This window comes from Calypte anna, chromosome 2, assembly GCF_003957555.1.
Source record: "Calypte anna isolate BGI_N300 chromosome 2, bCalAnn1_v1.p, whole genome shotgun sequence".
In the NCBI taxonomy this organism is placed as follows: Eukaryota; Metazoa; Chordata; class Aves; order Apodiformes; family Trochilidae; genus Calypte; species Calypte anna.
This window is the reverse complement of record NC_044245.1, coordinates 9,486,172-9,630,350: the sequence shown is the minus strand read 5'-3', so window position 1 is coordinate 9,630,350 and position 144,179 is coordinate 9,486,172. Positions and strand designations below refer to the sequence as shown.

The 144,179-nt window shown below is 40.0% G+C and overlaps 4 protein-coding genes across 5 annotated transcripts in view; 2 read left to right on the top strand and 2 right to left on the bottom strand.

The window, feature by feature from the left end:
- The first annotated feature begins 17,215 nt into the window (after positions 1 to 17,215).
- MNX1 (motor neuron and pancreas homeobox 1) lies at positions 17,216 to 20,414 on the top strand. Its single transcript, XM_030445874.1, has 3 exons — positions 17,216 to 17,819; positions 19,829 to 19,989; positions 20,085 to 20,414. The coding sequence occupies exons 1-3, from the start codon at positions 17,216 to 17,218 to the stop codon at positions 20,412 to 20,414; spliced, it is 1,095 nt and encodes a 364-aa protein (XP_030301734.1).
- Positions 20,415 to 31,918: 11,504 nt separating this feature from the next.
- Positions 31,919 to 54,570, bottom strand: NOM1 (nucleolar protein with MIF4G domain 1). Its single transcript, XM_030446533.1, has 12 exons — positions 54,563 to 54,570; positions 45,914 to 46,994; positions 45,117 to 45,241; positions 44,008 to 44,203; positions 41,845 to 42,168; positions 41,210 to 41,320; positions 39,785 to 39,952; positions 39,042 to 39,163; positions 35,074 to 35,206; positions 34,571 to 34,702; positions 33,750 to 33,859; positions 31,919 to 32,781 (listed from the first exon to the last, which is right to left on the bottom strand). Exons 1-12 carry the CDS (start codon positions 54,568 to 54,570, stop codon positions 32,604 to 32,606), a joined length of 2,688 nt encoding a protein of 895 aa, XP_030302393.1. The 3' UTR covers positions 31,919 to 32,603.
- An 11,370-nt stretch (positions 54,571 to 65,940) lies between these two features.
- On the top strand, positions 65,941 to 133,788 carry LMBR1 (limb development membrane protein 1). 2 transcript variants are annotated; one of them, XM_030445110.1, is made up of 17 exons: positions 65,941 to 66,235; positions 80,509 to 80,581; positions 83,030 to 83,069; positions 85,499 to 85,638; positions 89,756 to 89,859; positions 110,637 to 110,763; positions 111,136 to 111,204; positions 113,459 to 113,523; positions 114,642 to 114,714; positions 119,675 to 119,755; positions 120,741 to 120,817; positions 121,055 to 121,132; positions 121,946 to 122,019; positions 122,272 to 122,362; positions 123,833 to 123,899; positions 127,736 to 127,897; positions 130,467 to 133,788. In XM_030445110.1, the coding sequence occupies exons 1-17, from the start codon at positions 66,173 to 66,175 to the stop codon at positions 130,547 to 130,549; spliced, it is 1,467 nt and encodes a 488-aa protein (XP_030300970.1). In that variant the 5' UTR covers positions 65,941 to 66,172; the 3' UTR covers positions 130,550 to 133,788. The 2 variants fall into 2 exon arrangements, with proteins under 2 accessions (XP_030300970.1, XP_030300971.1); XM_030445111.1 differs by lacking the exons at positions 65,941 to 66,235; positions 85,499 to 85,638 and having other exon boundaries at positions 80,508 to 80,581.
- A 7,724-nt stretch (positions 133,789 to 141,512) lies between these two features.
- Positions 141,513 to 144,179, bottom strand: part of RNF32 (ring finger protein 32) — a 7,323-nt gene continuing 4,656 nt past the window's right edge. The window contains 4 exon segments of the mRNA XM_030446531.1: positions 141,513 to 141,563; positions 142,453 to 142,561; positions 142,840 to 142,961; positions 143,375 to 143,427. Of these exon segments, the coding sequence (XP_030302391.1) occupies positions 141,513 to 141,563; positions 142,453 to 142,561; positions 142,840 to 142,961; positions 143,375 to 143,427 (335 nt within the window).

Sequence of the window (144,179 nt, the reverse complement as noted above, 5' to 3'; positions counted from 1 at the left end):
TTTATTTTATTTATTTATTTATTGAAATGCGTTCTGTTTACTGCAAGAGAAGTGACAGCAGTTTGTAATTTTGCATTCATCAGCTGAATTTTATGCTGCAAAACAATCATAAAGCATAAATGCACCAAATCATAAAATAACACCCCGGCGTATCAGATATGTAATGAATTTCTGCATATGCTGTTGTTTTCATTATGCTGATTTACAGCCACTTTAATGTACACAGTCTTCTTAAACAACTTAGAGCTGATTGTTCTGGAACTAGACTGGGATTCAAGATAACAGACTGGCTCTTTGCCATCTTTTAGGAAAGTTACCTAAATCCCTCAGGAGGCAAACAATCTTGGATTTGAGAGTTTAAGTTATGTTCTAGCCACTAAAACCAATTGCTCAAATGTGGTGGAAGCAAAATCAGCACCACTGCAGCTGGAGACAAGCAAGCACAGACCATGGTTTCTGTAGGCACTTCGGTATCTTGCAAATCACAGGTCAGTCCTGAAACCTGATCTCAGGAGTTCCTGGTGCATTCAAGGTAACTTTGCTTGAGGGCTTGCCTTTAATGCCATGATGTAATTGTGCCAAAAAAGTGCATTATTTGTACTCAGGTGCAATAGCCTGGCAGAGTTCCTTTTTGCCAGAGGCCTTCTGGTTGGTACCTGCAGGCAGAAGAGGCTGCAGAGGGAAAGCCTCACTGCAGGGCAGAGCTTTCCAGCAAGGTTGGGATTTCCACCAGGGGCTGCAGGAAGGAGATCCTGATATCCATGTACCTGCTCTGCTTCCAGGAGATATTTGCAGAGAGAAAAAGCAGGTTTATATGTCCCAGAGGCAAAGTCAATAGAAATCCCCAAACCCTGTTGAAGAAAAGTGCTTCCCCGAGCCTTCACTTTCTGTGAAGAGATTGAGCCCAAGGATGGTTTTAATATTGGTGTTCCAGAGGAGTTCTCTGTTCACCACACAGTAATGCTGGGCCATGCTGGCACGTCCCCAGTGTCACTGCTGGGGGGGAGTGGGCAGAGCCACAGCTCCCCCTGCTCACCCAGGGCTGAATCTGTGCAGCTGGGCACAGATCTTCCTCACCTCCCCAGCCTGCCCCTGCTCTGTGCCCAGGGATGGCAAGGAGAACTACCAATTCCCAAGTTACAAGGATGTTTCTTAAAATGTTATTTTGGGATTCCTCACCTTGATCAGCACAGGGCTAAGCCAGCAGCTGTTCATTGTTTTTGTCATGGCTTAGAGGCCTGGGAAACCAGGTATGAAAATTAAAACCTCATGAAAACTTGTGAACCTCACAACAGCCACAGACCATGCCAGGAAGGAGCTCTGCCTTTTCCTCCTCAAGCATCTGTCTGCATCACTGCCACAGGCACCTGCTGTCACTGTGTTCCTCTCCATCTCCCCTCGTTTTGTCAAGACATCTAGGAGCAGCAGCCTCACAAAACAGGGTGACAGAATCTCTCTGATTCATTCCCAAATCTGCCTTTTCCAGCTCAACACCCACTGCTCCCTTCTACCACCCAGCCCTCAGCATCCTCACAGGAGCAACTCCCTGAAGCTGCACAGCAGTAAATGCCAGCAGTGACTGTAGATGAGATAAAGCAAGTGCTGCTCTAGAGTTTGCTGCCAGAAATATGGCTGGAATTACTACAACTCTTATCTCTTTTAATCTCATCTCTTTTACAGGCTCTCTCACCAGCTTCCCAGTGAGCTGTAAGTATTGTAATAGCATCAATTAAGTGTCCATTAGTACTGCAGATATCACTTTTCATGCAGCATTATGGAGGTACGAATATATAAAATATCAATATTTTCTTTCCCTGCAGTATGTTAATCATCCTGTAAGTTGCCACACTAAGGGTCTTTGTGGAGGCTGTGATATTTATGCTGATTTAACATTTACAAGCCGCCAGTCTGCCTGGGCCCTGTGCTCCACAGAAACACATGTGAAAGGCTAATGGGCTGAACTGAAAAATGTGTCTGACTTAAGTAATTTTATAAACACTTTAAACACATTAGGACACTTACACTGCTCTGTAGACACAAGGCCTGGTCCTATTTGCTGTCAAACTGGTGGCAAAATTCCCACTGACTTCCCTGAGGCCCAGCTGGCCGTGCCTTATCCAAATAAATGTGCAGTAAATGTGCAATCAGCGTAGGAAACGCAGAGCTGCTTCCCACCCACGGTGAAAAACTCCCCGAGAACAAGATGCACAAGTACATGCTGGGAGCCAGGACCATGTCTGAGCCGGGCTGAGGGCATGCAGTGCTGAGCAGAAGAGCAGCAGTTGAAGCAGGATTTATTTCTCCCCTGTTTTCAGGTGGGTGCCCGTGGTACCTGTGCCATGTGCCAGCTTCCTCGGAGATAATTAAGTCAGGTGAGATGGGTCCTGCCATCCAGTCACACCCATAGTGATGCCCTTCTAGGCTTAAGGCTGGACTAAATCTGACAGAGCTACTCAGCTGTGCTGGGTATGAAGTGTTGAACAGACAGGGAATCAGGGCACAGGCAAGAACATGTCCATGAACTTCACATTGGAAGGAGGTAAGAGGATGGAACACATCAACTCAGCCCCCTCAAACATGTTAGTCATCTTAAACAAGGCTTTAAGTAGAAAAGATGTGGAATGACTTCATTATCAGCTTTTCCTTCACACTCAGCATCATCTTGTCTACACCCACCCCAGTTCTCCAACCACCCCTTCTGCTGCATGTCCCCAGAGCATCACCCTACTCATTCTTCACAGAAACACAGAATCACCCGAGTCGGAAAGGACCTCTGAGATCACCAAGCACAACCCTTAATCCACTGTGGTTACCAGACCATGGCATTGGGTGCCACATTCAGTCTCTTTTTAAAAACCTCCAGGGATGGAGAATCCACCACCTTCCTGGGCAGCCCATTTCAGTGCCTCATCACCCTCTCTGTAAAGATTTTTTTCCTACTATATAACCTAAACCTCTCCTGGCAGAGCTTAAGTCCATGCCCTCCTGTCTCACCGGTAGCTACTTGGGAGAAGAGCCCAACTCCCCCCTGGCTTCAACCTCTTTTCAGGGAGTCGTAGAGAGTGATGAGGTCTCCCCTGAGCCTCCTCTTCTCCAGACTGAACACCCTCAGCTCCCTCAGCCCTTCCTCACAGGACTTGTGCTGGATCCTTTCACAGCCTCCTTGCTCTTCATGTCCCTCATTCGCCCATAGAAAATTCAGTAGACCAGAGGCAGCTGTCCCCATGCTGACCATATTGTTCTTCTGTCTCCTCAGATGCTGCCACATCCTCTTCACAGACCTCTGTTATTCTCAGTCTTTGTCAGGTTTCTGGGCCAGCAGAGACTGGATCAGCACCAAACACTTGAGGGCTTGCTCCACCAGAGGAGGTCCCAGGCCTGATGGGGCACTGTACCTGCTCCAGCTGCTGACAAGAGTTTGTTGCAGAGAAGCCCATTGGTTTCTTTTAATGAGAGAGTAATTTCTGTTAACACTGGTTGGTCTAAATGTCAGTACCACAGTATCATCCTCATTTTGCAGCACTTATTTCACATAGTCCTGACATGATAACAATGCCTACTTAATCTTGCATGGAAATTTCCTTTCAGTATCCATTGGTCTCCACTGATTTATGTGAACACTGCTTTCTTGTGTCACTGTGAACTGCTATCCATAGATTTTCTGTGTCATTGATTTGCCATCATCTCCACAATCCAATACAATTTTCCTCCACTTGCATTTGATATTCTCTTGTTGACACCAAAGACCTGCATCACTAATATTGTATTAACATCATTCTGACATGGGAACAAATCCTCACACTAATAGCATTTACTGAGGATAATTCACCATTATGCAGTGACCAGTAATTTGCTTCCAGAGGATTCACTGTTGGGACTTCACATCCAGACATCGTCTCGGAAGTGTTTCTGTTGCTCATACCCTGCAAAGCAACTTCCTCTCTAAATAAGTAATAGTAACTGCAATACCAATTATTTGATAGGTTGGATTTTCAAAGACCTTTACAAGGAAATAAAGAATTCTCACACTAACATGAGCACAAAATAAACTTCCCATTCCATATAAGAATAAGCTGGAGAGGGTTTTTTAAGTGTATTTTATGAAAAAAAGAGTAGAGAATCCTTGGAGTAAGCAACAGCCCAAGGGCAGTGTCAGTTATGGGGGGACCAATGTCCATCTGCTCCCCTACCTGACCCAGACAGCCTCCAGATGGCTGCCCTGACCTGTTGGCTGTTCCTCATTCAAAGATCTCACTTTTTTAGTTACAGACAGAAATTCTGGCTTAGACTCTAGCAATCTCTCTCAGCAAAATTTAATCAGTACTGATATGTTCCCATGGAAAGCTTCAGTTTCAATAAATCAGCATTTTCCAAGGAAAAAACATCTGGTTGGAAAACTCCCAGCTCACTCACATCTCTGCTATCAGCTACAGAAAGTCAATATTCTTCTCCATCATCTGAACCGCCTCTACACTCCAATTTTTAAGAAAGAGAAACTAAGGTCCCAATAAAGGATATTTTTTTTCAAAAGTGCCCAAATGATTGAAGACCCCTGCAATTTCATAGGATGCCTGTTCCAAAGTCACTTGTAAGCTTTTGAAAATCCCACCCCAAATCTATCATTTTGAAGTCTGTTTGATTTTTAAAGTCTGAGGTTAAAAAAAAAAAACCAAAAAAACAAAAAACAGAACAAAAATTAAATTAGAACTTATTTAAGACCACACAGCAAGATCATACTGTCCACGCTGTGAGGAGAAGAGAAAGTTCTGAACACATTTCTGGCCACGTTGTGGGTAGGCCAGGAAATCCAGGATCTTTGCAAGCCGTGCTGGTGGAAATGGCTCTTTTTTGCCCTTAAGAGCCCTATATGTCACCTGGCCACAGTTCTACTCATTTATCAAAATAATAGGAACTACCCAAAGCCACATCAGGACCCCTGCCAAAAGGCACCGTTGGGACCATTACCCACAGGTGCATTTTAGCAAATTTCATTGAGAAGCAGAAGCTATGGATGAAATCACTCCCCTGTAGACTGTCCATCTGCAGAAGACTCAAAGTGGCCCTGTACTAAATTCTAGCAAGCATGATGTACTCCTAGGCAACTGAGAATTTTTGGAGAAAACAAAAGGGTTTCCTGAGTTGCCCCCACTCTCTCTTTGACTGAACCAATCTATTCAGCAGAAAGCTTTACAAAAGCTCAGTATTAAATTGTCATTTTGTCAATAAAATGTCATTTCATCAATAGTACATCCAGGTAGCCAAATGTTTCTGCATAATTAATTCAACTGATGAATTAAGAAATGCTATACACAATATTAATCAAAAAGTACTGTCAATATAAGGACTATGTATAAACTGAGCTAAGAAAACTACAAATGTGTTTGAAAGCTAAGCTCTTTTTCCCAAGATGATCCTTCAGTGGAGGAAGATGTGGTTTCTGCTATTGAAAATGCCATTAAGAAATAGCATCATGGCCTGTGGAAACAGATAATTTAATTTCCTAAATCATTTCCTTATCAGCAGGGCTTTACTGGGACCTGAACTTGAATTATAACGTTTGATTTGCAGCCATCACTAAGATCAGAGCCTGAATTGAAACAGGATTTGTGGTTCTTGGGAAATTCTACAGTGCTGACATTTGGGTTTGTTCTGAATAAAAATAAATTGCAAAATGTTGTAAAAGTCCCAGAGAAACAATGGCTTTGAAAATATGCTGTCAAGTCAGTTAAAAACATTTCTTGCAGCTTGGATGTAAATACTTCGCCTTGTAAAATTTTTATGGAATTGACACTGCAATGAAAATGGGAATATTTAACAACAAGAATTGTCAGGAATTCCTCTCTGAGCAATTGCTGGTGGCAGCAACAGCTGATCACACAGTGCTGCCCACCACTGACCTCTCCCTCTGAGGCTGATGTCCTCTTCATGTGCTGCTCTCCAGACATTGCCTCTCATTTCCCTGTTACCCTCCCCAACCCTGCATGGCAGACCTGGACCCCTTACCCCTCCCCACTCTTCCCATCCCTTCTCACCTCCCATCACCCTCTCTTTCCACATCCCTGGTTCTGCCATCCTCCCCCTGACATCCATCAGGCATCAGGCATTGGAATGGGCTGCCCAGGGAAGTAGTGGATTCTGGAGATATTTAAATATCTGGAGATATTTAAAAAGAGACTGGATGTGGCACTCAGTGCCATGGGCTGGTAACTGCAGCAGTAGTGGATCAATGATGGAGTTGATGATCTCTGAGGTCCCTTCCAACCCAGTCGATTCTATGATTCTATGATCACATCCATCTCTTTATTTCCAGGTGTGGGGCCCATGGTGTTGGGTGAGCATCACTCCCCCCTTGCTCTTTCCTCCCCTTGTTTCCCTTGCTCTGGTCAGGTTCGATACCTCAGTCCTCCAGTACTGGCTGCTGCAGCCCATGGGAGGTAGGAAAAGCAACAGCAGGGAGGGAAATACTGCTCAGATCCTGCCCATGATTGTCTCCAGAGAAAAGGCAGTCCCTGGGAAATGCAACTGAGGAAGCTGCCTCGCTAATGGAGGAGCAGCTTTGGAAATTTTTATGATTTGGCCAAAGGCTGGGTTGGTGGGATCGATGACAGGAGGTGTGCCCTGTGCCCAGGGCAGCCTGATCCACACCAGCTGCAGCCATAAATCATGGCTCAATGGGTATGCAAACACCCACGCTGGGAAGATTTCAGCTGGGCAAAACAATGATTATTTCTTAAAGTTGGTCTTGGAAGTGGCTGAGCTATTTTTGCTGACTTAAAAAAGAACAAAAAAACCAAACCAAAACCAACTAAAACAAAACAAACAAACAAACAAAACAGGCAGATATTTAAATTCAAGAATTTCAGCCCACATTGATCAAGTGTGATGAAATCAGAAGCAGTTAAAACCAGGTCTGAAAAAAAAGGGTATTTTAGGCATATTTATTTACAGACAAAATCAGCAGCTCTGCCAATAATAGCAATAATTCAGAGTAAATACAGTAATTCATTCCTCAGAGAGATACTGTAGTGTAAGGCTGTAGAGAAACAAGATAAATCAGGTGCCTTGAATTGCCAGTGAGTGGGTGTGAGTCCACCTGTGCCTGATTAGCACAGGCCCCTATTGGGCATGAGCAAGGCCGGGGGGCCAATAAAGGTGGGACACACCCACAGAACTTGGCCAGACCCAAGCTCACTCTAGAGCTAGCTTGGAGAGTGGCTGGTTGTGTTCTTAGCAGCAGGCTAACCTCGCTCTCCTCCCGCTACATCTGGTGGAGAATGCGGGCATAGACCCTCGGTCTAAGCCAAACACTTTCGTCAGAGCGAAGACCCGGCGTGAACAACAGCCCTATTCGGGTAAGAAAACTTCTTATTCTTTCTAATTATCACAAAAATGGGTTTGGCTACAAGCACCCCCTCCGAACAGGGATCAGCACACTCTGCAAGTGCTACCCGTATGCTTTTGAGGGAGGTCCGAGACCTACTAAACGAACTTCATGAGAAGGAGGCTCAGAAGAATATGAAAGGGGTGGAAGCCACCTGGAAAATGGTGATAAGCTCCCTAGAGGAGATAAAAAGGGAGGTAAGGATCACCATTACGGCCATAGACGAAGCACCGAAAAACAGCAGCCTCGTTAAGACACCACCCCCGGTGATAGAAGACGCCGTGGTTCGCGTTCACAGTTCCTTCAATCAACAAAAGTGAACCTGCGAAAAGGTACGAATGGGTTGTCCTGCCACAGGGGATGAAAAATTCCCCGACGATATGCCAGATGTACGTGGCCTGGGCATTATCACCAATCCGCAATGAGATGCCAGATACATTAATATATCACTATATGGACGACATACTGTTTTGCCAAAAAGCCCCATTCCCCGAAGACTTCAGTCAAACAGTGACCAACCGACTAAAGACCAAAGGATTAATAGTGGCTCCAGAAAAAGTGCAAACGAAATCACCTTGGAGCTACTTGGGGTGGAAAGTCACCCACGCGATGGTAAGACCTCAAAAACTGGAAGTAATAAGTTCAATCAAAACTTTGAACGATGCTCAAAAATTAGTGGGTGAACTCCAATGGGTCCGACCCATAATAGGTCTTACCAATACAGATATCCACCCCTTCTTGTCACTGTTACGGGGCACGCATCCAGGTACGTTAGTACACTGGACAGACAACCACACTAAGGCTTTAAAGCAGGTCGTCCATAAACTGGCAACCAGCTACGCGGATCGGCGGGATGCCGCACAACCCATTGGGATCTGGGTATGCAACCATCCATCATACCCATTCGCGCTACTACTCCAGGACTTCTGCTGGAATAAGGAAAATGGGGAATATTCTCACGCCACCGAAAAACGTCAACATAAGCAGAGGTCCCCAACTTCGGACTCTATAGCCATCTTGGAGTGGCTATTCACACCACACACTCCACAGAAGGGTGTTTGGCAGCAGACCGAAATAATAGCACTTCTGATACGGAAAGGACGGCAGCGTTGTTTAGAAGTAGACGGTCAGGAGCCAGGATGGATTAGCATCCCCATAAAAACAGCTGATTTCGACTGGCTATTACAACGCTCCGAGCCTCTACAACTGGCACTATTCGGTTATTCTGGGGAAGTCCGCCACGGAGGCCCAAGACATAAACGTCTGCAAGCGATCAGCCAGTTCCAGTGGATCGAACGTCCATCGGTTTCAGAACGCCCAGTGTCTGGCATTACGGTATTCACCGATGCCGGAAAAAGATCAAAAACGGCCGCCTGCGTATGGCAAGACAAAGGTCGGTGGAAACATCATCTGATTCCAGGCACAGGTGGACTCACACCCACTCACTGGCAATTCAAGGCACCTGATTTATCTTGTTTCTCTACATAAGGCTCAAGGAGACAATGCAGCAGCATCTACAGGAGCTGTATTGAATTTTATTTTGACAATGTATCTGAATATTTTCAGAAAGTTTTCAATCATTTTATTTGCATGAATCATTCTACCATGCAAATGTCTTCACTGTAATCAGCAGAGCTGCATGAGCAAACAAATTAGTTCTGCTCTTAAAATCAAACATTTTATTCTGAAGTTAATAATGCAAATAATACAAACAAAAATAAAATTATTATAAATTATTTTCTAACATTCTAAAAACAAGGCCACATTCTAGAAATTTTCATCAGTTATATTAACTCCATTACCTTCCTGTAATTATTTCCTATCTCTAGCATGGGAAATTTGATGCTACAAGGCGTTATCTGTCCCCAGAAAATTAAAGCTGCTACAACAAGTTGCCATGTTCTGCACAAATAAGCCAGTAAAGCAAAGAAACCACTTAGATTTATCTATTTTATTTGTGTTTGATATTTTCAGTGTGTCTGCATTTTAAATGTATTTTAATGTAAAGGTTAATGGAGTTTTAATAAAGGGCAGATGGCTACTCTAATTGCAGAACACCCAGCATACTCTTTTAAAAACCTCTTTAGCTGGTTAGACAGATATTAATAATTCTGAATGCCATTAGAAAAAGCAGAGGTTTGAATCAAACGATTCTTCAAAGTTAAATTTATTGTTAAACCAAAACTGCAATGATTGCAAACATTTTACAAAGAAAAATTGTATTATCAATATATTTCCCATCAAGTGATCCTGTGAACTCTCTATTATCTATTATCTATAGCTAAATTATATATACTAAAGCACCAAATTGTGAACTTCCTGTTATATGTTGTTTTTTATCCAGATGTCAACTCTCAGCCTTTTTTTTTTTAATTCTCTTAACATTTTGCTAGTCATGCAATCTCCTCCCAGCTTCACTAATTTCATCTTTTTTTTGCCAGAGCGTGATTCCTGGGTCACATAACATTCTGCATGCACATCGCAATCCCTGGTATGTGTCTTAAAAAAGAAGATGAAAAGGAAATAAAAAGCATGAGCTATTTTGTACTAGGCCCTGTGCCAAGCAGAGCCTCCTGCCTCCAGAAAATACATTGAAAACAAACTGTATCTATGAATATCTTCAGAGCAGCCAGATCACTGGGAGTGGAAGGTGGCCAAATGCTACAAGAGAATGAAGAAGCCCCAGTTACAAATCCTGTGGGGTTTTTTCACCAAAATAATTTGATTCTTTGAGCATTTAGTGTTGGGCACTTCAAAGCCATTATTAAATCCTCAGGAGCTCTGGTGTGAATCTGAAGTCACAACAGAATAACCACGTAACCCCTGAAATAATTTTAACTGGACAGCAATTTTCTGCTTTGGAAATAATTTCTATAACCTCTTCTTGCCCCCACTGCAGACCCCTCCACACAAGCCCATGTACACCATAACCATCACCATCACCCTTTGAAATTAGCAGTTACATTAACAAGGTTTTGAAATATTGGCTAGAATGGAGTTTGGGGCTCTACAATGGAAGAGAATAAGTTTTATATCATTTTATGAATATACATTAATCAATGCTAAATCACAATGAGAGTCTTATGGAATCACATATTAAAATCTCCTAAATCTCATGAGGAACTTGCTGTGATTGATGTTACTACAATGACATTTGGTACAACTAATGGTGGGAGCAGCTCGCATTTAGGTTTTACCACATGAGGTGTTTTTTCTCAGCCTACCATGTATGGGAGGGACCTTTTGAGGCCAGGCCAGGAAACAATAGTTTTTGTTACATTATTAATCTGCCCTTATGATTCATGTTTTATTCTTCCTGACTTTTATGCTCTTCCTTTGACATGCACACTGGAGGCCCAAATAGTCCCAGAGATGAATAACATGAAGGTGAAAGGAGTTTTCCTGTGTTTCCTGAACAGGTGGCAGACATCTCACTCTCCATCCACATGGATCTCTTATTTCTCCAAAGATTTCCTATAAAATCAATTGCAAGACTCTTTGTCTGGCTGCAGAAGTGGTCTGGTTGCAGGAGGTGGGGCTGGAGGCTGAGACTGGGATCACCTGAATTTCAAAAACTCAAGGTAGCCTCCAAGACATACAGATGTGAGGCCCTCCTGGAGCATTCCCATTTGGAAGAACGAGTGACACAAGGTGATTTGGGGAAGAAACTTTGCCTGCTACAGGCATTATTTTGAGCTCAGCTCTTCTCTGCTCAAGCCCACAGCACTCAGGGAAAGTTTCAACATCACCCTGGAGAAGGTGGGAGGTAACTTCTTTGTCCCAGGTGTTTAAACACCTAGGTGTTTGACCCAGTGTCCCAGGTGTTTAAGCACCCAGGAAGCCCACCAGGATGAAGGATGACACAGGTGCCTGTGTATAACCATGGTGTCTGAGGCATGTAGAGCTTGCAGCAGCCCTCAAGCCTTCACACATGGCAGGACAGGATGAAATGAGCTAGATCAGGCAGGAGGCACGAGCTGAAGGATGAAGAACCAGAAGACCCCGGGGTGTTTATGTCCACCTAAACCCAGAGGGAGCCCTAGGGGGAGAAGAGGAAGCAAGCAGAATAGGATGTCTGCCACAGTCCCACACTGTCACAGCCCAGCCTGTCCTCCTTCGTGTTTCTGCCAACCTCCTCCTTGGAGTCAGCCTGCTCCTGGAGGGCTGCTCCTTCAGCTTCGTCCATGTTCATGTGCCCACCCCATGGCTTTGTGGAGTTCTCCCCACGCCTGACAGCCTAGGGACAGAGCCAGCTCAGCTCACAGAGCTTGAAAGTGGGAATGTGGAGCCTGAAAGCAGGACGTTGGCTGCTCTAAGCGGGGGGGAACTACATGGGGGGCAGGATGACCCTGGAAAAGAATTAAGGAAGACGATGCATGCTGTTCACCCTGTCCTTAGGGGTCTTCCCCCACAGGGGAGAGTGAAGCAGAGAAGATGAAAAAGCAGTGGGGCCCCCTCTGCTTCCAATACAGGAGGAACTGTGTTTCAGATCCCCTGTACAAATCCCTGCCATCCCCAGCATATCCTTGGGATAGTGCCTGGGGAGGGAGCATGTATTTAATAGCTATTTAATACCCCATGATTCCCTCTCCAATCCTCAGCACAGGCTCCTTCCCGGGACAGGAAGCAGCGGGTGGGAAAAGGCAGGGAGAGGGGGATCCCTGCGCAGCCCCTCGTCCTTTCCTCTTCGATGCTGCCCGCCTGCTGCGCCAGCGCTCGGAGGGGCTGCAGGGGCAAAGGGACCCCTGAAAGCGTTTCGCAGCTCACGGAGCACCCCAGAGCTGTGCTGGAGAAACAACCCGCAGCTTTTCCCCAAAACCACGCGGTTTGTCCTTAAGCGTCCGTTCCTTCGCAGCTCAGACGGAAGGAGTAGAACAAGAATGCGCGCAGCTACCGCAGCCGGGTTTCCGCGGAGGGGCAGCGAGGTGGCCGGTCCCAAGCAAGGAAGATACTCGTGGTGTTTGCAAATTGTGCATTTAGCCAGATGTTTAAGACGTATGAGAGAAGAGTAGTTAAAACCCACATTATATAGTTCTGCCTAGTCTGAAATTGCATGCGCTGACCCATATATTTTAAACTGTAAACGGACTCCAGTCATTTAAAATATTGCAACGTCGATAGGACTAATTAATTGGAAATAAGAAACGAAAGAATACAATTAAACGAGGAGAGAATCATTTTCTAATTTAATAGCGGGACATTTATAAAGATCACAAGCTAAAAGGCATCGAATGATCCTATCGACGGAGTGTTAAATCAGCGCAGCCGGAGGGGGGGCACTGCCCCAGCCCCGGCCCTCCTCCTCCGGGACGCCGTTTCAACCTCAGTCTCCGCGGAAGGTCTCGCTCCGGCCCGCACCTGCGGAACTCCGGGCGGGGCGGCGGCAGCTCCCCCTCTGAGCAGTGGCCTCAAATATTGTGATATTGTATTAGCCCCCATTTCCTAACTGTAATTTATTGCGATAAAACAGACACCCGAGGTCCTCTTAAATTGTCTTTTCATAATGAATAAATTTAAACTGGCTAATTAATATATAAACTAACGCAATTTGTCAGGTTGATTTGTATTTTAGTTAATTGTGAAAGTAATTACCACACGAGCAAATTAACAGCTTTCTGGAAATGACCAAGGCAGGGTTTTTATTTCCTTCCTGGGTGAAGAAAATTCATTTTTCCCAGCTCTTGATGTGATGAATAAAAGTCATAAATCTGGGTGATTGGTGCAGGCAGAGTCTAAATGGCTTCATATTTCATTTTAGGTTTAATAGAAATATTCATGCTCTGTTTTAATGAAATTAAATTGAAGGGGGGTGGACTGAGAAGCTGTCGGTCGCGGCTTAAAGGGGCAGAGCACATTTGGTGGGCTTTTTGTTGTTTTCTTGTGGATGAGCAAAAACTGTCCAGCTTTCGTTATTTCAAACCGCACCTGATGCGGAGATCGCAGCAGTAGCAAAAAGAATTTTTAAAGCCTTGCTTGACTATAATCTGGAGAGAAAGTCCGGCGAGAGCCAGGTGAAACTTTAGAAGATGATTTGTAGGAAAAACAAAACAAAACAAGTAAAAAATAATAATTAAAATAAAATAAATTTAAAAAGAGAGAGAGAGATAAGAGCAAATTATGCATCCCGGCCTCCTGACACAGGGACGGTTTTTTCGCCGAATGCAGGGCTTTGGGGTGAAAGAAAAGGCTTTTGGCAGTCCTTTTACAGACCAGTCCTTCTCTATAGAGCTGACAACGTGGAAAACATTAAGTGCCCTTTTCCTGGGAGAGGGTGTGCAGAGGCCGCTCCCCCCCGCTCACTCCAGCACCCATCCAGGACAGGATGGGGACCCCGCAGCATTTGTGACCTGACCGCAGCCCTCCCGGGATCCCTTTCTCCGTTCCCGAGCAATAGAATAAAGTTTAACAACGCCTAGACACTTTGCGAGTACCCGACGTTGGTTATTACAATCAGAGTACCTGGATGGGCTTGTTTTCTACCCCAAAGAGCCGGCAAATACTCCTCACCCTCGCCCCCCTTCCCGGGACCAGTCCCCCCCCCCCAGGCCCGGGAGAGGCCCCGCTCGGGACCCGCCCGCAGCCGGAGCGGCTCCGTAATGGATCTGATCTGTGACTTGTTGATTTCCCCTGAGCAAATAAGGCTTTGATGCAGTCCCGAAGAGAGTGGTTAGCTGATGAATTGACAAAAACTAATCAGCTTTATTGGGAAACAGGTTAAGGGCAGCAGAGTGTCAATAATTCTCCGCCTGACCCCCTCATCCATTAAGAGAGGCAGGCTGATTAGACCGAGAAGACCCTGTGCTTTTTGCACTGAAATTGCTTTCATAAACTCACCATTATTAGCAGTCAATGCAAGCGGCTAATTTAGAGGAGACATCCCGAGAATGTCACATTTATCAGAGAGGTTTATGTATCATTATCTCATTTACAGAATGTCGCAGTGTAATATGTGTTTTTGGCAATAACGCTGGCCCTGCGCCTGGGGTTTGTAACGGCTTTGGAGAGACCGCCCGGCGTGGGGATACCGGGCTGGGGGGTTTAATTCAGAGGACTAAGACCCCCACCCTCCGGGTGCTCTGCCTTTCCCACCAGCAGTGCCGCGGCTGCTCGGGGTGGGCTTACCCCAAAGCATCCCCTGCGTGCACCGCCCCGGCTTTTCAAAAGGCGAGATAGGCATCTGTTTGCCCACGGCCGGGGGAGAAGGGGCTCTGCTGAAAGGTGACCACCCGGAGGTGTCGGGGGAGCGCGCTCCTTGCGCTATCTCCGCCGAGATAACCACGTATTGTTGGCTCCCGGGCAATATACTGGATCAACACAGGTGCGGGAGCCGCGGGGAGTTCAGCGGGCCTGGATGCCTTGCGGCACCTGGATGGGGAGGGACACGAAAAATACACGGAATGGAGCTGAGTGGACAGGAGAAAATAATTATGAAGAAAAAGGGTGACATGGGGAATAAAAGATAGGGTGGGGAAAAGAAAGAAAGAAAGAAAAAAAAAGGAAAAAAAAAAGGAAGAAGGAAAAAAGGGAAAGAAAAAATTGTATTCTATTTAAAAATAATTAAAATCTCACCAAAAGTCTGAAAATCGAAATCATTCTTTAACCATTAAATATTCCTCCACGGTGGGAGGGCAGCGATCAGGAGTGTCAAGGCGAGAGGCCCCGGCGGATGAGGGGCTGGGCCGGCCCCGTTGGGGTACCCCGAAGGACTGCGGGGGGCTGATGGAGAGGTCAGCAGCTCTCTGCCGAACTGAAGCTTGCGGGTTGCGGGGGGGGGGTTGTCCAAAAGCCCATCAGCCGAATGGTGCCTGAGTGCGCCACCGAGCCGGGAAGAGAGGGATGCCCGGACCGGGCGACCCCCCGTGAACCTGCTCCGGGAATCGGAGATAAGGGAATTGGGGGTGGAGGGTGCATGCGGCTACGGCCCTCACCGCCTGCTAAACGACAGCACCTTCCTCCCCATCACAGCCTGGAAAAAGTTTTGGCCGCCCTCGTGACCTGTAAGCCGGGCATCCCTCTGAGCCGCGGACACGCGCACCCACTCGTGTTCTGAGTGCAGCCATAGGTTCTGCGCTCACACGGGGGGAAATTAGTTAGCAGCTCTGCTCCCTTCCCCCCAGACAGCACCGGGAAGGGGTCGCAGAGCGGTACCGCGACGTGGTCTTCGTATGCGCAGAACAACCAGTGCCCGAGACGCGCCCGCGCACCCCCTGACATGGGCACCTGCATGTGTGTGCCTCGGCTGTACAGGGGAGTCTGTGTGCCTGCCCTGCTTGTCCGTCTGTCTGTCCGCACTGGTTGTGTCTGCGTGTCTGCCCTGCTTTTCTGTGTCTGTATTGCCTGTGCCTTAGTGTCGGCTTGCTTGTGCCTGTGTGTCCGCCCTGTTTGAGTCTGTGTCTGCGTCTGCTGTGTTTGTGTCTGTCTGTCTGCTGCGTGTAAGAGAGCGAGTCCAACCAGAGAGGTCAAGGGAAAAAAAAAAAAAAAAAAAAAAAAGAAGAGCAGGAGGGAAGTATCGGGATACAGAGCAAAGGGTGTGTGTCTATATACATGTGCATATGCGTGTTACCACACGCCGCAGAAGTGCTCTGGGCCTTCTGCCCACGGAACAGTAGCGAGAAGGGGACCGGGAGCGAAGTTGTCGAATATTTTTTTCGGTTGCGTTGTACTCTTAGTTCTCTCTCTCTCCCTTTCTTTATCCCACTCCTTCCCTCCGTTTCATTGCTTTTAGTTTCCCCATGTCAGGGACACAGAGGGGTGGGGGGTGGGGGGACACAGAGCATTCTTGCTGTGGTGACACGAGCAGTCCTGGAGTCTCACCCTGCTTTCCCCCAAGTGCGAAGCTCTGGGGGGCTCTGCGGCAGGGTCGTGACACGGGTATTTCCCGCAGCCGAGTGCCTTCACCCCGGGGCTGGCAAAGGCTTATTGAAGGGAGAGAGTGTTTGGCACCGCTTCGTGCCGCAGCCTGACCTTCCGCTCATACCCCCGGTGCCGAGTCCCCGCCGCCACCCCCCGGGGAACGGGACCCTGGCGAAGGAGCGACCCCTCGCCCCGCTCTTTCCCTTTTCTGTTCAGGCCTGTTTGCCTTAGATAAGTCGGTCTAATAACACTATTGACAAACCCGGGGCTTGGTGGCAGGCTTGACTCCCTGACCCACAGGTGTCTATTCTTTCCGACTCGTTAAAAAGCGGTCGGCGGCGCGTTTACGGCAAATATTTGCCGTGTGCGGGAATGGTGGAAAACTGTCATTAAGAACACGGCGGCGAGGCCAGGCGATCCTAGACAGAGACCCTGGAACAGGTTGCCCAGAGAAGTTGTGGCTGCCTCCTCTTTGGCAGTGTTCTGGGCCAGGCTGGACAAGACTTGGAGCAACCTGGCCTAACGGAAGGTGTCCCTGCCAACGCAGGGAAGGTGGCACTGGGTCATCTTTAGGTCCCTTCCAGCACAATCCATTATTTGGTGACAAACACAGTGACAAACACGCGGCCGGGAGGGCCCTCCTCTCCCTCCCCGCTCAGAGGATCCAGTTGCCCACCCGCACACCCGGCTGCCCCCCCGGGTTAACCCCCTCCCGCTACCCCCGCCGGAGTCCCCGGTGTGCGGGGGAAGGGGGCGGGACCCCCTCGCTCCTCCGTGACAGGTGGGCGGCGGGGCCAATGGCGGCCGAGCCTGCAGCGCCGCCGGCCCAATGGGAGCCGCCTGCGGCCCTTGAAGGGGAGCGCGGCGCAACGCGCGGCCTCACTGCCGCCCGCCGCCGCCCGGAGACGCGGCCGGGCCGGGGCAGCCTCAGCGCCGCGGGTCCCCTCGCTGCTCCTCCCGCCAGAGCCCGACGGCGCTCCCATGGAAAAATCCAAAAATTTCCGCATCGACGCGCTGCTGGCTGTCGACCCCCCCAAGGCGACGGCGGCGGCGGCGGGGCAGAGCGCGCCGCTGGCCCTGGTCACCTCTTTGGGCGGCAGCGGCAGTAGCAGCAGCGGGAGCGGCAGCCCCCCGTCCTCCTCCTCTTCATCCTCCTCTTCCTCCTCCTCCGACCATCCTGCCGGCGGCCCCGCCGACTGCCTGCGCACCGACAGCCCCTCACCGCCACGTCTCCTGACCGCGCACTGCGCCCTGGTCCCCAAACCCGGCTTCTTGCCCGGTGCCGGCGCACACCCCCACCATCACGCCTCGGCGGCCGGCATGGCCCTGGGACTGCACCCCGCGGCGCCCGGCGGGCCGGGCATGCCGGCGCAGACGGCTCTCTACGGGCATCCCGTGTACGGCTACTCTGCGTTAGGGGGACAGCACCCGGCCCTCTCCTACTCGTACTCGCAAGTGCAGGGAGCCCACCCATCCCACCCCGCCGCCGACCCCATCAAGCTCAGCGCCGGCACCTTCCAGCTGGACCAGTGGCTGCGAGCCTCCACCGCCGGCATGATCCTGCCCAAAATGCCCGACTTTAACTGTGAGTATTTGCCTCCTTCAGCTGTATCCCTCCCGTCCCTACCTCGGTGCCTATCGGGAGCTGCCCGCTTCCTAGAGGGAAGAATCCCCATGCCTGCCCCCTCCCTCTTCCCCAACTGACCCGCAGATTTAAACATGCGGTGACTTGTGTGTTTTGGTTTTGTGGGGTTTTTTGTTTGTTTTTTTTTTTTAAATTATTATTATTGGGTTTTATTGGAAGGAAGAAACGGCGACCCTCAATGGGACGCGGGGGTAGTGTGGGTCGCCTCACCGTTCCTGGATTCTGAGCAGCCCCGAATAAACTCTGGTTTTCATGGCAGGTTAAATAGAAAAGTGATAAATCGCTTCTTGCCATTGCAAACGCCCTTTCTCGCTGTCCCTGGGGTGCAGAAGCCACCGGGTAGGCAAGATATGGGACAAGAAAGGGGCAGGAGTCCACATAGTCTGCCCTCAAAACCCGATCTTGATACACCCCAAAAAACGGGCCAGCAGGTCCCATCACCCAGTCACCGTTCTTAATTTTATTTATCAGGATTATCTAAAAATCATGGCAGGCTCATCTTAACGAACGGACGTAGAGAGGAGCTGGGGTTAGCAAAAAATCTGGGATTCTGTGTTCCCTGTGGATAATGAATTGTCATGAAATAAGTACAGCGGGAAGGGTTTAGGTCTGGGACGGGGAAAGGCTGAAAATGCAGCGTTAAACCAGACAGTCCCGAAGCTGCAGCAGCAGGCGTGTTGCTGAGCACTAGGCCTTACGGCGATGGGGACTTTGCGTGCATCTGTTTTAAGCAAAGATCATTTTCGGAGGTGTGAGCTCTCTGTGGGAATGGCCGATTTAACAATACCGGAGGTGTAGTTTTACGTAAATCATGCCAGGAAAAGAATTTAGATTTTTTTTTTGTCCCTTCTCTTACTCTGCACACACATTCACAGACAAAAAAGTCCATTGTTTTCTCTCGAATTGGGGTTGTTTAGACTGGAACATTCAGGAAGAAAAAAAAATAATTAGGAGAGCTGTCAGAGCCCTGCCTCTCAAACAAGGTGCAGGAGACGAATAAATAACCGGAGAGAAACGAGAATGGAGCCTCGGAAAATCGCACTGCAGTGAGAAAATCTCCCTGGCGCTGCTGTCCGGGAGCAGACACAGTCTTTTTCTTTCTGCCCGCGTTAGCGAGCTGCCTCCAAAGGCGGCCGGGGAGCGAGAGCTGCCCCTTGGTAGTTTCCCGATTTTTTTTTTTTTTTTAAGCCAACTCGAAGTGCCAAAATGCTTCGAATAATTGGGAGCTTGGGAGGTACTGTGGCCTCATCGAATCCCCGGGGGTGTCCGAACCCCGCGAACAGGGTTTTTTTGTGTGTGGTTTTATTTGTTTTTTTTAGTACAATAATTTATTTTAATTATTTCCGAAGACGGAAATTACGGCGGTAATTTTTTTCGTTTGTTCGTTCGTTCAAAGACAGTTTTCCAGCCCGCGCTGCTGGTCTATACTCTGAGGGGTGGCCAGTGCCGGGCGCTCCCAGCCCGCGGTGCGGTGCGGCCCTCCGAGGGGTGTCCGCCGGTAATCCCGTTAATTAAAGCCGGAGTGGATGGGCGGGCAAGAACTGCGGCAGATTTAAGTAAAGCATTAAATGGAGCAAATTGCTGCTCCCCGGAGAATCCAGTACTCCTTTGCCGCGATCCCTGGCTCCGTTTTATTGTCTCGCACTTACTAGGCTCTTGGGAAATCAAGAGCCATTTTTCTTTATTTCAAGTACTTTTTGTGTGTGTGCGTCCCTGTGGGGGATCCCCTGACACTGTGCTAAATCAAGCTCAATCCCCAGAGCCAGAGAGCCTGAATGATATCCCTCGGTCTGTGCTCCGGTGGATAAATATTCATCCTTGCTCAAATCCGTCCCTCTCATCATCCTCCCTGCCTCTCCCCTTCCCACCCTTGTCCCAGGGCATGCCCGGCCATGGTGGGGCAGCTCAGAGCTCACCTCGTCCTTTTTCCCCCACCTCTCCTTTCCCAGCCCAGGCACAGTCCAACCTGCTGGGGAAGTGCCGCCGGCCCCGCACGGCCTTCACCAGCCAGCAGCTGTTGGAGCTGGAGCACCAGTTCAAGCTCAACAAGTATCTCTCCCGGCCCAAGCGCTTCGAGGTGGCCACATCGCTGATGCTCACCGAGACGCAGGTGAGTCCCACGGGTGAGGGGTGGATGAGGAATGTTGCCGTCGGTGGGGAGGGGGGGAGGACGGTGGATGAGGCGGTGTCTGTGCCCCTCCCCAGGTGAAGATCTGGTTCCAGAACCGGCGCATGAAGTGGAAACGCAGCAAGAAGGCGAAGGAGCAGGCAGCTCAGGAGGCCGAGAAGCAGAAGGGGGGAGGCGGGGAGGACAAGGGGGATGAGGACCTATTGCTGCCCGCCCCGGAGAAGAGCGGCGGGAGGAGAATGCGGGAGCTGCCCGACAGCGAGCCTGAAGAAGAGGAGGAGGACGAGGAAGAAGAGGAGGTGGCAGCGGGGCGATGCTGCCCCTATCACTCCTCCGACTGCTCCGAGGCGGATGAGGAAGACACACAGACCCGGGGCCGGCACGGAGCCCCGGCGCAGCCCCAGTGAACCCCCCCGCAGGCCCCGCTCCCTCCATCCGCGGGTTCTATCTGTCCTGCTGGGGGGGGGGGAGTTCTGCCACTCCCAGTGGGCACGGGCCCGCTCCCCCTTGTTCCAATTTCTCCCTGCTTGGAGGGTGATGGAGAAGAGAAACCTCCGCATGCCGCTTCCCGGACGGGGAAGGATTTACGGTGAATACAGTGTTATTATTGACTGAAAATCAGACAAAACTTGAACCCCCCTCCTCCATTCCCCGCCCCCTGGAAGCTCATTCCTTTCACTGAGTATTGGAGCTGTTTTGTTCTTACTCTATATCGGGAAATTGTTTATGTCATGACCGTTAAAACTGCTGCAAATCTCGATACTGTCTTTATTTTTGTATATCGTATTTATAAAAGAAAAAAAATACCTCTACTTATGCATGCTAAATTATTCCCCGGGCCCTTCCACGTGCGCGATGGGGTGGAAAATAAACGGCATTTTGTACTTGAGAGGTATGAGCGCTCTGTACTGGGGAGATGCTTGGCTGTCCCGGCCCGGGGTGTCCTGGTGCTCTGGGCCTAGAGGTGCCGGCAAGGGACAGGGAACGTGTTTTTAAAGCGAATATATTCGGTGTCGCAGCCCTGGAACAATATCCGGGGGTGGCGTGGGTTTTTTCTGAGGGGAAGGAGCGTTTCGGTACAGGGGAGGAATCGTGCTGTAGTTCCCCCCCGCCGCGCCACGGTTTTGTTTCGGTACTTCCCAGCCCTCCTCCCCCGCCCCATCAGCAGCCACTCGGGCAGCGGGGAGCTGAAGGGGCCCAGGACTGGGAGGGGAGAGCCCAGACACCAACAATGCCTCTCTCGCCTCCTCTCGGGGCGGCAAACCCGGAGCCAGGGCTAAGGAAATGAAGGAACAGCACTGATTTCTAGGGACAGCTCGGCTCTCAAACGAGCGAGAAGCTGCGGTGGGTGCAAGGAGCTGAGGGGCCCCGACACCTTTCCCGGTACCGAGGATGGGACCACCACCCCACCCCCGTCGGCCACCCCGGCAGCTAAGCGTGAGCCTTTCGATAACTGCGGGATTTATCTCGCCGATAAATTTGCAGATCAATTCATCCCTGTCACTGCAGCTCTTCCGCAAATCAATTATAGCGAATTTAAATATAATCACTGGCTCATCCCCACCAGTTCGGGGCCACGTCTGGCAATTCATCCCCGCTGATGAATTACAGCGGGGGCTCGGGTCCCTCTCCTGCGTAGGTCCGCGCAGAGCGGCGTAGGGACCCGCCGGAGCCTGCGGGTCCCTGATGCCGACAGCTGTCCCCGGCCCCTGCACCCCCGGCACTGACTGTTCACCACAGACCTCCAGAGGATGAAAATCTCCGAAATACGGATTGTTCCCACTCCTGCATTCCTCCTTCCTTTTTTTTTTTTTTTTTTTTTTTTTGGTTTTTTTTTTTGGGTTTTTTTTTGTTTTGTTTTTTGTTTTTCTTCTTCTCCTCCCTCTTTAAAGTTACGTTGTTTTTCTGTGTGTTTTTTAAAGCGATTTTATTTCCCATGTTAATATTTCACATGAGAGCAGCACGGCCGCTCTAAACGGCTTCTTTAATAATCCAGATCGTACAACACCGTCTGGAGGATATGTGAAATTATGTATGGCATATTACCCGGAGGAAGAGTTGTCCATCTCAAGGAGCTTCAGGAGGTGCCGGCCGGAGGTGTCATTTTGAGACAACGCATTTAGTTATTAGTTTACAGGCCCGGCACACCCAGCGCCGTAAATCACACACGTTCACGAGGTAAATCATAAATCTGGATAAATCCCATATGTAAGAAAAAAACACAATACACCACAAACAACTTTATCAGGATAAACTTGATTTGGGCTTGATCGATTTCTCACCCCTGCAAAGAAACAATCACGTCTGGGGCTCCGAATCAGATTTGTAAACGATTTCCTTTCAGCTACAGGGTATAGAGAATTTAAGATGCCAGAAGAAAATAAAAGCATGACTTGCTCTGCGATTTTCCACGCCTCCGGCTGCGGCTGCACCTTCGCGGGTGAACGCCCGCACAGTGCCGCGACGTCGCGTCCGAGCTGCTCTCTCCCGGGATTTATTTCACTCTTACACCTTAAAATACCTAAAACACAGCAGCCTGAAGGACACTCCGCGTCCTAAATAAATAATGAAAGTAAATAATAATAAAAAGTCAACATCTGCGTGAGATCACACCCCCTCGGAAAAAAAAAAAAAAAGCCTTTCTCGGCCATTAATTTCCGATTAAATACCCGCTAATTAAACTGATAGCCGTGCGCCATAGGGCCAGAAATTTACTGTACGCCCAAGAGGTGTGTGTCCAAACGTGTCTCAGCCCTATGAAAAACAGCCTTGCAGGGTACAGGCAGCTATTCATGGGCTCTGTATCAAAGTCCTACCGGTGTATTGTGTCTGTCTCAATAAAATTAATCTCTTTAAAGCCCAGCGTCTCACAAGAATACCTTCAGTGTTCCAGACTACAAGGGCAAATATGTTTTTCAGATTCTGTTTTTTATGGACGGATTAAAGTTTATTTTCCATAATAGGGCACCTAATAAAACTCATAAAGCTCTGTCAGTCTTACAGCTGGTGGCCTCATTTAACACTTTCACTTCGTAAATCATTTTACAACTTGCCAGGTGTTTCCAAAACTGAAAGGAGAGGAGGGGGGAAGAGAGCAAGAAGGGGAGGTGGGGGAAGAAATTGAAGTCACTTAAAATATAGGTACGGTACTTCGGCGGTGGGAGCGTTTGCACTGTCTTTTGGAAGGGCTTCAAAGAAGGTGTCGATCCCAACGAGGGGAGAAAACCTTTTAATCAGGATTTCCCACGCTCTTTTGAAGTGCGGAGGTTCGTCCCCACGTGCAGCGCAATCAAAGGCTCAGGGGGAGCAGCGGAGCGCGGCAACGTGCGCTCCCCGCTCCGCCCTGCCCGGTCCAGCCCGGGGAGGCTCCGCGCCCGCCCCCGCAGCGGCCCGGCCCGGAATGGGGAGTGCCCCGGGCTTTGCTCATCCGAGCAGCATCAAAGGAGCTCCGTTATCTCCTGCAGACTTAGGTCAGCCAGAGGCTGGAGTGAGGATAGAGGGGACGCGCTCTCCAGCTGAGCATTGCCCTGCCCCCCCCCCCCCCCCCCCCTCCTCGCAGCCAGCCCTGGGGTCCCTCCCACACTCACCCTCATCCCCCTGAACCCCTTACCCAGCCCCAGGCTCCTCATGCTCCCAGCCTCTGTTACCCTTCACCCTACCTTCCTCGCACCCATCCCCAGGGTGCCCCCACACCTCTCCCTGGGGCATCCCATTGGTGCTGTTGGGGTGAGTTTCCCTTGAGACCTAGCGCAGACAGGGCCAGCAAAGCTTTATCTAACCCCCTATTTGTAATTTCATTATTCCATTGGTTCCCTCTGCCAGACACAGTAGGTAACAAGCCTCTTAAAACTTTCATTGCTACACTTGAGAAGTGGTAAGTATGAACATGGATGTTTGGTGGACATTTTACTTTAAAAAGCAACGTGGTTTAGGCATGGATGTCATTAACTGGCAATTTCATAAGCATTAAGTGCTAAAACAAAAGAACCAAAATAGGATCCATATGTTCTGGGTAAACCTGCTAAAAGTCTTTCAAATGGGAAACCATAAATATATAATCCCCCTCAAACTCTCCCTGAAAACACTGGGTGTGAAATACTTTGCTAAGTCTATTGATAGGTAGAATAGATCAAAGTCTATTGATTATTTCTGATGTCTAAACTGTTACACTCATCCAGAGCTAGGAATTGATAATATCTTTTTCTATAATTCTTAGTAAGACCCCATCTCACACTCCTTCCTCTTCCTCCCCTTATGCCTGCAGGGCCGCAAGTGAGAGGATTGCATGCTCACCAGTCCATGTGGGATTACCAGCATCTTCTTTGGTCCCACAAATCCATCCAGGCTCTGATTTCCCTGCTGAAGGCTACACTACAAGTAGCTTCCCCAGGTGCCACCTTGGGCATTAGAGATCACTCAGGGTGATGAATCTCAGCATTGATCTTTCCCAATTTTTTCCTTGCATGCTGTGGGTGCTGGTATAACCAAATAGTGCTTTGGATGTGGAAGTGGAAGTTTTTTTTTTTAATACTTCAATCATTCCTCTGAATTATTCAAATTCAAAAATTCCTCTGATGTGCAGGCTGCTCTTTCACTCTTACAAACAGCAACACAATACAAATAGTGGAGGGGATGAAGCTCTCAGAAGACCTTTGTCTCCCTTGGGCATTGTGGACAGTGGCCAAATTACAGTCCTTCTGTCCCCAAATTCTGGTGTAAGCCTTGTCAGAGTTAAATGCCAACTTTATGTTACTCTGGGAGTTACTCAGTGCCTGTGATGTGGTGGTGTAATTCCTTATTTTGCAGTAATGCTTATGCAATCAGGATCACATCTACAGGAGGCTGGGGCTGTCCATGATTAATTGATTAGGCAGTTTTGTCATATCTGGGACTTTTGCTTTATTTTTCCTGCCTGAGGAGCAAGGCATTGTGTAATGTCTCCTCCAAATAATTCTCTGCAAGGGCAGAGACTCATGGAAGTATTTATTGTCTTGGTTTCCCTATCAAGGGATGAAGATCTTGAGTTTAACTCAAGTCTGCCTGAGTGGAAATGGAAGTACCTGCATGGAAATGGGATCATCCACAACGTGTAGGAGGTCAGAGTGGTCATCTAGTGGTCTTTCTCTGATCACAGCTTACTATCAACATTTGGCATTCAGCTTCCTTTTGGAAAAGAAACAGATTTTGCTGGGTTAAATCTAACTGGGACTGGTTTCTAAACCCAGCAAAGCCACTGTATTGTGTAACTGGAAGGCTTAGCTCCATTTTACTGCTTGCAGGGCATTTGCAAGCAGATCACAGTTTCCTCTAATTAATCCATTATTTGAAATTATGATTCAAAGGACTTCTGTTAATGTTCTTAGCTGATGGCAGCTTTTAGCAAGTTGGACTCATGTCTGAAGAGGCAGCATGGATGGACAAAGCAGAAGCTTCTAATTCAGCTGCCTCCCTTCTTCCTGCACAGAGGAGGTGGCGATGAAGAATTCCTCATCACCCAGCCCTGCTGGGCTGTGGGTACCGTTTCTCTAAATGCAATTGAGAGGCAACCAGCACAGATATTAACCTGTGCATGGGACAGGGAAGCATTCCCAATTTAGAACAACATCTCAAAGAAAAGGGGCAGATTGTCCACCACTTGCTATCCCCAGATGCCCTTTCTGGAAAGTACGTGAACATCAAGCAGAAGGCGCTGAGCCACCGCCGGTGCTGATTTCTGCAGTGTAATGGTGGCTGGCGATGCACAGGGGTCTGCAGAAATGGTCTAATGATTCTTTCTGGGCTTCAACATGATGAATCTATAAAGCGTGTATTGCTGTAGCAGCTAGGTGCAATTTTAGAAATGTTAATGAGTAATTACATAAAGGTTGTCCACAGTCATTGATGTTAATCACTGTTCTTTTGCCAGGGATAATTAAGATGACACTTTCAGCAGCGTCAGCCAATGGTTCCTGCTGTGGCTGCTGCATCCTTCTTCCTTCCTAGCTCTGCTGCAGCTCTCACTCTCCTTCAGGGGTCTTCTTGATTACCTTCACCCCTCCCATGCTCTTAGCTCCCCAACTTTTCTGATTGACTGTGGTTTGAGCATTTTACATGATCTTTGTGAGGGTGAACTGAGGGTGCTGGGAGATGTAGATCTGGGTGACGAAGGCAGTGATATGCTGCTTTCAGGCTTCTACCCAGACCTTCACCACTCAGCTCCATTTTGCAGGTAATTTGCTTAGACATTGTGAGCAGCTTCCTTCATCTTCCACCTAATGAAACTGCAGGTTTTCCCACCTTTTTTGCCTTTTTGTGAGCCTTGGAAAACTCAGATGAAAAGGTCATGGCCAATAGTAATGACTGTGGAGGAGCTGGAACAGCAGCTGTCGAAGTATAGAGTTTGTTGTAATAAAACACAAATTTTACCCACATTTCCACTCTTCAGCTCTTGATCAGATGCTTTTCAGTGTAAGGCAGGTTTCAGGTGATGGAGAGTCCGTAATAGAAGTTTTAGCAGAGGAAAGAGACCCCAGCTGTGCCACCAAAATGGGTGGGTGGGGTGTGAGTTCATCTCATGCCTCTGCAGCACATGTCCTAGATAAGAGAGTAGAACTGCCTGTGTCCTGGTTCCCCAGTTGTAGGACAGCAAGGAGATGAGTGTGTGACCTTCTAGGACCTGCTGGGACCACAGAGTCACAGTGAGATGGGAAGGACAGCCCAGGTGTTTGAAGTTGGATTACCCACATCAAGCAGGAGCTCCTGGCAGCTTGCAGCATCATGCACCACAAAAAAGGTCTGTTGTTCTGTGATCTTGAAGGTGTTCAGAGAGGACATTTCTCTGGTTACTGCAGGCCCTCATGGATGCTCTTTGCTCTGGGGATGGGAGGAAGAAAACTCTTGTATCAGCCAAGGACAGAAAGATACCTGAAACTGTCACTCCTTTATTCTTCTATATCTTCATCTTTAGGATTGATAAACACATCTAGAGGTTACATTTGAGGGTGGATTTTAGCAGCAGAGGAATCTGGGATAATGTAGAAAAAGCTTAATGGCCTCATCTGCAAAACCTGTTAATCTTCTGCCTCCACGTCAGCCTCTGGGTAGCCCTGGCTCATCCCTGGAGGAGGCCATTTCAGGGGAAGTGCTACTCAGCATCCCTGAGTGTGTCAAAAACCTGGCCAAGAATAAAGATTTGCTTCTCCACCCCTCAGCAGTCTGAAGGCTCCTTTAAACTCCCAGACCTGGTGTATTCAGAAGAATAGGACAGCCCAAGAAATATCGATGGGTCTAATGTCTCTCTGGATCTGATCCTCACATTGCCCTCAGACCACAGATAAGAAAAACAAACCAATTCAAAACCCACAGCAGCTTCTGAGCCACCCCATTGCCTGATGCTCAAGCTCTGAAACCCTGGTGAAGAGCTGCCCAGAGCCTCTCTTGAGAGCTTTTACTATCATAGGAAAGGCTGGTGATTTGTAATTGCTGTCCCTGCCTTTCTGCACTGCTTCCTAATCTCTGCTGCACAGTATCTGAGGGCTCCTTGGCTCCATCAAGAGACCAACAGGTTTAGTTTCATATTCATATGAACCATTTAGTTAGGGAATGTGGAAAATAAACAATATTTAGATCAATATTTAAAAGGGTGTATTGAACTACAAAGCAAGGAAAAAACCAATCCATCCAGAATCTTCAGCTTTGGCTGAGGAGAGATGATTTTGGGAATAAGATGCAAGCCTAGAAAATGCAATCAAGATGTCTTATTTTTCCCCAAGGTGACACTGAGCATGCCTTGACTTACTGTCTCCATACTAGAAAAACGCATTGCTCCATCCTTTGACTGTAACCAAAGGCTGCTTCCACAGAGGGCTTCACTGCCTCCTAACAATGTTATTTCATGCCAGGGCTGTGTGTGCCAGCACACCCAGGGGGGATCTGAAGATATTCTTACCACCTGAACAGTAAAAGATCCATAATGGTGTTTAATGAAGAATGTGTCATGCTTGGAAATCTTTCACGTTTGAAAATGAAACAAGCATTTCACTGTTACTGACAAAAGACTTTAAAAAGACTTCTAAAAAAGGCTTTTCAAAAAAGGCCTCTACTTGTCATCTTATTGTATACCTCTCATTCTAGTTACATTACTTAGTAATTTTTTAATGTATTGGAAGTCCTCCATTTGCACAAAGTGAACTAGTTTTAGTGTGTGAACTGTTTTGTCCTAGGACACAAATTTTAAGAAATTTGGTGCCAGCTGGCTCTTCTAAACTTATTCTTGATAAATGCTAATTTCATTTCCTTAAAGCATTATTAGGGAAACCACATGATATCCGACTCTGAATTGTGGTTGCATTTCAATTAGTGGAAGGCTACTGCAATTAATTTTAAAGCAAGGCTGCAGGTCACCCAGAATTTGAGGAGAGCACAACTGTTTGGTAAGGGCAGCTGTGATGTCCCTGCCTGCAGCCTCACAGTAAACTCAGCTTTACTGGAGGGTAAAGAAAAGCTTCTCCAGGAGATGAAATCATGAAAAGAGGCATATGGTAAAAGAATCTTATCTCTACCTACAATTTCCTGACTTCAGTCCAACCCAGAAAGTCTTGAGTAAAACCTAACTTTGGAGAGGCAACCCTACTGCTCATCAAATTGTCTCCTGAAAACAAAAGTGCTTCATCTACTGCAGGAAAAAACCCCTCACATAATGATTCTTGTACACTGGGGACATATCTGGGCACTAAGCTGCTATTACACTCAATGCCACAAAAATCTGAGCCTTAGAATTGCCCCTTGCATATTTATTAAGCTAAAAGCACTGTCGAGCACATTTGGCACCATGCTGCTCCTGGGCTGTAACTTTCCACATGCAAAGTTCACCCCTAGAACAATGTGAATGAAATGATCCCAGATGTGCTGTAAGTACAGGATTGGGTTGCACACCTTCCCTGGCAGGGCAGCCCTGCTTGTGTCTCTGCTTTCAGAGCAGGACTGACAGCAACCCCTCATCCCTGGTGTGTGGGACAATGGAAGCATTTCAAGTTAAAAAAGCCCTGCAGATACTTGGCCCATTCAGGTGCAGAGTTAAAACCCTGCCAAAAGGACCTGCCTAATGATTTATCAGTGTAACACTCTGGCCAAAGCTAAAAACCAGACTTTACTGCCCTGTTAATTTTGATACAGAAAACAGAGAAAGTTTAAAACATCCCTGTCCGGCTTGAGAAAAAACAAAAATCAAAACCATGATAATAGCTACGAGTGGCTTGTGCTGTTTGAAGGGGGAATTGAAATCTGCTATGTAGCTAAAAAAATCAAACATCCCACTTTTAGTTAAATGTACCTAAAGCAGATTTTCCACTAGCTTGTCAGGTGTTAAGGATTACTTAGCTGTTTTCCAGCATAGTGCATTTTCACCAATTCATAGCCCTTTTCTGCTCATGAAGTAGCAACCTCCCCAACTCTCCTTCACAGAAGGATTTTTGGCATTTTAAGTAGCAACTCTTACTGGAACAACCAAGGAACTTTCCTCACAGAGGTTTGACTTCAGCTAATAGACTAATTATAGGAAGAAATCAACGTGTATTTTCTATGTGTTACCAAACATTTCTTACACAGCAGACAACACAAAATATGTCCAAGCCTGGTGTGTCTTCTTCAGCAGCCTCTTCTGGCAGCCAGTGTTTGGTGTGCAATTTGAAGGAAGCCACTTTGCCAGGATTTGGATTTGGTGCTTTTACAGAGAGACTTTATAGTACCAGCAACCAGGAGACACTTTGGCAGGGTGGGCTCTGCTGGTGACAAGTTTTTTCTCCAGGGTTAAAAACTTTTTATATATATATAGAAACATACACACATCTAGAAAACATACACATATCTAGAAAGATACACATATAAGTAAATGTATACTTAAAAATAAATATAAAACTATAATAAATAATAAATAAAAAGCCACGCCAGCTTTCCTTTTCACACATGCTTTGTGCCTTTGGAATGTGACTGGGACACAGAACCCACAGCTTGCAGATGCACAGCATGCTGACAGACCTTCCACCTCTGTCAGGCTTTGGCAGCTTGGCCAGTAGGACTGTGGAAAAAATTGTCAAACATGGCAAGATTCAGGATTAAAGAATTAATATTTATCCCAGAATCATCAAATCACTGAATCACACTGAGAGGATGGGACTTATACAGAATCACTCACAGCCAATGTCCCTGTACCATGACAACAGCACTGGGGACTGGCAGTGCATTTGACTGATTTTCTTGAAAATTTCTTCAAAAGAATTTATATTTATACATAAATGTGACAAATGTAAAAGCTCCAGGCAGGCAATATCTGTTTTCTTCAGAAGCAGAACAATGGCTCTAACAATTGCAAGTTTGATCAAAAGATACCAGCTGGTTGGGATAAGTAATAACTAATACAAGTTTTAATTTTTTTTTTTTGTTTAAACAAAACTATTATAATTTTAGACTGTAAGGTTGAAACCATCTCCTGTAATTGCATGGCAACACCTGCATCACACTGCCTCAGGCAGCTGCAGCAAGTGACAAGGCTCAGCCCCATAAAACATGAGGCAATCTTTCCATGGGCAGCAAAGGGTGCTCAGTTCTTATCACCAAGCAAAACATTCAAACAAGGAGCCCTCTGCTTGTCACATTTAATTTTAAGAAAGGTGTTTCAAGATGTATCTTGAAGAGCAAAGTTGTCTCAACCTCCCACCTACAGCAATGTTTTTATTTCTGTATTAAACTGCAAACTCATTGAAATGCTGGGTCTTCCTGAACTGCTGCAAAAAAGGTAATTAATTAGGTGGCTGCTGCAGTCAAGGGAGAGCAATCTTTACTCACAGAAGTCCCAAGCACTCCCCAGCAGCCAGTTTCTAGGGGCTCACAAGAGATTTCCTCCTAAGTTCAGTCTCTAAAATACAAGGTTTGGCCTGGTTGGTTGTATGGATGCTGTTAACATAGAATCATAATATGGCCAAGGGTTGAAAAGGACCTTAAAGATCACCTAGTTCCAACCCCCTGCAAATGGGGAAGGTGTAATCTCTGAAGCTGTGTCACACAGTGTCAATTCTGCTGCTGCTCACATTTTTGTTAACTGCTAGGAATTTTAGAAATATTTTTATTACATTGTTTCTCCCTCTTCCACCTGTTGCATGTAAGGTACAACTGAGGGGTAATGGTCAGTTTTGTATTCTTAAAAACTGACAGTGGTATAAAACAGGTTAAAGAAAGCATCTCCCTCTCTTCTTTTGACACTAATTTCTTCTGTGGTAGTTGTTACCATGGTAGCATCACTTGGGACTTTGAAATGGGGTCTCTCTGCTCCCAGGACACTTGGGCATCTCCAGAAGTGGAAAGGTGAGAAAACCAGCACCCTGGCTGCTGGGTGAAGCACTCCTCCCACCTGAGAACATTACACATCCAACTGAGCAATAGGAGTACCCTACATTCAACTTTTTGATTTAAAAAAAAAATTAAAAATTCTTGTCCTCCTCTCTTGCTGTAAAACGGAAAATCTTCTGCAGGATGACTACTGGGAGCAAAGTTTCCCAACAGGGACAAGTTCAAAGCAGCAGAATAGATCAGCTGGTATCAAATGCAATCAGTGAGCGGACTATTGAAGTCCTTATGACAAGCCTGGTTACAGACACAGGGCTGGCAGCTCTGTCACAGGTAGATTGTTCAGATGCAGTGCACACTGCAGATGAGAAAGTGCTTCCCTCCCTGCTCCCAATTTAAGGCATTCCCTTCCTGGAAAGCCATCTAGAGTGAAACTAACATAAACAGCAACACCTTTAGAAAAATTGCATTTTAATGTGTAGTTGTAAGGTGACAAAAGAAAGAAACCATTAACACCCAGTGTTACAGAAAGAAATATATGATTTTTTTTTTTAAACATCTGAATGGAAAATGCAAGGAAACTCTTAAGGAAGGTATTTTCTTATTAAAAAATTCATACTATCCTTTATGTCTAAAAAAAAAATCTGATTAACACAAGTGATCAAGCAACTCTAATTTTAAAGCTGCTAAAAGAGCAATAAAGCTATGCTCGATGATTTCTAAACCCAATGTATTTGGGCAAAGTCAGATCTTCAGGCCGTTTTACTACAGCTTTAAATACAACTGAAGATCTTTTCCTGACCCACAGTCAGGTAAACAATTCACAGAATTAGTAAGAAACTGCAACACTTTAAGAAAAAAGTTGATTTCTTTTAAAGCTGACTCCCCAGTACTTATGACACCTAGTGGCCTGTTTCTTCAGGCAAGTATAACATCTAGTTACTAAAAGCCCTTGGTTTGGGCTGTTTCTTGAACATACAGTGGTCAGTATTCTGCAATTATTTTAAATTAAAGGTTAGAATAGGCAATGCAGAACGCTCTGCTGAGTGGGAGTATCACAAAATAAAAACAACATGTTCTGCAGATACCAACCACCAACACCAATCACCCCTACTAAAAAGGGATGAGACAAAAATACTCTGCTTTTCTTCAGAAAGGCCCAGCATCACCTTCAATTAACCTCTAACTAGTGTGTAGAGCAAAGTAACTGTTTACTTCAAAAAATGGATCCTTATATGCTCTCCCCATTGTCAATTATTTGGGTCTGAAAGACAGAATTATAGCTTCAATTTGGATTCTTTTGCTTGTAAAGCCTTGGTTGCCAGTTCAACTTTTTCTTTTAATAAGCTAGCTTCCTCAGCACTTTTTTGGGATTGTATGTTCTTCAGTAAGAAGTGGTTAAGGAAAAGTTTCAAGCCTTCCCGTAGCAATCCCAGTTTGGGGTTGTCAGATACCCTGTAAAGATACAGATTAAAAATAGTATTTAGTCTCCTACTGTTTCAGAAGTTTGATTTTTTTCATTATCTTCTTCAGATAGAGACTGAAAAAAAATTCTAATCTATAAGGAGCTGTTCTGAAGAGGCTTTCAAATCACTAGCAAACATTGGCTTGGCAAACAGCCCAAACACTCAACATCCAATTGATCTTCAGTAATAAAACTGGAGTCTTAAAGTTGCTTTATGTACACAATTACATTAAGTAACCAACAAGGCAAACACCACGTTTGAGCTTCCTTGTGTTGCAGTGTTAAGAGCTGACACATCATCACCTGATTTTTTTTCTAACTTGGTGACATTGCAAATTTAATACTTCAAAATCACAGAATAATTTGAATCAGAAAGGATGTCAGCAGGTCATCTTATCTGACCTACTATTTAAAGCCAGACTAACATCCAAATGGGCTGCTCAGAGTTCTATCCACTTAAGTCCTGAGCATTGCCAAGGATGGAGATTTCCCAATCTCTTCAGGCAACTCTGTCCCATACACAGATTCTCCAGACAATATTGCAATGTTGATTCAGAAAACTAAATAATCCCCAAACCTTTACCACATTGGTATTTATTTTTCTTTCTTACTCTAAAGATATCTTCTAGCAAAGACTGCTGGGAGAGTGAATCCCACTGCACACAGGCAGTAAAGCAATAAGGAAATCAGGTAATTACAGAGCTCTGCTCATGAAAATTCTGTGACCAAAATGATACTTTTAATATCCAAAAGCCTTATTTTGTATAAAACTTCTCACAGCTGTATCTAACACACAAATGATGCTTACCCCACCTCATCCAGGGGAGTTTAATTTTCAAGAGATGGATGGCTGATCTTTGGAAAAGGCACAGTGTAGTAATTCCAAACAAAATAAGCAAACTTATCTTTTTAATTACTACTCAGCAAGGGTTCCCTGGAGATCTCTGTCATCACTTACCTCACAAAAATGTCATTAATTTCTTCAGCATCTATTTTGGTTAACAGTGTGCTTAATACTTGTCGCAAGAAACGGACTTTGGGTTTATCTAGTTCACTGAATTCAATTACCTGGTAGAGAGAGAGAGAGGGAGAATTAGGTTAATTCAAGTGTTTCAAATAGCTGAAATGTCTTCTGAATTAACAGCTTTTAGCATGCCAAGTGGCTTCCCATATACACCCAGTCTTAGGTCTGGCACAGAGAATTACCCGAGAACACTGCCTTCACAAACCGATAAAGGAAGCAGAGAGAATTCCAAAGAATAACTCATGTACTAGTACCATAATACTGGATCTAATTTCCCAATTAGAAAAACACTTCAGAAATACTTAGGACAATCTATATAATTGCCTGTTTAACACATTTCAATTAATTATTCTTCTAATAAATTCTGTGGACTCCTCATTCTGAAATCTGGGTGCTCAGTACATTTCTTTCTGGTCTATTAAAAAAAAATAAAATCAACATCAGCAAAGCATAGCAAAATCCCCTGACAAAGCCTGTTAATGAAGGGGCCTCAGCTCCAACTCTGGATACTCTAAAGAAAATAATCTCACAACTGCTCTTGATACAGAACTGTAGACTGGGTGACCACAGGTTCCCTCTTCCCCAAATGATAGCATTACTGTAATCAATTAATTTGGTAATTTCAGAAGAAGTTTTGTCATAGCTTATGACCACCAACAGCTACAGTACCAGCTAGGTAAAAGAGAAACTGTTTTCCACAGAACTAGCAAATGCAAGGAAGAAACATAAGTATTTTGAAAAGAAAACACACCAACCTTGAGAACTGAAAGTGGCAATGATTTTGTCCTTATTAAGTGAGCCAACACTGAAACCAAGTTGGAGATGGCAGTGGCTGATAGGTTTTCTAAGTCCTTGATTTTGTCCCAAATACTAAACTGAAATGTCATCTAGGTGTCAAAGGAAAAGAAAAAAACGCCCTACATATCAAGTGACTATTTAAACAAGTATCGACATAACAAAGCTTCTGACCTCATATTCCTTATGGTTAATTATGTTAATTAACAGATGCTTGATCAGACTGTTCAGTTCTTTTAAAATTCATAAAACAGATAACAGCAAACCTGCAGCAGCAGTTATTTTATTTCCTAATCACATCTGACCATGAGTATGCCTTACTGAGTGCATAGCTACACTTGCAGAATTTTTCCCCAGAGATCAAGATTGTAACAGGCATGCATCCATTTCCAGGTATTCAATAACTGCCTCCCTAACCACAATAATCACACTAAAACAAAGTAGAAACAGATCTTAAACTCACCTGAAATCGTCTTTCACACTCACAAAACTTGCCAGCCAAAAATGCATAGAAGGGGTTATAAGTCTTCTCTTGTAAGCAGCAGTGAAGGATAACATGAACAATTTCTCTCTCCTGCTGATCTTTGAGTCCAAGCCTAAAATTTAACAAGACAATGAGAATGATTTAGTAAGGATAAAAATAACTGCCACCAATTACAAGCTACAGTCAAAAACTAAGAGTAATACTTACAAAAATAAATCTCAAGCACCACATTTAATTATACTTGTTAGAAAGTTCTTATGAAGCCTTTAAAACACTGAATGGAGTCAAATCCTTAAGACTATGGGCTTACTCAGTGTCCTGGAATGGCCATATGGAAATGGTGCAGTATTACTGGCATTAAAGGAGTGGCTGCCAAAGCACTATCTCAACAGACAGAAGGGGAATGACACAAGTGTAATTACCCTCTGGAGAGGGAAAGGTAGCCACTCTATGTAGCTTTCCATGAAAAAAACAACAGAGGAGAGGGCTCTGTCATGGAGTTTTGTGCCTTTGAAAATAGTCCTAGTACTGCAGCAAGTGCTAGTGTGTGATGTACCAATGCAGGGGTTAAACAGTGAAACAAGAACTGTAGGACCCTGTTGGGGTTATCTCACACCTGCAGCTATTGTGGTGGATGAAAAAAAAGCCTTTGAATTAGTATAAGCCTGGTTAGAGAGACATGTCCAGCACCCTTCACTCCTGTGGGACTTTCCTGTGGGAGATGGAAATATTTTAAGATGTAATTCCTATTTATTTGGTGATGTGACTAATTTAATATGTAGGCCAACTCCCTGCTAGATAACACTTGAAATTCCTTATTGTTTGATAGTAGCCTAAAAGAATAGAGTCAGGGATTCAAGACACCTTAAAAAAAAACCCAACAAAACAACCATGAAGAAAAGAGTCAGTATCAGTGAGTTCTGATGCTGACTGCCTCAGCAGTGAGGTCAAGGACTTCACAGCCTCCTGCCTGAGCAGCTGACCAGTCTGACAGAGGACTGAGACACTTTGGCAGGGAATGGGAACTAACTTGCAATGCACCTGTTCTGTGAATAATATGATTTAGCTTCCAGGGCTGCCAAATGCTTGGCAGCATTAAAACCAATTAAAATGAAAAAACACTTCATATTATAACCTGAAAAACGTCAAGCAAAATTCTTTTCATTGCTTCAAGCTGAAGTGTCAGATGGCATTAGTATAGCCCAAATCTATTTTCTAACTAGGTCTGACTCCACTGGAACTTGCTCTACCATCTGTAGAGCAGATTTTCATTGCTTGATTCCAATATCCCTCATTTGTATACACCTCCAGACATCTGCCGTTGCATTTGAACACAGACACACACCAGATTAACATAAAATATTGTCTTTCTGCCAAAAACTCCCAGAATTAATCATTCTAAAACAGGAAAATTTGGGATGATTTCTAGGATTATTAGTAACAAGTGGTAATAACTTGTAAGTCTGCTGCTCCAAAAGAAACCAGCACTGTAAGTGCTGTGTCTGTGATACAATTTACTTGCTCGCCCATCTGCCAAGTTCTACCTGATTTTATTACAGAGCAAAAAAAGTTGTTTTTGTTTTTGTTTTTTTTTAAATATACACAGGTTTTTCAGCCATCTGACATGCAATTAATAGATGTCTTGTGAAGTTACATTGCAATTACTAATCTGGCACACTCTTTTTCCTTTTTCATCAACACTTCTATCATGACTTGCTTATTTAGGATATATTCAGGTTGCCAGACAGTTGTAAATCAGCACTCTGATGTTTAATTTTGTTCTTACCCTCACTTTTTCACAGACCTAGTAGCATTTTATCTTTTCAGACCTAGCATTCCCAAACATCTAAAATAAAAGAGGATTGTCTTTCACTGCTGAGCTTCACCACAAATTCACACACATCTCACATGCCTGATAATCTTCAATAAAGAATATGCAACCATTTCACCTATTAAATTCTTCCCCAGTTACAGTATTCCCATAGATGTGTATGCATTGACCACTTTAAGAATTCACTGTATATGGGATAACTGCCTCTGAAGCAGTTATCACTAGCAGATTCCTGCCTTAGGTTAGGTATCATCATCTGAAGCCCAAGACTATTATTCCCTCAAGAACAAAAACAGAAGCACTGAAAACCACCTTTTAGAAGTCAGGTTTTTTAGTAGATACAACATGCTCTCTATCATGAATTACACAACATACTACAGCAGGATGTCCATGACTTTTACAAGTTTCAATTTTTTGTGAGATGCAAAGTTTCTCAAAGGCTTTAGCTCTGAAATACAGCTTTAAAAAATAGCCTCACACTTAGGTAGCATTCAGTCACCCTCCTGTGGCAATCTGTGGGTTGTGAAGGAGTGTGGCCTTTAAGGTGATGAAATGGATCACGTCTCACCCTCTCTGTTTTATCTCCTGTTAGGTTCCCAACTCTCCCTTTACATTTCTGCAATCACAAGCTGAGCCACTTCAGGAAGCTGTTAGAGCTTCAAATTAATTACTTACTTTTGCTGTATGGAGGAGAAAGACAAGCAAAACCATAGCAGCTGAGATTTAAAATGGTTTAAATTACCATTTAAATCACACCTCAACCTGCCAGAGACCCAGAAGCAGACAGATCAAGTGCAGTCAAAATACTTCTTTATATATTTCTCATGATCTTGCTCATGAGACTGACATCAAACGTGTGAACATAAATTCCCACACACAGTGGAACACATGTTCACATGGAAGTTAATTCCTTCAATGACAATTCTGCACTCTGACAGATATGGGCAGATTGGAGAATTCAAGCTTTCTTGTATAAAAATCAGTATCAACACACACCAGGCAACCTGTAGTATTTTTTTTCTGCCAAGCTTTTATGTATACAGATTTGTATATAGTTTAAACAGCATGGACGAGAGTCAAGGAGCAATTTGCAAATTGAACTACCAGATCTTGGCAACAAGTGCAGCAGCAGCAGCTAATTTCTTTTAATTGAACAGGCCATATTAAGATATTGGAAAAACTCCATCCCAGTCTTAAATCCAAACTACGTTTTGCAGAAGTGGCATTTAATCAAGTATTAGTTAACTTTATTACAAATTCTGTTTTGGTTTGGTTTGCAAATTAAATAATTTCTTGCCATCCTGGTAAGACAATTCCCTTGAATTACAAGGGTGCAACAGGGAACTTCAGACCTGATCTCTTCCCTCCCAGTTACTGCAGACTTAAAATTAATATTCTTACAGAAAAAAAGAATAGATTAGTTTGAGCTTTTCCCTGACCACATCTTCTAAAGAGCTGTTTACCAAGTGGTATGGAAACTGGTCTTAACAGGAAATGCAACCTGGGAGCAAATCCAAAGCTAATAAATTCTGCAAGAAGGAGGTGAAGGTGCTAGAATACTACCAGGTCATGCAAGTACAGACAGAGACCTACAAGATGTCTTAACAAGCTGGCAAGAAGTACAGAAAGCCAGTGAGAAAACCAAGAGGTGTTCTGAGGGGGCTTCTGGTCTGCCTCTGTAAGGAAGCAAGCCTGCTACAGCCTACAACTCACTAGAGACCAGGGCTGCACATCTTCAAAGCAAAAGAAGATGTTATTTATTACAGTTATATTATTACATATAATATACGTATATATATACATATGTATATAATATATAATATATAATATAATATGCATATAATAATATATTATTATATATATATTACAGTTATAGGCATGTGTGACAATACCACTGCTGTCCTCTGACTGCCAGTCAGTTCTGCTTGCTCTCTACTTTACACTAGGGTTTTGGTCCTGCTCCTACCCTTTTACCCTATGTGGATCCCTAGCTATGCCCTTCTTTAATTTTATTGTCAATTAAATGCTCTTAAGTTCAGACCAGCAATGTTATATTCCAAATCCAGCTAATGCTAAATTTAGTTCTGGGCTGTCTTCTGTGCTGGTCTATACTTACTTGAGAAGTTTTTCAAAGGCATCCATGAAGTCTTCACTCATCATCAAGACACAAAAAATACTTCTCCTGATATCAGTGTTCATTCTCTGCTTACGAGCAAGCTCCATTATCCTTGAACTCACCTGAAAAAAAATAATTAAATGCTATTTTATTTATGCTTGCTTTAAGAAAGCTATTTATGTGTAGCCTCTAATAAAAACATTAATGAATATCTCCAGTAAACTATAATGCATCAATCCAAAGGTCCTGAGGTTTTGTCCATAGCCATCATCAGGAGCTTTTTCAAAAAGGGAAACATATTTTAAAGTACTTTAATTGTGACAATTATTTTCAAGACATGCTTCTCTAGTGCAAGTCCCCATGACCATCTCACCACACTACTTTTAGGATCAACTTAGATTTACTCCACCCACAGACAGACAAAATTAACCATCAGAATTCATACCTGCAAATCCACTTTAGGTCAAGTCTCTTCTTCCACTTTATGTAACAATTTACTTTTCCAATGCCACCGGATAAGGAAAAATAAGCTATATAATCACAGCTGTAATAACAGCTCTTACGAAGCTCATTAGTATAACATTTTGAAAATATAAGAGCAGAATTTACAGTTCAAAAAGCTTAAGTCTTACAGGAGTCCTAAGTTTTTTTGATGGGCTCTGACGTGAGCTTATTCATTCGTCTGAAGAATATTCAAAAGATCACAAGCACTGAGACTTATAACTAGCACTGTTTGGATTTACCTTTCCTATATGCAGTTTTTGCTGAGTTTTGCTGTTGGCATCACTGATCATAGGTGCTCCACTCCAGGATGACCCTACAATCCACCAGCGACCAACCCGATCAGCACTGAGGAGAGATTCCAGGGAGACACGGAGCTGGGTGTCCTTCCCAGAACCACTGCTGTGCACCTTGAATAACAAAATACATCAAAGACCAGAAGCTTTTATCTGAAGCCTCTTTTTTAAATAAAGAAAACAAATACTTCAATTACTTAAAATTACTTAAAACCAAGTAACTATAATTCTTACAAAGGTCTTTGCATTTACCCCCGCAATCAGTTTCTATCAGCAACCTGAAAAGAACTTACAACATTCCCATATGTTCTGATTTCTCAAACACAAAAAGTTGATTAAATCTACATTAAAAAGCTCTTTCTTAATTTATTTTAAAAAAAAAGATAATAAATTAAAAAGTAGCTATCTTTCAATCATAAAACTTGACTAGAATTCAGATGTGATGCTGATATTAAAAATTGCAGCATCTTATGGTCTGGTGATAATTTTTGGTTTGGACACTTGTGATCAAACAAAATTACATAACAAACTGCCTTAAGTTTTGTACAATTCAAGCAACAACAAAAAAATTAAACTCTTCAATTGAAAGAATTCCCAACAAAACAGGCTAGAAATGTACTAAGACAACTAGAAAAATTTAAGAGAGGAAATTCTACAGAACGAGATTATCTAGCTCAGTTTTCCCTGGTCTGTTAACTCTGATGTTAGAGGCCTGAAACAGGCCTGTTTCCCTGGCCTGTTACCATCCTGCAGTTACAAACTTCTGAAAATTAAGATGCTATGGGAGTTGTGGACAAAGAGTGCAATTTTCAGGTTGGAAATACAGGGACTTTGAAACCAGATTCAGGTCCTGTGGAAATTAATTAGTTCTCAGTCTAAAGAGGCAATTGGTTTCATGCATTTTATACTGGGTTGTAACAGATAATCTGCCCTCTCCCCACCAAAACAAAACAAAAAAAGGAGAAAAAACATCCAGGTTTTCACAGGTAGAAGACTTCCAAAATAATTCTGCTGAAGTGAGGAGTAGGTGCCTGTAACTGTAATCTATGGAAAAAAGAACCTGCCATAACAACTCATTTCTTCTGCAAAATGATTAAACATCCCACGTTCTCTTTTTGAAGTACAGAACTTGGAGGCAAAGCCTTTGGCTAAGTATTTTGTCAAACTGTTCTGCAGAAGGCTGGTTGACTGCTGGCTTGACTTGGACACAGGAGAGAATACGTAATGATCTAAAAAGCCATTTTTGTCCGCAAGAGTTTCAGAACGTCAAATGAATTTAAAAATACTGTATCCTATTAAGCTAATATACAACACAAACAATTACTTCTGGTTTAAGATTAGCTGTATTATACATGTCAGGTAAATTCTCACCAGTGTTCTTTGCAACTTGCGGAGTTTTTCGACAGGTTCAGGATCATAACCAGGAATCTTGCGCATGTCGTTATTCCTCAGAGCCAGCATGGTCTCCAGCATAAAACGAACCTATTGGCAAAATAAATATTTCTGTGGATCATGGGCTCTCACGTTTCCTTAATAAAGTAGAGAGTGTGCTTTGAAATTACTGTCCCATGAGAATACACAGCTCAGCTGGCAACATATATAAAAACTTTAGATTACACAACTACAAACACGGAGAAGGATGGTGACATTAATGAGCATTATATTCATGTTCAAGATTCAATTAAAAGATTAATCTGATAAAGCCCATGGCTCAGTGACCATTTTTTGAAGTGCACAAAGCACCATGAAACAGAAGTACTGTCCATAGCATTAGACAGAAGAGTTCTGGTCTCACCCACTACAAGCATTTTGGTGTCTGTCCTAAGAACAGTACATTCAGACAGACAAGAAGAATGCAAATAATTTAATGCAACAATAGAATACCAATGGTAACTTAAAATCTAAATAAAAGCAATGAACTTATTGGTAAATGAGTACATGTATCAAAGTACTTACTAAAGTCTATTCAGAACAACCAAGAATTTTAAACACACACACACACATACCCTCGTCTGATCATGGAATTTCTTCTCTGCTGTGTTTGCTTTCCTCTGAGCTTCAGTGATCAGTTCCTTCAAAGCCAATGCATCATCTTTTCTTAAGGAAAATCCCACGTTTTTGAGAAGAAACAAAATCAATTCAATCTCTTTTTCAGTGAAAGTGCTAACAAGTTTTTTCAGAATATCAAAGATCAGCAGGGAATGGACCACGTGAAAATTATACAGATGAGCAATCAAGGCAAGCAGATTTTCACATTCTTTCCCTTCGGCATCACTTTTACTGACTTCATCAAACTTTTTCACCACGGCTTCCAGAAAGTGAGCACCAACCTGGCAGTAATTCCATTGCAAAGAAAAAAAAATAAAAATCCACCAGTTAATCATGAAAAGATTCTACAGATGTGTAAAATATTAATTTTTAGGACACTGCCACTATTAATTTTAAAGAAATATTATTTCTTCTCTCAACAAATATGGATGTTCTGTATTTACACATACAAACATCTAAGTGGTGTGATATTTTGTTGAAGTGTGTGTTGCTTAAACCTCATATATGCCTTTTAAAGTCTGTGCAAGAAAAGCAGATGTTAAGAACTTATGATAAACATACACAAGAATTTCTTTACGTAATTTTCATGGGTACATAACAGCAACACAGAGTTCTGCATTGCAGAACAACATACTTAATGGGAGGGTAAAAAAATAGTATTGTAAAACAACCCCCAACATACCAGCATGAGCTTAGGCTGATTTTGAAGTGGGGATAAGTCTTGGCCATTTATCACTGGTACAGCTGGGAACAGAAATTTCTGAATGCCCCTATTTGTGAAGACAGAACTGATGCTAAAGACTGGAATTAAAAGCCTACTAAAATATATGGGTAGGTTGTGAACATAGGTAGGTTGTGAAATATAGGTAGGTTGTGAACATACTGTTGCTAAACAAGACCCTCCCCCCCCCAAATTACAGTGCTAATATTTGCTGATTGTTCTGATGAAACCCAGAAGCCCTAGCAGTAGAACTGACTTGCATTACAAGTCTTGACCAGAAGAGGTTTTAACTTACCAATGATCATAGTGCACAAAAACACACCCAGTTAGTGGAATCCCAACTTCTGCACTGCTCAGACTCATCTTAAACGTAGCTGTGCTACTGCACTTTGGTGTAACACACATTTTACATGTATTTTACAGAAAAAAATAGTAGGGCTTTATAGTATACTTAAATATTACAGTCACATTCAACTTTTTAAAAGGTTGTTTCTTTCTTAAACAGCATTGTAATATGTTATATTTGAAGTTAGAACTGCCTTTGAAGCAGCAAAGAGGAACAAAAAAAAGTTTAATAGCAAGACTGTGTGGAGAAAGCTGCTGTAACTGCCTCCATCTGATATTTAATGTGGTTTGAGACAGCATCCAGGTCACAACATGACAAACTGAAAAACTTGCATCAATACATCTTTTGGATTGAGTTGTAGAAAGAAAATGTAACTTGATGGAATCATGGTGCTGAAACACCTCAGTCTCCTTAGAGCCATTTCACTGAAATTAGCTAAAATCTTTCCTTTTACCTAAGTAGTGTCAGCTTCTTCTTAACAGTAAGCAAGAGGTATTCTATATCAGTCATTTATGAGGCTTAAAAATACAAAAGAAAAACCTCCCCAAAATTTCCATGCTTTTTGAAGTTTTTGATATTATGGAGTTACTGACAAACTTAGTTAATTCCACTGATGATTTGCATGTTTGGCTTAAAACATGATTTCTGATGTAAAAGGATTTTTCTAAGTATAGCTTTCCTTATCTGGATACACATCATTCAAGAACAATCATCTCATGTACCCAAAAGAACAGAAATGGATTAGTCTAAAGAGAAATCTGAAGCTTAAAAAAAATAATCACTTTTATAGATGTTTGATGAGAAAACAATATCTTTGTAACTGAAGAGGTAGTAGTAACTCATACAAGAAAAAGAATAAATCAGGTATAGCAATAGATTTGGTCTCTTTCACCTGTAGACACTAGTAAATAAGCTATGAATACTGAAGAAATTCAACTAGAGATGCTTTTTAGTGATACACCATCAAAAATTAAAAGACAATTCCAAGAATCAAGTAATTGACTCTACAATACGTATTACTAAACAGAATTATTCCCAACCCACAACAATTACCTCAATTCCTACATTATGATGAAGAATGCTGACCAAAAGGATGTGCTCCATCATCAGTTTTGCAGGCATGGCAACTGCAGTAACACAAGCACTCATCAGAACATCTGTCAGAGTTTCATTCATGTCCTTCCTGCTGTTGGACATGTAGAGTTCCTCCATCTGTCCACTAATGGAGGCCAAATTCGGCTCACTCAGCCTATTGAGAAACAAAATACAACATTAAATTTTTCTTCTCTTTACCCAGATCCACAATTTTTAAGCTACCCAACAAAAAACCTGTTGTTTTTAGAGAAACTAGCTTGGCTCAAGGGAAAAGACTGAAAATATGACTGGAAAGGACCTTTTGTATTTTGCTCTGTTCACTAAACTATGAAAAACATAACATATATTTAATTCTGTTTTGGAGATTTTTGTTGTTTTTTTTTTTTTTTTTAAACATGTAAATGTTTTTAAATGCTATCAGCATTATTTACAAAGCACTGTCAATAGGCTTACTGTCAGATCAGTCTTTGGAGACAGTCAATATGAAAATACCTCATCCTTTTCCAAAATAAGATACATCAAACTCTAAATGACTGAAGAAACTGCATATTGCAGTCTACATTTTACAGATAACATAGATAAAAGAAAATGCCAACAGATTTCTTATTTTAAAAATACTCTAACATTTAAATACATTAAAGTGTTATTTACTTTTCATGTTCTCCAGTACTTTAAGCAATTCAGTGTTGGAGAAATTTAATTTTATTTAATTAAAAAAAAATAAAGTCATGCTTTTTTGGGAGGGGAAATTATAATTCACATCATGAGGTTTTTTTATAAATATTCTGCAGCTGACACTTGGTGAATTACACCTAGCACTTGAAGGCAACTACTCTGTGGAATTCAGCCCAACCTTAAATTTATTTTCTAGATTTTTCAACTTCTACAATGACCAATTCTGAAGCATTTATATCAACAAAAGATAATTATTATTAAGGATAGTAGACATGATTGCCAACTTAAAATCAGTTTGTGAAGAGTCAAGTCACATCCTTGCCACTTTTCTGTGAATGATGAGCACTGTCACATCAAAGCAGAAAGATTAATGAGTATCCTTATTACATTACCTATTAATGAGACCATTCACCATTTTCTTCAGTCTTCTCAATTCTTCTCTTTTCTTGTCATCTAGTGTATCCTGCACTTTCCTTACTTGAGGGGGAATATACTTTGTAGCACTCTGATCATGATCCTTAACAGGCAAACAGCAAGAAAAAGTTATTAAATGAGAATGGTATCTTAAACATTTGAACAAAAACATACACATGTCTAGTTAAGATTAATATAACAAGCTTTTAGCTAGGTATGTATTTTTCCATCTAATAACTCATATCAAAGAAACAACTTCATACAGGAAAGAAGGATGCAACAAGTTACCATTTGCAAACAACCTGATGACAGCATTTTTCTTCAAAACCCAAAATCTTAGGTTTGGGTTTTATCAGCTGCCAATGTACTAACACTTTAAGTTACTGGGCTAAATGATTCCTTTGACCTCCCCTATTCAATTCTTATGACAAGACCTAAACTAGGCAGAACTTCTTGGGATCACCCGGAAGGATCATTTGGGTTGGAACCGGACCTTAAAACTCACCCAGTTCCAACCCCCCTGCATGGGCAGGGACACCCCTCACTAGCCCAGGATGCTCCAAGCCCCATCCAGCCCGGCCTGGACCACTGCCACTCCCAGCCACAACTCCTCTGGGCAACCCGGACCAGTGTCTCACCACCCTCACACTAAAGAAGTTTTGCAAACGCTTCAGTTTGCAACACCTAAAAACTTCAGCTCTCTCTGCTCTTAGCAGAAGTGCTCATTCACCTTCTTACAGCCGGGGTGGTTCTGCTATTTCCCTATATTCCCTACCTCCTCCTTCTCCTCCTCCTCGGCTGGGGACTCGCTGGCCTCAGCCTCTCCGCTGTGCTCGGGGGATGAGCTCTCGCTCTCCCACTGTCCTTCCACATCATCCCCTCCGCAGAAATCTGAAGCGTCCTCCTCATCCTCCTCCGGCTCCAGCCGCCTCTCCCCCGGCCCCGGCTGTTCCTCCCGCGGCCCCGGCTCCTCCTCCTCCTCCTCGCTGCTCTCACACAGCTGACTGAGGCCGGCCCGGGATCCCAGGGCTCCCAGCACGTATCCCAGCCCGTCCCGCAGGAAGCTCTCAGGCAGCTTCTCCGCCGCGGTCCCCTCACGCTTCTTGCGGCGTTTGCCGATCCCCAGCTGCCGCTCCAGGCGCCGGATCTCCTTCTCCTCCTCCTCGTTGGCCTCCAGCAGTGCCCGCTTTCTCCCCGAGTTGGCTGGGGGGGCGGCCCGGGGTGTCGGTGCCGGACCTGGTGCCCGCGAAGCCTCTTCCTGCCCCCGCGGCCCCGGCCGCTGCTTCCCGACGGTGGAAGCGGTCGAGGTTCTCAGGCGGGCGGCGTCCGGCTTGGTCGGCCCCGGCTTGGTCGGCCCCGGCTTGGTCTGCCCTGGCTTGGTCGGTCCTGGCTTTGAGGCTCCCGGCTTGGCCGGCCCCGGTTTGGCGGCGGCGAAGGGGGCCTCCACCGTCTCCCCGCGTTGGAGGCGTCGGCGTCGGCTCCGCTTGAGCCTGCGCTTCTCCTTCCTCGCTTCCCGACGGTTTTTGTGGTTCTGCCTTTCTGAGTCTTTCAGCAGGGACACGGGCGGCTGGCCACCGGCCGCCTGCACGAACTCCCGCACCGATTGCCGCAGCCTGTCCAGCTTCCCGCCGCGGCGAGCGCGGGCAGCCGCCGGACGCTTCATCCTTCCCCCCGCCACGCCGCGCTTGGGCGCCGCCATCTTGCGGAAGAACCAAGCGCCGCTTCCGCCGCGCCGCTGCCGTTTGGGGCTGCAGCGCCCCCTGCCGGGCCTTGGCCTCCGAGCGGCCCCGATGGCGGTCTCGGCTCTGGAGAGGCGGTGCCGGGCGGGCAGGGAGCGCTCCCAGCACTCGATAGATCTGCAGCGAGAGATCTCTTCTCTTTCTTCTCTTCCTTTGCTTTCTTCTCTTCCTTTGCTTTCTTTTTTTCCTTTTCTCTTTTTTTCCTTTTCTTTCTTTCTTTCTTTCTTTCTTTCTTTCTTTCTTTCTTTCTTTCTTTCTTTCTTTCTTTCTTTCTTTCTTTCTTTCTTTCTTTCTTTCTTTCTTTCTTTCTTTCTTTCTTTCTTTCTTTCTTTCTTTCTTTCTTTCTTTCTTTCTTTCTTTCTTTCTTTCTTTCTTTCCTTCCTTCTTTCCTTCTTCCTTCCTTCCTTCCTTCCTTCCTTCCTTCCTTCCTTCCTTCCTTCCTTCCTTCCTTCCTTCCTTCCTTCCTTCCTTCCTTCCTTCCTTCCTTCCTTCCTTCCTTCCTTCCTTCCTTCCTTCCTTCCTTCCTTCCTTCCTTCCTTCCTTCCTTCCTTCCTTCCTTCCTTCCTTCCTTCCTTCCTTCCTTCCTTCCTTCCTTCCTTCCTTCCTTCCTTCCTTCCTTCCTTCCTTCCTTCCTTCCTTCCTTCCTTCCTTCCTTCCTTCCTTCCTTCCTTCCTTCCTTCCTTCCTTCCTTCCTTCCTTCCTTCCTTCCTTCCTTCCCTTCCTTCCTCCTTCCTTCCTTCCTTCCTCCCTCCCTCCTCCCTTCCCTCCCTTCCCTCCCTTCTCTCCCTTCCCTCCCTTCCCTTTCTTTCTTCCTGCCTGCCTGCCTTCCTTCCTTTCCTTTCTTTTTTATATCTTTTCTTTCTTCTCTTCCTTTGCTTTCTTCCCTTTCTTCTCCTTCTTCTCTGTATTTAAGAAAATGTAAGAGTTTGTGGTAAGAGAAATGATACAAAAAGGCGAGCATGGGGGGAAAATAAAAAAAAAAAAAATCTAAAAGAGCAAGAAGTAGCAGCAAAGTGGTCCTAGCGTCCCATCCCCACGGAAAGGATTGCAGAGAGCTCTAATTCCCATGGGCTTGTGGGAAAATGTAAGGCTTATCCTTCTTTTTTAAGAGACTGGAACAATTCATCCCTCATAGCCCTGGCAGCAGTCACAAGGCCCTGACACCCACTGGTTGTGGGGCTCTTGCTGGCATCTCAAGAGGCCACAGGAGCTGAGGGACATCAGTGCCTCTCCTCTGCCTGCCCAGTCACCCATTTTTTGCCCCTTCCAACCCTGCCAGGCTCAGATGATGCTTCTTGAGCAAGCCAGAGAAAACGTCCATGGCTACAGCCCCTGTCCAGCTCTGACTTCTCTCGGGGCATTACCATCCACAGCAAAATCATAAAATCATAGAAAGTTAGGGGTTGGAAGGGATCTCAAAAGATCATCAAGTCCAACCCCCCTGCCAAAGCAGGGTCACCTATGGCAGCTCACACAGGAACACATCCAGGTGGGGAAGGAGACTCCACAACCTCCCTGTGCAGCCTGTGCCAGGGCTCTGTCACCCTCACAGGGAAAAAATTCTTCCCAATATTTATATGGAACTGCCCATGCTCCAGTTTATAACCATTGCCCCTTGTCCTATTATTAGTCACCCCTGAGAAAAAGCTTTACTCCATCCTCCTGGCACTTGCTCTTTACATATTTATAAACATTGATGAGGTTACCCCCATTCTCCTCCAACCTGAAGAGACCCAGCTCCCTCAGCCTTTCCTCATAAGGGACATGGGGGACAAGGTGATGCAGCTGCTGTCATTGCCACAGGGATGGGATCCTCCTGGCCCATCCTGCACATCAAGTGGCAACTCATCTGGGGTTTATGGGATAAGAGGGAATTAAATGTGCCATGGCAGCTTGCTGCTGTCAGCAGGAAAACCAAATGGCTGGTCTTATTTTCAGTCTCTTTGCTGTACTCTAGGTGTACACAGCCTGCAGGGTGTGTGTATCTGTAGCAGGAGGAGCCATTCTTGCTCCTGATGCTCGACGAGCTGCTGGTCTCTTCCAGGACTCCAGCCACCACACAGCGCTTCCAGGGTAGAAGTGTAGTGGGAAGAGCCTTTCTTGCTCCAGAGGCTCGACGAGCTGCTGGCCTCTCCATGCCTCGCACCAGAGTGAGCTGAGTTTTTTTCTGTGGGTGTGTGTTCCACCTTTATTGGCCCCCTGGTCTTGCTCATGCCCAATAGGGGCCTGTCCTAATCAGGCACAGGTGGACTCACACCCACTCACTGGCAATTCGAGGCACCTGGTTGACAATGTCTCTCTACATTTCCCCCTTTTTTTTTTTTTTTTAACACTGATTACAGGATACAAACATTTTACAAACATTTTAACACAATTTAACACGATTTTTACTAACATTTACACTTCTTCGGGCCCTGCGGGACACTCAGCTAAGAGCATCGAGGGGGCACTGAGGGGCAGTACAGAACACACTTATACAGGATTTAGACATAGACATACAGGATTTTTACACACAAAAATTTTTTTTTACACAAAAATACACTTACAACTTACGGGATTTAACCCTAGCTTAGGCAACCGTTCAGTGTCAGCCCAGGCACTTTTTCACAAAGTCTCTGTTCTTTCTCCCTCCTGTATCTGCTCTTCTCTTGGCTTCCCTCTGCTCAGGGGCTTCCAAAGAGAGAATCCTTATCTTGGCTTCCCTTTGCTCAGGGGTTTCCAAAGAGATTTCTGGTTCCTCATGGGTTTCTGGTTCCTCCGTGGGATTCCATACTTTATACTTTACTTTAATTAATTTTTTTTTTTTTTTCTTCTGGTTCCTCCGTGGGATTCCATACCATGGGATTCCATCCTCCTGGCTTCCTTCTGCTCAGGGGCTTCCAAAGAGAGAATCCTTATCTTGGCTTCCCTCTGTTCAGGGGTTTCCAAACCAAAGAGCTTTCTGGTCATACCTTTCAGGGAGAGTGTTAGCCCAGGCATTTTTTCAAATCGGGGATAATGTTCCTGTTGCCAGCTTCTCACACTGCCGCTTCTTTATGTTGCCCGCATTCTCCACCAAATGTAGCGGGAGGAGCCATTCTTGCCCCTAGGGCTGCTCCTGAGGCCTCGGGGTTTAGCCCATTCCTGGACGATGTCCTAGGGCTGTTCCTGAGGCCTCGGGATCTACCCCTTCTTGCCTGCTCCTGGGGCTCCTCGAGCTGTGGGCTTCTCCATCCTCACTGAAGAGTGAGAGCTGAGCTTGCCTCTGTGGGTGTGTGTCCCACCTTTATTGGCCCCCTGGCCTTGCTCATGCCCAATAGGGGCCTGTCCTAATCAGGCACAGGTGGACTCACACCCACTCACTGGCAATTCAAGGCACCTGGTTGACAATGTCTCTCTACATGTATCTGGCCCTGTGTCTATGTCCTCTCCTTCCACCAACTTTGAATTCTAGTGCCAGTTTCAGTCATGTCTGGCAGATGTCTGGAGTTCAACCAAACCACTGAATCTCCCCAAGTTTCATTAAAAGAGGTGGCTCAGTAGAGGAAATATTTTTTCTGAATGAAGAGCTGCAAGATGAGCTTATACTTTAGCAGACAACAAAAAACACAAATGAAACCCAGTACACATGACCCAGTTTCAGAAAAAGGGTTAGTCTTGAGTCTCCTGTGGGGAACAAATCCATAGGAAGTCAGGTTTCATGAAGTCAGGTTTCATTATTTTATTCTTTGGCACTCCTGACCTCTCTTGAATGTTGAAGTACTACACAGGACTTGTATATTACCTGCAAATGGAACATGGCTTTTTTATGCAGAAGATTATTTTTGTCCTTCCATGCATGTTTCCATATTCTCTCATTACATCATATGTCCTAGGTGACCCATGCGTCAGAATCCCAGCTTTCTCGAGGCTGATTCATCATGAATCTTTCAAAAGCAACAAAAATATGTTACATTGATTTGTCAAAGCATTCCTTTTCCTACATTTTAAACTATATATTATGCTAAAATTTATTGCTGGTCTGATCTTTATTTCTGCACAGACAGCTCACATGCATTTTGCATCCTATTTATAGATTTATTGAGAACAGTAATCTAGCAGCATGCCAGAATGCTAGATAAGTACAGCTGAATATAATCAAAGAAAATATTAGATGCTTTTAAAACTCCAAGATTTGCATCTTCCTCCTGTCTTATAATGTGATTTGTCATTCTGGGCAATGGAGCTTTCCAATAACAGGAAATTTCATGTATCCTCAAAGAGAGAAAATGTCAATATTTGCCTTCGTCAGTATTTCATGTCACAAAGCAAAATGTGGAAAGCATGTATTTTGCTGACCTACGTAGTCCCAAATTTGGATGAAAATGGGCATGGTACTTCTGCAAAAAATACATAAACAGAACCATTATCACCTGTTCATGAAGTAACAATACTTCCTAAGAATGAAAACAATATTTCAAACAAATTATAATAATAAACATAATTGTGAAACAAATATGTCTGCTTAATAGGTTATTTCAGCATTCAAATCCAGTAATGCCACAAGTAAATATGGCATTACAACAAATATTTCAGACAGTATCCTAGATTGTTGTGGTTTATTATTTTACGTTTACCAATTTGGCTTCAAGTACCTGGTTGATACAGTCTTAACATCTAAAATGTGAGTAATTAGAAAGACCTATCGGCTCTTCTTCCAGCTCTCCTGTGCTGTCTAAACACCTGAAGAAGGGAGAAATCCAGGTTCCATTTTACAGATTTAGACCTCAGCGTTATAGGGGCGTCACTTACCAAACAGGAATTCTGAATTGAGGGAACATTTTGTAATTGTTCCTTGTTTTGACAGTGATCCCACAGCAGAGAACAAGACAAAAGGGCAGGTTTCACATTTAGATTTCAATTGAACATAATGGCATGATTCAGTGGAAATGAAAGTTCAGATAGAATTGTTGCTTCAGTAAATTTTTGCTTCCTGCTGAGATAATCTTTGTTAACAGATTTCCTTTCCTATTACATTATATTCATGAATTATGTGTTTTTCCCCTCAGCAGAATGAGTGGAATATAGTTCCTTTAGCTGTCTATCTGCTATTGTCTCCTGGTCACCTCCCACATGCCATGAAAATGTGATTTAGTGACTGCATAATACACGTAGGTAGATTCTGGCTCTTTTGTGATTTGCAGCTATTGAGAATATTGTGCTGTTTATCACCATGGGAAATATCAAAGCAGCCCCAGAAAGACTTTTAGGCTAAGCTTATGGTCATTCTTTGTTCTTATCAATGGAGAAAACAGACTGAGTCACTCAAGAATATTGCTTTAGAGCCAAAATATTTTTGACTAGGCAGACTGGAAGCTTTGTGCCAAAAGGTATTTATTCTAAGCACTGAGAGCCTCAGAAGGCTGCAAGTTACTTGAAGATTCTGCTGTGAGTCTGAGTCTCTAGCGTGGCATCCATCTAGTTGAGGTATTATCTCCACTCCACTTCTCAAGGTTTTCCAAAGTCTCAAGGCAGTGCAAAGCCATTAGGTCTTCAAATATTCTTCAGTTTCATCTAATTCAGAAAATACTGGTATATGAGGAAAGTGATTTCCTTAGTGTTTGAATCTTTTTTCCTTTCCTTTCCTTTCCTTTCCTTTCCTTTCCTTTCCTTTCCTTTCCTTTCCTTTCCTTTCCTTTCCTTTCCTTTTCCTTTCCTTCCTTTCCTTCCTTTCCTTTCCTTTCCTTCCTTTCCTTCCTTTCCTTCCTTTCCTTTCCTTTCCTTTCCTTTCCTTTCCTTTCCTTTCCTTCCTTTCCTTTCTTTCCTTTCCTTTCCTTTCCTTTCCTTTCCTTTCCTTTCCTTTCCTTCTTCCCCAGAGGGTATGTGCTGAACAATTTCTTAAAGCTTGATCCTTACACATCTTAAGTCAGCCATGATGACAAATGAAAACTGAATTACACAAATACTCTAGAAAAATCCCTGTCCTGGCACTTCCAGAATTTCCACAATCTTTGTACCTAGTCATTATCTGGCCATCAATCTTCTCCATGCTGGTTTTGTACAAAATGAGTAATCTTCCCTCATTCTGAGCTGTCAAGCTGTGCAAATCAAACCTCCTGGACCTCCAGGTTTGCCTGCTGAGGAAGTTACCACCCACAGCACCTTCCCTTAAGGGGACAAATTACTGCTGCCTCTTTTCTGGGTATGCCACTGCAGATTTGAAAGCTGTTTGCTGAGATTTTCATGCAATTACTTGCAGTCCCTGAGATCAATGTCCCTTCAGCCCGTGCTGCTGGGGATACTCATGTAAACACATCTACAGTTATTTTAAGCTAACTCAGGCTGGTTTGAAGGACAAAAACTAGGCAATAACCATATGAGCTGCTCTGCAAGGAAATGTCTGTGGCTCCCCTTCTCCCCCCAAAAAGAAGCAGCTGAAGGTGGTAACCTCAGCTGGCAAAACTAGAGAAGGGGGTAGATGTATTCATTGACTTTAATCATTAATGTCTTTTAGTTCATTGGAAGGAAGGTGTGGGTACTAAGGGTTATTATTTAGATAAATGATCCAAAAGACAAGCATAAAAAAGACAGATATGCTGGATGAAAGCAGAAACCCATTTCCCCAATCCATTAGCATTTTTAGTTTTACACTATCAGGAGATTATCTAACACGTGGCACAGGGATGACTGAAAAAATGTAAGCAGATGTAAGCAAATGTAAGGCTTGTTATTGAAAGGAAGAGGTAGGTTGCAACTAAAATGAGCTTTTAAAGTAGTGCTTTGTGCACATCACAGTTTAAGAAAAACCCACAATTGCAAGTCAGGATAGCATTATTGATCAAAGTCCTGTATTATGGCACTTTGCATTTCCTATAAGGAATTTATATAATCAAAATTTCTGTGCCAAGAAATGTAGGAAAGTTCATGCTGAATGCTGATCTTACCTAAGGAACACTTGTATTATTTTGTCATTTATAAGGCAGTTTTCATCAAAATACCATAAATACTTAACAAGGAACATTTACTTTTCCCTCTCTGTTCTCCTTTGTTGTTAATTGCTTAGCTTTCACATTTAGAATAATAATTTTATTCCCTGAATATCAGTATTTATTTTTATTAACAATTTCTTTATTCTGATAGGGAAACTTAAAAAAAAAAATACTTGCAAGTAGGATTGACACACCAGATTAAATGTCTATGAGTGCTTCAATTCCACAAACAATTCCCCTAAAATTTACAGTTGGAAATTTTACTTTGTTAAAATCACCTTTTATTTGTTCATTTATCTATAAAAAGTGCAAACACTGGCAAGAATACGTATTGTTCCTCTGACACCGGATTAATTGTACCAGTAGTAGTGTGCAGTGTTACTGTTCATCCCATTGCTAGCATTTTTTTTTAAAACAGTGCAAGTTAATTGTTTTCAGGGACAATTAATTTCCAGCAGCTTTTTCTAGCTCAGTGGGGTGCTTCTAGCAGTTAAAACTCTTACTGCATTTTCTCTAAGGCTTTCTTGGACATGCAAAATATGATACTTCTCTGAGCCAAATACAATTTGGAGGTCTTTCCAGGATGCCAGCAAACTTTGGGTCTGGTAACTTGTACTATAACAATGATAACACATTTACATGTGTTGGTCACCATTCCATGTCCCAATCTCAGTTCTTCTAATATGTAACTTTTTAATTTTTTTTTTTTTTTTTTTTGGTAAAAGAAACCTTACTTACCTGATCATAACTCGAATGCAGCAGTAAACTGTGCACTCGATATCTATAGTTAAAAACAGTTCTCACAAAGGACTTTGGAATAGCAACAGTGTTTTAACCCTGACAGACAAGACAGTTCTCCCTCAGTTTAGGCAGACACTACAGCAGAGTCAGTGACTCTGCTCTCTGCTTAGATACAAATGGAAAGAAATAGTTGCTTTTAGAGAAAAAAATTCATCTAATCCACCCGAGGCTTCTACTTCAGGATGAGACAGAGAGCACCTCAGACTTTATTACCCCAGCGATTAAACCTGCACTGGTTTAAAAAGGAGCCTTGCACAGCTGGCTGAGATGCAGGCACCTCCATTGTAGATACCAAGTTAGGTGCCTTGTATGCAAAAGACAAGGCAGTAAAACAAACCCACATAGATGTGAGCTTGAACAGCTTCATTTGAGTCTGGTACCAATGTGACACTAAACCCACCCTAATCTCCTCCTACCCCTGCTACCACCCCTTTCAGGCTATCACCATCTTTCAAACCTGCAGTTTGGCAGCTACTCCAGGACAACCTTGACCTGCTGTGCACTTGTCCGGGTAATGTGTTTCCTCACCCTCCCTTCACCAAATCCTAAATTTGATCTGCATGAAACTGATAAGCTTTTCAATTGGGCTGGATTAATTTCCTGACACGGAAAGAGGTAGCTAGCAGTGGGGAAGAGATCTCTTCTTTCTAGTGGCAGCAACACAGACTATGATCACCCTAAATCAGTTCTGAAACTGCACCATTAGCAGATAACAATAATTACTGTGTCCAGGTCACTTGGTTGTAGGGCATCTCTTTCCCATGCTGCTTTAAAGGAGAATTCATGACTCTAAAAACTACAGCTGGTCCTTCTGGTGTCTGGTCAGTAAGCATTTGCACCTGTGCCCAACATGAAATAGGTTTGGAAGCACAGATGAAAACAGGAACAATCCCAAAAGTCTTTTTTTTGTGTCATTACCTTGGCTTTCATGAAAGAGGATTGTCTTTTTTTTTGTTTTCTTGATTAATTTTGCAAAAGCCAGCATACTAACAAGCTACTATTAAGAGCAAAGCTCTGCAGAACTGGATCCAGATGTGTATGCTCAGGGAGCTGGCTGGTTCTGTACAGCCTGTATTTTCTTTTTCTGTGTGGAAATTTCCTCCTTGCTCACCAGTGGTGTGCATAAGGTATCTGATTTTAGGACAATCCACATTTGTCTGGGTGCACTTTCAGAGTTGCAGTGTTAACCTTTCTGTACATAATCATGGGAAAACACACACTTCAAATGAGTGCGTGTGAGTATCATTTAGAATATTACAATTACAGAAATCAACTACAGAGAGTTTTATTCTTCATCTGCTAATTGCAGTTTAAGTTCTTAACTGCAGGTGCCATATTTTCATCAAGTGTCTAAATGAATCCTCATGATATGTGGCCCTCATATATGACTGAGGGGGGGCTCCTGCAGCACTGTAATAAAAAAGAAACAGCACCAATAATAACTGTGCCCTTGCTTCTGAGCCATGCCATGGTGTTTGTTCAAATTCCCAGCAAATTTATCCCGTGCCCTGTATGTGAATGGTTTCAGTTTTAAGACCTATTTCCTATATTGCTGCCTGGTTTTGAGGTCTACAGGTGAAAGAGTAAGCTTGAAAGGAAGTGTGCTGGCAATTTGTCCTTATATGTAAATATACAGTGTGATATCTATATCTAGTCATGATTTTTTTCAGTAGAGAGGATAGTTAAATGCACAGTAATACATGGCAGTAACTATGATATTACCTCTTCACAGCTAAGCTGCCTATATACAGGACTCATTTCCTTCTTTGGCATTCCCAGAAGCAGAACCACACTGGTTATGTGATCCTAATGCTGTTTTGTAAACTGATCGTGGCTTCTTCCCATTTCAGTTTCATTACTGAGAGAAACCTGATCTAACGTGTTTGAACACAAGACCAAGGACCAGATGCAAACGAGTTCCAATCCTGACATAGTCACATCCTCTTCGGAGCCTTGGGCAAGTCTCTAAGACTTTGCACTTTGAAGCTTTGAATTTTGTTCTGTAAAATAATTATAAAGATGGTGTTAACCTGAGCCACATTAGTTGAGGGGAGAAATGTTGATACCTTCTTTTTAAAGGAAGAGGAAGGGTTCTAGGCAAGAAGTGTTATGAGAGATACATCTGAGCAGCAAAATTCAGATACTAAGCCTAGCCTGTCTGTCCCTAAAGATGAAAGAGCACTGGGGTTTACAGTTCAGTATGACCTTGATGAATTTTTTTTATTCATAGAAGCAAGCAGTTGTCCTGGTTTGGCTGGAGTTTTAGGATTTCTTTTTCTTCTGTACCTTTCATATGCCCGGTCCAATTGCTTTTTCCCATCAGCAGAAAAGGTCATTCTCATTAGGAGACAAATAACGCAAATTGGATGCATCCAATTTGCATATTTGAATATGCAAACGACACACTTCTCATTTTTCTTCCCAAGTACTGGCCTCTGAGTCAAATGAAATTTATTCTACCCTAAATTGAGACTGAACTTCCATACAATAAAGATGATTTGGTGTCACGGGGCGTCTGACGTATTTTATGTAATTGTGATTCTAGAAGTTTGATGGCAGCCAGAAAGCCTGTGGCTGGATTTCACAAGAATGAAAAATTAGAAGTCAGCTGAGGTTCCAGTTTTTGTGTAGAAACAGAGGTGATTGAGCAGAATTATTAGGCCTGTTTCAGACCATCATCAAAAATTGTTTTAAAGGCTACTGTTTAAGATTGATGTTACCAGCAGCCCCTTGATGTGGACTGGGAATGTAGCCATGGAACAATCCCAGCCTCCAGCAATGAAGAAGCAGAGATTCAAGGTTACTTGGAAACTGAGATACTTTATAGCACATTTTGATGCTTGCTTACCTTCTGGACTGACCATACTCAGGATTGTCCTTTTATTCAGTAATTACTAGGAATGCTTAATAGATGAGAAAAATCTTGCCATGGTAACTGGTGATGGATTACACACTTGTGTTCTGCAGTAGAATTTCAAAACAATGCTATATTTTATGCATTAGTAATGAAGTTGAATAAGGGTGTGGTCCAGTATTGCTCTCCAGTTCCTTCAGAAATAATGACACACTAAGGATTGCAATACATCAAAAATTTAATTACATTAAAAGTGCTTACTAATGTTTTGTTATTGCTCTGTTTAACCTTGGCATCTGCACACCATCCATTAATTTATTTCAGTAAAAACTACAGGTCACATTGTGAAGTTCTTGTATAATATTTCTATGTAGTCAAAACTCCCACTTTTTTTTTTTTTTTTTTTCCCAGAATATAACTTCACTTAAGATATTGATTTGGGATATGTGGCTTTGTGCATGCAGTGATTCATCTAAGAGAGGAAGATAACAAAGATAATGCTTTAGTTTATGTATATTCCAGATTTTTGTATAATAATGTTTTTTCAGTTTCCAGTACTAAACTTATTAATTATAGTATTTAATTTAAGCAGCCATTTAAATATTTCCTCCATATTAAAACAAGGAGTTTATTTGGGGCACAGACTTCAATACTTCAATACTCTTCTTAAGCACATAACATATAAACTGCATAATAATGAACTGACGAGACACTCCAGCAGTAGACTATTTTTTTTTCATATACATTCCCACACTAACTCATATGCAAATACTTTAAGCTGCTGCTTCTTTGTAAAGTCAAACCCCCTATTTTTAAAAAAGTCAATAGACAGAGTTTTTGTAAAAAAAAAAAAAAAAAAAGGGATAATACCAGTACCTTCATTCAAATTAACTCATCATACAAAGTCATATATTTTGGCTCTTGTAAAGAAACTCTATACAGGTCACTATGCAATTCTGTCTTCCATATCAGCTTATTTTAATACAGTGTCAAGGTAACTGTATTTCAGAGAACTTAAAGTAGAAATAAAAACAAGCACACACATGTATAAATAGATATATAAATGCACAGACATATTATGAATAAGTATGCATAGAAATTAATTTAACCATTTGAAAACATACACTTTAAAGTCTACTGTATGAGTGAATCTTTAAACAAACTCTTCCAAAAACGCAATAAACTTGTCCCAGTGACCTTGTGCACGAGAATTTATTTCATAACATAGGGCAGGAAACACTGTCTGAAAATTATTGTCCATAGTAATTTCTTGACTCAATCCTTTATGAGGGTCATGTATATGCAGAGCAGATGGACAACATAGTTCCTTACATTTTCTATTACTCTCAGTACTAAAACTGGCATTGGTAAGGCAGAAGAGCATATTTGTGATTGCTTTGAGTGTGCAGTGTAGTTTGTGAGCATCTCTCTCTGTAAGGTGTGGTTGGAGCTCCCTCTGCTCAGCTGTACCATTCCTTCTGCTGTAGAAACACATAATGAACTGGCTCAGGGAACTAATCCCAATTACATTTTTTATTTTTGCTAAGTTATTTTCCACAGGTCTGTCCCACCATGTATTGCTGTGTCAATACTGCTGAAGTGGTAGTAGGAACAAATTGAGCAACAACAAAGCTGGGCAGGATCAGTGCTACAGCCTGACTGCTCAGGTCCTTTCATGAGGTGCTAAAATGAAATCCTCACTTGGGTTTTTCAGCAGCTCTGTGGAGGTTACCAGCCTGCAGTAACAAAAAAAAAAAAAAAAAAAAATCAATTAGATGTGGGAAACTCAGTAGTACAGCCACTGCTGCAGGATTACTTCACAAGTGCCAAATTATGTGATAAATTTTATATCATGAATATCTGAAACAGTTTTTGATTCAGTTAGTCTGTTCTTTAGGCCACAGAGGGGGAATTTGAGGCTTGTAGCATAGACATATATGTAACATTCAGCATGGGATATCTCTGCTGTTGTCATCACTGGCAGGGTGGGTATAATTTGAATTTAAACATCAAAGGAACTCAAAGTAGGAAGATGAAAATATTTTAAGGAGTTGAATGAATCACAACCGATTTCTTCTTCCATCTTCCCAACTTCAAGACAGTATGAAATCTCCCCAGTCATCTACTTGAATATTTAGATACACCTAAATATTTAAAGTCACAAGGGATGGCTTTTGCTTTCATATGAAGGCCACAGGACCAGGGATTTGGCCATCCCAGGGATTTGATGAGGTAACTGCATGAAGTTCTTCTGATCAGGAGACTTGACAGGACTTGACAGCTGTAGTGGCCTTTTTTAGCTTTCCAGCCTTTGATGCTAACAATAAGCTTTAACAGGAAAGAGAAACCTTAGCACGGCAAAAGCCAGATGTTTTTAAAGTGCATTTTATATATGAGTGGTGCATGAAGGAATATCTGCTGAAATTTATTTGCAATGTCCTTGAACAACATTGATATCTCCAGATTAGGTGCTGCCTGTGGAGCAAACCTATTCATTTTGCTAATGAGACAGAAGAGGAAGATAAAGATTTTAAAAATGCCTGGCATCATATTTTATTAGTCACCCAATATAATTATTGACAGGGATCAAGAATGTTAAGTTCCAGAAAAGAACTGCTTATTAGCTTAGCACTCCTGAGATGCATTAAACACATTTGAATTTAATTAGAAAGGAGTATCCATGATTTAAGAATAAATCTTGCCCCTATTAATTTTTGAAATTAAGATGATTTATTTCCTTTAAAATTTCTAGCATTTTGGATAAAAGTCCTTCATAAAAGGTGCATGGCTCACTTTCAAAGACTAAATTTATACAGTGTGATTTCATAAACCAGACTGAAAAATGGTTGTAGTTTAATACTTGATAGATTATTTTATTTTTTTTAGAAACCAAAGGAGAATATTCAAAAAGAGCAGAGAAACAATGAAAGGTAAGCAACCCACAAAACTCGTTGAGAAAGCCCAGATGTAGTGATGGGTGCAGCATGTGCACCCTATAGCCTGTGCAGCATGGTGTGAGTGTAATGCTGAAGTGCTGTGTATGCAACAAATCAAAGTGGAGCAGGGACTGGAGTTTCTTTACATGGCATGACAAAAGCACTTCAGGAATGTCCTTACAGAGCACATCAGCTTACACAGACTGAAGAGAAAGCACAGGGGCAAATAAAACATCTGTTCTGTGAAAGCAAAAATTTACTTGTGACACTTTGGGTTTGGAGATGTGTGCTGCTGCTATTATTCAACCAATGGTAAAACAACATAAAAGCTTCTAATGATTATTTGCTAACATAAAAAATATTGGCTTGACTCTCAAATAACTCTTTTGGATCCTATTATGATGTTGCCATGGAACCAATGTGTGATCTTGGCAAGCTCATACTCCATATGGGCAAACATGACACTTTCAACCAGTAAAATAAGAGTTATATGTATTTAATATGTAAGGAAATATCCAAAGGTGAGAGAAAAAAAAAAGACAATTTGATTTTTATTAAAAAACAGGCTTGAAAATGACTGTTTTTAAAGGATGTATTTATTCTAACCAACAAATCACTGCTGATATTACTGGCAGATGACAAAGAAAATATTGGCAAATACAGGAAATTGCAAAGATGAGCTAATCATACAGAGCTGTCTTGAAATGTTTGGGAGACAGGAAACAGAAGAGGCTTGAATTCAGTCATATGTCCATGGATGCACCAGGAACAAGGAATCAAAGTCCTGTATACAAAACTGGGGCTGTATCTGGAAAATGATGATCCAGAACATAAGCATTGCTGATGGTTGATACCAGCAAAGTTCAGAGGTAGCCACTGTCTTCCACCTCAAGGAAATTATTGCTGTGGTATTTGAATGACAATGTTCCTAAAACTGGCTTTGCTCTCTATAAGCAAATAAATGGATGTGGCAACCCAAAACAAAGACAGAGCCATTAATCTTAACTTGGGCCTGCCACAAGGAAACCTTTTACCTGCAGGCAGACTCTGACAGCAGAAAGACAGCAGTAGACACAAGTTTCTTCAATTGCACATCTTGTTTGCTGCTGGGAAGTAATAATGTTTTTTCCCTCTGAAGCTGTGTGCTTCTGTAATGACTAAAATGGTCTGAGATAACATAAAATAAATAGGTGATTTTATATTTGTTCATAGCTTTGCTGAAAATGAGATGAGAATACTGTTTTTAACTCTTTTGCCTACTTTTTAAAAGTCTGGAGACAATGCAGGAGAGAAAAAAATTTTGAGGTCATGGTTGAGAAAAAATTTTGGTTAAAACTTTAGTTTTAAAAACTAAAGTCAGATAAATATTTTTAACTGCTGTACAGGGGGGGGGGTTAGTGGATTGTTATTAACAGGAAATATCAAGTACTGAAATTCTTAGCTAGGAACAGCAGAGCAAAAACCATAGAAGCTGAAGGCAATAAAATTCAAATCAGAAATATTATTTGAATACACATTTAATCAGATATTGAACACAGCATAAAAAGTAGTGAGTTTTCACTCTTTTGATCCATCCACTCTAGCTGAACACATTTCTGATGCTGACTGATTCAAACACTAATTTTAGGCATAGATGGAGAAAAGTGTCTGTGTTTTCTGGTGGCATGGGGTTTTTTGTTGTTTCATTTGTTTGTTTGGGTTTTTGTTTGTTTGTTTTTTTTTTGTTTGTTTGTTTGGGGGTTTTAAATTTTTTTTTACTTATTTTGTTTGTTCGGTTTGGGTTTTGATTCTTGGACTGTAACAATATTGACCTTGGCAGGAGCATAGGAGCCTTAACAATAAATAACTACTTAAGGAATTGACCAAATCAGCCATGGATAAACAGCTTGGAGCAGATATCCCTGGGCTGGTTCAGATTGGTATAGCAGGTGAATTTTGACTTTTATGTGCACCCACATATCCTTGAGAATTTCCTTACATCTCATTTCTAACTAAGGTTAACCTGCAACGTGGTGTGCTTGTTGTTTTGTTGGTTTTCTTTGGTTTGAAGAGTGTTTTGAATCCTCATGGTGGGAAATGAAAAACACAGTGGAGGTGAATGGAAGCAAACCAAACTTTTAGTCACTTCATGCTGCCTGGATATGGAACTGGAGCTGTTCTAGATTTGTGGCATGAGTTATGCTTCTGCAGTTAATGCCTCTGCATACTCTCTACTTGGATCTTCTGACTCCAGGTTCTTAGCAGTGAAACAAACTGAAGGACTAAAAGGGATTTTATTTATGATTGAACCCAGTTCCTTGGTTATTGAGAGCAATCTCACTAAACTATTTATAAGCAGGCAAAGATCTACGTTAAGAATAGTGGAGATATTTTACTCAAATGCTTGTTTCAAATGCTTGTTCAAAACTCTATTACTTTGATGCATTGTTCTGTTTTGGGAGCATAGATTTGTCAATATATGGGTAAATATATATATATATAAAATTGAGCACATGCCTACGTGGGTCTACAGTGAACTAGTTTACATCCATTTTTTTGTGCCAACATTCTCATTTTTAAATTTCTTTGCCTTGGCTCTTTCAAAAAATATTATATATGTTATGTTATGATATAGCATTTAGCAGGGCAGTTAGAGTTACTGGGTGAACACAATGGAGATACAGACTGGAAGTATTTGGAACAAAAACAAATCATGCTTTTTTATTAAAAAAAAACTAACAGAAGAGAGAAGGAAGGTATGAATAGAAACAAAAACCAGTCAGCAATACTTCAAGTTGAGTTCAGATCCAAGACTGACTGATCTGGCTTTCTCAAGTTATAATACAATTCTTGCTATGTTCAGCTTACCAAATATAAGACATTGAAATGACTGCCCAATAAATAATATTAATGTACATAGTTATGATAGCTTAGTTCCTTCTCTTGGTTTTTGTTTTTCACTGTTTCTTCTTCCCCAAGCTGATTCACTTTTCCATCTGTGTCCTGTGGTTCCTCCTTCTTGCCTGGATCAACTTGCTGTTTGACTGTGGCTTCAACTCCAACCATGCTACTCCCTTCTCTTGGTATTAGTATGTATATTTTAATATACTGATTGCTGGCCTAATCTCTGTTCCCATTTTTCTACTTTGAAGGGACTTTCTGGGTTCCTCAGGTCTTAGCTCTGGTTTGTTCTGCCAACAACACTTTTTGATCCTCACACCGTGGTTACAACACCACGGTCTTTAAATAGGATGATGAAAGGTAGGAACCTATCTGTTCAGGACAAACATTAAGTGTGACACTTTTTAAGTACAGGTTTTTTTTCTTTTTGAGACCTAATTTCTATAGACGTCTCTGAAAGAATTAGATTTCTCTAGGGATTGGTTCTGGCATACCAAACAGTTGTTTATTTTTTCCAGCTGTGTTTGTAATAAAAAATATTACTTCTAGAGATAAACCTCATCTTCAGCTGTACTGTTCTCTCTGGACCAAGTCAGAAGAGGGGAACAGCACTAAACACTCACAAGCCAAAGCCTCACATAAAGTTCATCTTGGCAGATACAGATCCTTTCAAGCCCTTTCAGCATCTGGAGAAGAAAAGGTGGCTGAAGATAAGTGGGAATACTTGAAGAAAAAAAGCCAAATGAGTAGTAAAATTGTCTGTCAGGTCCAATCTAGTGCTGTGCAGGGAGTAGCTGTAAAGTCAGACATCTTTTTCCCAAGAAACATCTCAAAGGTTTTGTGCTCCCTACTCCTGCAAGTCTGCAAAAATTGTTTAAAAATGGTCCTCTCCTGTTCCTACAGCCCCAGTAAATAACTAGAAAATCTTCCTTCTGAAGCTCTGAATTTCAGGAGGAGAAAGAGTGGGGATATTTCTGACCTCTTACACCCATGGTGTGATTCTGCCTGCAAATGCCTCCTCTGTGTCTTCATAAAAATCAAAAGAACGAGGGTGAAATGGTGGCCACAATAAGGCTGAAGGAAGTTCTGTATCCATTTAGAACTACAAGGCATACATTGGACAGTCAAAGATTATTTCTAACTCTACATTTTAACAAATACTTGCTTTTAACCAAGAAAATCAGCCAGAGTCTGGGAAGTGAATATAATCTGAGTTACAATTGGCAGGGATGTCCTGTATAATGTATCAATAGATGTAAGCAAACATAAAGTGATGAGCCTTATTTTTGAAACTTCCTTGGAATAATGGATAGAAGTCTGTTTGATTTGCTAAATCACCATCTATTATTTACACTGTGTCCTAGATTAATAGTTTTGTGTGTATATTTAGACAATTGTCTACTTGCAAACTCAGAAACAAAGAGAATTTCTTGTGTACATAGAGGGCACAATTAGAGATCACATCTTTGTACTGCAGCCCTTGGACAAAAACCAACCCAGCATTTCATCAACAGAAATCACTCAAAGACAGAAAGCTGCTCCAGACAAGCGGAACACAAGTTTTAAGTGCTATCTTTCAAACTAAATTCTCATGAATTTACAGAGAAGATTGAGTTCAAGGAGGATCAACTAGACTGGAACATTCCTAGACTCCCTCACGTTGCCTGACTTCATAGAACCATGGGATTGTTTCAATTGGAAAAGACCTTTAAGATCAGAAGTCCTATCAATTCCCTAGGAATTCCTATCGATTCCCTAGCACACTGCCAAGTCCACCACTGATCCGTGTCCCTGTGCACCACATCCACACATCCACACCTCCAGCAATGGTGACTCCACCGCTTCCCTGTGCCTGACAACACTTTCAATAATGACATTTTTCTTACTACCCAATCTAACCCTCTGCCTCACACAGCCTGAGCCCATTTCCTCTCCTCCCGGTGCTGGTTTCTTGGGAGAAGGGGCCCGGCTGCCCCCTCACTCCAACCTCCTCTCAGGTGGTTGTGGAGAGTGGGGGAGGGCTCCCCTCAAACCCAACCCCCTGATCACATCCATCTCCTGAGAGATGTAGGACAGGATGAACCTTCCAGGTGGCCCTCAGGTCAGGGGTCTCTGCTGATTCCTCTCACTGGGAAGAGGCTCCCAGCCAGATCATCCCCACCTGAAGCCACTGCCTGCTCCTTCACCTCGCCGGGGCCTCAGGAGCCACCTGTACTCTCTAGGGCAGGTGCCGCCTCTTCCTGCCCCCTCTGCCCCCAATACCCTCAGGCTCCGCCTGTCCCCTGCCCCCAGAGGGCTCAGCCTGGGAACACTCCGGGGCCCCGCAACCCCTGGCAGCCCCCGCACCCCGCATCCCGTACCCCGCCCCTCCCTCGGACCCCGCCCCCTCTGACCCCGCCCATTCTGACCCCGCCCATTCTGACCCCGCCCCCTCCCAGCCCATCTCCCGCCTTCCTCTCAGCCGCGCCCCCTCCCCTCTCCACCGCCCCAGCCCCGCCCCCTTCGCAGCGCTTTGGGGCTCATTGGCCACGCCCCCCCGACCGTTAGCCCCGCCCCTCCCAACTGCCCTTGGGGGCGGGGCCGTAGTGCGCGCGGGGACGCTGCGTGGTGACGCAGCAGGAGGAGTTGAGGGGGCGCTGCCCGCCCTTCCTCCTCCTCCTCGTCTCCTCCTCCTTCTCCTCCGTGCCCCGCCGGACGGTGTCAGAGCGGCGGAGTCAGCCGCCAGCGCTGCCGTAGGAGCCCCTCAGCCACCGCCGGGGCCCGGGGGAGCTGCCGGCGCTGCCGCTGGCCATGGTAGCCCGCCTGCCGCCGGGGGGGCAGGAGCAGGCGCGGCGGCGGCGGCCGCCATTGCGCGCGGGGGCCGCGGGACTATGAAGGATGGAAGCGGACGAGGTGTCGATCCGCGAGCAGAACTTCCACAGCCAAGTGCGGGAGTACACGGTAAGCAGCGTGGCCCTCGCACCGCCGGGCCCCCAAGGCCGCCTGCCCTCGCAGCTGTGCGGCGGTGCGATCCCCCCCCCCATCCCCCCTTCCCCCTGACCTGTCACTGCGGTGCTCCGGAGGCCGCGCTCCCGCCGGGCACCCCCACCCCGCTCCTTGTTCTGCCCGCCGCCCCCCAGCACCTGTGGCCGGGCAGTCGTGGGGTTGTCCCGCTGGTTCGCTCCGTTGTTCCTTTGCCCCTCGCCACAGGCCCCGTGTCCTGGGGGCTCGGGGGTCCCGTCCCGTCTGGGTAAAGCTGTGTGTGAGCCTCGCCCTGGGGATGTGAGGGCCGGATGATGAGGATCCCAGCTCTTAGCTCGCTGTGGGTCTTCCTGTGCCTTCAAGCGAAAAGGGGAAATAGCGCGCAGACCTGCAGGACAGAGCTGTGCTTCTCAGTGTGCTCCTGTGCTCCGTGTTGTGTGTTCAGCACCTCTGCCTTCAGGTGCTGCCTTGTCGCTGGAAGTCACGCGTGGGGTTTCATCTTGTGGCTCGTGGTAGTAAAATCCTCCTGTTTTTGGCTGCACTGTTTGCAACAGATGTGTGTAACCTTCATGTTTTCCCTAATCCCTGGTGTCGTGCTCAGTGCTGCTGCACACCCCGTGCTCTCCATCTGGAGCAATACAGCTCAGTGCTTGTTCTGTCCCCTCTTCCTCAGCCTTGGGTAGTCAAGTGCAGCGCTACACCTCACCTCCAGCTGGAGAGAGCTGTTGCGGTTTCCTCTCTGACAGCCTCTGACATAATTGTTTTCAGACTACTTAAAGGTCATAGAAGTGTTTTGTTGGGGCTGTTCTGCTTCAGTTCAAGCAAGGGAGTATATGCTGCATGTAGGAGACATGCAGTGTTGTCCTCTCTGCTTGTGTCATCCTAAGTCAACTGGGTAATTGCCTTCTCTTTGTAGTTATTGCTCTTAAAAAAAGAATAAATTTCTTTAATAATAACAATATGTTTTCATTATTTATCTTTAAGTATTTTCCAGCTGTATTGGGAGACAATATTAAATATAACTGGTAATTGATTAATGTAGGCCTATAGCTACATTATTTGATAAAAGAGACTTGCCTGGATCCCTAGTGTGCTAATTTCTATTCTGTACTTTAAGAATCTGTATGTTAAGATATTTCTTGTGGTGAAGTATTATATTTCTGGGGTGTTTTTTTCTGAAGGCTACAAAACAAGTCTGTATGAAGGTATCAGTTTAGGAGATTTCCTAGACCACCTCTTTTCTGTGAGCAGATGTAGTGTGTCGTGAGAGCTGTGAGCAGCAGAGGGACATAAAGAGAAAACCACTCTTTCATAAATAAGTCTTTAAGCATTATCTTAATCCTTTTGTGCTATGAAAACACAGGTGTTTACTCAAATCATGAATCTCTTCTGGATGCTGCCATTTGTCTATCCTTTCCCTAGTATCTATTTTTCCATTTTTATTTATTTGTGTGCTAATTATCTCTTATTTATAGCTACAAGAGTCTTGTCCTGGTACATCATATACATATTGTGCTTTTGTACCTAACATACACAGATGGTGAGTCTGAAGGAATGGCTGGGTGGAGCCTTTCCAGGTACTATTAAAAATAGTGAAGGTCTATTAAAATTTTTAAAAACTGGAGTAGTTGGTAGCTCTTCCTGTTGGTGTAGTCATGTAAGAAATCACAAAAGGCATCAAGAACTTGTAGTGTAGAGGTACAATGCTGCTTTATTTGGGCAGTGGAAACAGCATATTCAATGAATAACTTCTTGATCTTAAAATTTTACTTTGATCTTTAATATTGATGACAAGCCATCTGTGTTACTGTTTAACCAGTGGGGATAGTAACAATTTTGCCTTTCAGATCATACATTGGTAAAGCTGTGATCTTTTCATGTTGGGAGACCACATGGTTTTATGAATACATAAGCTGCTGCCATCCAGAGCTGAATATACAACTTTCTTGTGGCTCACACATAGCTTCAGAAGCCTATTGCAAGGATGATTCACTTGTGGTTAGTTTAAGCATAATGAAGTACACAGGGTGTATTGCTTACATTTAGCATTATGTTAGCATCCTCTTGTAATAATTCCTGCCCTTGCTGATCAAGAAGTTACATGGTGAACATAATGTCTTAAAATATGCAAATAAACAGTTGTGTGGGTAGTGGGTATAATCATCAACCCCTCAGCTGGAGGAGGGACAGTATGTCATTTTCTGTCACATGCACAAGACTTTCATTCCAGCTGCAGGTGGGTTGGGGGCAGTGGAGCAGTTAATAGAAGGATTTAATGTTTGCTGTGTAATATTACAGTGGGGGAAACCTTTATGTGCCTACAAGAAGTATGTCAAAATTATGGTAGTTTTGCCTTTAAAGACCTAGTTGGGTGGCTTGGTCATTACTGCAAGCTAAATTCCTTCATTAGAGAAATCAAAGTAAATTGATGTAGTTGAGAAAACAAAACAAAACTCTTAACTTTTCTTTTACAAGTTTTCTTTTTTTCTGACTAAATAGGGAATTTCTAGACTGTGCTTTCTAATGCATTTCCTAAGGGCACCCTAAGCTTAACTTCAGAGTACTGCTTCATTTCTTTTTCATCTGGTGTCTGAACTGATAAGCTACAAAGTTTTCCATGAAGTTGTGTTATGTAACAAAAATCAAAGGCTCATTATCCTGCTGCTGTGCCTGTCTCTTCTGTGGGTGCCAACTGCTGCTAATTCCACCTTGAAAAGAGGGATGTTTCCTACACATGTTTATAGATTGAGCAAGGGTTGTAAAAAAATTATTTTTTTGATAAGTAAGTCCTTCATCTGCTTTTGAGGTAACTGTCTCTGTGATTTAATGCTTAATTTAACTTGGGCCCATTTACTCTTGACCTCATTTGGAGTGTGTTTTTTTTTTTTTTTTTTTTTTTTTTGAAGAAGGTGCCTGTTTGGAAGAAAATGATCTGCCTTGTCTTTTGTTGCTTCATGAGAATTTCTTGCTAATAGGAGGTCAACTGCCTCATCTAATTTTGGCCTGGCTCTTCAAATATGAAGGTGCTGTGTTGGGGATCTGTTGTTTGGAACAGCTATTGAGCACACCCAGACTAGTTCAGACTCTTACTAATTTTAAAATTCTGATTCAGTAAAAATGGAGACTGAGGATTGATGACCCAGTATAAGACACATGGCACAGACATGAATTTGCTTTAAGTCAGTGAGAGCCTTGACATCAATAAAGGCAGAGTCATGCCCAGTTTTAACTAAAAGGGACATCTTTCTGAAAAGCAGCTCTAGTTGGTTACAAACTATAAAGACAGTCTGTGTTCTGTACTTTATCAGCATTGGGATGAAAGAGCAGTAAAGGCCAGGAGATCTTCTGTGCTGCTCTGATACTATTGCTTACTTTTGTAGATTTAAGTAGTTTGCCTTTCTTGATTCTTTGATTCATTTAAAGTTTTCTGAGATGGTGCATGCCCCTGGATGATATTTAGGCTTTTAGAGAACTGCTTTTCCCTTGTGCCCTGTTATTATGTCTGTTTATGCAACATAATTACAAAGTGTTCCATTTTCCACTAATATCGTTGTGAACTGTTTATTTCAAATGCAAATCAGTAAGTGCAGTGGAGTTCTTTGTTTTCCCCTCGATTTACTTTTTAGAATATTCTTATGCTTTTTATTTTTTCAAATTGTCTTCTATACTGCAATATCTTCAAAAGTAGTTTGTATTTTTAAAACTTAGATCTACTTTTTGGTGTTTTTTTTTTTTTTCCATTTACAAAATGTAGAACTTTGTGTGTGTAGAATATGTGCATATGCTTGTTTATGAGGTTTCCTTGGCAAAGCAAATCCACTGTGCTTACATTTGTAGTGTTGTGAAAATGGTAGAATAAAACAGGTTGGCCACAGAATTATTAGTTCGAAAGCTTAAGAACAAACTGTATTTGGAAAGAACATTACATTTGTGATAAAAAAGTCAGTCCTGCTAGCATAAGTTAAATACAAAAATACTACTGTAATTTTAATTGCTTCATGCAAGTCCAGGCATATGTTGAATGGTCTAATATGTAGTTTTATGGTTAATGACAGATGCTTCCATTTGAAGGACTAAATGTTTTCAGGGCTGTAAGCTTTAGATGAGAGACATTTGGAGAAACTTCAGTTTATAATTCTCTTTACGAGAAGGCTTTTTTTTTTTTTAACTATACTACTTTTAAGTAGGTTTTTTTCTTTTGTTGTTACAGGAGATGTGGTGGTTAATTTACCGTGTATTTGTGTATCTCTCAATGTACTAGCAGTTTAGAAAGGGCTTTTTATGTAGTTGCCAACTTCACTCTAATACCACTGGCTTTGTTTTCTTCTTTGGTTTCTTTTTGTACCTTTTCTCATCTCACCCTATTTTGGACTAGAGGTGTTCAGGATTCTTCTGTATGACCTAGTGCAGTGTGAGTACTGCTGGCATTTGTCCCCTTTAGGGCTGTAAGATGGGAAAGCAGATTTGAGCTCTGTACTCCTGTTGATAGTGTGCTTTTGTTCTTGACCTGTTCTGCTTCCTTGAATTTATGCCTCAGACAAAACTGTAATTTTCACAGATCCTTTTGTAATGCCAGAAGTGCTGATGCTCTGACAGTGGGCCAGAAAGAAAATGCTGATTAGAAGCACGGGTGAATTTTAAGAACAAAATTATTACAAATACTGAAATATTTGAATGTTTATGGAATTTTATCTTTTATTAAATAAAACTGATGTTTTTCAGTGGTTTTATCCATACACTCAAAAATAACTTTGCTTAGGTTTTTTGCTATTTCTTTTTAAAATGTTCTGGAAAATAATTTTAACTGAATAAATGAGTACTTGTGGTAGTAGCACGAGATACAAGACTGAAAGATTGGTAAACGTTTTAATGTAATTACATATTTAAAATGTTGGCATCCTTCTGTTATCTTAAACAAACTTCTACTTGTAAACATGGGTGCTGTGCTGAACTTTAAGAAGTGATGACTCATTTTCTGGTTGCTAGTCCTGAGGATCAACACTCATGGATCCATCTGGAATCAATCCGTGTCTTGAAGTCTTTGGTGTAGACAAGTCAATAAAGGTGCTTATTCCCAAACAGGATTTGGAGAGTTCAGCATTTTCTGCTTACAGAAAATAAGTATGAAAGACTGAGGTGTAAAATAGTTGCTACTATGGCTCAAAATAATTCTTCTTGAATGCTGGTGTGATGTTTGGTTTTTTGTTTTTTAAATAGCAGTTGGCCAAAACAGTGACACACTTCACAGAAGGTACAGGCACACAGACATTTGTTTAAGTACATTTAGGTTAAGGTGTATATTAGATTTGAGAAAAATCTAATGAAAAGTGGAAGAACTGACAGAAAACAAACCCAGCTATTGGTCACAAGGCCACAGACAAGCATGTCCTTCTGGGGTTCTGTTTGGATAAGGGACTGGTTAAAATGGCAGGCTTGGAGATGGTAGGATTATAATGAATGTCTTGGGCTTTGCTGTGATGTTGGGGTGCTGAGTGGGGTTGAATTCAAGGCCCAAGATCTTCTGAAAAGATTGTTTTCAGTGATGCTGAGGAGGGTTGAGGGTGGGTGGAGAGCTGAGGAGATGGTGCTGATGTCAGAGCTGGTAGAGAATCTGAAGCACGTTGCCAGTGAGCTTATGTTAAGAACATGAGAGTTCAGTTCTGGTGACATAGATGAAAATTTTGGTTAAGGAAGGTTAAAGAAAATGTAACTTAAAAATTTTATTGTATTTTATAGTATTTTATTGCATTTAATGCAATGTAAGCTGGCTGCTTTTATTTGAAGTGATTTTTATTTTAAAAACTGCAATGCTTCCTCCTTTCCTTTCATGCTTCCCTGTTTCATTTGGTGTTTATCCTGATTAAGAGGGCAGTGATAACTCTTGTTGAGAGTCTTAATTTCTTTGATGCTTTCTTCTTCCTTCCATGCCCTCTCCTTAACCTTGAAAACCACTGAAGCTTTCCTGTAAACATGCACTGTCAAATGACTGGGGACGCTGACTTCTTGGTAACATTAATTTGTAAGAATTTACATAGCTTGTAACACAGGAACAGGAGAGACTTTGGAAGCCATTACTTTAGTTTGTTTTTATGCATATAATAAAACCAGCCTTGGCTGTTGTATTGCTCTGAATGTTAAGCATGCAGCTAGGTAGAGACTACCTGGAATAAGTTTCTGCTGCAACCCCCTGATTCATTCACCTGACAAGTGAAATTGCTTCTCACTTTAAGCAGCTTTGATCTGTTGCTCTTTGGAGCCCAGTTTGCTCTGATGAAGGTGGTGACAAAACTCATGTTGACTTTCATCTTGTGTTGAATATGTATTGTGTTGCTGAGCTGTTTCCCATGCAGAGGTTTCAAGTTTCTTGATTGACTGAATATATTAAAAGTTGTTTCTAACTACCTTCAGCATGGTTCCAATAAAGGATCCCGTGCTTTGTGCTGTTAAATATTTGAGCATACTCTCTTAAGCATTTGGTAATAATATGGCTTTGAAAATTTTTATTAATTGGAAAATCTTACTCCAGAACTTCCTTTGTTTTTCTGTTTCCACATTATATACTCTCCACAGCAAGTAGTATGTGTATAGATGGCACTTAAGTCTGTGTATGACTGAGTGTAGTACACAGGTGATAGAAGCAGTATATGTGCATGATTTTGTTCCCTCCCTCTTGATCCTCCCCATCTTCTTGGCTTGTAGTGGTGTGATTTCTAGGGTTAGGCTCTGCAACTGTAATCATAACATAGTGCTTCACAGTTTTACTGTTGATTTTAAAAGTTTATGTATCTCTTAAGTCCCCTATTTTTTCTATTACCTAAATGTACTTCCTATTTTTAACATGTTTAGCTGATGGGAAGAATTGATCTTCATGAGTTTGTGTTAAATTTTACAATAGCAACATGTTAAATATTTGCTGAATTTAAGACTGTGATAACCTCTGTCCAATAGAGGCTGCATAATTGGTCAGAATTATGAAAACATCCAAATATATCAGTTTAAATATATTTGTCTTGTGGGAGTGAGGGTGAAAAATGAAGGTGTGTCACTTATAAATTGGGCAATATGTATGTGTGAGAAGACAAGGAAGAGGATTTTTATGAGTTAGGAGAAGTAAATTAATAAGCTCTGTCTTCTATGATAATTAAGCATCTTGACCTGGATATTATTACTAGCCAAATAAGCACAAAAAGCTAACATTAGCACAAATAATTGTTCACTAAGGCTATATTAATGAGACTTTTGAGTTTATTTTTTCCAGAAATGGGACTACTCTGTAAAGTTTTAATATAAAAGATTATAGCCTGTCTGTAATAAGTTGAATTATACCTTAAATCAGGCAGAATGCTAATGTGGTGTAGGTTGGTGCTGTTGGTGTTTATTCTAGAGGGTGTTTTTAAAGCTTGTACTGCTGATGAAAAAATACTCTTTAGTCTGATTTTAATAGCATTCCTGTAGCCCATATAGGTCAAAGAAAAATGACTGGGAGTAATTTTTTTGAGGGTTTTCAACTGTATTACTTGGTACAGAATATACTACCATGAATAAAGGTATCTTGGGCCTATTACTATGAATGATGGAGATGTCATAACACTTTTTTTCCCTTTACCTAGCAACATAAATATATTCCAATTAAATATATAAAAGGGAATGTAAAAGCTAACAAATATATTGATTTGAATTCTTTACTTAAGTTGAGGTGGGACTCTGCTGCTGAAGTTAATGTGAATGATATATGGAAGCTACCTTCTGAAGGCCTATGGAGGCTGGTTGGTATCTTTAGCTGAGCAGTATTTCTAGCACATGGAATATATTTTTGGATATTTTGTACTTTTTTAGATCCTATTTTTTTTTTCTAGGTGAGCAAATGTAGGCACCAAGCCTCTGAACCACTTAGGATTTCCAAATGACTTAGGAACCAACAAAAAAAGTGGGTCAGCCTCTTGCTCATGGCTTAAGCTGCTAGGGAGGAGTCCTAAGAGAAGGCCATACATATGGGGTGAACTCATAGGTGTGGAGGGCTGTGTTAATGAGTAAACTTAATCTGTAGTCATAAGATGTACTTAAATTTTCTCAGAAGCTTAAATATAATGCGTCATGCTAAGTCTATAAGGCAGGTTGGATTACAGTGAACTGAATCTAAGCCAGAGCACAGAGTTTTAAAGAATAAATAGTTAACAAATAATTTTGAAAAAACAGTGGTCCAAAGCAGATGATATTATGCATACCAAGGTCAAACTGAGAGCATAGCTGAAAATTTTAGTTTTCTTTAATGTGTTATGGTTTGTTTTAGGTAATTTGCTGTTGACACATCCAAAACAGGTGGAACACTTTGTTTACTTTTTAGATGTCAATGATATTAGAAATAGACCAAGGAGAACTGCTTGTCTTCACCTGTGCTTTCTCACTGTTTGTTCCTGTCATCCTGCAACCAAAGTAGTTGCCAAGTGGTACAGTAGGGGAAAGCTTTTCAGTTGCCCTGTGGCATTTTTATGTGTATGTAATGCTATGTTTAGTTGTTTTCTATTATAGAAATTAAAATCTAGAAGTACAGCACAAGTACTTTGCTGTAGTTAGTAATAATCCCAGCCAAGCAAAACACTAACAGCTCTGTTTTCAACTCTTAAACATGTTTTTAGATGTACTCTACAGGGTGGTGTTACCCAGGATGAACTCTGCCTTCTTTTTTTCCCTGTGCTGTTTTTTCTATTTTGTGAAAAGGACATGTTCTCTAAAGTAACAGCAAGAAGTGAAGATACTTCTTTTAAAGCTGTTTCCTTCCTCCCCTTAGCTTTTTTTTTTTAGCTGCTTGATGTTTCATTTCATACATAGTGTAGTGCAATGCTGATCACTTCTTGTCTGTTTTGCTCCTCCAGGTTTACTCTCCCTATTCTAAAAGCTTGTGTACAGTGAAGTGGGAGCCAGTGATCACTTGTTGGCTTTGATGTTTTCCAGGTGGAAATCTTGAACCTTTGTTTTATGCTTGGGTGTTAAATCAAAGCACGTTACTGAGGTCTGTGACTCCTTTCTGCAAAGGAGTTCTGAGGTGACTTCTCACTTGTAAAAGGTTCTGCAAGATGCCCAGCTTTTTAATTTTGAGAGTTCATCCATGACCTGAAGAAGGGCACAAATTATGAGATGGCAAAGTTTCTAATGGTGCCATTTTATTCAGAATAGTAGAAAAGGCTGACTGGACCCCAGTCTCCTTCCTGCTCAGCGCAAAGTCAACTGTGAGATCAGACAAGGTTACTCAGGGCTTGAAAACCTCCAGGGATGAAGTTTGCACAGCCTTGCTGGGCAACTGGTTCTAGCTTGACTTTCCTCATGGAGAGACTTTCTCCTTACCTCCAGTCACATTCTTCCCCAGTGCATGACTGTCAGGAGCCTGGACCTGCCTCAATGACCTCCTCATAGGTACTTGGAAGCTGAGGTCCTTCAGCCTGTCTGCACCAGGAAAGAGTTCCAGCTTCCTGACCATCCTGGTGATCTTCCTAGCTGTGATTGCCAATGTCTTTCCTGTACTGGAGGCTCAAGACTGGATGCAGCAATTACATGGGACTTGATGAATGCTGCCTGGAGAAAGATAATTGCTCCCCATGGTGATTGGCTTTGCTTCTGGTAGTGTAGCCTGGGATGCTCTTGGGAGTGTTTGCTACCAGGGCAGCTGATTGATAGGTGTTGTGCAGTTATTGGACAATGTGGCTGTATGCTTTTTCCTATTAAAAACTACAGCCAGATTTCCTGCACAAGAGTTGGGAAAAATATTGTGCTACATAAATAGAAGCTATTGATCTTTCTGTACACACACACACGAATTACAGTTGTGAAGACTGGTTGCATCATATGCCTCAGGGAAAAAATAAAATCTTGTGCATTTTGAACAATTTTTTTTAGCATGAAAGTGTAGCTCTAGCACTTGCAACAGAAGGTGATGCTTTACCAACCCAAGGCATAAATTCCAGTGCCAAAGTCTTAAAAATCATCCATATGGATGATTAATATCATCTGATCTTTACTAGTTGTCAGTTGGATAAGTACAACAGGATTTGAGCGAGTTTGTTGCTTGTGTTTAATGCTGGACTCTTCAGTGCCAGCCCCTCAGATGCACATAGTTGCACAAACTGAAATGCATGCAGTTTGTCTCCAGCTCTGTTCTCACAGGAGCTGAGAGCTGTCTGGTACAGATCCAAAGGTATGACTTGGATCATACTTGGCTTGCTTTGGATGACAAATCCAAAAGTATGACTGTGTGGAAGAGCTGGATACAATATATGTAAGAATGCAGTGTATCCCATCTCCAGGAGAAGCCTTTCTTGGTGGTATAATTACTATAATTAGTGTCTAATCTGTGTAGCAGCATGAAGTACTTCCTTTCCCAAATTAATAATAAGAACTCCAGGGGAATATGGTTTTCCTTTGTTTTTCCTTCCAGAGGCTGTATTTAGTTCATGCAAGGAGGTGTGAATGAATTGTATGCTCAATTCTTTGAAGACTTTGTCAGCCACCTAGTTAAAGGAACCCTTGGAAATAGCACAGAATCTGTGTATTTTGTTTACAGTTACTAAGTGATGTGCAGTAGGGAACAGTGAAAAACCCATTAAAAATTATTGAAGAATTGCTTTGCTTGACTGTTTGGATATAACTATATAAAATTCTGAAACTCTCTTAATTTCTTTTATATTTTGGTGCAGCTGGTCAAACATGGACTGGGTGTATATCTGCCATGTGAGAATGTAGTGAGGTTTAAAGTAGTTTCCTAGGAGCAGTCTAACTATGGAAACAGATCAACAACTAATTTGCCCCTCTATAAAGCTGGAATGAATTTAAAGAAATGAAATTTCAACTTGGAAGATAGTATCTGTGGTGTGTGTGTGTTATTTAAAAAAAATAATTATTTTTTCCAGTCTGCACTATCAAGGAAAGTCAGAAATCCTTCTTTGTTACAGTTGCGTATGATCTCTGCACAGGATCTTCACTGTTTCCACAAGTCAGACCTGGAAGAGCTTTATTTGAGCTCCACTGAAAAACTCCTTATGTAGAATGTGGGGTTATGAGGAACAGAGCTTGGCCTAGATTTGCTGCATTTGCAGCATCCTGGACTTTTGTCAGCTCTTACTACAGAGAAGGGTGATAGCATAAACCACTGCTTTTTGATTGAGAACATGGCTTGCAATATGATCTAGATTTAACATGGTATGCCAGGATTGGTCACATGTAATAGTTTTCTGAAGAAAAGATGGAATTTAATGAGTATAGACTCTTCTTTCCCTGGGGATATCAAAGTAGCTGTATGTATTGTGGTGTTCTTTTATTAGTGCCCTAACTCATTAAGCCTACCTATGCTTTTTATTGAGTGATTATTAATGAAAGTTGTCAAATTATTTAGGGTATTGTGAACATATATATATATAAATTTTCCCTCATCTAAGGAATTGTTAAGCAAGTCAAATCAGGAGTTAACTGTGTTTTCTGAATCCACATGACTGTTGGTAGAGTGCATATGCCACATGTGATATGCCAAGGGCTATATCCAGGAAATGCATTGAAAGGTATTCCTTAAACCAGGGTCAGTGAAGAAGAACTCTAAAAAGACTAAGAAACTGACTGTAGTGTACTTGACAACAGGAGTTGTGTTTGGGGAAGAACCCCTTCCTGTTCAGTTTCCTCAGGTATCATTATTAAGAGCAATCTTGCTCAACTTAGATGAGAATGAAGTAAAGCATTCTGATTTTAGCAGAAATCCCGTTCTTTAGGATGTAGTCATTTCAAAGGGGAGTCAGAACATGGTGCAGGAAGGACTTGATTGCCCCAAAATAATAGATGTAGTATCAAATTAAGATGGGGTTTTAAAAGAAAAAAGAAAAAAAGAAAAAGAAAAAAAAAAAAAAAAAAAAAAAAGACTTGGGGATGACCTTGAACCCTAAAAAAAAGTTTCTGCTGTAACTTGAGACTGTAACTGCTGGAAGCAATTGGGGGGGACAGCATGGATGTATTCAGTGATGGGGGGATAATGCTAAGTTACCTGCATGATTCTCAGGTGAATGTGTAGGAATATTTTCAGTCTAGAAAGAATGGCTCAGTGCTAACATATATAACCACAGTGCCTTACCTGGAGTACTGCATACAAGCCCAATCATTAAGAAGCATGAACTGAAACTTGAAGCACAAACAGGGACTACATTTCTTTATTTATTTTGTTGCTACAAAAATATGCAAACAAAGAGTAGTATAAGGAGTGAGAACCCAGAACTGCAGTGACAGAACAGTGGAGTCTGTTCTTCAGCTATCATGGACAACACATTCCTTTACTCCAACTTAACTGAGTTCCACTCTAAAAATAGTTGGGATGCTGGCTTTTGCTACTCCCTTTAGAAGACTATCCAGGGTGCATGGTTAGAAACGCTTCAGGATCATAGGTTTCACCAAGTATAAATTGAGACTGAAGTAATATTTCTGAGTTTGCTTATTGACTGCCTTTGGTCAGCATGAAGAACTTCTAATTTACGAATGCTCTTCTAAGATCCTAAAGCTATGCTGGTGATAACTTGCTTAATTCCTCTCTTGTCAGTAATTTTAAAATAATACGGATTTTCAGTAATAGCTTTATTAAATATTTACGAAATTGTTCTAATTTCTGACAGAAGTAGAGGGATAATTACATCAAGATATATAATTACACCCGATTGCTGAGTTGCAAAGTAGCTGTCATCTAAAACTGGAAATAAAGCCTTTGACAGTTCATGTTACTGGACAGCTTTCTCCTGCTGTGCCCTCAAAATACCTCAATTATCTCAGTGGTACCTCAAGTACAGACCCACATTGCCACTGTAACCTTGCTATCCTTGATAGAATAAAGGTCATCTATTTTAATTGGAGATACAAATAATTTCTGTAATTTTTATTCTTGTTTTAAATAAAATTCAACCAAAAAATGAGCTTTACTCTAGGTTTGTTTTACACATGAGCAGCGTTATTTGGGGGGTCTGGCAGATTTTTAAAGAACTGACCTTGTAAATGTGATACCTAATTTTCAAAAGTGGGTGCCTAAAATTAGATGTCTCTATCAGTAGCATTGGTCTAGTTTTCAGAGGAACCTAGAGAAGGACTGTCTTTCAGCACTGGCACTGTGTTTTCTATTACTGACAGGACAAGCTGTGACAGAGTTCTCTGAAAACGCAAGGTTGTTTTGTTTCTTTTGTTCTTCCTGAATCAAAAGTATACAGCATTAAAAAAAAATCCTTATTAATAGAATCATTTCTTTAAATAGCTACATTCTGTATCAAAACTCTTCTTTGGAGCAGACTGTGGAAAGTTGGAGTGTTGAACTCGAGCTTAAATGTTTGGATTCAGAGATCTAATTGTGGAATCTAATTTTCAGCATCTGTATTTCAGATGTCACTGCTGTGTGTTGCCTGTGCAGTGAGCTCAGCTGCCACTTTCAGACCCATGGCACTGTAATACTTCTGGAGGACATTTGTAGGGCAGTTGGAGGCATCCAAATGTCATGCTCAAGATGTTTGACTTTGCTTCAGTATTTCTATCTAAAATGTCTGACTACAAAAGAGATATAACTCTGTCATTTTTATAGTATTTGTTAAACATTCAGTTTTTCCTGATTATGCAATACATTCTTTTCCCCCTCTGTTTACCCTGATTTGGAATGTAATTTTTGGAAACATCACGCTTGACTAGCTCATGCTTGGACATTCCCTGCAGGCAGATGGTCTCTCCTGTGTTGTTGCCTAGAATGCATTTGATTCAAGATGTGATGGATGCAGTAAACAGAACTGCTTTCTTCTTTGCACATGTTGAGGGCTTACTCCAAAATAAATCTTTAAGATCCCATTGTATAAAATAGAGTTACCCTTAAGTTTTGGGTATTGTAAGAGTTCAATGGATTCAAATTGTAAAAACCAGCCCACCTCAGCCATGCTTCATACAAAAGCTGCACTGTGGGTGCAGCTATTTTCTTAATTTTGGACCAAAACTTCTAGCCATATAATTGATCCAATACTTGTTACTCTAAATAATCTGTTCTTACTGGTTTAACTTTTTATTAATAAGACATAAAACAAAAATGGTGATGACATTTTAATATAATACTGTTGATCTGTTAGATTTAAAATCTAAATCTAAGAATTAATACTGTTAGATTTAAAATAGTTAATCCTGGATTTTCTGTTTATTCTGATAATTCTGGCATTGCTTCACCTAATAACCTAATACATACAATGTGGTTTTTTTTTTTTTCCCAGATCTGCTTTCTCCTATTTGCTGTTCTCTTCATAGTTTCCTACTTCATCATCACAAGATACAAAAGGAAAGCAGGTAAGCACAGACTTTATAGTATACTTAAAAATAGTTTTGTTTTTCAAGTGAATAGGTGATTCTTTTTCTCTCTGCCTCAGCAAGGAAAGTGAAAGAACTGGATCTTTGACCAAAAGTCTTCCTCTAGCTGCAAGTCTATGGCAGCCTGGATTGATCTGAATGTATATTCTGGTGTCTTGCCCTCCATCTGCTCCCTTTGCCCCTGACCCATGAGTTTGCACCCTTCCCTTGTGCCAGCTCTGGCACTTCTGAGATCCTTCCTCAGGCCTTCTGATACCACTGACCAAGAGATGGAGTGCACTGGAGTATCTCAGAAAAGGAGAAAAGGGTCAGTGGGTGCTGTAGCTGGCATTCTGCAACTGAGTGAGGATGAGTGACTTATGGAGGTGGAGTGCATGGCCACAGTCAGTTCTGATGTGACTCTGTTGCAGGCAAAATTTTAAAAGTTTTGAGAGAGGGGGGAAATAGGAGAACTTCAAGCAGATGCTTCCACCTCCCATGTCTTCAGATCCTATTGTCTTCCTTTCATGTCAGCTTTTCCAGAGCTAAGTATCTTCAGGCTGTGTTCTAGCATCAAAATCAAGTTCAAAGCCTTAGCTGGTAAAGTGAAAAGATTTTAGTACAGTAATAAAAGATTTTAGTACAGCTACTTTAGAACATAAGTAGCAGATATCTTCTAAAAATCCTGCTTTGCTTAGGTACAGTTATTTTCATGTTCTTGACATGTTCATTTTGGCCTTGCCATTGAAGTATTATTCCTTGATATAATCCTGTATTTTTTTCCTTTAGAAGCATTACCTGCCTGAACCTAATCTGTAGGGACTCCTGTAATTTTCTTCTATATTTCTTCTAAAGATAAATAGCATAAAAACCTATAAAGTGGCAGATCTTTGGGTCTTGACATCTTACCTGGGACCTTGGTGCTGAAGAAGCATTCTTGCATCATGATCTTGGGATGTGAAACTTAGTTGAAAACTGTTTACTGAGCTATAGTGACCTGTGTTACCATAAAGCTGCTTTCATAGATGGATTCATGTTTAAAAAACTAAACTCTTTGAGAAACTTAATACCTTTAAAAAAAGTGTATCTCTTCAAACTTAGAGAGTAGTTAAACATGGGAGATGAATGCTCTCTTCTGATCCTGTTAAATACATGTTCTGGATACTACAAAGATCCTACTATTTGGAGGAACAGAAGAAAGGAAGGGGGGACTGGTTTGGCAAATACTATTGGACATAAAGACATTAATTACATTTTGGCAGTTAATCTCATCAGATAGTGAGAGGAACTGCTCTGCAGCTGTCCTGACTTCATGAAAGCTGGGTGAGCATTTAGTTAGGTAAACTTTGTAGCCTACTGGGATCTTCCTGATGAGACACACTAGAAACATTAGCACTTGTGGACTTCCTTCTGGACAGATTGTTTGCTGTTTCTACAAGTTCTTTAGCCAAAATGATTCATAAGAGACCTTGACTTAGTCTCTTAAAACACCATGAGATTTCCATCAAGAAATCAAACAATAACCCTGTGTACTTTCACAGAAGAGTTTCAAACCTGCATGATGTCTGTGGCTCTGTGTATATTTCAAGTGTGTGCATGACTCTTAAGAACTCAAAACATCTGGCTTTAGTTATTCTTAGATTTTAAAACAAATTTGAGTCACCTCTTGTGGAAAACCTGGGAGACTTAGAAGGTAAAAGCCAACTCTAAAATTATTTTAAATGCAGAAATGTATACATTTTGTCCAGGCATGGGCAGAGAAGGATATAAAGAACAAATGCAGGATATGTTAGTGATTGCCCTCTGAGTTAAAAATTAATAATATTTCAGAAATTTTGAATATTAATTGAGTAATAAATGAAAAAAAAAAAAAGGTCTAAAATGTGAAATACCAGAAGGGAAGCCATGGTATCTTAAATCCAAACCAAACAACAAGAACAACAACTCTCTTTTTCCCTCTCTTCCAAATTCTTAGAAATGGGGGGAGGGATGAGTAAGGGGAAGCAACAGAGTGGTCATTCTTAACTGATTTGGGTGCACATTCTTGTTTTAAAAATGTATTGATGCTGAAAATGAAGCCTCTGTTTTGGAATTCATAGTAGTTACTATAGACCCTAAGACTTTCCTTTAGCTTGCCTGCTCACTGTAGTTTCAGAGATGCCTGAAGGGACAGTTTCTACCTAGCAGCCAGATTAGTAGTAGTCTGAAAGCTTGTTTGCTGTAGAGCCCTCTGGAAGATGTTTCCAGGAAGTTTTGATCTGTGCTTCTACATGAAATAGAGGGTATTCATTTATTCATTTTTGGTAGTAATGTTCTTAAAATATTCATGCTAATACAGTGTCTTTGTAATTCTAAATTTAAAATTAAAATTATTCCTATGTATATACATCTTAGCCTGAGGAAAGATGACTAAGTATTGAGTATAACTTGCTGTAATTTAATTTTCAGATGAGCAAGAGGATGAAGATGCTGTGGTTAACAGAATATCGTATGTATAGTTCTTTTTTGCAGAACTTTTTTTCCTGAGTATTTTGTTATGATAAAAATCTTATATGCTTCCAAATAAATAACAGTCCATTTTATATGGGACAGCAAACAAATTACTAGAAAGCAAAGGAAAAATCTTGGTCAAGTGGCACCTTGTCATATGAAAGTCATGACAAGAGGCAGGGCAGATTTTTCAAGAGGTTTTTTTCACCTGGGGTTTTCCTGGTAGGCACAAAGTTGGCTGGAGTATTGCATGAGGACCTGATGCAAGAGTTGGAATTCAGTGTAAGATCTGCACATAAATTTAGGTCTCTAAAATATACTGTATTTGATCATCTTAAAAAAAAGCTTAAAAAAAAAGAATAACAAATGGAAGACAAACACTTGCCAGGCCTGCTGGTCTGCCAGCAACATTCTCTTCCCTTCCTCTTCCTTTGGAAAGCTAGATATTAATCTCTTGTATTTAAATATGTCTGAATATTTGCAGAACTGAGCCACTGCTGTCCTCTCAGTTATGTGATTTGCTGAACTGTGTGGACTTGCTACTTGCTTATTACAATGTTCCTAACTCTTCCATTTTGGTAGTGTCATCCTCCTGGAAGAAGAACTCAAGGAATATTTTATTGATTTGTCTTTACCCTGTGAAAGTGCTGAGTACATTGCAAGCTGTTCACTTCTAGTTTTGCAGTTGTGGCAAGCTTGAGAGAGGTACAAAGATGATGTGAATCTTTGGCAGCTTCTCCCAGTAGCTTCTGACACGAGTCTTTTTTGACTTTGAAACACTTAAATGCCACAAGGTCTCCTTCAGATCTGGAGAAAGAAAAACACTAACTTTTAAATGCTGTTAAGCTTTTTGCTCTCAAGTAGAGGACCATTTCTCCTCTGCTTTTAAGACCAGAGCGAAGGCTTTTCTAGCAGTTAAGATTCTTGTATGTTGATTGAGTTTCATAGCAGCTGGGATCTTAACCTGCTTCTGAATTTTTTCAATAGTCAAAGAATAAAATTTGTCCTGTTAACTGATACCCCTTCTGCTTGCATTTTCTAGTTCAGCACTAAAGTACAAAAATAGCAGCTGTAAAGTGTGTTCTTCATGCAGAAACAGCTTAAAACAAGATCAGCACTTCCATCAGAGTAATAGCCTTTCATTAAGAGTGTTGTTATAAATAAAAATAGAAAATAAAAATAAAATATAAATAAATATAAATAAAATAAATTATTAGTTACAAACTTATTAGTTATTATTAAATAATGTATAAATTTATTAGTTATACATTTAGTTATAAATTTATAATTAACTTATAAAATTAGTTTTAAATTTCCTAGTTATTTATTAAATAAATTTATTAGTTATAAATAAAAATAAAAAATATAAATAAAAATAAATAAAAAGGCTGTTTTTTTTCAGCCTAAGATTTCCTTTTCCTTAGGTGTGCATGTTATTTTCCAAAATACAATAGTAGTGTGTTAAGTTTCACAGTTCAGCTTGGAATACTTCAGCATCCTTAAATAGGAAAATACCTCAGAAACCACCAAAAACCCCACATAAGAATCTATTTTTACAATAACATTACTCACCTAGACTTTCCTCTTTAAGTATTGTGTGAATGATGAATAGATTTGTGGACTGTTAAGTAAGATCTCTGTAAGCAAGTTAATGAGCATTCCTGTTGTAGGAATGATGTATTTTATCTTTTTTGTCATGCAATTTGTAGAATTTAAAAATTTTATTCTAACGTTATATTAGTTTTGAGACTGTTTTTTATTTTGTTACTTTTTTAAACATAGCTGTTTTTAATGCCACTAGATGGCATTTTATGTAAGTCTGCTTTGGGATCTGAAAAGGAAAAGTTTAAACTTTTAAAATAATTCTGGTGGTTTCTCTATCTTGACTTTTCAGCTATCAGAAAATCCTAAGCTGTAAGGTGGTAGTTGAACAAATACTTTCTAAAAGAAAAACAATATTTTTTCAGTTTGGTGTGAAAATGTTTCTGTATAATTATGCTTACTTTTCAGATATTAAAAAGCTGCTTTGCTTTTAGAAATTGTAGTAAGGATATAGAAATGGATTATTTTTTTTTCATTTTGTGTATGTAAGAAAAAAAAGCTTAAAAAAGGAGACTTAGGGAAACATATTCCATGAACTCCAATAATCTGTCCTGTGTATGACACTGGAAACAAATGCATGCAAGTCTCAAGACAGTAACTGTGGTAGTTGGTAAAAACTAATTATTTTTACTGGATTCTGTAAGATACTTGGTATTTGAAATTTGCTTTTTGGAAGTGAAATATTGTGGAAATCCCAGTTTCTCCTCCCCTTTAAAATGTAAGAATGTGTTGTCTTCCAACACTGATTAATAGGTTGACTAACTATTTTTTTCTTTTTTCAAGAGCATGTTGGTGGTAACAGTGGTACATTTTTTTAAATTTCAGGCTGTTCTTGAGCACCTTCACTCTAGCAGTTTCAGCTGGTGCAGTCCTGCTTCTACCTTTCTCAATAATCAGCAATGAGATCCTGCTTTCTTTTCCACAAAGCTACTATATTCAGTGGTTAAATGGCTCACTAATTCATGGTTAGTACTCAGCATAATGTAATTAAAATGGATGTCTTCGTTATATGTGCACAGATATGTTCTTATTTTCAAACTAATAACTCCATTTTCATTTAAGATGCTAACTTAAATAGTTAATACGTTCTTGGTTAGTTGGTTTTGCTGCTCTGTGATAGATCACAAAAGTCTATCTTAACTGTTGGGCTTTTTTAAAGAATTATGCAGAATTAATGGAATTAAACCAAATTCACTATTTTGACTACTAATGTAGAATCTTGGCTACTAGAAGCTAACTTAAACACACTTGTGTGCATCTTTGTGTGTTAATGCAAGATTCCTTAGACTATCTATTTATCATGATTTATACGAATTTATTCTCAAAATAAAAAATGTTGTAAGAAACTTGCTAGGTAAGAGCAGTAGAGATTAGATTAGTACAACTATTAGTGCTGTAGTTTTAAACAAGGAAAATAGAATATATACCTTGGGGATTGGCTCCCTCTTGTGGCATTTATTAGGCTTGCACAGTAGCATGGAGCTGCTCTGTAAAAACCTGTTCCATATAACTCAGCCCCGTTTTCTGGTTATGAAATACCTGTACAGATAATTGAGAGCTGATAGTGCTATCACAACCACTCAGGTTCAGAAAATGTTCTCCACTCCATGAAACTCTGTCTAGCTTGGCCTTCACGTGTGGTTTGCTTACTTTTTTACAAATGTTAATTAATAGAAAAATATTCATTGCTTTAAAGCATTTTGATTTTGCTAGATTTATCAATTACAGCTACTCTGAGGAACTTGAATGTAACATTAAGGTTTTTGTACTGTAGACTGTAGAATCAACTGTGGCATCTAGAAAAATTAAGTATATGTCTCTAATGGTTGAAACAAGGCAGAAATCCCATACCTGGATCTGTTATAAACACCCTCACATAATGCATGTTGAACTAAACCCAGCAATATTTCTACCAGCTGGATGTTCAGTTGTGCTTTTGCTGGATGTAACCACCAGGTGGAGGTAAAACGTAATGAAACTGCAAGGAATGAGACGAAAATTGCTGAGGGTCTAATCTGTTTGCCAAAGATGGAAAGATTTTTAATTTTTGTGTTTTATTAACTTGTTTTATTGGGGGTATTCTTAGGTCACTACAAATATATAAAAAAAGACTCCAACAGACTGCTTAAGGCTTTTATATGTTGATATCTGCAAGTCTCTCATGCAGTTTTATGGTGCAGTCAGTGTAGTAGAAAATAATTATTTTTCTGACTCAATTTGATTTCTGAACTGCCAAACTAGGAAAAACTGTGGTAGGGGAAGAAGGCCCTGAGTGTCTTAATTTGAGGAAAATATATAGATGTGTCAGTAACACTATCCTTCTTGTTACTTTATGTGCTTGTTGTAACTCTGTAGTTTAGTTTTTTGTAATCATGCTTCATATCAGCTGCTAATGTTTACATTTTTACATTTTAACTTTTTAAAACTCACCCCAGGTGGGCATCATTCTCCCCTCCCCTAAAATGCTTTGTACAAACTTCGCAGCTCCTAAGCTCTGTTTAACACAGAAGACAGAGCTGCTGAAATTAGGACAGCCAGGTATTCAGCTTTACTTCAGGTAACTGAATGCACTGTTCGTCTTCAGTCAGAGAAAACCATTGAAATAAGACTCGCACTCACATGTAGTAGTTTTTCTACTCTAGCACTGAGGTCTTCATTTTCTGAAAAAAAAGAGGAAAAAAAATGTACCCAGACTGCTTGAGTTAATGTGCCTCTAGTATGGGCTGTTAATGACATTCTTGCTGATGTTGCTATGTGTGAATGTTTCTTGAATGGTAACAGGAGCTTCCTGGCTAAGAAAATTCTAAAGGAAAAATCCCCCTCTTTGTTCACTGGAGTTGAGCCACCTTTAAGCAGTCTGTTTTCATTAGCCATCGAGTATTATATTTCACGCATCTTTTGGAATTTTCTTTTGTTTTCTGTAGCTTATCTGGGTAAGTTTGGTTCTTGGTGTCCTGGTCCTATCAATTGCTGAAGAGATTTCTTAGCTCCCCTACTCTCTCCTTGTTTTAATTTCTCTTTGAAATTCAATTACATTTAAAGAAAAAGGAAGTATATATGCCAAAAGCATTTTTAAAGTGGTGCATGTGAAGATAACTGCTAACTATGTTATATTTGGGACTAAATACAAGAATATCTCTCGATAATGAATTATCCAGACACGCAGTGTCTTTCCTTCCCTATTCTTTCAAAAATGGAAATGTCGCAGAAGAAAACAAACAAGCCAGTACATGAGAAGAAAGAAATAAACAAAGCTGTTAGTTCAATTTTTCTTATCATGAGGGGTGTTATTTTTTTAGGATTTCAGGTGATATAATATACCCCTACAGAATTGTGGCAATGTATTTGTTTTGGGATAGGTGGGTGACTAAGCTTGTTTTTCTCAACTTCAAAGTAAAAGCTGTGTTTTCAGGATGCAGAACAGTACTTAAGCCTGTTAGCTGCACTAGTACTTAATTGCAGGTAAGCTGCTGCTTTTATGAAGGAAGAAACACCACATTCTGCACAACTTTTGATAAAATGATAGTAGCTTCATGGTTATGTGCCAGAAACTGGTTGTTCAGAAAGTGTTCAGCTTAGAAAATCTTAATGGAGATCAGTTGTCACGTCAGGTTGTTTTCTAAAGCTTTTCCCTTCCTGCAGATGTCACGTGTCTTACAGATGTCCTAGTTTTAGTCAGTTGTTGATTTTTCACCTAGGTCACAGGATGGTTGAAGTTGTAAGGGACCTCTGGAAATTGTCTAGTCTGACCCCCTGCTCAAAGCAGGGTCAGAGAAGGCTGCTCAAGGCAGTGCCCACTTGGGTTTTGAATACGTTAAAGGAAGGTGCAGTGACTGCACTGACAGTAGGAAGTCTTTTTGTGGGTTTTTTTTTTTTTTGTGTGTTTAAATTATTTTTATTTTATTTATTTGTGCTCATTGCCTCTTCTCTATTTGCTGGATACCGGTCTGAAGAGTGCAACTGTTTTCTTTTCCCCCTCCCTTGTCAGATGTTTATATACACTGACAAAGTCCTCTCTTCTCAAGGCCAAACAATTCCAGCTTGTGTGACAAGTCATTCATGAACTTTGTGGTCCTATGCAAGACTCTCTCTAGTATGGCCATGTGTGCCTTGTATGAATGAGCCCCCAGGCTGGTGCAGCACTCCAGATGTGTGCTGAGCAGAGAGGAATCATCACCTCCCTCAACCTGCTGTCAACACTTCTAATGCATCCCAGGATGCTCTTGGCTTTCTGTTGTAGGGCCATGTTGGTTGCTTATGTTCAACTTGGTATCCAACAGAACCTGATGCTTATCCAACCATAAAGCTGCTTTTGGGATGATTGATGGTCAGTGTGTGCTCTGCCCATTTGTCCAGCCTGTTGAGGTTCATCTGAATGGCAGGGCACTGCTCCTCCCCATTTTGTTTCACTGGCAAATGTCCTAAGGATGCACACTCTGCCATCCAGGTCATTAATGAAGATGTAAAACCCAGTATCAACCCCCTGGGGTACACCACTGGTGACTGGCATCCAGCCTGACTTTGTACTCCTGGTCACAACCTTTGAGCCTGGAAGCTTAGCCAATTTTCAGACTACCTCAGAGTCCTTTTACCTGGACTGTTCTTTAATCAGCCTGAGGAGTTGGAAAGCTGCTGTTGCTGGTACCATCTTTTAACTTGGAGGTGGTGATGTTTGTGTATTGCAGATGTTATTTGTTTAATCTTCTCTTGAGGTAAAAATATGGGAGGAAGTAAGTATACAAACTGAATTTTATGAAATGTGCTCATGGTAGTAGAATACTTCAGTCCTGAAAAAAATACAAGCAATTATAAAAGAGTTTTGAGTGGAATACTGTGGAAGTTTACTGTGGAAGTAAACCTGAGTTTACTACCTGTTTTCTAGGATTTCATACAGTTGCTGCTGTTTTAAGTTTTTTATTTGAAGTTCGTTATGTGGAGAAATTGTATTTGTCATCAATATTTGCAAATAACTCTGTTAGTACTTGTGTATATACTGCCCTGTTATATCTAAGAGAGGAAAAATAAGCTTTACCTTTTAAAACTGGGGAACTTACAATGTAAACTTTTTATTGTTTGTTGCAGGTTTATGGAATCTTGTTTCTCTTTTTTCAAATTTATGTTTGTTTGCGTTGATGCCCTTTGCCTTTTTCTTCCTGGAATCTGAAGGATTTGCTGGCTTAAAAAAGGTAGGAAAATACTGTTAAAAACAGAGTAATTACAGTATAAATCCCATTTTCTTCCTTCATTTCTAATGAAACTGAAATTGCAAATCTGGGAGGATTTGGCAGCAGGATGTGTGTGTGAACATTTATGTACCAATGAGCACTCTGCACAAGCAGGTAGTGTGAATATACAGTGTGTGGCTGTGAATGTGAGCAAGCTTAATGAGATATATCAATGTATATATATATATTTTTTTTTGATAGTGAAATGTTTCATTGGAGATTTTACTTTTTGGAAAATGAATTTGTTGGAATGGTAAAAGAAAAGAAGGTTCAATAAGTACACTAGAAATGAAGTAACAAGGAAAACAAGTACAGGCTTCCTACTAACAGGAAGTGTGACTAAATGACAGATTGCTCAGAGAAAACAAGCTGGATTTTTGAATTTTGAAGATTATAAGCATCCCAGTTTGAGTGTGGTCAGTATTAACAAAAATATGTTAAGGAAACTGTCGTAAATGGATAGAGAACAACTAAAAATATTCAACTTAATTGAATATATTGAGGTTGAGAGAGCTTTATATTTCAGTGAAGCCTGGCATTTGGCAAAGCACTTTCTGAACAATAAGATGATAACTCTTCTATTATATTTCTTTAATACACATATTAATATAAGAATGCTATAATGTAGTATAATGGGAGACACAGCAAAAAGAACTTCAGATCCTAAATGTCACATAAATTAAGCTGGAATGACTATCTGGGGAAAAACTGTAGCATGTTTTAATTAATCTTTATCATCCAAACGATTACCCTTTTGTTTTTAATGATACCACACTTGAGGGATTTCCATACTCTTTGGATGACAGTTATCAGCAAGCAAAGGATCTTGAAAAGTGGTCTGAACCCAGGAAAATGCAGTGCATTAAAGATAAATGCAAACGACTATGAGTCACTGGTGGATTTCATGTAACATAGATCAACAAGGGGATGATTGTGGTGGGAAGAAAAACATAATTCCTGGATGCACTGACAGGAATTGTCTCCAAGATGATTAAGTGTGGAAAATCTCCCTTATGAGGAAAGGCTGAGGGAGCTCCAGCTTGGAGGAGAATGAGGGGTGACCTCATTAATGTTTATAAATATGTAAAGGACGAGTGCCAGGAGGACAGAGTACTCCAGTACTGGACAGAGTCCAGTACTTTTGCTCCCAGGACAATGGTACAAGCTTGAGCATAGGAGATTGCCCATAAATAAGGAAAACTTTTTCACTGTGAGGGTGACAGGGCACTGGAACAGGCTGGAAGAGGAGTCTCCTTCTCTGGAGATATTCAAAACCTGCTTGGATGCATTCCTGTGTTTCCTGATATAGGTGACCCTGCTCTGGCAGGGGACTTGGACTTGATCTTTTGAGGTCCCCAACCCCTAACGTTCTGTGATTTCTGTGAATGTGGCACTGAGGTGGTGAAGTTGCCATTTTTGCTTGTGGTGGAACTGGGGAAAAGTCAAGTGAAGTGCTGCATCTGATTTGGGATCTTAGGGTTTGTGTAGGCAGTTAAGAGTGAACACAGGACAGCAAAGGAAAAAGATACTTAGAAAGCACCTCTTGAAAGGAAATTTTAATTCAGAGAGAATAATGAGAATCAAGATATTCTATTGGAACACAGAGGTTACACAGAATGAGCGATCTAATTTTGTCATAAAGGACCTGCAGGATCCAACCAAGGTGATATGTAAAAGCTTGTTTGGTATAGCCTGTTCTGAGCTGTTGGTTTTACTTCAGCATTACTTTGTAATGAACAAACTGTAGATGTATCCAAGTTATTTCAATTACAAGTTTGGGTGACCAACCTAATGACTTCAACTTCAAAGGGGGCTGGTAAGGCCCCAAGTACTGTCCCTACTACTGTGTTAAACTCCACTTCCCTGACTTGGCTGGAGAAAAGTGTCCTCCTCTTCCTTCACTTCAGGTGAGCTGAGAAAACTTTCAGCAACTCAGTTTGTTGTTTCAGTTTTCAGGTAGAGGCCACTCCTTTTCATTTTGACTCTTAAATATCTAGTCACAGCTACTGTGTATCTTTACTTATAAAAAAGAAATATGAAATGCTTTTAGTGGGGTTTGTGTCTCCTGTAGTCCAACCAAAACACAGGATTCTTTCCATTAACAAGTATGTACAGTGTGTTGCTTTTGGAGATGTCTGTCTCCAACAGAATTATGTCTGAATGAATTATGTATCCCAGCTATGTTAAACTTGCCATATACATAAAACTGTCATAGTTACAGTGTAACTTTTATACTTATGATACTGGCTGTCAATAAAACCCATTCAGGATAATTGCATATTTACACTTGGAAGCATCTGTAACTCCAGATGATAGAAACATAGATATCTGCAGATGTCAGAAATAATTTTTGTGATTTAGAGTAGTTTTGCTGCTTCACGGGGATGGGTGAGGTCAGGTTTTGGTATCAGTCCCCACTGACTGGAAAATGTCACTTCTGGACTAAGTTGACAGCTAAAAGTGAGTGTGCTGTTCTGTACAAATTCTGATGCACAAATGATTCTACTTGCAATAAGTACTATTTAATTTTTAAGGAGTTATATAAGAGGGTGATTAGAATCTGAGAGCATTTATGCTTAGCTGAAATCCCAATTACATGTAATCTTCTCAGTTCTAGAATTTGTTGAACGGTAATTCCCAGATTTTTTACAGTCCTTAAATTTTGAGATATTGCTTATCTCTTTTCAGTGCTTTTGAGACCATGATTACTTCATAAAATTTCTGGTGCTTTAAGAAATTAATTTTGATTATACTTGTGCAATTTTTATAAGAGGAGTAATATTTTGTTATTCATCCCATTATCCTAATGGGTCAGAGAGATAAAACTTTCAAATGCTGTAACTGTTAACTGGCAAAATCAGATTCTAACTGATCTCTATTTAAAAGAACATTTGATAAATTTGGCAAAACTTGCAGTATTTAGCAGAAGAGTCTTCTGTGAATGTGAAGACACTCAATAAGGAGATTTGGCACAGTGTATGTAATCTTTCAGCTGGAAATTGGATGCAAGGACTAGGGAAAGCAGTTGATTCTAGATACCCATCCAGCTCAGCTCAAAACTTGGGTAAAAAAATGTTCCAGCAGAAGCTTTTATGCAGGTCATCTTGAATTTGTCAAAGAATTACCTTCATTATGAATAAACAGGTCACTTGAGATTTAGGTGTGTACAGTCAAGATATCTATTTGAAGTTGTTAATGTAATAATTACTTGTTGGATATCAAGAAAAGTTCTGAAAATAATTAAGAGGTTCAGTTCTGAGGTGGAACAGTTTTTAAAAATATTTTAAAACGGATTTCTGTGTTCAGCTTAAATTGGGACAGTAATGTTAATCATTATGACATATGGACCTAACCCCCAGTGTTTTTAACCATCTGTTTGAGTGTTTATCAGATTATGCTATGGAAGTTGATTTTATCTGTTTGCTGTAATGTGAACTTTTTGCAGGCTATGATATTTCAGGTGGGTCCATAGGTTGCTATTTTGAGATTTGTATTACTTTTCCTTCCATATTCTTGAGGAAGTGTTGCCTCCTTGTTGTTTGAGTTCATGAATCTGAATGGGTTTGATTAACCGTCTTATAATTTACTATGGCTTCTTTTCTTGGTTGCTGGTGTCCTTTTTAAATGGCACATGTCCCCTCTTATAGACTCTTTTTGATTCCTCAGGGCAACAGTTTAAAACTGAGGACTTGCATATTGTGCAGAGGAGAGAAATATGGAAATCAGTCACTCACCATGATGGATGCAATGTTCTACTGAAAATCAAACTGATTCTTTGCTAGTTTTTAATTTGCAATCACTATGTTAATTCGGAAAGGGCATTTTGGGCCTTAGGGGGTTGGCCATGCCCTCTTAAAAAGCTTAAGTGCTCTTCTTCTATAGTTAATTTATATTTAGTGGCAGCTGAAGACTTCTGTTATCAGAAAAATAATTGTAAAGGTAATATTGCTGGAGTGTAATGCATGTATGTCTTGTATACATGTGTACATGCTGTGTGTGCATTTATGCATACATATGTGTTTTCATGCATATGAGTGAGATATTTCAAGATCAGTGAAGGATTTGGAGTTCATTGTGGTATATTAACCATAGTCAGTACTATTAATTGAGCTATTAGAGTACTAGAATTAACCTTAATTTCCTGCATTGATATTAAGCTTTTTCATACCTTTCTATTTTTTTCTTGTTTTCTTTTGTAGAGTCTGTGCATAAAGTTATGTTTCTTTTTTAGGTACTCTCAGTTCTTTGTCACTGTTCTTCCCAAATTCTGTAGTACAGTTATTAAACGAAGGTGTCAGCCAGGTTTCTTAATGTCAGAATTAACCTCATTGTCTTATCTTTCTAACCAAGAATGGAAAATTTTGGTATCTGTAGTTCACAGTGCTTGTGTTTCCTTGTGCAGTAGTAGATAGCACAGAAAATTACATGTGTGCTGCTGCATGGAGGCAAACATTTTTGAGAACATAAGTGCTATACCTTTTGTTGACCTTAAGATATGCTTTCTCTTGATGTAACTTCAACTGAAATTTGTATTTGTTTGAAGTTGACAAAGGCAAAGATGTTTAGGAGTAATTTCCTTGTAAGAAAACACAAATAGTGCAATTTACCACCGTGAGAAACTGGAATAACTAGGTATTGCATAATCACGAGTGTAGAGTTTTAAAAAGGCTTTATGAAGTATTTTACCTTCATACGGATCTTTGAACTTGAAGCCATGGCATAAACTTTAACATGAGCGACAGCAACATCCTGAGCAATTATCCAAATTATCCAGACATCTCAAAATGTTCAGAACACAACACACAGAGTCTGTGGATTAAGAGGTTAACTCCTGGAACATCAAAAGAAGTGCATGATAATAAAAACAAATAGTACAAAAATTTGGGGTAACTTCCTTGCTTAATTAATTAGGTAGACCAGGTGGAAGCGAAGAGGCCAGAGCTGGTGCTCAGAATGTCTATAAAGCTGAGCAACATGACAGCACAATGGAGGAGGAACAAAGATTTCTTTAATATACTTCTATCCTGTGTCACAGTTTGAAATTGTCCTGGTTTATGTCCCTTTTGGCAAACTTACATAAAAGTGACCCTGTACTGTATTTTATGACCAGATGACTTTTTCCCCAGTGGCTAATTTGTATCAGACCCCCATCTTAAAGAGACACAGAAATGAGTAGGAAGTCCAAGCCGGGTTGTCTCAATGAGCTTTCATTGCACGCTTTCATTATTTTTGCTCGTTTTTGCCACTGATCATCCATAAATTGTTGGAAATGAGTGATTAAGGAAGTGCTGCTTAGTGTTAGTGGCACATGCACATTCTTGGTATGTTTTTTGTGGGTGAGAGGAAATCGCGTATTGCACAAACAAAAAGGAAAACTCCTGCTGGGAACCTTTCAAGGAAATTTAACTTGCATAATGTTTTGATCTTGGTGTTTATTACAGAAAATAAGAGTAATATTTCACCAGCTATTGTTATGTGTCAGCTAGTCTCTCCATCTGCTTGCTTTTCCTTGATATCTCTTCCCAAATACTCATTGAGTTTATTTTATTAAAAACAGCACTTAAAAATGTAGGAGTTCATTCGTATGCTTAAGGCAGGTGAGCTGGGCCAGGGTTCTGAACAGTTTATTGCACGTTTGCTACTGTATAAAGATTCAGCTGTGGTGACTGCTGAGTCCTGCCTGCGTTAGGAGCTGCAATTTAGCCCCATGCAAGTAAAACGTAATGTGTGGCTTCCCTTCCAAATAGTGAAATGTGGTGGTTTATGCTGTCTGGTTTCTTCCCTTCCCCTCTTTCATTGGAGCATGACTTTATAAATGTGTCTTGTAAATAAAATTACTTGTTTGGGATAAGAGTGAAATGTTGAAGCTTTCAAAAAATGCTAGTCACTGTATTTTTGCAAACTTTCTTTTGCTATAAAGATAAGCTGTTGTTAACTAGTGGAGCAGCCATTGTGAGGATGTTTCCATCTCCTCAACATATAAATTTATTTAATACACTCTGTAATTATCAATACCAATGACTTTTCCTAGTCATGTTGCTATGTAACAAGACTGAACGAAACTTAAGTTTGTAATTTGTTGTGTTGTAGCACATTGTGTGTGCAAACTCTAGGTAACTAACCAGAAACATAAGTAAAAAGTAAACCTGCCACTTTCTTGATGCATATGGAAATACTAATTTCTGTATTTTTCCACATAAAGTTCTAGTCCCCAGTAGTTCTGTACCAGTAGAACTCTGGTCTGTCTGTAGGTGTAGAGTACTGTAAAGTCCATTTTCAGTATGTGATGAAGCTGATATAGAAAGTATGTTCAGAGTTAGTTAAAGTATTTGCTTTTAAAAACTTTTTTACCGATTTCAAGAAATATTCCATGGAATGCAGATTTTCCTCTTATATAAAATATTGGGGAAGTTGGCTTGGAAATCCTTTCCAGTATGAGATGATCTAATTAAAACAGTCAGTTTTCTAAATATGTCTTGATTTTTCTGTAAAAGTGAATTGGAGAATTAAAGAATCTTGAACCTTGTTTGGTAACAACATTTGACTTTGTGTTGCTTGCATGTATATTCATCTGTAGTACCCTCTACATGTGCTGGTTCACCAGATAGTCTTGAAGTACCCTGTTAACAGTGTATATTTATTTGGCATTTAAGCTCATATTTATTTGTCTATAAAACCATTCAGCATGAATGTAGACTAGTGCTCAGATTTCCATGAAGTGTTTACTCGTATGTAACTGAATTATTGTACATTATATTAGAACTCATTTACTCCATCTGTTAGTAATACCAGAGACAAAAGTTGTTTAACCAGTCACATCAAAGACAGCTGTTTGGCTTTGTATTTTTGATGTAAGCTATCATAAGTTCAGATATGAAGTCCAGTTCTTTAAACTGGACTGATTTAAAATGACACCACTTAAAATTTATTAGACTTTTTTGTTGTCACTTAGAAGCAGATCATGATCATTCTGGACTCTGATTTGGCAAGTAGCTTGCTCAGGCTTTTTTTTTAACAAATGGGAATATAAAAACTATATTTAATTTAGTTAGACAAGTCTGTAACATAGCCTGTAAGATGTAAGGTGGATAGTTAAGGACAATATTTAACAATAAATCTTGCAGTAAGGATGCTGCAGACACTGACTGTATCCTTCCCGCTTCTGTTGAAGTGTCAGGAATAGCATGGGTACAGCTAAATGTAGAGTGTTTATAATTTGCAATGTAAAGGACAGGCACAACTTACGCTAAATTTGAGAAGAACATGTAAAATTGTAGGAAATGGAAGATGAGAATGTTTAGCATACTGGTTAGCCTGTCATGTTGAGAAGTGTCTACACTAAACTCTGAAACATGAAGATGAGTTTTATGCTATAAGGTCCTTTATTTGCAGTTCTGCATATGTAAAGAAAATTTCTTACTTTAAAAGATGTATTTCAGCAAATCAGTCTGAAAAGAGTTATAAGAGTGCATGGACAGCTCTGAGGACCATGGGACAGGAGTATGTAACTAAACTAGACATTACTATGATATAAAAATAGCTTTGACAGTAAAATTATTTCAAGCTGCTTTGATTTTTTCTGTCCTGTCACAGTAACAAACTAAGGCAAAGTTAAAGATACTAAGATCATGAAAATTAATATATCTGGGTCAAAAAGAGGTTGGGAATATTGCTTATATTCTTTATTGCAAAACCTAGACTTCAGCCTGCATAATTTATCTGGTGTCTGTAGTTAGGTATTTGGGAACAAAGGCTGTGCAAGATCACAGCTTCTGGTAAATTATCATGCATGTGTTGTTCAATTTAGAGCCTTGTTGTTTTTCAGTAATTTAGAAAGAAATTCAAGAATCTGTGGTTAGGACAGAGAAACTTGGGACTATTGAGAAGGATGTCTTAATGTGAATTTGCTTTTGTGGATGGATAAAACATTTTATAAGGCTCTAAAAGATGTCTTGCTTTACTCATCTGGGGACATTTTATGCAATATCTTTTTTTCTTCTTTTTTTTTTCTTCTTAATTTAACCATAAGGAGATCTATGATTTGTTGGCTATGTCTAACAGTTCTGTATCTGGGACAGCAGAGGGGGAAATAAGTGGATATTGGTTGTTACACACATTGGATCAAGATGTGACGAGATGTGATCTGTGCTCCATTTCATTGAAGTAGTTAAATGTCAGTTGGTTGCTTCCATAAATTAAAATGTCCTTTTAAAGAGGCCTCAGTACAAGTTGCAAAAAAATAGAGTAACAGGAGGTATGCCAAGTTAGGTATACCATTAGCTTAGCTTTTCTGCACTACCTGCCTTGCTGCAACTTCTTCAGCTGATCTGTGCTTCTGCCTTTCTGCAGCAATGTATGGAGCTGAGATTATAACTAATCTTTTTTTGAGCAACTCTTTAATGTAGATAGAAAAGCAAAATGTGCCAGGTTAGTCTACATTTTCATGTATTTGAGCTATGGAAATTAGTAACAGGAAGAAACAAGAATTATTAGTAATATTGGGGTAAAAGCACTGAGCAAAGAAAATCCCAAACATGCTTAGTGTTGTTGCAAAATGTGTTTTTCTGACTGTGTTAGATGTTCTTAGAGAAACTGTATTAGATGATTCTTGCCTACAAGTAGGTAGAGTTTTCTGTAAAACTATGATATTTAGAAGCTAGCACTAGAGTGTTAGTTATTCCACTTCATCTGAGCCAGGAATGAAATGCATTGCTGGAGTTTGGTGCTTTCACCACTCCTGCATTGGTCTGAACTTGTACAACTCTGCTGTATTTAGCATATTTATGTTTTGTGGAATTTCTGTGGTTCTTTGCTAGGAGCTTTAACATGTAGGCAGAGCTGCTACACTTCTCTGCTGCTCTCTTAGTGGTTAAATTGAGTGGGTTTTTTCATGTTACAGTTTTCATTTGTTTTCAGGTTAACTGACAGTTCTGGATGAGTAAAAATTGATATGCTAAATACTTCTACTACTTGTAAAGTGTACAAGCGGTACAGCTACCAATATTAGCTGGTTTCTCTTCATTTTATCATTGATGTAAACTGAAGCACTAGGTTGTGAACTACTTTGAAGAAATTATTATTTTTTTTTAAACGGAAATTAGTAATTTTTAAATTTCTCTCAAACAGAGCATTTTTAATACCCTCTCTACACCCTCCTGTTTATGGTAGATGATAGCTATAAATCTAAACCCCCTGAGGTATTTCTTAATTTTTTGCCAGTTTATAATAAAATTCATGTCTGAAAACCACAACTGACCAGTATCAACTGGTTCATTTCCAACTGGTCACAGTTGGAAAAGACCTCTAAAATCACCCTGCCCAACTGTCAGCATCCCCCCCAATAAAATATATGTATCAATACCTGTATGGTTCACTAGAGCATGTCCTAAAGTGCTTCATCTACATAGTTTTTGAATACTTCCAGGGCTAGTGATTCCACCACCTCCCCGTGCAGCCCATTCCAATGCCTACTACTCCTTTCTCAGTCAAGAAATTCTTCCTCAGTAAAGGAAGAAAAGGTAAAGGTAAAGGTGAACCTCCCTTTGCAGCCTTCCTACCCTTGAGAAGATCAACACTCCCACCCAGCCTGGTGTCATCTGCAAACTTACTGAGGAGATCCTCAGTCCCTTCATCCAGATCATTAATTCAGATATTGAATAGGATTGACTCCAAAGCAGAGCCCTGGAGAACACCTCTGGATTTAACTCCATTGGCTGCCACTGTGGGCTTAACCATGCAGCCAGGTCCTAACCCAGAGAAGAGTAAATGTGTCTGTGGCATGAGCTGCCAGCTTCTCTAGGAGAGTGCTGTGGGACACTGGCTCAAAGGCTTTACTAAAGTCAAGGTGGACAACATCCACAGCCTTCCTCTTGTCCACTGTGTGGGTCACCTGGTCATAGAACAAGGCCAGGTATAACTATTTTGTTGGAACTAGAAAATCTTGCCATCCTTTGGGATTGAAGTTACTATTCACACCTGCAGGATCCCTGAACTGACTGCAGGGGATATGGAAGCCCCTGGAAAAGGCAGAGGCATCTAAGAATGGGGAATGAGTTAGAGGATTAAAGAAGGCAATGGAACACATTTTCATCTTGGTATTTGGGTTTCTTTTCTTATGAAACTTTAAAATACCTGCTGCTGTTTTTGTTAGAGCATGGTGCTTAATTTATAAAAATGTCTGGTTTATTTGTCAGGAATATTTTATTAAGATTTTCATATTTGAATATTTTCACATGATTCTGTTTTAATTTTCGTCTTCAAAGAGTGACTTTCCAGGACAAACAAAAACATTGTATCTATTTTGAATCTCCTTATGTGCTTTTATGTAAAATAAAAGACTACAGATTTAAGAGAAATGTAATTTTAATTCACAGATGGGAAAATTGCCATGTAATTTTATATTGATAGTGGCAAATTTTTATATATGTAGCTTAGTCATAGAGAGGCATGAAATAATTTTCTAATAGGCTGCTTTTATTAAATGAGGCTTTATTAGGTAAACATCTCTTCTTATTCCCTCTCTAAAGCCAATGTTTTTTCATTAGCATTAATAATCAGCAACCTGATATTTAGACATAATCTTAATATAGAGTAATTCTAACTTATTCTAAATTGACAATGCAAGGAAGGAGCTAATGGATTTGTAAGGCAGCCAACAACTCTTTACAGAGGAGAAGAAAGGAAGACCAATGAGTTTGTCTCCCATCCCTGGCCATTTTTTTTTCTTTTTTCTTTTTTTTTTTTTTTTAATTAATTTTTATTTTGATGTAGATTTTTGAAAGATTTCCCAAGCTGCTAAAAGGAACTTCTGCAGCGTGGTGCTTTGGCCAATTAATCAAAGGATGCTTTTATCTTGGTCTTATTTACCTTTGCCAGGGTAAGAGAAATTGACACCAAAAAAGCCTTCAGGCTTCTCTTTGTTTTAGAACTTTAATAGTGACCTGTGTGCTTCTATGTGTCATTTGCAATTGGTAACTGTCTTCCTGCTGCTTTTTTTCTGCCAGAAACAATCACAAAGTCCAAGTCTTTCTTTATACTTTTGCATTACTTATCTTAATCCTCTGCCAAGCTACAGAGAAGTTGGAAAATATCTGTTTATCTTCCTATCAGTCTAGCAGGAAAGATTCTTTGTGATCCAGGAGTATAGGAGTAGAGGGAGACTCATAGGGTCAGAAATCCCACATCTCCCATGTTGTTGTTGCAGGTGGCTTTGGAAAGTCTGGGAAACTTGGTAGGTGGAGGGAGTAGAGCATCTATGTCCTAATTAGAGAGGGCTGGGATCAGGAATGGAACAACAGAGGAAACTTGTGGGGTTGGGGTTGCATCGGGACAGTCATCATCACTGTGTCTATCCTTTAATTTCTACTTTTCCTTCTCCCCAAAAGGTTTGGATTATATGTGTTTACTATAGTATCTATAGACCTATACGTGTCTTTTTTAATAAGAGCTTGGATGTAATCCTGTAATCCTGTTCTGTTTTGGGTTTTTTTGTTTGTTTGTTTTTTTGTTTGGTGGGTTTTTTTTTCCCTCCCAGTAGCTTCTTTCTGCAAAGGAGGGAAGAGCAGGCTGCAGCAGGGTAGTCACATACATCTGATGGCTGTGGAATGTAATTATTTTCTTCCAGCTCTAGTAGGTGTTTGCCAGGGGTGTGAATTTGAATTCATGTGTTTGAAACAATACTTCAACTTCTGGGCAATACATGAACCTCATACTCCCATTCTTATGCTGAAGCCTATCTTGTACTACTATCTTGTACTAGGTAGGTTCTAGGAAAAATAGAGAAAGATCTGTTTTTTTATCCCAGTCATGAGGATGCAGGTCTGCATGGAGTCCCTCTTGGTTCTGTGGTTATTTCAGTGAGTTATTTGCATACAGTGATGTCAACAGGAAAGTCTGATGGATTTGGAGCCCAGAATATACTGGGACACTGGAGTTTGGGATGCTCTTGTGGGACACTGAAGAAGAGGGCATGAATTGTCTTTGGCAGAGGAGTCACTTCAGTGGGTGTACTGCATCCTGGGTAGATGTCCTCTTCACCAGTCTAGTAAACAAAGACATATCTCTTATTTTTTTGACCTTTATTTGGGCAATTTTGGTCCTTCATTTCCAGCTTGGCAGGCGTAGCTGTAATGCTTATTCATACATGTCTTTAGCCAATGTCTGACGAATTAATCATGTTTTTTTCCCTCAAGTTCCTTTAATTTTTTTTCCTCTCTCCAGTCGTTAGTGTTACTTCAAAACTGCTGGATTTTGTTATTTATACTATGCAATTATTAACTGCTACACATTTAAATTATTTCAGCTGCTTCCTCTTGCTCCATTGATGGAATTGTAACCACCATGAAATTTTTGGGACAAGATACTAACATGAAAATCAGCTGCAAGTTGCTGGGAAAGTTTTGTGGCTAGGAATTTAAGATTTGTATTCTGTGGAAAATACATATAAAATACACTCACTCTGTGATGAAAAATGTTCATTTTAATCTTAAAATTCCCAGAGGCTGGTAAGATGTGGAGGAGGGAAGAGGTGATGTTGGAGAAGACGCTGTCAGCACTGGTTATAGTCTGAATTTTTTGGTTCTTGCATGGGCAGAGAAACTTTTTCTCTTTTTTGAATGCTTATATCTGATGACTGAATTACATTAGTTCTTGATTAAAATTTTTTAGTTTGCTCTGAGAGCATTCTGAGTCATTGGCTTCTGTGTTCTCAGAATGAACTGAATTTTGGTAAAAATACAGCTTCTGAGTTTGACTCAATCATTTGTGGTAGTCTCATAAGGTAATGACCCTGTGACTAAACAGCAGTGTGATAAATGTAGTATGTGTTTCCATGTTAGCTGATGGAAAATGAGTATCTTTTACTAATAAGGGAAAAAAAATGTTTCTGCACTGTCTTGCATAGGTCAGAACAAAGACTGCTCAAAAGTATGGTTTCTAACTGTAGAAATGGTTAGAAAGCTTGAAGCTCATATTTTCATTAATGCTCACAAACAAAGAGGGGGTACCCTCTGCTAAAAATATTACAATGTAACACCCCACCCTCATACTTGCTGTAATTCTCATTCTTTTTTTAATGCCCTACTTTTTTCTGCAAATGTAAGCAGTCAGTCCATCACTGAATAAATCTTAAGGTCACTAAGACTCCTTTTTGTAACATGAAAACAAAGGGCTTCATGTGTACTTTAAATGTGCCATGATTGCAGAAATGTTTCCCAGGCTTTTCCCATGGGTCAGGGCATGGTGTAAAAAGTAATGTTTACCTGCCTTGCAAGAGGTCAAAAAGTCCAAGCAGAACTGTGCTCAAATATTTGGCACCATAGAAACTTTCCTAGGGCTCTCTGATTTTGTATGAATCATGTTGCAATTTTTACTTCATTATTAATAGTTTTATTAATTTTTTTCTACATGATTTGCAACCAAATAAAACACAGAACTAACAAAAGCCATACCATGGACATTGGTGGTGGAGTGCCAAAAATGTCATTCTTGTAGGAACTAAGAATTTGTTCCCCAACATCACTATAGGCAACTAATGTTAAAGCTTTTTCTCAAGTGATGTGGCTGTAGGTCTTTGGTTTTACCAGGAGTTTTACCTCTTCTGGAGAGAGAAAATAGTATATTTCAAGTTTTCTCTGCTCTCCCATCAGTGTTAAAACACAAGATCTCTTGGTAAGTGTGATCTGTACGTGTATGTTGGAATCCTTTTAGCATTAGAAAGCATTAAAATTATGCTCAAGTTGTTAGGAAATAACATTGTGTTCCTAATCACCACTGGCAGAGCACAGATTGGCAAAAGTGGCTTTAATGTTTTCATTTATGTAATCTTCCTTCCCCCAAAAGTAATGCCTTCTGAATTTCTGGCACAGGGTTGCTTCACTGCTTTGAAGGTAACCATGTCTTCCTCTGTTACCTGTATATATGATGGGTGTTTTACCTTAGCTTGGCATCAGCAGGGATTTTCTTTTAAGCCTTTCCAGGTTCTGCATGTAACTCTTAATGGAGAGAGGAGCAGTCAGAAGGTTTCTTGCCTATGTGAGTCTGTCCTTGTGAGTCACTGTAGTAAGGAAAGATCCCTGTGCTAATTGCTGGTTACAGTAAATCCTGAAACCTGGGGGACAGTGTGCAGAGTGAGGTCTTTACCTGTTACATACTCTACCACTGGCAAAGCATTTTGGCTTGATATGGTTATATGTTTCAACATAGTTACAGAATTTCAAATGGGAAAAAAATCCTGACAGTTCTTACTGTATCCAATATCAAGAAATGTCCCTTTTTCATACTGAAAAGCTACAGGAAGCTATCAGCAAATGTATGTTCTCTCATAAAGTAGGATCCACCCCCTAGGTGTTATGTGTGAATAACACACATATGTTAAGCTTTCACATATGAAAAGCTTTAATGTGTTGCAATTGGCATAATAATTGTCTTGTTTAACACAAGTATACTGGGGAGGAAAAATGGTTTCCTTAGTAATAATATACTTTTTTTACTTTCCTGTATGACAGTCATCGCTCCAGGACTTCTGTTGCCATTTGTAATTCATGGGGCTTTTCAGCTAAATTAACTTTTTCTGGCCATATGCTGATTTCCAGTATGATTTGGATGTTTATCATTTGGAATGACTTATTTGTGTAATTTGTAATAGGAAAGAAACATGGTAAGAGTTTATGACACTTTCCAGAGTAGCATCTAAAACTTTGTCAGAACATTTCTAGAATAATTAAAACCTATTTTGCTAAAATTAGGCTTTTCTGGAAACATGAACCTGAAGGCCTGGTACTCCTGGCTATGTAAGTAACTCAGTATTAAACAAAATTAAAACTGGTGGATATCTTGACAGGTGAATTTTAAAGAAGTAGAAGTTTGAGAGTAGATATCTTTAAGGCTGTACAAATGACATGTTCCTTTATGACATATTTATGACAACCCAAACCATTCTATGATTCTCTAAAACAATGTGTTTATAGGGCAGCTTTTATTTGTAGGCATGCCTTGAGAGCTTCAAATGTTCTTTGCTAATCTTTTACTGTTGCCATTCCTCTTCTCCCTGTCACCCTTCACTGTTAATGGACAAAGATGTCAGATATGACTAGGCTTCTGCAGGTTCCAGGCTGCTGGATTTTGATTTGTAAAACATCTTTACTTTACCAAAATATTCCATTTGGCCAAGTGCTTGTGTTAAAGAACTAGATAGATTTTCAAAACGTGTTGTGAGTAAAAGTATAGGTAATCTGTTTAGTCTAGACTGTGAAACTTTGCATTTAGAAAAACAAAAAAAGAGGCCAGTAGATATAATCTACCAGTTTTTTGCTTGACAAGCAGATCAATTGAAATTTCTATCAAATTATAAGGCCATGAAGGTTGATCAGAGGGCTGAAGCATCTCTCCTCTGAAGACAAGCTGAGAGAGCTGGGGTTGTTCAGCCTGGAGAAGAGAAGGGAGACCTTACAGCACCTTCCAGTACCTGATGGGGCTTCAGGAAAGCTGGGGAGGGACTTTTTACAAGGCCATGGAGTGATAGGACAAGGGGGAACAGTTTCAAACTGAAAGATAGATACAGGTTAGATATTAGGAAGAAATTCTTCAGTCTGAGGGTGGTGAGACACTGGAATGGGTTGCCCAGAGAAGCTGTGGCTGCCCCTTGTCTGGCAGTGTTCCAGACCAGGTTGGATAGGGCTTGGAGAAACTTGGTCTAGTGGAAAGTGTCCCTGAATATGCAGGGGATTTGGAACTAGATGATCTTTGAGGCCACTTCTAACACAAACCATTCTATGATTCTCTAATTCGTAGCACTGTAAAAAAGGCTTTAAATCTTGGCTTGGTTTTTGTTGTTGTTGTTTGTTTGTTGTTGTTGTTGCTGTTGTTTTTACCTGAGCACACTGTTCTTTTAGAATTGTTTTATCACTGTATATAAACCCCACATAATTTAGCCTGAGATGGAGGGAGAAGCTTTTAGTTACTTCTGGCTATGGTTCTGTTCATCTCAGGCCTACAACAAGGGAGTGTTATTTAAGGCTGTGTAGTTAATGCTATACTAAAATCTGAATTTGATATTTTAGTTGATAGTGTTGTCAAGGTAATTCACTTTAATAAGCAGTGTAGACATTTATAATTTGTTTCAGTCTGCATTTTATGCTTGAATTCTTCTTTAAGTACTAGGACACAAGACAAAACAGTCTTTTTTCCTCATTGTGTCAGTATCCTGGAGGTATCTTTCTGGTTCTTTACTGTGCAAGCCTTATTTTGGAGATAAATAAATACCTCCTCCCTTAAAACAAGTTAAACTGCAAGTGGAATTGCATTAAAATAATTCATAAGACAGTGAATTTCTGGTGATATATGCTTTCTGTTAGTGTGAAGGACACCTTAAGAATGAAATAGTATTTGTGTTACCAGATGCAGGTTTGAAAGCTGAGATCTAGATTAGTCTTCTGAAAAATAGGATGCAAATTGGTGGATTGAATGGTGCTCATGTTTCTTGTTCTTGTCTGTCATAAGCATTAGAAAAAGACAACTGGATGAAGATTTGGACATCCTAATTTTCCTTCCTGAATACAATATTGAACGCCAAACGTACAAAGTATTCCCCCCCTCATTTTTATTGTCATTTTAGCAGCCATAGGAACGGTAAACAGTGATCATAGGAGCTCGTGAGGCAATTTCTCCTCATTTAAACAATGGAGCTGGAAAAATGGTGACTGTTTCCTCCTCCTTCCCATTCCTGCCCCTATATGTGCACATCCATATGCACTGTCACTTCACTTACTGTGTAAGGCCATCTCCTCCACTTCTGCTCTCAGGGTTTCCTTTGTTTCCAGCTGCACACTGACCATGAGGAATCAAAGGGCTGTACCAAGTGATGCAAATGCAGTCACTAAGATGAAGTGCTCTATGCCTGGTTTTCCTTGCTTAGTTAGAATGCTAATTTGAAGTAATCCTGTGCACCTGCACTGGATGTTTTTTGATATTGCACTCAATTGTTCTCTACTCGAGACAGATAGGATGGTATAAACTGAACAAGAACAAATGAACTCTTACAGGATGGTTTGAAATGAGTTGTAGTTGAGTTTGTTGCTGTGTTTGAAGATGGCAGACTTGAATGCTCCTTTTCACAAAAGAATCTTAGGAGTAAATGGTTTCAAAAAGTGCAACAAGTATTACATGGAGGAGAAGTGGCAGTATTTGTGTGCCATGAAGATATGCTGGGATATTTGGATCATCCAAGAAATCTGAGTAATATAATAGGGCTGTGCAAGAGAAGTGAAATGACTCAGTGTAGAAAAGTTAAGCCAAACCCACAATATCTGTGAAGAGATTTTGCTCAGAAAAAGAAAAAAAAATTCAGCATTGTATTTCCAAGTTTATTTGTGTAGCTTTGCTTTTGTGGAAAATAAAATAGAATGTTGATTGTATTTACCTTGTTTTTCTCTCTGTTCCCAATGTCAGGTGGATAGATTTTTGCCAAACTGTTATATAAATGATGTTACTAATGATAATGTTCAAACTTTAAGTTTTTAATGTGAACAAATAAAACTACCTTCAGCAAAAATGAAATGTAGTAAGGATGTCCAGGGGTCACTTCTCACTTTTTTTTTTTCTTGGAGAGTGCCTGAGCACACGTTGCCCAGGAATCTCTCTATCCTTGGAGATCCTCAAAAGGAACCTAGGGACAGGTATCTGGCTCTAGGTGGCCCTGCTTGAGGAGGGGAGTGGACAAGATGACCTCCAGAGATCCCTGCAAAACTCAACCATTCTGTGATTTTCCAGAGCTTTTTTCTGTGTGTGTAATTTCTCTACTTTTCATTCCTTACAAATAGCAGCTATTTGACAGCTACACTAATGTATGCATGAACTAATGTGCCTGGAACATTAATGTTTTAGTAGGGCACAGTCTTATGGGTACCTAATTGAGATTAAGTATTTACCTATATGCTTTAAGTGTCTTAATATTTTTTTAATCTTGGACTGTTACCAGGTATTCATTAGTGCCTATGACAGAAGGTTGCTAGCTAGTCACTGAAGTTCTTAAAAATGCTATTTTAAAATTATCATTTGTGTGTGAATCCTATTGTGTGTGTGTTGTGCAATATAAATAGTTATGCCTTTAGAATGAACCATGAGTCCTGCTTTTTAAAACATACATGAGACTACAGTATTGTTGATGTATGTATGTATGCATTACCTAGGTGTGGAGATAGGTGTGAGTAGTGAGACTTTACCTCCCAGTACCTGAAAGGGGCCTGCAGGAAAGCTGGGGAGTGACTTTGTGCAAGGCTGTGTAGTGCTAGGACAAAGAGTAATGGTTTTAAGCTGGAAGAGGACAGATTTAGGTTAGACATTAGGAGGAAACTGTGTACTGGGAGGGTAGTGAGACACTGGCACAGGTTGCCCAGGGAGGTTGTGGCTGCCCCCTCCCTGGGAGTGTTCAAGGCCAGGTTGGATGGGGCCTTGAGCAGCCTGGTATAGGAGGATGATCTGTAAGGTCCCTTCCAACCCAAACCATTCTCTGATGGATCCAATTATCTGAAAATCAAGGATTATTCAAACTAGCTCAGAAATAAAAAAATGTGGAATAGGTGGCTAACTGGCTATTTCTGGAGTTGGTAAGCAATAATTACATCTGAGTAACCTCCTTTCTGTGGTCATCTCTTTTTATTCTCCTAATCCTACATTTCTTCAGAGAGAACTTGCAGTAAATATGAACAGTGTTACTTGCAGTTGACCATCTCCATCACAGTGAATTTCTTGTTTACCTGCTTTGACAACTGTGCTTCTCCATCTAGAGGAGGAGGATTTGATATTTGGGTCATACAGTGAAATGAAGTATTTTCCAGATTTGTCCAGAAGAATCTGATGGTGTGAAAATTGAAGTCAGAGAGAATGAAATTTGTGCATGTGTCTCATAGGAGGGAAGTAAGATATCTGGTCCCTGTGGCTAAGCCTTTCAAAAACCCAGAAGTGAGCTTTGTATTTTCTTATGCCTAGGAGAGGAAAAAAGTCTTCAAGGGTTTTGTAAAACTTGAAGCAGATTGCTGTGCATGCGTCCTTGAATGTTTTGGGTTTTCTTTCAAACCTTTGACTTTCTTCAGTTGATCAGTAAAGACTCTGTATCAGTGTAGCCTGTTCCCTGGTAACTTATTGCTTAAGTTCAAAACTTGAATATTAAAGATACAGCTATTTAATCTTCAGATACATAGATTAGGCATAGATCCTCACCTTGGAAGCAACTAGTAGAAGACTGAAAGCTAGTTTCTGGGCACTACAAAAATAACATTTTAATAAGTTTTAACAACCTCAAAGCCACTTTCTTTAACAACCTCAAAGCTACTCAAAGCCACTAGGACTAAATCCATATCCACTGCCTTTAATTTGAAATCTGGTGTTTGAGATCCTTTCTGGAACTGTACTTCATCTGCCCACTTAAGCCCTGAGGGGAATTTTCTGGATGTCTCTTTTGGTCTGTTTTTTCTTTCTGCTGCCTTAGCTGTCCTGCAGAGGATTGATGGCAGAGAGGAAATGATGTGCTAGAATACATCTGTGCTCATGGTTAGGATGCCTGAGCTTCTCATTCATGGTTGGATGCAGTGGTTATGTAGGAAGCATAATTTTCAGGGTAAATGACATGTAAAGATTATCCTCATGTTAATCACTAGGGAAAGAGGTGACAAAAGTAGACAAACAGTAAAGCAAACCAGTAAGATAAAATTTTCTGCTTTCAGCTATGAAGTAGACTTGTCAGTGGAACATGCCCAAATTGTTTCTTGTGTGAGAAACAGGAGATTCTTTTCTCGTGGAGATGTATACTGGCAACTGAAGAGAAATAAATTAAAATTGTTATGTGAACAGCAAGCTGATGGTTCCTTAATGGCAAGGATGTTGGAAGAAAGTGTCCCAGTAGCTGTATTTCTTGAAATTACTAAAATTATTTAAAATAAAAGTAAAAAAGAGTTTCAAAATTTTTTTTTGGTGCTGCAAATCAAACTCTTTAACTGTTGGAGGCACTGTTACATCTTTAGACTGGAGTGCAAATGCTAGGACATAGAAGTGTGTAGACCTGTGATCTGTGTGTGCTGGAAGCAAGGAGGATGTTCCATCCAGTGGGGGATGCAAAGATGGCAGCTCCTGGAGGAGGCTGCAGCTGTGTGTGGGCAGACTCAGGGTGAGCAGTACTCAGACTGTGCACTGGAGGGCTCTGAAGACTGTGAGGAAGGGTGGAGAAGCAATAGCAGTTGAAGAATGTATTTTAACTAAATTGGTGCATTGTACCTGCACAGGGTTTAATGCTTGCTGGGCCATTTGGCTGTTTGCCATAATTGGCTTTCCATTCCCTTGATTGGAATCATAGATAAAAATTTGCTAATCCACTTTCTTTGCTGAAAGTATTAGAAAAGTAATCCATCTTTGAAAAATGCTTGAGCAAAATTATATGGTATAAAGAATACTTTATGGAATAATGAGATCAATGAGAACTGTAAGACACATGCAATTTAAACTTTTTTTTGTGGTTTCAAGGGGAAAAACGCAATCTAGGCCCTGTAAAGCCATAAGTACTTCCTTTTTTTATGCATTGCCTTTTAAATGTGCATTACATGTTATGCTTTTGTCTTCATAATAAAATGTGAGTATGTATTTAGCAAGGAGGAGCTGCTATTTATTTGTGTTTTTACTTAGGTTTGAAAATATCAGATTCAAAGTTCTTGGCTGTGTTTTTTCTTCCCTCTCCCCTCTTCTGCCCACAGGGCATCAGAGCACGCATTTTGGAAACCCTTGTAATGCTTATTCTTCTTGCACTGCTTATCCTTGGAATTGTATGGGTGGCTTCAGCACTCATAGACAACGATGCTGCCAGTATGGAGTCTTTGTATGGTATGGAATTTAAAAAATATGGCACAAGAGTTGAGTTTTAATTTTAAAAATGGATTTTAGTTAAATGCATTTCTATTAAATACTGTTTGAGTCTTGCACTGGTTGTGAACAAGCTGTGGTAATTAATCAAGGCTATTCTTTTAAATCTGTTTTTAACATGCTGAGAAGTTTCATGCTCATGCAGACATGAAATATGTTAAAAACAGGAGACTTACATGATAAAAGCTGATGTAGTTTAGAAGCTGAAGAATTTGAGAATTTAATTGCCTGCAGGATTATTAACTAACTCTTAGTTTACACTTAAAAATATAATTATTTAATCCTGAGCCTATTTGTAATAAGCTAAGGCTGTGCTCAAACTTTTCTTTGCAGACCTCTGGGAATTCTACCTCCCCTATTTATATTCCTGTATATCTCTGATGGGATGCCTGTTACTTCTGTGTAAGTATTTTCCTGATTATCCCAAAAGGCAGGTTTTTTTGTGGTTTTTGTTTTAAAGATTAAAGGAAACTGTTTTTCATTGTGAAAATTAAGACTGTTGGAGTTACGAGTGTGAAAAATGTTTTGTAAATTTATTTATTTTTCATTCTGAAGTTTAAATTTAGATGTAAATTTGTTAGGTTTGGGTTCTGAAATTTCTGAACAGGTGCTACCTTACACTTTCTGGTTTCAAGGAACTTCACACCTCACCCACAATAACATCAATTTTGAGTTTTTAAAGCAGGTATTTGAAAATTAGGGGTTCCATTCTGTGAAGAAATGCATAATTTTGAATTACGTGCCTGCAGGATGTCAGAAATATGGAGAAAAAGTTGTTATGGAACACTTAGTTTGTCCTATATTCTGTAAATCATCCTTCTTCCTCTTTTAATTGAAAATCTTGCTGTACAGACAGAAGTTGGAACATGGTGCACCCATGATCACAAAACTATCATCTGGCCAGTCTAGAGGTCAGTTATATGATTCTATATGAAACAGATGCAGTAAAAAAACCCCAACTAACTGGTCCTATCCCAAGTTCAAACTTCTGTGTTTAGGGGACTAAGAAAGATAATCATAGAATCATAGAATTTTCAGGGTTAGAAGGGAACTCTTAAGTTCCAACCCCCCTGCAGTGAGCAGGGACATCTTCCACCAGATCAGGTTGCTCAGAGCCCTGTCCAGCCTGGCCTTAAAAACTTTAGGGATGGGGCTTCCACCACCTTTCTGGGCAACCTGTGCCAGTATTTCACCACCCTTATGGTGAAGAACTTCTTTTTAACTTCCAATCTATATCTATCCTCCTCTAATTTGAAACCATTCCCCCTAGTCCTATCACTACCTGACATCCTAATAAATCCATTGCCAACTTTCTTGTAGTCCCCCTTCAGATACTGGAGGGCTACAAGGCTATGGTGGAAGGCTCCAAATCCCACTTATAATTTCAGTTTCCCCTGTACTCCCCAAATAAATTCTAGAAAAATGCTGAGAGTGGGGCAGAACATCTCCCTTTCTAGATTATCACGGTTTCACCTGTTTTTGAGACTTGACAGTTTTACAGCTAACACTTAGGGGCTGTCCCTTTAGGAAAAGAGTGGGCAATGATAGCCTGAAGCTTTTTTTTAAACCAAGCATATCAGTTTCTGAAATGTGTTTCTCACAGAGACCTTAGCAGTCTCCTTGGGTTCTCTGTAGGTGACGATTCTTAAATCTACTTTCATGGAAGGTGGGGGGGAAATTAAAAACGTATAGTTCTGAATGTCTTATGTAGACTGCTTAGGACACTGCATAGCTGAAAGGGCAGCATAGAGCAGATGCTGGGGTAGAGCTTCATGAGATGTTCAGATGGCTGAATTGCTGAAGCAGTGTAAGAACAAGGCTTATTGCAGTGGTGATTCAGAGCATTGCTTCCTTTCTCTTTCCTCCTCTTCCTGCAAGCTTCCACTGTACCAAAGGAAGACCAGCTTAAGTTAACCTTTTTGAATACTTTTATATTTCTGCTGTAATATGCAGATGTCATAATGAAACACTAGTTAAGAAAAATAAATGTGCTGTCAACTGAAGTTGCAGTGTAACTTTCAAAGCAAAGCAGCTTCACGATCTCTTGACCTTACAGATGCACCTGTGCTAGTAGATTAAATATGCCTGAGATCTTCTCTGGTGCAGTGGCCAAATAAAATCATTCTGTCCACGTTGTTATAATCTGCACAAGGTGTCTGTGTATATATTGCCTCACAATAATGATTCCTGGACTACATGAACTCCAGAAAGTGCACCTGGTAATTGTTTGGGAAAGAGCTAACTGGCCCAGGGCAAATCTTGATGGGGGTAGTTCTAGCAATGTAATGGTGTAGACAATCAAGTCTTAATGCCCAGGAATGTATCCTGGCACTGCTGAATTTACTAGTGTAGACATAGCCTCTGGTGCCACATGTTTTGAATAAATAATTACTTGAGAAGCTGAAGATATCTGATGAGATGGTGTTCCTGGTTGACAAAAAAATTTACAGTTGTGCTCTTGGAAGAGGCGAGGTGCTTGTCTTGTTCAGAATCCATGTGATAGTGATGTGTTTTAAAGTTTATGTTGAAGTTTGAAGCTCTTCCAGTTTTCTTCAAAACTGTACTGTTATATGTAGAATAGATCATTACACATCCAAATAAAAGTTGGACTTTGACTTACAAATCACTATTTTGCATAATCTTCCTTCCTCTGCAGTATGCACGCCAGTGGGACTTTCACGAATGTTTACAGTAATGGGTCAGTTGCTGGTGAAGCCAACAGTAAGTGTTACACAGATCTGTCCTGTTTAGAAACTACAATGGCATCAGAGTCCCTTCCTTTAGAGTGCCTGTACTTCTACATAGTTCTGATTTCATTTTATCAGTGTTTCTATAATTAATTTTTTTTTCACTTAAAATTTTTTGTATAGCACAAAATCGTGTGGGGTCTTTTTCCCTAAAAATTTTTAAAAATATGTAGACTTCCCCTGATTTGTCTATTACTGTAACTGCTACTAATATTTATTGCCAGTTTTGCCTACTATATCTTTTTTTGAAATGCCTGAAAAGTGTGGCCTTGTTCTGAGTTCAGAAGCAAAGGATACAAGGCTAAACCAAAGCTGGATGACAAGAATACCTGAGGCTACACTTAGATGAGTGAAATGCAGGTAGTTGGTATTTGTAAGAATTTCTTTATAAATAGATACTGTTCTTGTACTGAGAGCTGTGAAGGAAGGGAGAGGTTCACATCATGTGCAAGTGCTCTAATGGCTTTGCTGTGATGTCCTAGTTTGAAGTTACTGAAATTTGGATGCACTTAGGTCTTGCATTCTTTTTCATTGGTCATTCCAACCTTGAAATTGCAAATAAAATATATAGTGTTTTGCTATCTGTATACTTGAAACTAGAAGAACCTGATGGCAAGATAGACAGACTTTATTTATCTAAATTTAACTTCCAGTAGCATTTTGTTTGCCTGAATTAGTGGCTTATGTCAAAAGTCACTTATTAGTATACTTTCAAAAATCTGCAGTTAGTTTTTTTTGCATCAAATTGTGTGTGAAGGTTGCTAAGTTATTAATTTTTTTCTCTACAAATTGTTTGAATGATTTGGATATAGGCCAGCTATACTGTCCTCTCCCCTGTTCTATGTCTCTTTAGATTGAAACTGAACATAAAAGCTATAACCTGAAATCAAAACTTAAAGTTTTCTTATAGTAGTTAAATAGATTTGTAACAAAATGGAATAATCTTTTATGAAATTCTCATTTATATCAGCATTGTAAAGTTGTAGACTATATACTTAAAATACAAGTTATTAAACCAAAGCATATATGACTAGAATACTGCAGTCAGAAAAACAAGTGGCTGATAGTTCATGTTTCTGTTTCCCAATACAGATCCTTGAAGACCTAGATGAGCAGATGTATATCATCACTTTAGAGGAAGAAACAATTCAGAGGAAGCTTAATGGTATGCTTGTTCTGAGACTGCTTCTGATGCAATGTTTAGAGTGGTTTTGGTTGCCAGTATTGCTCTCACATAGTGTAGTCTCTCAAAATAGAAAGTTACAACATTTTAGTATGTTACAAGCATCATAGGCTTACATTTCATTACTCACTGTGTTTTTTAAGGTTACCTTGTGTGTGTATGCACGTGTGGTTTGCTTTGGTTTTGTTTTTAATATGTTCATCAGCTGCAATATGTGACTATTCTGAGACAGCAAAGTGAGGAGTTGACCAGAGCTATCCCTCTTCCTGCAAAATTGTTTGGAGTGGTAAATGACTGTATTTGAGCTTTGTCTGAAGAGCAATGAACTTATATTAGGAAGAGGCTGAACTTCCTGCATTATGAGTTTGTTTTTTTTTTTATTTGAAGAGTTTTTCAGTTTCTCTTTATTATTTAGAGACTTGGGTAATAATTCATTAAACATCAGAGCAGTCCTTGGTATGCTAGGAGCTATTTAGTGATTTTAATGCTTCTAATAATGAATAACAATTAATAATTTTACAACTGTTTTAAACTTACTATATTTGATATTACAATTTTTGCACTCGATAAGGTGTTTGGAAGTATTTCTGTTTTAAGTATGAAGCTTTGGTTTCTAAGAGCATTGCAGCATAGCAAGCACCAATTACAGAAAATATAACAATTCCATAAACCTGGAAATCATCTTGCACAATTTCTCTTCTGAACTGCTTTTAACTGCATGAATAAGGTATCTACCCACATTTTATACATTTGCTTCAGGTTAGAAAACCAAAGAATATTCATGTCATGCCACATCCATTGTGTTGTTGTCTTACAACTTTAGCCATAATTTTCTTCATTTCCTGCTTTTCTCTCTTATCTTCAATCTTCTATATCTCAATCTTTTCTTCTTTCAAAAATCCATAAGTTTCCTTTTGAAGTTGATTGATCAGGTAAAGTATCTTTGGTAAGAGTAGATCATGTTGGTTGTCTTTCTCTGAGCATTTTAAATTTGTGGAGGAGTAGTGACTCTGTGCTGAAATCAGCCATGGGTTCAGTTTAAAAATAAGATAACCTGTGCTGTTATGGAAGCTTAGCTTTTTATACTGATGGCACATAAATATACACATATGCACACAGACCTGCAGAAAGGTGCATACCTTTCTGGGGAATGTCTTTGGGGTGATAATAATTGTTCTGTGTGTTTGATATTATCAAGCAACTGAAAAATATTTGTTACTGAATATTTTATGTTGTCATGGTGATTTTGCTTATGTATAAGAGAAGTGATACAGAAAAATGACCAAATAGTTACTCATGTAACTATTAGAAGTAGAGCAGAGTGGCTTCCAATATTCAGGTGGAGAAGGATGCCATTGGCCTTCTTGGCCACAAGGGCACATTGCTGGCTCATGGTCATCCTCTTGTCTACCAGGACCCCCAGGTCTCTTTCACCTACACTGCTCTCCAGCAGGTCAGCCCCCAACCTATACTGGGACATCGTGTTGTTCTTCCCCAAATGCAAAACTCTACACTTCCCCTTGTTGAACTTCATCATGTTTCTCTCTGCCCAACTCTCTAGCCTGTCTAAGTCTCTCTGAATGGCCGCACGGCCTTCCGGTGTGTAGGTGGCCCTGCTCTGGCAGGGGGGGTTGGACTAGATGATCTTTCGAGGTCCCTTCCAACCCCTAGGATTCTATGATTCTATGATTCTATGATTCTATGATTATCTGCTGATTTTTGTTTAGAAGTCCATGCAACTGTTGTTTATATAGCCACTTAATAATGTCATTTGTGAGGTGGACATCATCTGTTTGTAGGCATCTATTAACTGGATCTGGATTTAGGATGTGTACAAGTGGCTCCCCTACCCACTAGCTGAGAGTCTGGGTTCTCTTCCAGCAAATCTGTTAGTATTCAACATAAAGAGGAACTGCAACCCCCTCGTGTTCCCCAGAGCTCTCACCAGCCTCCTCCTGAGAGGTGAAAGATGTGGGGTTGAAATCTCCTTTGACAGGAGAGGGAGCTGAATGTTTGTTTCATGTTCTCAGGGAATGCTATAGGCACTGCCACCTGAAGGTATGCATGAAAACTCATGGTTTGGTTTGGAGAAAATTAAGAGACTTAAGCTGTAAAGTAGATAAAAATCTAAACTTGTATTTTGCTTGTATAAGGCAAAGGACTATATGTTATATGCACAACCTGCAAGATTTTTTCTAAGTAGTTATTTATTGAAGTAATTTTAAGTGTAGTTCTCATTTATGTGGCAAGCATAGAAAGCTTCATCTCTGCCAGAAATCCTTCTAATACATAAAAATGATGCCAGTAAAATAGGTAACATTTTTGCCAGAACTATGAAGATTCATGCTTATCATGGTTATTTAATAAAAAAAAACAACATGTGTGCAAATGGACATGTGGCAATCACATCAATAGATGTAGTGCTGTGATGTTGGAAGCCATAATCTGTGATTTAACACAACAATATAATAATGCAACAATCGTTGTTGCATTGGAGTCAAATTTTTATTAAAACATAAGAGGACCAGAGCACAGACTTAAGCAATACTTGCTGATTTTCTTTTTTAATGGTGGAATAATTGCTGTGACGCTCCTAGTATTGCTTTGCTCAGCCCTAATTAGTGTTTCCTCAGACAATACCTGGACATAGGGGTTGTAGCCTGAATCTGTTCCCACTGAACAAGCTGGGCAAAGCCTCTGTCTTCAGAGACATTTTGAAAGAAGTTTGTGTGAGCTGGTGCCATTCTTGTTGCATATAGATGTAACTGTTGTGGTGATGGCACAATTGATAGAGTATTCTATAAAGCTTTTCAAATTTGAAAATAAATCTGTGAAACCGCATATCTTATACACAGAATCTATTTTTCTTCCTTCACAGATGTCTACAGTGTAGAACTGAAAATTGGAGGAGGAGGGAGGGAAAAGTTTGATCGTGTTATCTACACCAGTATTTTTATCTATTGAAGAGATACTGGGGTTTGGGAAAATGTTTGTTTCCAGTGTATTATATTTCAGTTCCCACATCACTCCTACAGTCGAATAATAAAGCTGGGACTTTTTTATATTAAAAGAAAAAAGTTGCCTTCAGCTATTAGTTTTCCTGAATCCAAAGAGACGGGTGGGGTAGGATCAAAAATGCTTACTTGATCAAAGTTATTGGCTCTGAAGGTATCCTTACCTATGTAAGAAAGATGAAAGGTGTTGTTTTTATTGCACGCTAGTAACAGTGTAATTTTGAACTAATTGGTGTTGAACTGCCAATCACCTAGGGGGAATGCAAATAGATACTCTTACAATTTCCTTTGAGGTACTGAAATCTTATGTCGAGGCTGGAAGAAAAACAGAATAATACTGTTAAATTGACCTTAAATGAGCTGCTTTGTGGCTTTCTTGGAGAATCCCTTCTAACTTTTCATTGCTAGTCCAAACAAGTCTCGTCTCCCAATTTGATTTATTGGCTAGACAGCGCTGACATTGAACTTTGTGCGTGTTTGAAATAAAGCTAATGTTATGGAGCTTTTAAGAATTTAGCTGCATCCTTTTCAAATAGTCTTCTGACTGATCTGAAACTTCACCTTCCCCTCTTGTAAAATATCCTTTTGCATTGCAACCTGTTGTTTGCTAATTTTAAGGAGGAACTGCAACACCACAAGTATAGTTTGGAAATTCTACTGCAGTGTCTCTTTGGGACCTAATATGATCATGCTGACTTGGTTGCAAAGACCCCAGTGAATATCAGTGTTTTGAGCTCTGGATTTTTATATTGAGGGGGAGAACAATATGTATCTTGAATAAAGCTTTTCCTCAGACTTCTAAATCATCTATGGACAAGAAGAAAATGTCAGATACTAACTTCAGCTTTCTTACTTCTTTAACTTTTTCAGCAGTTGCCCTTAAAGTTCTTGACTTTTTCTGCAAAGCTATTCCATTATCTTTTTTCTTAATTATAGTAATTAGTCATTCTGTGAAACATTTGTTTTAGAGTTCTTTTCAGAGGGAATACATCAGCACAAAAGCTTGTTTTTATAATGATAAATATAATATAATATAATGATAATGCCTTTTTTTTTTTAAGGAAACATCTTTTCTTAACCCCCCTATACTATGTTTGCTTATTTAACCACTGAGAAGTTAAACTGACATTCATATTGCAGGTACTTCAAGTGAATAAAAAACAAAACAGCAACTGTAGGTCTCACTGGTTAGTCCTGGGATTTGAGATAGTTATGTATTTCAAGACAGTGTATATATTACCACATACACATTGTATAATGGATATCAAACATGAGTTTAGGCATAGCACAGACATTGTGTTGTATGCAAAAATGTGTGTGAATTAAGCAAGTAATTAAATATTTTAAAATTAATTTTTGAAACCATTGGATACGTTATTGATAATTTGACTGCTTTGAACAAATTAATATTAATACTCTGAATATTAATACTCTGAGTTAAAGTTAAAAAAAAGTCCAAAAAAGTGTCCTGTCCATCTTGGTCTTCAGGTAGGACCTCACTGAGCTGGAATTTGGAGAATGCTCAGGCTGGATGGGATTGGAAATTTACCTTGTTATCTTGTACTGAGGTTGCAGGATAGATGAGCAGACAACAGAAAATAAGGAAATGCTGAGACTGAGCTATAAAACAGCATTGGTGTGCCAGTAACCTTAGTGCTATTTAGTTTTTGTAGGCAAGTGATCAAGATATGAGATAAAAGCCTGTACAAGACTATTAATCCTCATACAGATTTATTAGAGAGTGCATTTTTTTATTTAAAAAAAAGGGTATCTGGAACATGGTGCAAGTCCTCAAAGTTGAGGGCAAGTGTAGGGAATGGCCAACAAGTGACTGGTGCCAACTTCTTAACAATCTGAATTGTTACAGTGTTTGTTACAGTACTAGGTTTAGTCTCATAAAAAAGAAAATCTGTCTTCTGTTTTACAAGGTGTATCCTCTACTGTGGAGTACCAGACAGCAGAGTTGGAACGGGAGCTTGAAAAAGTGAAAAGCAAGAAAACAAATCTAGGTAATAAACTTTTTTCAGCTGTTTCATGTGGATTGCAGTTTATTAAGTGACCTTAAGATGCTGTGGTTAATTTGTAGCAGTCACTTGATTCATTACAATTTGCTGTTAACTGAATTTGTGCATTTGCAGTCTTCTCAAATTGTCACAGTTTCTACAAATACATCACATCAGTTCATTGCACTCCTCTGAAAAACAAATTTCAGTAGGAAGTCTGATTTGAAGTTAATTTTTAGCATGATGTTTAGGGAAATTTTAGAACTAATTCCTTGCATGGAGCTCAATATATAATGATATGCTTATGATAATTCAGGATAATCTTAAGACATTGCTTTCCTTTCTATAACAGTAAAATTTTGTTTAAGAACAGTAAAGGAGTTCTTAGCAGGTTTTTGTCTTAAACTGAAAACGGATAATTCTGGTCATGGCAACTACTCAGAAGAATCTCCTTACTTACTCAAAGGCTTGCAGGAATTTGCATTTGTCAGTGTGTTCTGTCCAAAGTAAGACTGGTAAGAAAAGATTGTTGGGTGTTCCTTTTACATGGACTAGTGATGTCCAGTGAGGTATGTTTCCTGCCTTATGTTACAGAGGTAAGTGCTGTCTAAATATTTGGCATTCCCTTCTCTTCTTTAGGTCATACTAAAATATACATGTTAACAGCATGGTTTTTAATTTGATATATTTCAAGCCTTGCAAATCTGTTGTATATCAGGGAAAAAAAATGTTATGGTGCAACATGCCTGTAATGAAGGAAGAAAAATCTGCTTCCTTATGTCTCCTCAGCCTTTCTCTAAAGGAGCTTCATGTTTTTGGCATTGCTTTGTCCTTCAGGGTCGATGTTTTTTATGAACTGCTTCATGTCAGTTCAAGATTATTTTTGTTACCTGTAGTTATCACAGAAGCTTATAGATATCTGAATGTTTTTTACTTTTTCTATTCTAAGGTGATCTACAGTATTAAGATTCTGTTTTTCTCTTCTGAACAGAACGGCGGAAAAAAGCTTCTGCTTGGGAGAGGAATTTGGTCTATCCAGCTGTTATGATATTGCTGCTGACTGAAACAGTAAGAATTTTTACTTCCCCCCAAGAAAAAACACGAAGAATTCTTTTATTTTAAAATTTTGGAGTGATGTGTCTTTAAGCAACAAACTTGATACTCTTTTTCCTGGCCATTTTAAAAAAAACTACATAAGGAAATTTGAAGATAAAGCTTTACATTTAAATGTTGAATACTTTGTTATTTAAAAGTTATTTAAAATATAATTAAAGTTGCTTAAAATTTAATTCTGCTTCTTTATAGTCCATCTCAGTCTTCTTAGTTGCCCTCAACATCCTTTACCTGTTGGTTGATGAGACTGCAATGCCAAAAGGATCCGGGGTAAAGTAAACTTCTCCTACAATTTTGGTAACTTTTGTAATGCTTTGCAACTCTACAAAAGTGCACATGAGAACTTCTACTTTAATAATACTGAAACAAATAAGCCTCAGCCTTCTAGATTTTGGTCTTGTGCACACCTAAGCATTTATTACATATGTCATATTGAGTTCTTAATAAAAATGGTCCAGAATTGTTATGCAGCTATTCAGTAAAGTTAATCAGTAGTCTTCAATTTACTTTTACTTCATTTTACTCCTACTTTTATATGGTCTAAAAATATTCAGTTTAAGAAACTATGTTGAAAACTAATATGAAAAGCCTGTCTTGTGTTTGTGTTCCTCTTGCAAACACGACATTTTTTTCTTCCTTTATGATAAAAATATTTCAAGACAGATTGAGTAGCAGTGTCTTTAATCATGATGAGGGTTTATTACCTTGGTATTGCTTTCTTTGCTGAAATCTGTAGATGAGCTTACAGAGCTTTAAAAGGTATTTTGTGAAGTGTCATCTTTTGAGACCTTTTCCATTTCCAAAGTAATGGAGTATAAATTGCAGCATGGTGGTAGATGCAGTGTGTGTAAAGTGTGAGCTGTTGCACTTCCTGTCTTAATACTCAAGTTGGAAAGCTGGCTGGTGCACTTACACAGGATGATAGACTTGCAAGTTAGAACATCAGAATGCCCCTTAATTACTAAATCAAGAAAAGGCTGTATTTCATGTAGGATTTTAGGGATTTTGGTCATGGTACAAGTTAACTTTATGAATGGCTGCATGTATCATATTGAATTACACAAAGTATTCTTCTCCTTTTAGGGGCCTGGAATTGGAAATGCCTCCTTGTCCACTTTTGGTTTTGTGGGAGCAGCACTTGAAATCATTTTGATTTTGTATCCTTTCTTTAAGAATTCTGTCTGTTAACAAGTATTCTGCCTAGTTTTCTGGGACACTGATAATTTACTAAGACACTTGCCTGGGAAGAAGAAAGAGATAGGTCAGTCCTTCTCAAGCACTCGAAGTGTTTTGGGTATTTTTTTTTTTTTTGTGTGTTTTTCTTTGGTTCTTAAGACCTTTAGAAGACTGCTGAGAACTTGATTGAAACTTGCATTCCTTGGAGGTTCCTTTTTCCTTGATTCTCACAGCTATCTTATGGTGTCCTCTGTCGTCGGCTTCTACAGTCTTCCTTTTTTCGAAAATTTCACTCCCAGGAAGGATGACACAACTATGACAAAGGTAAGGTAAAGTCTGTGAGGGTGATGCCCCCCTCCTCTTCCTTGCCACCCAAGACAAACTGACTCTTAGTTAGTAATTGCCCTGAATGGCTCATTTGCAGTGATCAGTATTTGTTTGTAAGCTTCGTAAACACAAACTGGAAGATTTTCAAAATGCTGAATGAGTGGGAAAAAGGATGTGCTCTGTTTAGTTTGGATGGCATCCATTCACTTGTAAAAAGCTTGGAATAGCAGAGCTTGTTAACTAGCTATAGAAAAGCTAGTGAAAGAAGTTTTTTCAAAGGAAACGTATTGCTAATGAGTAACTTTGATTGTGCTAACTGTACTTCAGGGAGCTTGTTTGAAGTCTGAAGAACTTGGTTGCTAGAAGTAATACAAAGTAATTCAAATTTGAATAATTAAACTAAGACTGAGGAGGTCTATTCAGGAACATTTGCAGTCTGAGGCTAATTTGACTTTCTACAGTTTAGCACTGGCTTCAGAATAACAAATGCTGTTACCTAGTGTGGAGGAGCATGCTTAGTTTTCTGGCAAAATATTCCCAAAGCTGACAAGGGGAGGCAGTCAGTAACTGAGGAACAGATGTTGAATTTAATTATTTTTTCAATGTGCTTGTAATTATTTTTTTAAAAAAGTAATTAATACAGGCACTTTTACCACAAACTGTTGGAAGTGAGAAAGTAGGTAAACATATAGAATGGTTATGGTAGATGATGGGCAGTAGTGAGTTGGAGTGTTAATTTTTTCTATTGTTTATTTACAGTACACCAGGAATAACACAGAAATGAATAGGGAATGCACAAATATCTACCTATTTTTAAGAAGTTTTCTATTATTTTTTTCTTTTGAATTCTGATAGAATTAGAGCTGAAGAAAGTGATCCCTTGTGTGAGAGTTTCAATTACTCTTTATAAAGGCTTAACAGAAACTAGAGTAAAATCTAACAGCTGTGAATTTTTTCATACTATTTAAAGTAGTCAACAGGCATTCAATTGAAAGTAAGCTCTTTGTTGTAATTTTTAAAATAATGCTAATCCTGCAAGCACTTACATACAAAGCTTAAGCTGATGTATCAGTCATCCTGTCTAAGCCTGTGGAATGGTTCCTTTGTAAAAAGTTTGCAGTAATTAAATAAATAGTTGATGCTTTGCAACATGGTAGTTTTGAATTATTTTGTATCTAAGCATACGTAATGCTATGATTAAAAGCAAATTACCACCTATTTGATATTTTTGTTTTACTCTTAGAGCATCTGTATCTTGTGTAACACCATATGAACAAATGTGATAAAAGGAAGAGTAACTATGTTATTGGAAATTGTTTTAGGTTCCTTTTAAAGACCGTAAGTTTTACATTTACAAGTAATAATTATATTTATTTTGACCACTGTTATATTTTGTGGATTTTTGTTTGGGTTTTTTGGTCTTTGGGTCTTTGACATGCAATTTAAATGCTTGTCATTTTTGAACAGATCATTGGAAACTGTGTCTCTATCTTGGTGTTGAGCTCTGCTTTGCCAGTGATGTCAAGGACTCTGGGTAAGTGAAATGGAAGTGTAAAACATTTTAATAATGGCTGTTTAACCAAGTTAAAGAAAAAGAGTAGCCTGTAAGCTATACCTTTCATAGTATGTGTTTGATTTGCCATCTTTCAACAGAAGGAGCATGTATGTGTGACCTTTTCTACACTAACATGAGCTGTTGAACATACATTCTTTAAAAAAGACACTAAGCATTTTTTAGATATTCTTTTAAAAAGGCAGGTCAGACTTTAAACTTTTTGAAACAGGAGATGGGTGAGAAGAATAGATGTGCTGACTGCTTGCACACTGCAGTGTACAATAGTTTCATGTTCACTGTGAAATTACAGTGCTCAGTTTTTGTGGAAAAATACATTTGGGGAATTGAGGTATAAAATTTGAGGCAACACTGAGTACAAATGACTTTTTGGAAAACAGTTAATGACTCATTATTTGTTAAGGTTTTTTAATCAGCAATGACACCATGCTACTTTCACTTATCCTAAAACAATCTGTTTGCATTTTTTTGTTCAGTTTCCCAATATAAAGATTTGCAGTCCAGCACAGAAGAGCTCAAGAAGTTCTAATTTTATTGTGAAGAACTGGCATTAGCATTTCAAGTGGAAATAGTATTTTAACCACTTGGATACACAAGATATTTTGAACTTCCACTTTGCTTAATTATGTAATGTTCAACTTGAATTCTTGAAGCTAGATTACAAGGCTATTACATGTTTAAGCGGTACAGAATACTTGCAGTTAATGTGAATTTCATTGGGAACATTAAACAGAACAAAAAGAAATCTTCACCTCGGGCTGTATCAGAACAAGCTGAGGAGCTGAAGCTCATGTCCACAGACCAGTGATGTATACCTAATAGTTCTGTAGCTGATTTTTAAATAGTGTCAAATTAAGAGTAGTTAATATTTCCTGGTAAGTAATGCTGTATATTTTCATGATTTATATATATACAGATCATGACTTTTATTAGATTTGCTTTAGATCTTTTCTCTATCAAACAAACCCTGCAATGCATTTTGGAGGCTTGAGCATGAAAATATGCATTTTGGAGCCTGTGTTTTAAAAATCTGTAGCAAAACTTCACAAAAACACAAAAGAATAATTCAAGTATTTGAAGTAGTGCAATTTTTAAATACAACCAGTACAATAAAGATCTAAGAAGGTAAAACATTTCTAGCACTTAGAGCAAGATCTTATGTTGAAAAAATTAGTGTCATGGAATAGATTTTTAACATTAGTATTGTGTCCACTAAGTTACTGCTTTCATCGTTTGCTTCTTAAAAAAAATAATAAAAATTGATGTTAATGGTCTATGAGATTAACAGTTGGTAATAAATGGATTCTGTGGAAGTAAGTATACATGCTGGGTGCATTGTTGTCTCATAGGAAACAGATTAATGCTAAAACTCACTTAAAAAAAAAGCCTAACAAGTGAAATTCCTGAATAGTTTGCCATAGAGATAAATAAAAGAAGAAAAAAGATGGAACAATTAACACACAGATAACAAATGCACAGTCACAGCTGTCCAAACAGGATTAATAAGAGTGTGTTAGAGTACAGTGAGTCATGTGGAGCTTTGCAAAAATATCAACATGTGTTGCACTACATGCTACTGCCCTGTGGCACTGAATAGATGAAAAGAAGTAAATATGTTAAGCAGATTCATAGACTTTTCACTTTATTACAAACGTGAGTTTTTAAACTGTGCAGAAGAGAATTCATAATTATGGGAAAGGTAAAAAAGGAAAAGTTATCTGGTACATGTACTGACCCTCTTCAAGTTACAAAAATGGAAATGTGAGAATATTTTGTGTTCATAGCATTTCATTACTATGGTTAAGTAAACAGAACTTAAACTATTAAGTTAAGTTTAAACCTTATTTGTAAGTACATTCTAAAAACATAGGATTTCGGGTTTTTTAACCCAAACAATTCTTTAATGTTTTACTTGATAAATTGTCACCAACTTTACTGCATGTGTATATTTGTGTCCACTGGAGATGTTGCTTTCTGCTCAGTAGTTTTACAAAGGGAAGTCTTGGGATTGTTTTATTTCCTGAGGGCTGAGGAGATGCTGGTGTAAGAAAGTCAGAAAAACCTTTTTACGCTTTTCTGCCACAAGCTTAAAAAATTTTGCTGTGTTGTGTGGGTTTTTTTCTCCTTTCTGATGAGCAATGACTTTTTTTTTTACTTGCAAGAGGAAAATAATGTAACTTGTGAACAATGTTTTCCCACCCGCTCTAACAGAAGTATCAGGCTTTTTTTTTTTTTTTCCTAATAATGCCTGCTCTATTGCTAGCAATTCTTCTGAATTCCTTTGTGTCAAGGATTGTTTTGCTATTTTCTGAGGACTCTTTAGCCAGTGCTCTACCTGTTTTGCTTTTTTCCTTTAAAGGTCTGAAAGATGATGGATTCAAACTTGACTCTCAATTTTTTTGTAACTCTGAAGTTTGATTAAAACACTCTCTGGTTATTTCAAAATATTCTTCAGGACACTGGCTTAAAGTGTGAAAACAGCTCTGTGTTTATTATCCTTTATCTGCTTACTGGTTTATTTTGTCAGCCAGATTCTTCTTGTGCTAAGATCTTCTGTGCTTTTTTGATATTCCTCCTTGCCTCTGTTGCTATTTTGATCAGCTTCAGTAATTTTTATTCTTGCTTTATTCTTTGCAAGTTCTTTTCATTTTCTTCATTTTGGCATGTTTTTCTAAGCTTCCCCTATGTTTTTTATTGTATTGACTGATGCTGAATAGCAGAAGTGTGTGTACCTTTTACCTTTGTGATAGCTGGATGTTGAATCTTGGGTATCAAGGTATGGTGAAATTTCTAAGTGTCAGGTTCACCCTTGACATAACCTTGAAGATAACAGAGCCTTAATTCTATTCTGTCTCTCTTCATTTATTGTCACTGTTGAAGTCACAGTTCTTAAAAGCCTCCAGACCCTTTTAAAATAAGATGGTAGAAAGCTTACTTTCAGGAACTTCAGAGCCAGGGTTGTTTTCTGGTTTTCTGCTGCCATTTTAGTTTTGGGGTGAGGTTAGTTTGCTGTGACATTGTTTGTGTCAAAGGGGTTTTTGAGGAATATATTTGTTAATCAGTCCTACACAACTGTTGTCTGGGCATCATCTCAATATTCTGCCCTTTATTCAGCGCAGTCCTTGATGTAGACCTGGCAAAGGAACAACCTATTGTTCTTCCCCTTCAGACCTGTCAGGATTGTTTTTCAGTTAAATTCCTTTCCTTCTGTGCAAATGCTCTGTGGCTGTAATGGTGGAAAGATCTAGGAAAGAAACTGCAGTTGGAAAGATGTCTTTAAACTTAGGTTTCAAAACTGGTGGCTCTGAAAAACACTTAAAAAGGGTTGGTGTTTACTATAAGTGCTGTGGCTCTCATGGAAATGCTTTTTGCTACTTGTATTTTTTCAGAAAGCCCCCAGTGCATTTCATCCTCTTCTGGAGTACATAAGGATTTAGTAGAAACTGTGATCTCAAGCAGTTTTTATACCAGTACCAATTTTTTAAAAGTTATACTTACTGAAATTATAAAAGCAGAATTCTTATCCAAAACAGACAGATTACTTCAAGTCGTGTTAGTTAAGCATTTTGTATGGCACACTCAAACTATTTAAGTTTCCAAATAATTTTATTTGTAACTGTAATGAAGGGGGTACATGATCTTGAGAACCTTGCTTTATATGTTTAACCATGTGTCTTACAGTGTGGTGTCTGCAAGAATTCTGCTTCCCTATTTAAAAAAGAATAGAATGAAATTTTTATGTTTCTCAAAAAATGTAACCAAGATTTTAATGCAAATCTTCAATGCAATTTTAACAGGAATCACCAGATTTGATCTGCTTGGAGATTTTGGAAGGTTTAACTGGCTGGGAAACTTCTATATTGTATTATCTTACAACTTGCTCTTTGCTATTGTGACAACATTGTGTCTGGTGAGAAAGTTCACTTCTGCTGTGCGAGAAGAGCTCCTGAAGGCATTAGGTAATGCAGCACTGGAAACTTAGTTTGTACCTGAACTTTTCCTTTCTTCAGCATTGCTACCTTGATATGCTACTGTTAAAGTTCTGTTATGGCTCACAGAAAACTTTTTCTAGTGGAAGTTTCTATTAGTTAAGGTAAGAATTCATGGCTTTGTGTAGAGAGGAGACCTGAGGTACATTGTTGATCTTAAAGATACATCCATGTACTTCTACTGTTATGTTTTCAGCCTTTAGAGAGTTTAGAAATATTCTCATTGCAACTGAGCAATTACTCCAAAATAAAACTTCACCTTGTGTGTTGGCTTTTTCTTTTTTGCTTAAATCAACATAATGATTCTGTAATAAGTTAAAGTTTTAGCTGACTTGTTGTGATGCTGTTTTTGAGCACTACATGGCCAGAAAATCTCTCTACAGAATATACAGAATCTTAGTAAGTGGCTGAGTAAAACCTGTACTTGGTATAATTGAAATTTTGTTCAAATTGTGTATCATGTTTCTTGGCCACAGAAGGAAGGCTTGAAATACATTTGATACTCAGAGGATGCAATGCACATATTTGTTAATTTTGTTGTTACTACATCATATCTTGACTAATTTATGAAGCTTCTACCTCTTTAGAACCCTAGAGTAGTACTTGCTTAAATTGAGAGGTGTAATGGTGAAACTTCAGTATTGATAAATGCAGATTATAGTTTGTAGTGTCTAAAAGGTACTTCTGTTATTTTTCATCAATTACTGCTCTCCAAAGTTGTCACCCTGGTAAACAAAATTGAAGTGCTTCCTAGAGTGCCCCTCTGCTGGTGGCAATTAGGTTAAAATTAGATCTACCAAACAGAGAAATACAAAATGACTGCTAGTGTAGGCTTAAAAGAAGCCATGTTGTGATTTTTGAGTTGAGTTTTGAACCTTCAAGGGAACAGATTAGTTGGCCAAAGGTGTGTAAAGCTATCTGTGGATTTTTATGCTGAAAATATTTTGCAGGGAAGTTCCATTATGGATCAAGACAGCTATGATACAACTGATGTATTTGACATTATTCCCCAGCTTTTAGTTAAGGGCATTTTATAAGAAGACCTCAATTAATTTCTTTTAGTTGAATTGCATAATCCAATTTCGTTTTTGTGCAACTGTAAAGGGACTGTAAAGGGATTACACTGTATTATGTAATGGCTGTTGTAGAGCTCTGAAGGAAAGAAATTACCATCAGTCAGCATGAGTTTATAGCAACAGGTCTGATAAAATGTTAAAGTTTCTTTCTTGTAGCAAATTATGTGAAATATTTATCTTCATGGCACTTTACTTATAGTGTTAAATAAAAAATAAGCATACTGATAGATTTGAAAACTTGAAAATACAGGCATGGTAGGATAATGGTCAATGAATGGCATAATTCTAGTGGATTTTTTTAGGCATTGTTTGGCCTCTTGCTATCACACATCCTGTGTAAATATTGGCATCAGAATGGAAAAGCAGAGTAATTGGTAAAAGGTTTGAGTTTGACATAATCAGGGAGCTATAAATCCTGAAGAGTGCAGGTTTGACACCATCTGGGTTTGTTTTCAACCCTGTCCTTAGCAAACAGTGTCTGTTAAAAAGTGTCACATGGAATTAAAAGAATGAGAACCAAAATCTCTGTGCTTATTTCTCCCCTATGCTGAAAACTGAGGACTAGAGGTTTGTGGAGCATCGTAGGTAATTAGTGGAAGGTAAAGTCCTGCTCCAGGCCTCTTGTGACCAAAAGAATTGTTGTAATGTTGGGACTTTCAAATAAAACAATATTGAGTAGATTTTTGTTTTTTATTATCTCGGTCAATTTTGGATTTCCAGTGAGGCAAGAAATGTAATTCAGTACATCATGGCACTTCATTAGAGTGCTCTGTGTAGTCTGTATTAAATTAATAAGAAGTTATTTACATTTTTTTTCCTTAGTTTTAGAGACTTGATAGGAGAGGAAGGGTAGCAAGCAAGGAAGGACTGACATCATGCCTCTTGTGAATAAAATATGGCTAAATTTGCCATCTTTCTGCACCTTCCCCCACAAAAGAGTAGTTTAACTACCTGCCTGGGGCAGGATGGAAGACACTCATAGTAAAGAACTATGTAGTAAGAACAAATGGCTGGAAATAATGGCAGATAAACTAATAACATAGGCCTAAAAATATTATTAGACATAAACAGTTTAGAGAGGTGATGTGGTCATCAAGATCAGCAATTGATGCATTTCAGAAAGATGCTACAATTAAAAAGCAGTATTTTAGGTAATTATTTTGGTCTCTATATGCTGACAGAGTAAATCATTGCAAATCTTTCTTGGTTCTAAAGATCTAAGTCTATAAAGTTAGGCTTCTCTTGCTTCCATGCTTTGTAAAAAGAGAAGTCCATTATAATGGATTTTTCTGACCTAAAACAGAACTGAGGGAATTTCCCAGAAGTAATGTTTTCTTGAGCTAATGTGACAGTTCTGGTCTTCAGCATATGTAAACTAGAATCTGGTTTATGAATTCTTTTGAATGGCTGTGTCCACGGAACACAGAAGAATCTAAGTTTTTCCTCATTTTTAATTTTTGCAGGATTAGATAAACTTCATCTGTCAAACAATCCAAGAGACTCGGAGACAAAGCTGTCTGCAAATGGGCATCAGAAAACACTGTGATTAACAATCACCTGCAATCAACAGAGCTGAAAACATCAACCTCATGGCATTCCTGTCATCTCATCAGCATTTTTCTATGGATTTTATTTGTTGATAATTTGGGTCCAACCTTGTCTCTTTGATTCTGTGTGCTTCTGAGGAAGTTAAGTATATCAGATTCTTCTCTTTCCAGTGAACTTTTGGTCTGCTTGTTTATTCCCAGTAAGTTAATGAAGGAGGTGCCTTGAAGACTGGAAGCTGAAGAGAAGAATGCATTCCTTTTTATTTGTTTGACAGTCTCATATCTTTAGATACGAACATGCTACCATTTGAATGCACAGTACCTCCTGTGTTGTACAGACACAGCTGTAAAGAGTAACTCTGGGACTTAGTTAAAAAAAAAAAAAAAAGAAAAAAAAAAATGATACACTTGAAGCCCAATATGACCCTTCCTGGAAATGTAAACTACCTGGAGTAGGTATCCTTGGCAGTAGATAAAAAGTTCCACAAAGAACGTGTTAAAAAATTACAGTAACTGGTAGATATCACAGTTCTTTCATGCTGGATACAGGAGGCTGTTCATAGTCCTGAAGCTTTCTCAGAAAATCCAGCTGTTTCAGCTTCCTATTCTGACCTATAAATGCCAGGTTGCTTTAACAACCTGGTAGTCAGACAATGTCTTATCAAATAGAGTGAAGTACAAGATGAAGATTAACTTTAGTGTTAAATCTGAGCCTAGTATGCTTTATAAAAAGCTGTGTAGACCCCTACCACAGCTCTTAGTTCTGTAAGCTGTTGTGTCATGGAGGTCACTTACCCTACCAAATACGTCCCTGTAAAATTCTTTATGAACTACTGTGTATAAGCAGTACTTGTAATTATTGCAAGTAGCACAGGCCTAGGAGGCTGCAATTGCAGTTTTTTTACAATCTTCATTAATCTGAAGTAAATTATTTCTCTGAATTTATACTCTAGTTACTAGGATTTCTGTTCAGTGGCATATTCCAGTATCTTTCACTAGGCTGTTTTTTAATGAACACAGGAAGATGTATATAGGCCTCTACGTGTAGATACTGTAAACTTAAATTCTAAGCTTATAGAGATGATATAGGTGGCTTGGTAAGTAAAACTTGTGTGTTCAGTCTTGGTATGATTTTCTGTGGTGTTACAGTTTAACTGCTCAGAGGCCTTAGATTCGGAGCGGCATCGGTGGGTGGTAATGTCCTTTTTCTTAGCATTACTGTGGCCTTAGGAATCCTTTAAGCAGTTTATAGAAAAGAGAAAATACCCACCAATGAAACCCAAGTAAGTACTGAAATTCTGGTTGCACTTTTTTTGTCCTGCTCTGCCACAAGTAATCTTCAAACAGATTGGAATGGGGACACCTTCAGCGTGTGCCCATTAGGTAGCAAGTCAGATAATGTTTCTGTTGCTGTAAAACAAGTGTGTCTGTAGTTTGATCAAATGGTGACAACTAGCTCTTCAGTGTGGTTCAAAAATAAGATAAACCTTGTGTCAGAAGCTGTTCTCCTGAGATGACTACTCTGTAGACCTTATTGCTGTGTGTGTGTGAATGTGAGCTGCTTCCCCCCTGCCTCCCCTGGAGTGCTTCAAATTCAAGCTCCAGTATGCACAAGGATTTATCAGTTATTTTTTTGCAGGCTGCCTTTTCTGGCTTGAACTGAGGTATAATGTAAATACTGCTGTAGTAAATATGATGCTAGAGAGTTACTTGAGGTATTTTTGTGTGACTAGTATAAATTCAAGGCTCATTAAACTGGCTATTGGTGTGTTGTACTGAGTATTGGAAGACAAAGTAAAATTGCTTGATTTCATTAAGGTTTACAAGGTTCTTTTCTGTTGTTTGAGTTTCATGTTGACACTTTAGTGAGAAATCTTTGAGTCAAAGTTCTGCAACAAAGAACAGGGAGCTGCAGTTATAAGTTGTTTTAAAATCTATTTACAATACTAGAAATTTATTATTAGGGGTGTCATTCAGGTATTTTGAGAACTTGTAGCCTTATGTATTAGTATTATAGTTAGAAATAACTGAAATGCATCCACTTGTCCATACAAGTGACTGTGTGACCAAAATTGTCCTCATGTCTTAATGGGGCTGGTGATTTTTGGTGTATGAGGCTAGAAAGCTTTTCTAAAATATTTCTGTTACAACTTTAAGCAGTTATTTAAATATACTTAGTGAAACTGAATAGATGAATTTAAGGAATAAATTTAGGGAGTGAGAATCAGCATAGGTCTTGCTCTCCATGCTTTTGGAGAGATGTTTTTTGTGCCGTCAATGACCCAAGAACATTGGAAAAGATGGGATTATAATGTGTACGTGGTTTCTTAAAGTGAATCGGACAGCTACTTAAATTGAGCAGAGACACACAGGTTACAGGCAAGACTTGTAAAACTCTTTCAAAACAAATGCTAAAGCCTTGCCTGTTCCCACCCCTTGTGCAAATGTGTGGGTTAAGGCTACAATTGTAAAGAATTTTCATTGAAATATGGAGGATTGTTAAGATGCTGTGTGGTTTCCAAGATGGGTGAGAAATTCAGAACTACCCTGTGCAGTCATTGGCAGTGTTTTGTTTTAAAATCAGATGTTGATATTGTGACACTGTCCACATTAAAGTATGCCTTTGACCTTGAAAATGACATGCTAATGCAAAACTTCTTTACAGATACAATGCTACTTTTGAATATACTATGTGTAACATGCAGGTCACTATATACTTTTCACAGAAGCATGTGGTCACTTAAATACAAGCATTTGGTAATTCATTAATGGATGTTGACGATACATTCCTAGTATTTTGACTCATGTAGAGTCTGGTGGTCTATACCTTCAAGGTATATACAGCTGATCTTAGTAACATTAACATCTGCCTCATTTCTTATGAGGCAAAAAGCACATGAATGCTTCCATCTTCAACTAGATACCACGCAAGACCAAAAAGTAGTTGTAAACTAAGTGTTTTAAGTTAGCCATATCTTGGCTTTATTCTGTGTTCCTAGCACAATATTAAATGCAGCGGCCGAACTGTAATGTGGGATTTCTAAGCATAAAGCACACATACTTATACTTTAAGCTAAAAAATAATAGCATTGATTACTGTGGAAGTATCAGTTTTTGGATTCATAGGAGGCTTTGTTTACTGTCTGTAATGTTATGTTTATCTTTGGCCCTGTGCTCCCCCACCTTTTACCCTGTTTACTGTTTTACTGTCATAGAAATTAAAGGATTTCACAAGTTGTTTTCCTTGTCTGGTTCCAAAGTACCTCCTTGAGCACTGCAGAGCCTTGGCTGTGGACTGCAGGAACTCGAGCAGCCCTGTGTGTGCCTGATGGGATGGAGATGGGAGTGGGTGCCTGATGGGATGGAGATGGGAGTGGGTGCATCCCCAGGAGTGGCGAATGCCAAGGGGGCTGCAAGCCCTCTGCTCTCCCACCAGGACTCTCCTGCTTTCCTATCTGACTCAGGCAGTTCCTGATACTTCAGGGGCTGTGCCCACTGCTGTGTTTTAAAGACATCTTGTCCTTGTTCTTGTAGAATTTATAAAGAGAAAGAAGCAAGGTAGAAACAAAGAAAACTGGCTTCTTCGTACACTTGACTTTCTTTCCCTTTTGTAGGGATGTTCCAGGTTATTTTTGTATTCTTCATCTTCCAGAAGTGGGGTGGGCTCAGGTGGCGTATGTACAGCAGCTCAGCCTTACACTTTTCTCTTTAAAAAAATGTTTGTAGGTTTTTTCTTTTTTTTTTTTTTTTTAAGTGTTGATATGAACTGTGAACCATTATTAAGTACTTTAAGGAAATGAGATCCCCTACTTCCTTATGTGAGTAGTTTTGTTGTTTGTTGTTTAGTGCTGACTTGAGACAATATTGTGTACACCAACCTCCTCCTAGCTCATGTATTTCAGGAGCAGAAATCTTGAGTATTGGTAACTGGGAAGTTATTTCAGTTGCACTAACAGCTTTTGAACTTGACAAAAGCACAGCTTTTGAATTCATCCCATCCAGGCAGAGCAATCTAAGTCAAAAGCCATCACACTGGTGGTGACAACCTCTGGCACCTTTTCTAACCTTGCCCAGTGCAACACACAGTTCTACTTGCTGCATGGGGTTACTTTGATTGGGATTTTAGGTGATAGCTCTGCATCACATTCTTGAACTGAAGCTTTTCATCTGCAGCTCCATTTTGTTGGAACTTTCTGATTAAATGTGTCTGTGTAGGCCACTGCATCTGAATGGCTTCTTGTCTCAGAGTGTTGTGTGGTTCTCAATAGAACTGTGTCCCCTCAGACCACATCCAGAGAGGATCTCCTACTCCTACAAATTTCATTTTAGCAACTAAAGCAACTTAATTGTTGCAAGACATTGAACACCGTGGCTTTCTTTTGGTTTTTTTATGCTTTCATGTTATTCACTATCATTTGTCAGCATTGATGTAAAGATCAGATACTCTTCTTGATGTAGACAAAACATGAAGTAATGAAACAAGATTCTACATAGGTCTGATGTATGATCTGTAACAATATGGAGCAGCAGGAGACTTAAATGGGAAGTTGTTTTTTTGAAATGTATCACAACTGAAGCACCTCAAACTCTTCTTTCAAAGAAAAAGAAGAAACCCATGTATTTTTAGTGTATGCAAGTTATTTGAATATGTTCTAAGTACCCCAGCAATTCACTAACACTGAGAAGAAATAAATTCTTTAAGTCTGTTTTGGGATTCATAGTGCAACAGTATCCTTGACTTCAGATTTGTAGAAGCCTGTGAACTTGTGTGGATGGCTCAAGCCTGAGGATGCTTGCTTGTTTATTACCATTTTTCTCATTAGCTTTTTCAGTTTAATTTATTGCTCATGTTTTTTTTTTTTAAATATACTTAGCATGAAATGTATTAAATACAGCAAGTGACTCCAAAGAGGCAAAGTGATAGTGTCAGAAATATCCTGTAAAAGTTGATAATGTTGACATCCCTAATTCCAAGCTATTTTATAGAATCAGAAGGGCTTGGGTTGGGAGGGACCTTAAAGATCATCTGCTTCCAACCCTCCTGCCATGGTCTAGAGGGAGGTGTTGCTGCACAAAGCTCCCTGCAGCCTGGCCAGGGAGGGGGCACATACATTTAAAAGCTGTATCTGCACTGAGAGCTCACATAAACAGAGACATGAGGAAATTATGGTTCTTAAAGATCTCAAGTATCTGACTATTCACTTGTATCTACATGAGCACTTTGGGATACAACTTCTAAATGTTTGTCGTATCTTATTGTGAAGTGTTGCTGCTGCTTCCCTGCCCACTTACCCCCTGCCATTACGTTATTATTTGTAGTCTGCATCACTGGGTGAAGGTAAATTCATGAACTGCTTTATTTTTCATTCCTCATGTACCCAGTGGTTCCACAGATACCAGTTATTAAAGTATCAAGGTATTTCCTTGGCTTTTAATGTATTTTTCTTTTACCATCATAGTCTGTACAACAACATTCCATAGTCAGAAATGCTTTTCCACTATGAAAATACTAGGATTCATTCATGTGCACATGATCTGTTTTTTTTTTTTTTAACAAGATTCCATTAAAGCAATCCTGTCATTAGAATGGGTCCTCTAAGAAATTAGCAAGAGCTCACGTAAATTTGAATTAGGAGTGAGAGAGAAATGGTTTACTCAATGTAAACGTGCTTTTAACTTCCAGTAGTGTGAGGCAATGTCCCACTTCTCAGCTTGAGTAACCTCCTGGTGCAGCCTTGTTGAGCCCATGCTGATGGCACAAGTGACAGAGCAGGTGACACACGGTGGAGCTGCTCATCAACATCTTCCCTGTAATTTGAAGAGTAAGACCACAGCTCTTGATGAGCCTCTCTGCCTTCCCTGCTTGGACATCAAGAGATGCAATGTTCTGGTGTGTCAGCAATGTGCAACTCTTTCATGTTTTGATAAGTGAAAGTTTCCTTGGTGCCAGGTAAGACTTTTCATGTGTTTCCTGCACCTTTGGTATTTCATGGAAATGAGCACGTTTTGGACACGCTCTCCATGAAAAACAATAATTCAGGAAAACAGCATGATGGTGATACCTGTATTGTGAATCTGATGGATCTGTTTAAAGCTTGAGGAGAAAATTAACTGGTCCATGATTTCTGTTTTCCCCATAACCATAAATATTCCCTGTCTCTGCCAAAATACTTAAAAAAAAAAAAAATCTATGTGAGTAACTTTCTCCTCCCTGGCATTATATAACAAAAGAAAGTTAAGCCACTTGTAATTTTTTTTTTTAAAGTAGGTTTCAAAGTATTTTTGTCTTATTTGTCCTGATTTATATTGCTTTAAAAACACATGCACAGAAAATAAAGATACATTTGGATCATGGGTTTGGAATCTTAGTATTTGAAACACATACGCAAAGAACATGTCTGGGTTTTCTGTACTTTCTTGTGGAGTTAGGAACCCAACCCTGCCTTACCTAAATAGAAAATGCACATTGCTCTTGTCTTCATGAAGCTTTTTTGGGAAAATTCCCTCCGAGGAGACTGAGAATATCCTGGGTGTGCTGCTGTGTGTCTCATCCCAAAGGATCAGTGTCCCATGGTTTTGGGGGATGTGACCATAATCCAGTTCTGCACCAATGCTCTATGGATGCTGCTGCTGCTGGTGCTCTAACTGTGGCAGCAGATACCTTCTGTCACCGGGTTTCACGTTGTTTCACCACAGTGTCACTGGTTAAGGTTGCAGTTTACAAAAAAAGCCAAAAATCTCCCACACACCATCATAACTGTGTGTGTGGCTGAGGGATGGTGAATGGCATCAGTGGTTCCCTCTTGGTCTGATCTGTGCTTAAGGCTTTGTAAACTCTGCAGCCTTGAACAGCTGATGTTTCTTTCACATGGATGTATCCTGGACCAAGAGAAAATATAGTTGAAAGAAAATGTTTCTGGCACTACTTTAATCAGAACAATTTTCTGTGCACATGCTTTCTCCCCACCAAACTCTTCTGCTTTATTTAAGTTCATCCTAAATTACATTTTATAATGTTCTCAGTTGTGAATATTTTGCTGTGTTACAAAAGTTGCTGCCTTAGCCAGGTTGAATTTTTTTGTGAAAAGCATTGGTAATAATGTGTGGTTTTTCCTTTGTTTGAAATGTTACACTGGATGTTTTGTAGGAATTTTTTTTACTGTGTTTTCAATAAAGTTAAACTGTGATTCATAGTGGAGTTTTACTATTTTTATTTTAAGCAGTGAAGAAGAGGGAAAAAAATATCTGTGGCATTCTAAATTATCCTGCCAGTAGCTGGTGGGAATAATTGTATTCCTCTCTCTTCATCCTTTCTTCCCCCCAGCTGAACAGGCTTTTGAGATTCTCAAATGGTTGAGTTTTTAATATAGGTTAGGTATGGTGTGTAATGGGGGTTCCTGTACATTCAGAGCCCTGTTTTTAAGACTGGTGCCCAGTTACTTCAAACTTACTTCAGGCAAGTGGGATCTGTTTAAAGAGTGTCTTGATGTTGTATCATCTAAATAATTTCCAATGACTTAATAGTCTGAGAGTAGGGCAATTTTTCTATATTAAAAACCTGACCACCATGTTTCTAAACTATTTGAAACTGAAACACTTCAGACTTTCTCTTGCTTTTAATGGGAGATTTTTAGGCCTTTCAATAATGTTAAGAAATCACTTGGCTGGAGGAGACTGGGAGATGTCTGATCCATTCAGCTTCAGGGGATCAAACGTGCCTGCCTTATTCCTTGGGTTTATCCAGCCTGGCAGGGACTGTCTGCAATGTGGTTCAGTGCTGTCTCTGGGCAGCATGTTCCAGTGTTCAATAAAAGTTTCCTGAATGTCAAATGGGAATGGCCCTTGTCATGCTTTAAGCTTTGATTTGGTTCTCAAGTGTCCACAGTAAGACAACTCTATTTGCATCAGATTTTTACACACCTGAAAGGTTACCTTTATCTTCCGTAAAAGAAGCAACCCCCACGTCCCTCAGCTGCTTTCTGTAAGTCTCTTGTTACTCTTTTTGCTGCTTGTGGGGACCCTTATGTGTTTCTAGAAATGCAGAGCTCAGAACTGGGTGCAGAAGCCTCCAAGCTTCAGCCCTTGCACTACGTGGTGTCTTTTTTTGGTGGGCTTGTGGCAACATTCATTGATACTCAACTTGTGTTTTCAAGTGTGTTTCTGAATGTCCTTCCTCAGAAAGTCTATTGCTACATCTATAAGGTAGGAGTCATCCTGTACTGGGGTTATCCCTACAAAAGTGTGTATTATGCACTATTTTTTTTTTTTTCCTGGTATAGAAATGCTCTGTTTCTGTGAATTACACAGAAGGCTGCCAAGGAAAATAAACCATCAGGGATTGCTCAAAACAGGGGGCAGAGGGTGACTGGGAATGCACTAAGCAAGCAGTGCCCCCTTTCTGTCTGTGCTGTTTTCCCGTCTAGCAGGCACAAACCCTCCATTTCTTCCCTCAGCTTGCACTTGTTTTTCTCTTCCTAATTTCCCTAGGTGATCCTGAAAGTGCTTTCCTGGGTCTACTTGAACAGGAACTGTAAAAATAAAGAGAGGAAAAGTGCCTGAGACAGTGATTTGTTGGGTTCCCCTGCTGCTAAGAAGCTGTTTTGAGCTGCTCCTGAATTTTGTGCAGTATGACCTGACCCAACCCATATCCATCAGTTAGCAAATAAAGCCTTAAGGTTAGGAAGAAACAAAAGTGTAGCTGAAATTTAACCTGAAGTTTATGCTAACTGGCAAATCAGTGTGGACATAAAAGAAATAAACATGTTGGATAATTTGTTAAGGTGGTCTAGGAGTTAAATATTGCATCCTGCTTTGTTTAACACACGACACCTAATAACTTTTTTTTTTTTTTACAGAACAACTGAAACTGATTAATTAAATTTATTTCTGAAAATACAATACCTCTGTGTTTTATGCCTGTGACTTCTTAAAACTTTAGCAGGATGGTAGAAACACTGAGTATTTGAAATTCTCTATCAGAGTGTAAAACTACATCAGTCATCTGAACAGCAGCACAAGACTGTGATAAAATAAAGCAATGAAACAAAGCACCAAGGTGAACTTTGTCCACAGGGAAGCCTTTTTAAGTGATCCAATGTCAGCAAATTGCTTACTAATGTGTTGACTTATGGCAACCCTCAAAAGTAAAATGAAAAGGCTGGAATTTACAGCATATCAATGGATCAGTTGATAAGCTTTTACTGGTTTAATATCCTCCTAGTTTTGCTGCTTGGAGCCACTTCAAGTTAGCAACAGAATGTTTACCTTCTCCATGTGATAAAGGAAGTCAAATGACTAAACAAATTCCAGGACCATTATACTGTTTGGTGAGATTTAAATTAAAATTGTTGGGAGAAATCTTGTGGAGGAGGGAGGAAGAAACTGAAGTCAACTACATCATTTCACAATGACTTACCTCACTTCCTAAACAATGGCAAGATTTTTAGCAAAGCTGGAGATAATGTAATGCATTTGAAAAGATTTAATTGCACCAATAAAAGACTATACCACAACTAAACGACAAACAGAAGTGACATTTATAGGTAGGATCAAAGAAATTTGCTACCTAACATGCTGAAGGAACGCCCTGCTTTCTGTGTGTAGTAGTGCTAAAAAGTAGCCTACTTTAGTTTCAGTGACCTTTCTTATCTCCTTTGATCTGGATTATTAAAATTTTTAATGATAGCTGTGGTAAGGACTACTGTAGCATTCTGAAACAAGTAGTGTGTGTCCTTTGTAGTTCTAATATTTCAGACCTTGTTTTTTATTTTCTGATATTTATTTAAGAGTATGAAACTTGATGTTTAACCTTTGTGATCCTTCCAGAGGAGGCAAGGTTATTAAAAATTTGATTATTTTTTCTGTGTTGCTGTTTGACTATGCTAATGTTTAGGGAGTGACATTTTAAAAGCACAGCACAAGTTTGAGAGACATTTATTTTAGAAAAGCTTTTTAGTATCTGGAAATTAATAGCTCCGTGTGAAAAATTTCTTCGGCGTTTTCATTAACCAGCAGTTAAAACTAAGAGCAGGAAAAGTCACCTACAACTCCCACTTGAAAGCCTCTAAGAAAAAAATAGTATTTATCCTTTAATCATAATTGGTACTGACTTTGTTTAAACCTGGCTAATCTACATAAGAAGACTTTATTTAAGAGAAAAAGTAGTGTCTGTTATGTTCCCTGCAAAATCCTGAAATGTTAAATATGAGAATGATTTCCTTGTGCACTGTTCTATATATGAAAACTGTGCTAAATGAAGCCTTCCCATGGCTTATAATCATGTGGTGAAATACAGGCTGTCTATCAGCAGGATGTTTTTCCCTAAAACAGTTATTTAGGAGAGGGGCCTCAGAAGCTCACCCACTGGAAGCAGCTTGGTGGGCTGCTGCTGTAGCCATCTGAAGTAAACTGAGAGACAAACGAAACTCATCTGCAGCTCTCAGCATATTTAGAAGCCTTCTTCAACTTCCCTTTACTGGGACCCTGCTTCTATCTAAGCATCCTATCTTGAGCCCACGGATAGTAAAGAACCTTATTTGGGAAACGATTGTTTTCCTTCTTCCATGCAGGAAAATCCGGGTATTGCTGTTGTCTGTTCTCATCACACTACTTGAAGGCAGTCACAGTCTGCTGAAGTGTTCACTTCTTCTAGACTAAAGTGTCTTTAGTTACACTTTCAAGCTTTCCTCAGTTACCTCTTATTAATCTTCTGTTACAGCAAAGGACTTTGCACGGATGACAAAGGTGGCCTAGCAACCAGCAAGCTGTCCTGGTGTTGAGGCTGAGAGCAGGATTTCTCTCCCCAGTGGTATCAGCTTCTTTGCAACAGTCTCCATGATCACCTCCAGGACACCAACCTCACTATCAGACATAAATGAATAATATACCTAGAGAAGGTCTTTGCCTCTGAAGCTCTTCTCTAACAGGATACAACCAAGTAAGCATGAGAAACAATGGCAGGCACTAACAAGCCTTTTTCTGCAAGCACTCCTCTCTTTCACTAAAGTGGTGATTCTGAAAAAAGCAAACAACAGATTAAAGTATTGATTTAAACTTAACACTGATTTAGCAGCTTGGGTGAAGAGTATTTTCCTAGTTGCACCCAGTAGCTGCAGTCCAATGGCTGCCTTGTGTTGCTCTGTTCACCCCTGTTACCCAGGCTCTTCCATAATCCAGCCTGGATGATGGCTTCTCTTGCTCCCAGAGGGATGGTTTGTAAGTGCTGAGGATGTGTCTGAGTAGTTTTTTACTGAAACACTGAGCTGGGCTCACTGTTAATAAACTGGGGGAGGACTGGAAGTTTGCAAAGGAGGACCTGAGCACTACAGTGCAGCACTAGTTTGCAGCAGCTCTGTGCTTAGAGGCAAGCAGGGTCATTGCAAAATGATTGCACCTGATTTGGACTCATTTTTATGGGGCCAGGACCCTGCTTTATTACAGTCTGACTTCCATCTGAACAGAGGTTAGAGAAGGGCAAAGCTATGGTATAGAAATTTCCAGCTCAGTGTCCAGTGAGGGAACAATGAGAGTGAAAAGAAGTTACAACTGTTCACGGATTTGTTTTCCTCCTTATGATATCCCCCTCACACAGTGCTGTAGAAAATCAGGGAACTGGGATTTACTGAGAAGGGAAATACAGAGCCTCAGAAAAAGCCCCACTGTTGTTGGTCTAGGCAAAAGGCAGGCCTTAAAATTAAAAACTTAATTTTTTTCCCCTTACTTCTGCATCGTAAAGAAGATGGATTGAACAGACCAAGAAAACATCTGACTGCCTCCAGTGCTGCCTGCTTGGTATGGATAAGAAGAAGCAACTGAAATGGTAGTGAGTTGATATTCAGGAGTTTTGGCTTAAGGGAGCTGAAGCAGGCTAAAGAAGCAGACCAGTGAAGCAACTGCAATATACCATTTTCTCAAAGAATTGCTTTCTTAATTTGATGTCCTTAGGAGGCACTCTTTTTCTTATGATTTTATACCATTTTCTAATATATCCTCTTCAGGAAGCCTGCAATTTTTAAAACACAGTTTTGGTCAAGAAGAGGAAACTCAAACATATGTAATTTTACAAATTATGCAAAAACATGATATTTATGTGAAAATGTGAATTATTTATAAGGCATATTTATTTTTCATAATAATTAATATAATTATATTACTTATATGAAAATACGATAGTATTTTATGCCTTTTTTTTAAAATTTAAGTTTTGTTGTACATTCATTCTGCCTAGTTCCTTATTAAAGTTTTAACATATTTGGAACATTATTTAGAAATAAATATTGTCCAGTGACAAAGCCTTACCTTTATTTTAAACAAGCATGCCCCTTCATGTGGTTCTCTGTTCTCATACTGCTCTTTTCAATACGTGGGAGAAGACTTTTTACCTGCAAATTTTCCAAAGGCTTTAAGGCACACCTGAAAAAATAATCACAATTACTTAAAATGTATTTTAGAGCACTGGAACAGATGAAATTGCAGATTGCAGAATGCAAAAACAGTTTCATTATGAATCCATGAACACTCTACAAGGTGAATACAATGCATTTATTCACATTATTTTCATTAATTAAAATACCCCCAATTACCATACAAACGTATAGCTCAGTTACAAACTATGTTTTCCTTTGTGGTTTTAAGAGAAGATAGTAAAATGGAATAAAGTGCTTCATCATAAAATAGCCTTAAATTATATTTCTTACCATAAAACTCTGGAATCAAAATTATTTTTCAAGATAATTACATTTAATTTGTTAAGATATTCACTTAAGTACTTTAATTAAAATACTCATGTGTCATATATTAAAATACTTATGTAAAGACGTTCTCACTTTATGGAATACATGTGAACATGAAAGCAGCACCTGTTTTTCAAGGAAAAAAACCAAAACCAAACAAACTAAAAAAAAAAAACAACCCACCTGACTTAAAACCACTCTAAAAGCTGAGAAGTAAAACTGCTGACACGAAAAAGTCTGACTGCCTTAAAGATCACCAGTTTTTTTCTGGTACTGCAGCAGTCTTTCTGGTGTAAATAAAATCAGTCTTCTGTAGGAATTAATACATTTTATCTTAGACCAATACATGAATCTGGTGCTAACAGCACATTCAGTGGCAGAAAGCAAGAAATGCCAACTGCTGCTGACTGGGGGAAAAGATTATAAAGCAAGTACTTAAAAAGAAAGCTGATTAATTTTTGTCCCCTTTCCCCCCAGACGTTACATTTCAAGTGATACACATCAAATGCAGCATTTCACACGTACAAAAATCCCCAACAAAACAAAAGAGAAAGCATGTTCACAGGCTACAAGAAAACTTCACCTTTATCTGACCTAAATTCCCACCAAATGCTGATGATCTCCACCCTGACAAAAGATACAGGGCTGGACAAAAAAGGCAGTTGGGTCTTAGAGGAAGGAAAAACTGGGAAAGGAGTGAAAACCAGAACAAGTAGTGTGCACTATTGAGCTGGCAAACACAAAAGGATTAATGGCTAGCAGCCAGCTGAGGGGAAAGCTTTTAGATACAGTGGCTTTTTTCCCTTGAGGGAGGAAAGCTAAGGAAACACTGAGAACAAAAAGAATTCCAGAAGCATTTCCCTTTTTGTGCCAAATCTAAAGTAACCTTTTTAATGAG

What these genes read in the sequence shown, in the direction of transcription:
- NOM1 (XM_030446533.1), bottom strand. An exon ending in AGGAGGAGGAGAAGGAGGAG is followed by an intron (nt 45,242 to 45,913) that starts GTAGGGAATATA and finishes TTGCCTGTTAAG; the next exon opens with GATCATGATCAGAGTGCTAC. An exon ending in AGTGTGAAAGACGATTTCAG is followed by an intron (nt 34,703 to 35,073) that starts GTGAGTTTAAGA and finishes TTTGACACCTAG; the next exon opens with ATGACATTTCAGTTTAGTAT.
- MNX1 (XM_030445874.1), top strand. Translation starts at nt 17,216, where the DNA reads ATGGAAAAATCCAAAAATTTCCGCATCGACGCGCTGCTGGCTGTCGAC. An exon ending in CAAAATGCCCGACTTTAACT is followed by an intron (nt 17,820 to 19,828) that starts GTGAGTATTTGC and finishes CTCCTTTCCCAG; the next exon opens with CCCAGGCACAGTCCAACCTG. An exon ending in TGATGCTCACCGAGACGCAG is followed by an intron (nt 19,990 to 20,084) that starts GTGAGTCCCACG and finishes GCCCCTCCCCAG; the next exon opens with GTGAAGATCTGGTTCCAGAA.
- LMBR1 (XM_030445110.1), top strand. Translation starts at nt 66,173, where the DNA reads ATGGAAGCGGACGAGGTGTCGATCCGCGAGCAGAACTTCCACAGCCAA. An exon ending in TATTGCTGCTGACTGAAACA is followed by an intron (nt 120,818 to 121,054) that starts GTAAGAATTTTT and finishes GCTTCTTTATAG; the next exon opens with TCCATCTCAGTCTTCTTAGT. An exon ending in CTTGAAATCATTTTGATTTT is followed by an intron (nt 122,020 to 122,271) that starts GTATCCTTTCTT and finishes TGATTCTCACAG; the next exon opens with CTATCTTATGGTGTCCTCTG.